The sequence below is a fragment of the Mercenaria mercenaria genome, chromosome 12 (assembly GCF_021730395.1).
Source record: "Mercenaria mercenaria strain notata chromosome 12, MADL_Memer_1, whole genome shotgun sequence".
NCBI classification, from domain to species: domain Eukaryota; kingdom Metazoa; phylum Mollusca; class Bivalvia; order Venerida; family Veneridae; genus Mercenaria; species Mercenaria mercenaria.
The window spans coordinates 24,837,739-24,959,915 of record NC_069372.1 but is presented as its reverse complement, the minus strand read 5'-3'; the positions used below and the strand labels follow the sequence as shown (position 1 = coordinate 24,959,915).

Below are 122,177 nucleotides of genomic sequence, written 5' to 3'. Positions count from 1 at the left end.
AGGATCTTTGACAATTTTGACGCTTAATTAAGCTAATCCATTGCCAATATTGCGTTAAGTTTCGAACGTTTTTTGCTTGTAATAGATAAAATTAGACCCAACCCTGTATTGAATCTCAGTATATCACCGCGGAAAGCACCCCAGCGAATTTGAATGTTCGTTTTGTGTAACATTAATTTTGCTATATTTGGAAACGTCACCACACAGAGATTGATAATTTTAGAAAGTCTGGCCATAGAACTAACAAATAACGTGTTTATCAGTTCTGTGGTCGGAGAGACGACGCCTTTAATTGCGAACCTCCAGGGAAGGTGTGGTAGAGGTGAAAATCCAAGACAAGCACCTTTGAATCGTTGACATAATATCTCACATGGTGATCACGTCTGGCTGTTTCTGTGGAGTTTCTGATATCTAAGAGGTCTTAAGCTTGCAACTTGAAGAGAGCGGATGTGACTGAGTCCTGGCACGAGTTCTTGTTCGCAATCCAGGAACCAGTAATAATGCGCAGTCAATAGAACCTGTATAGACAATGTAAAGGAAATGTGCCGCCGAATAATTCATTTTATCCTGCCAGACTGCACGTAACTTGCATATAATTCGTAAACAAACACTAATAATATATTCATAAATGTGGAAATTCTCGACAGAGGGCAACAGCATTTGCTGTGAAAGTAACACTTTAAGGTATAAAAACTTTAATAAATTTATCCACTTATTTGATAATTCGGGTAAGGTGACTTCAGCCAAGAAAGTCCACTATTACTAGGGGTAACCCGGACCCAACTTTTAACAAGGAATGTTATATACCGTAATGTTCGTAAAAGTTTGTAGATTCTGAAAGTGCCGGCATAAATTGGCATAAATGGTGGCGAGCTGAGAAATCCAAGATGGCGTCCAGCATGGCCGCCAATAAACAGAAAAAGGTGCTGCTTTTTAAAAATAAGTTTTCTTCATTCACTTTTGATGAAAAGAACTGCTGGCATGCATTGTATTGTAGAATTATTGCAACACACCTTTTATGGACTGTAAAACGTTTAAATTGTTACATTTAAAGGTAAAAATATGTCAAAAGGGTCAAATTACTGATAAAAATACAAATGTTATCTATTCATTATCACCTTATTTGTAGTTTTGAAAATCAGAATCCTTTTGAAAGAATTCAAACAATAAAAAGATTATACAAAGAATGACAATTATTGATGTTTTACAGTAAAACTGTTGTAAAAGGTACTCATACTAATGTGACTTTATATGCGCATTACAAGCAGGTAAACGAAGTTGATACATATTGATACATGACTATTGTATCTAATTTTCTTCCTCAAGTTATGCAGGTATGAAAAACAAATTGTGTGGTCAGTTTCTAGTTCTATTTTATGTTTTGTATTCCCCCAAGGATAGGGATTTTTTTTATCCATTATGAGGTCAGAGCATCAGAATAGCTACATATTTGGTTCCTTTACAGTATTTGTTTTAAATTTTGTAAATAAGTACATTAATTTATATTTGTTACCATGGACACGGATAATGTCGTATTATCCATAGCCAGGTTTTCAATGCTATTCAATTATTGTGCGCATATTGCCTCAAGCAAAGATTTGCATACAAAAATAGAGTAGATTTTTGCATAACTTGAAATATATGCACCTTGATAGAACATTATAAAACGCTTTTAAAACGTTTCGACGGTGTCACTGAAATAATTAAAAGTCTAATAAATCTGTTTTACAGAAGCTGAAAAAATAATCATCGTCATATTTTCCAAAAAATTATAGGCCTATAATCATATTTGGTTTTTAAATGTCAAAACTAAAAACAAGTTGACACTGTTACCCTGCTTAAACGTAAGAAAGATGCCATATATAAAATTATTTTTTCAAACCCCTTGTATAATAGTTGATTAATAACCTATCCCGAAAGGGGATATGGTAGGTTGACAGAAATGTCGCCACTTTTTCGTTTGAGAAAGGGGCGTCGATCCTGTGACGCGTGTATGTGGTCGCACGGTCACATTTTTTTTTATACCGGTGTCCCTTTACCAGTGTGGTGAGAAATGTTCAGTGGGAAGGACTCTAAGTGTGCTGGGGTTACAATTTCTCAGTGGTCATTGCTAATGATCACTGTGGAGTGATTACAGCTCTGAGTAATTTTCACAGATCATTGATCATCTAGTAGTGTTCACGGAATTGTGAGTACTACTTACTGAGAAGGGTTCACGGCACCGAGAGTACTGCTTACTTACCGTGAGTACTGATCACTGAGCAGTGTTCACATTACCGTGAGTACTGCTCATTGAGTAGTGTTCACGGTACTATGAGTACTGCTCACAGAGTAGTGTTCACGGCACTGTCAGTACTGCTCACAGAGTAGTGTTCACGGCACTGTGAGTACTGCTCACAGAGTACTGTTCATGGCTTCGTGAGTATTGCTAACTGAGTAGTGTTCACGGTACCATAAGTACTGCTCACTGAGTATTGTTCACGGTACCGTGGGCACTGCTAACTGAATAGTGTTCACATTGCTGTAAGTACTGCTCACTGAGTAGTGTTCACATTGCTGTGAGTGAGCAGTGTTCACATTGCTGTGAGTACTGCTCACTGAGTAGTGTTCACATTGTTGTGAGTACTGCTAACTGAGTAGTGTTCACATTGCTGTAAGTACTGCTCATTGATTAGTGTTCACATTGCTGTGAGTGAGCAGTGTTCACATTGCTGTGAGTACTGCTAACCGAGTAGTGTTCACATTGTTGTGAGTACTGCTAACTGAGTAGTGTTCACATTGCTGTGAGTACTGCTCACTGATTAGTGTTCACATTGCTGTGAGTGAGCAGTGTTCACATTGTTGTGAGTTCTGCTCACTGAGTAGTGTTCACATTGCTGTGAGTACTGATCACTGAGTAGTGTTCACATTGCTGTGAGTACTGCTCACAGAGTACTGTTCATGGCATCGTGAGTACTGCTGACTGAGTAGTATTCACGGTAATATGAGAACTGCTCACCGACAATGAACGTAAGGACATTTATTTGCATAAATGCTTTTGAAATCTGAAAATTGTCCTGAAATCATATGCTTAATACATATTTTTACCTTTCCGATATTTGAGTTTTATGATTATTTGACCTTTTGACCTTAAATTTGCATAATTATTTTAGGCAATTTATGTTAAAAAGATACATACATAATCTGACATATAGTAGTATAATATTAGACAGAAAAATAATTAGAATTTATATGAAAATGTAGACATGATGGTCTGTTTAAAAATGTAGTCATCATTACTTTGGTGGCGGCCATCTTGGATGCCATCTTGGATTTCTCAGATCGCCAACTTATGCCTGCAACCTGATAAACTTCAGACCTTTACGAACGTTTTGGTATGTAACTTCCCTTTTTAAAAATTTGGTCCGGGTTCAACTTTTTGAATGGTCTAATTCTCTCCCTACCATTCTCACGGTGAGGATGCGTACACCGGATATTGCCACCAAGTGATAAGGTATTTTCCGAAAACGTGATTATTTTTCGTCAACAAGGTAAGTAAAATCCCGATTTACTATTGTATTATACTACTACATAAGAAAAGATCATTACTTTTCATAACTAGATACTATAAATATGCTTTCACAAGCGTAAAATGGGTCAATCTTAAGTAGAAATGCTAAACTTTTTGATAAAATGACAAGTTTATCATTTGATAAATGTATGCCGTAAAAACATTTGTCCCGATACCATAACATGTTTGCATTGTGGGGAAAATCTGAATCGTACGATTTATTTAGTCACATATAAAGAAAAAATGTGCAAAATTTCAGCTTTGTAAATGTTCAAATTACGGAGAAATCGATGATAAATGAGCGTCGATGGTGTACTGTGTATTGAGTTTTCAAAGTAATATTTGTACTGTGTATTGCAGTTTGGTGTACTGAGTATTGATATTGAAAAAACGTGCATGTTTTCAGCATTTATGGTCATAAGATAGACGAGGCATGTAATTCTATTGGCCTCAATGATGGAATGTCTTTTTCTGTTTGCAGATGAAATTAGACTTCACAGCGAAAATAACAAGCACCAGTTTGAACACTGTTATTACAACTTACAATTACAGCGATATGCCAATATCACTCCGAGAAACTGTCTAAAGACTAGCCACTGCCGAGTAAAGACCCAGCCACAAGTTCAGCCGTGAATTTAAGTTTTATAGTAATGTAACACAGGATATGATGACAAGTGTGGAAAAGGTCTCACCTTATAAGAAGAGCAAACATGAAAATATGTTATCCTTTCGCTTTCATACTACAAAGAGACATAAACCTTGGTCAATAGACGACCTTTATCGATTATGGTGTCAATAGTTCAAAGGTCAATATGGTAGGGGCTTTGAACTTTTAAAGTTGTTCCTCCTCAATAACCCTAGACACATTTAACGTAAAACCATCGAACTAGTTTCACTTGAAATTTTCTTAAATAATATAGTCAAAGCTATTTATATTGGTTTAAATGCATTGTTCTGAAAGGTAATTAGCTCACCACTTGCTTCATACGAAACAAAATGGGTGTCATATGCACTGAGCAATTTGTGTTAAAAGTAGGAGAAACAGTGCCATGTGTTATTCTTGAAAGTATTTTGCACACTTTATTTGCAAGATATATGTCATTTCTATGCAAACAATTCGTTATCACTTTTATGTGACCAACTTCCCTGTTGACCAAAATTGTATATTTATTGTCAAGGTCAACTTCGAACTATAAAAACGATCGGGAACTCACTTGAAGATGATTTCGATTTTTTTCATGTATTCAAACTGTTGAATGTCAAGTGTTTATGATCTTTGGTTTAAACATATATTTTTATTCCCAACAATATACATAACTATATTTATATACTAACGTTACAAGTACAGTTGGTAGAAAGGATTAGAACGAAAAACAAATCTTATAGAGTTCTTCTACCATCTGATTATTATCTTTGCTATTTTATGAATTTGTGTTTACGTTTCAAGTTTGTTTAATAAATATTTCAATGTACATGACTTTTTTTACTTTATCAAAGTAAAACATTACTTTAACAATATTACTTGGTGTTAAAATAAATCTGTCACAACGGAACCTATTTCAGTATCAATGCCCAATCTTATGTGGAAGTAATGTACACTCACCACATTTATGCAGTAACTAGCTGCTTCTTTTAATGTCAACAAGTATTCGTCTGTCTTGCCTTTCTCTTTCCTCTTATCTTAATTTAGCGTCAGAAATGCGGTCTCTGTTATGCAAGAAGTTGTATAATTGTAAAATCAGTGGAAGAGTTATAAGCCTGCTCTTCAAAACAACTTGTAGTCTTTACTATACCTCGTATTAACCAAGTTGCCGATGAAAACATTTTGCGACGTCAAGAAATATAGGAAACTATAAAATCGAAGAAAACGTTTCTTGGCAACTAAACTGATTAAAGGCTATTTATTCATCCATCTATTTTGTCACATTGTTCATAGACTGTATAACAATACTCCCTGAAAACCCTGTCTATGGAATTGCACTCTGTGCAACATTGAAAGTTCCATGTACACCGCCGTGTATGTGTCTCTAGATTATATTTTTGTACTGGTAGCATGTGTAAATGTTGAGTTCTGCTAGATGGCGTGGTAGGTAGCATACATTTCCACTGCCGTCAATGAACAGGCTACTCACCATTTGTCCAAATCAAAGGTTTTTTTCTGTTGCAAATTGGTCCCTTTTGTAAGCGGGTTCCTTTTTGAAACAAGTATGTTGATATTTTCTGAATCAACAGTTTTTTCTGCTTTTTTTCTCTGCATATTGTCTGGTGCAATCTTGTAATTTACTTTTTTGCTGTTTTGGTCGTTAGCGTACTATAATATTCGTGTCATTTTGGGTGGTGTTCAACAAAATGACATACAATGGCCATAAATTCGTTCGTCGAGCCAGCCATAAACACACATAAACAAGTTGGATCTGCAAGGAAAAAAAATCACAATATAGTATTTATTAGTAGGACCGGACTTTCTGCTAGATATTGAGAGTAGTCTTAGTGGCATCCCAATGCAAAATTATAAAAAAATACCTTTAACTGTTTTTGAGATAATTCGTGTAAAATCAACTTAAAATCAATGCTCAATGGAAGAATAGAAAATATATATACATTTACAATTGCTAAACGTAACAAAACACCCGCTGTTGCACTATGTTGACTGAGAGTTACGTTTAGAGCTTATTACATGAATTACAACAGAGTAAACGCTATAAATATCAATGTAAAACATCACGTATCTTCAGGGCTGAAGAAAATACTGTTTTGTACTTTAGAAAGGAAATGATAATGTACATTTTGTAAGATTAATTCTATAAAACTCAGCGATAATGTAAATAATACACAGTACAGTAAAATTTGATACAAGTCAATACTCAGTACATATATTTGCAATACACAGTACACCATCGACGCTCATTTGTCGTCGATTTCTCCGTCATTTGAACATTTACAAAGCTGAAATTTTGCACATATTTTCTTTGTATGTAACTAAATAAATCATACGATTCAGAATTTTTATCACAAGACAATAAGTGACGATAGCGGATGAAATGTGTCCCCTACCTGCATTTATCAGATGATAAAGATGCCATTTTATAACAAATTTTAGCATTTCCTCATAAGATTGACTAATTTTACGCTTGTGAAAGCATATACACAGTATCTAGTTATTAAAAACAATGATCTTTTCTTCTATAGAAGTATAATACAATAGTAAATAGGTGTTTTACTTACCTTGTTGACGAAAAATAAACACGTTTTCGGAAAATACCTTATCATTAAATGGCAATATCCGGTGTACGCATCCTCACCGTGATTCTATATCTGTACAACGGAGTTCTTAAATGTTATTCGTTCCTTTTTATATACATTCCCTTGATATTCTTATAGACCGATACATCCTTTAAAAGACTATACCTGAAAGCAACACCTGAGTGACGGTTAATCCTGTCTCGCTTGAGAATGGTTTTAGTCCATTCAATCAGTGAAATGTTTTCCCTTTAGTCTGATTATGAAGTAAAATACGATGAATTAGGAAAATGTTCCTTAAATTTTGAAATAAACTTTATTTAATCTAAAAAGGAGGACTATAACTGCAATTAAGTTCCGGGTCCAGTCTATAAATGAGCCGTTCCACGACAAAACCTGTATTAGTGAGGAAAAATTCAAAATTAAGATAAAATAGTTATGTGGAACATTCTTTTACCTTTCAAATGTTAAAATCTAAAACAGTCCAAATTATTTTATTATTATTACTTTTATTAAATGTAATAACCTACTTTTATTCGTACTAACCTAATTTTACCACCTTTGTTATTACAAATGTTTTAGATAGTTTATATTTTTTTATTTTGATCAAATATTGTTAAAACATTTATCATTATTATTACTTTAATAATTATTATTATTTTAATTATTATTATTATTATTATTATTATTATTATTATCGCATCGCATCGCACATCGCACATCGCATTGCATCACATCACTTCGCATTCATTCGTTTTACTTAATATTGTTATTGTCAAACTTAACAAACGTATTATAAGAAACCTTGAAAAAGAACTAATTAAAATTCTTTAAATAATATGTTCTTTCAAAAATTAGCAGATAAAAAGACAACTTGTCACCTTTAACGAAAGATCTTTTGTGAAGCGTTCTTTGACCCCTTTGAGTTTATCTATGTGATTTTAATTAACATTGTGTAAGGCAAATAAGCGTAAATCTGTTTTAGTTTTTAACTGTTTAATGAACGGTGGCGTTATTTTCTCTTTTCTTCTTCCTTTTTTTAAAGCACAAGTCCACTGGATCTGTTGCATTTTAGCAATTTGTTAAGTTCTAAAAAGTAAAAAAAAATCAGTATGTTGTGCCTTTCTAAAAAGACAGATACTTTAACAAGCACTGAACTTTAAAGTGACATATTTTATCTGACTGTTTTAAATATTAGTAAAAGGTTTTACGTTTGGAAGCGTTTATTACATTTTTTTTTCCAGTGCATTATTTAAATATAAGAAATATATAGTGAAGATGAAGGGTCATTACATTTTAAATTAGTAAAATTCGGATAAAACTATTGAAAACGGACATGCACTAAAAACATATGTGTCTGTCTAACATGTAAGACAATCAATCTATATTCCACTCTTACATTCTCATTCGTGTATGTGCCACTTGTGAAAATATTGCATCTGGTGTTCATTTTCAAATCGTACACTGAAACAAACACATTATTCTCTATAAATTATAAACTTATCAAAGAGTAATTATGATAATAATATACACTAATTTTGTACCTGTTTCATATTCATTTTCAGGGTTTTCTGTTATTTAGCACAACTAAATTAAACTTACTGTCTGGCATCACACAAAGACATTGTTGATAACATAAATTGGTTTTCTTATTGAATGCGCTGTATGTTGAGACACGTTCTCCCCTAGAATGATAGAGCAAAAATTTCCTGAAACTAAAAGGAAGTACATGAAGACACTAGTTTATCAATCTAGGCCTACAGTCAACAGCATGTGTATATTGCAAACAATGTAATAAACAGTGCCAAAATAACATTTTTTTTAAGATGAAGTGGTCATTTTGTTTTGATGAAATGCTCAAAATAAATGGTGGTATAGATGAATAAGTCTTCACGACAGAATAGCAAGTGGAACCGTTCATTAGTATGTTTAGTTTTATTAAAAATGACATCAAGTGATAAAATTCCGGAATCTGAAGTTTTGCAGAAGTTTCCAAATCTCAGAACTTGTTAAAATTTCTGCCTGGCGCCACGAAAAACTTGCAAAGCGCCACCGGTCGTCTGCTGTTCTTGCACGCGCCTTATCAAACCTCTTCAAATTGGAGGTAAATTGAGACATTTATTGCCGTCGGACTACTTTTTTGAAGTGTATGATAATTACGGAAATTGATGAGCCTAGATAAGTAGGAAATAAAAAACCTGCATCAAAATTAAGCAGTGCGAAAGATATAACCAGCATGCATCATTAAGGGGAAATAATTACAGTGCAAGAGAATCGACGAAAACAAGCTGTCCAGTTCCAGCCAATGGAAACAGACTTTTGCGTCGAGTAGAATTCTTAAGTGTGTAATTATACATTCTTTTGTTGGATGGTGGTCTCAAGTAGTCAATCCTAAGCACTGTAGTCTGTTATATTGTATGTTTCCAACCACCGAAAGATGGAAGTTTTCAGGTCCTTTTGCCACTTTCTTAAACAAAATAGAGTAATTCTTCACAATGAAAACGAGTTGCATCGAAAACTAGTTTCTTCTTTGAGTCCTGTCGTAATAATATAACAAATAAAAATGATTGTAGAAAGACAGAATGAAATTATTTTTTTTTTCTTATTGCGAACTTTACAGATATCGAAGAAGATACACGCCGCTGTTTAAATCACTGAGCAGTAGTCCAAGGGAAATAACTGCGATAAGCTTTACAAACGCATATTGGGTTTTCAGCGATCCAATAATATTTCCGGAGTGATGCGAGGAAGAATATCCCTAGCTAATTGAACGCCTAACTGAGCCATTGTTGCGGAGAAGATCTGCTTTACAGACTATTAACACAAGTTTTGTGATCATAGACCCAGAAGCTTTAAAGAGTCTAGGCTTTCTAGCGAAAGTAATGAGGTTCTAACAGCGGACGTATGGTATTTCGCGGCGTGGTCTCAAACCAATTATCTAGATATAACATCGCTGTAGACGGGATTAACTTTTTACTGCGAAGGAAGATGGAATTGCAATGCCCTAGACAATATTCGCAAAGCTGCTACAGGATGAGGATTTTATGCGAGAAGTAATTTAAGAAGATTATGTTCAAAGAAGATATATACAGGAGGCCAATGCGCGATGGTAACTGCCAAATGCTAAATGCTAAATGCGTAATTTGCATTAATACCAGATACTTATTGCTATAAATGCTAACTGCTAAATTCCAATTATAGAATGCTAATCGTATCAACTGCTAAATGCGTAATTTGCATTAATACCAGCTACTCAATGCTATAAATGCTAACTGCTAAATTCCAACTGTTTAATGCTAATCGTCTATGATAAATATCAACTTCTCAATGTCATTTTTTTTACATTAATGGGTTATGGATCTATATCATTATTTCTCAATATAGTATCAAACTCTATCAATCATGTATACATGTATATAGAACAGAAACTGTTCCTTGTGATAATATTGAGACAAAGGAACATTTAAAGCATGCATTCATCAATTTCCGTAGTATTATGTAACGTTATGATATGGTTGGGTTCTTGATTTGAATGAGCACTTCAGCAATAATCATATGTAGCATTTGTTTTTTTTCTATGTTCCACATTTCGCATAATTATATCATTTTGCGATTAGTATTAGGCATTCCGTATTAGAAATTTAGCTTTTGGCAATCAGCATTTGGCATTGAGTAATAGTACTAGTAATTGGCACATGCCGTAACGACTTTCCACAAACAATATTACTAGTACATAAGAGAATGATGGATAGAGCAGTTTGATCAGCTCTGATGGCGGGTATAGGATATGCAATACGCATCTCATGTTGAAATTTTAAAACTTCCAACTTGTCTTTCCGATGAACGCCGGACATATTTTTCGCAAGAACATTAGACTTAAAATCACACATATATAAACTTGAGAAAGACCTGCTCGTGTCATCATTTGAGAAAGCCAACAAGCTGGCTTCCGGAGAGTCAGTGCTTCTTCTCACATGCCCGTCAGAGCCTGTGCTATTATTTGGAGGTGAAAATGGGTTCTTCCTCCACCAATTAAGCTGGAAAGTCGCCATCTGACCTAGATTATGTCGGTATGAATTAAACCCCTCCTCCCCTCCAACCCCACAAAAAGAGAAAAAATCATGTAAGTGCATTAGATATAACTTAAATCATAGTCGGTATATTATGGCGTATGTATATATTTTTCTATATTAATATTTTAGCAGGCCGATCACTAACTGACGAAAAAAAAAATGTTTCTCTAGAAATCATTCTACATTTTTGTCCGATATTTTATCTGTATCTCCCGGCATTTGTGTCTCCTGGCACTTGTATCTCCCCATGGTACCAAAAGGTTGAACCCATCGTTTATTGAAATATTATATAAAAAACAGAAATCAAATATGTTTTGGGTGAAAATGGCAAAAGTGATATACTAATATGAAGTTGCGTATTTTATTTTCAAAGGACATTCCATGTAATACCCGCCTAAGTTTGAACTTTCCGTTGATATTTGCCTGTAGTATGTCAGAACTATGGAAACTGTATTTAAAATGGTCGCCATTGTTTTTACGTATCTGGAAACAAAACAATGACAGAAAAAATGGCATATTTTACCATTCTCCTCTGTCTTTGCTTTGGTAAAATAATTCTCTTTTTATTTATTTATTTATTTATTTATTTATTTTATCTTATTATTTTTTTGAGTTAGTTTGACCTCCTTTTACCTACAGGTACCAATATCAAATTCGGCACAGATGGTCAGATATTTTCAAAGTTGCAGAAACATTTTCAAAGTTGCAGAAAAGTGAATCGCAGAACGTTACTATACAATGCCATTTTCCTTGTTTCACATATTCGTTGAATCATAATTGACTTTAAAGGTTTAAAGATTACACACACCTTTAAGATACTGAACTTTTCTTCTGAACTTTTAGATTAAATAAATGCGAAAACTAGGTCCACGTTTAAAGGCCGTCATATTACTGGTATTTTTGGCTCAAGCTTGTAAATGAAGCAACGACAAGGATGCGTTCTGAAGCGGGTTTATAAATACATGTACATTGATATTTGCTATAGAAATGCAAGAGACTAGAGTTTGTTTTACCTGTCTCACACATCACAATGACTACATGTTGTAGCATCACTTGACCCCTACATTTCTTTGACCTTTTCAGACGTACTAAGTCCTTTAAAATGGCGTTGCATGTTTTCAGTAGAAGAAAACGTTTAGAATCGTCCGATCTGAAGCTGGCTCAGCCAAAACCAAAAATTTGACCCACTTACAATTAGAAAAATCTTAAAAATGTGAATGTTAAATAATAATTCTAAACATGTTTTATTCAAAAGTCCAACACCTCCTGCTTGTCTCTGAAAAATTGCTACCACAACATTGTTAAAATATATCGAATGTTGATACATATGTGCATTTACTCATGTTACGGAGGGTAGAATTTAGTGACCTTCTGTATTTTCGGACATTAAGAAATTAAACAATAACGCAGTTACTTTGTCAAAAGAAACCCTTTAATGAAACATAATTGATAAATACATCCGACACACAATCCAATCAATATGACATTTTCTACCGTCAATACCGAGAGCGAATAAAGGTATCTGACTGACAATTTTAAGCTGTATTTTTAAAACAAAAAAAATGAATATTTACACTTGTTATAATTATTAAATTGAGCATCGTATAGAAGAAAACTGGCAACCCTCTGTCAATTCAGAATGTCCTTAACACCACACAATAAGTTACGGATGTGCTACGTATATTACAGTGCTGGAAAGGCGATTCTAAAAACATACAACTCCGTTACGGAAGTGATAAAATTTACAACGAAATGAAAACATAAGCCTAAAGAATATACTGTTGTTGTTTTTTTCTACCATGGGAACATGATTTTGGAACTTTATTAAATGTTTAAAGAATTGATTAAAACACAACACAATAAGTTGACATATTACAGTTCTGGCACTGCTTAAGTATTAGAAACATGTCACCTTACATAAATTCAAAAACAACACATTTCATTAAAGAGACAACCATTGAAACTGTATATTTTCGAACAATTACCTGCATAAGACTAAACAGCAACTAATCTAAACTACTATGTGTGGCATTTATACAAAATCTGTATATACAGCAAATATTGGAGCATCTAGTAACGGAAGTGATAATGCGTTACGGAAATTGTGTTACATGTATAGTTAAGCCTATAATTAAGCTGCTTTGTGTAATAGATTAAGGACCATAATATAAAATGTCAGGGCTCTTTAGAAACAGTTCGAATGATAAACCCCTCTCATGGTGCAGGCTTTCTATCCAATTATGATCTCCGTCAAAGAACATCAAACATTTCTTGACGTTCTTGTCTTTTCTAAATAATCAACTATTTTGTATACGTCTGATTTCTTTTATTCTTTTTAGATCTTGGACGAATGGGACTTTGCATTTGTTACTATATTTCCAAGATTCAGTAAGAAAATTAATCTGAACTTTATCATGAGCCACGTCTTAAATTACAAAGCCATCCAGATGTCTCTCCTCGCACACAATTCCTGTGATTTGTCAGCAACAGTTGAATTTGCATTTTTCGGTTACTTTTCTGATATTAGTGTGTTTGTCAAGCATTTTCTAAACAGTTCCAACTCAACTGATAATGTTAATAAACGTTTCCTTACTAACATTTTCTCTCTTTTATTCTGTCACATCGATGTTCCGGACGTTCAACATACAACAATTTCTATTTGATAATAAAGTCTGTAAAGATTCTTTGAAAGCAAAGAATGCAGTCAACTAAAATAATAGCAGACTCGGTTTGATTAAGTCCGTTCAAATCATTGTAAGTCATATGTGCCATTATATTTTCATTGCACATGGAAGAAAAATAGTCAAATTTGTCAAAAAGGAAATTCAGAAAAACCTAATTACAATAAAAACAAGTCTAAGAATACCTTATTTCTACTACATAAATAATGAAATTTCTATGTAACCTCCGTAACATAATATCTTCTCAGTAACAGAATTAAACATTGGTCGTCAAAGGCACATTTATTTTTTAAAAATGTTAGTAAGATTTTAAATATTACATAATGACGAGAACATTACTGAAACCAGATCTTATTGGTGCAGTGACTAAGCAAGGACAAGTTCACTGCAGTCAGACAAGCTATCTCACCTCCATAACGGTATTGTGGGAAACACAAGCTCTATATCACTTTTCTTCAGATAAAATAGTCAGAAAAAAGTATGTATTTCTTGAATCTGAGTCAGTTTTGACATATCTCTTTGGCCAAACTTTCATGTATGAAATTTGAATGTCGTACTGGAATTTACGAACACGTTATCGCCGCCGTAACGGACATGTTTAAAGAGGCATATTTATTCCAGCGCTATATTTTATGTATAGTTTTACGTTCAAACCAAATTGAAAAAGCAGAGAAAACTCATTCAAACACTTTAAAACATAATCTCATAAACATTATGTAGTAGAATGCTTTTTTGTATATAACTATGAATTTACCTTATTTACTTGAAATACTGTTCCACCAATAATTTAAAATTACACTTAAAAGTCTTTGCAGATCAGCCTCTGCTTCCTTTGAGTGACGTATGAAAGAAACTTTATTGTGCTTTCCGCATTTCAGTAGGCAATTACAACAGCTAAGATGTTATGTTACGGAAGTGATACGTTACGGAAGAGATAAAATTATTTCAGTATCTGATAACTGTTCGATTCTTTGATGGCATATACTAAAAACAAGCCTTCTTACTGATGCATTCAAGGTAAAGATACACACACCGAGGGAAAACACCATTGTTATCACGTACATTTGAAGAAGTCTCCGTTACGGAGGAGAGGTTTTTAAATCGCGACAAAATAAAAATGAACTGGAAACGATAATATCAGAAATATTTACATATCAGATAGTAACAAGGGAGTTATTTTAATAAAGATATATCATTTGACGACAGTTTGTGTCAATTTTGTCACATCTATACCTTTTTCAAAATACTTTGTTAATATATTAGTTATTGTTACGGTAAGTGAGAACTGTTTTAGGCGACAGTAATAGTTATGACCGGGATGAATGCATTTTGTGCTTATGCTATTGAAAATGTCCTTTCGCAATAACAATGAACCCTCTTTCATTATACTGCATGTAGTTTTGGTGCACAGATGTACTCCAGTGCTATCAACAGAGTTATTATTTGGGTCAGTATACTTGGCGACATAGCTGAAATGAGCAGAAAGCTTTTATTTCAGTCCTACTACACATAGAAAGTAGAAAAAAAATCGACTAAAAGTATTAAAAAAAAACAAACAAAGAATATGCCCTTGCTAAAGTAAAAACCTCTTTCCAATGTAATTTATTCATCATGTGTTTGTAATAGATGTACAAGAAAAAAGGCGACAAGGAATTTGCTAAAGTGGGTCAAATTTTTGGTTTTGACTGTGGCTGTAGTGTTTTTTTAATATATTCGAAGTAATTTACAGATTTCACCAAAGAAAAGTTCCTGTTTATTTGAGAATGCTACGTATCATGGTCGAAAAGTGAGTGCGGTGCCGATGGGTCCATTATTTGGCACCAATATGGTATTACAGTTAACATATATTTTATGGAACGTCCAGTCTAGTATCTTTTTTTTTTTTTTTTTTTTTTTTTTTGTTTTAAAACTTTTAATGGTTTTATACTGGGAAACATAATAAGCACTGACTTAATAAAACGTTTACATCTAACCCTAGTATACGTTTACAAATTGGTTCATGGTCGTAGTATACTTCAGTACAAGTTGACAAATGACATTAGGACATCTATAGTTATCGTTGCCACGCATTTACAGCTAACTTCAGCACACATTTACAAACGAAGTTAGTACACGTTTACTGTTAACTTTAGTACATGCTTATAAATGACGTTTGCACACGTTTACAAATGATGTTAGTACACAGATGTTTACAAATTACGCTAGTAAAAGTGAACTGTATTCTTTCGTATATATTTACAAATGTCCTTAGTACATTTTTACAGTAAACTAGTAAACGTAAACAATTTACTTCCGCACACGTCCACAGTTAAATTACAAATTATGTTAATACAAGTTTACAGTTACCTTTAACACGAGTTTACAGTTAACTTCTGGGCACGTTTAAAGTTAACATCAGCACACGTTTACAGTTAACGGTTACAGTTCACTTCAGCGCACTTTTACTGTTAAATTCAGCACACGTTTACAGTTAACTTTAGCATACGTTTACAGTTCACCCAGCACATGTTTACAGTTAACTCAGCACACGTTTACAGTTAACTCAGCACACGTTTAAAGTTAACTTCAGCACACGTTTGCAGTTAACTTTAGCACACGTTTAAAGTTAACTTCAGCACACGTTAACAGTTCACCCAGCACACGTTTACAGCTAACTCTGCACACGTTTAAAGTTAACTTCAGCACACGTTTGCAGTTAATTTTAGCACACATTTACAGTTAACGTCAGCACACGTTTAAAGTAAACTTCAGCACACGTTTACAGTTAACTCAGCACACGTTTACAGTTTTTAGCACACGTTTAAGTTAACTTCAGCACACGTTTAAGTTACTTCACACACGTTTACAGTTACTTCAGCACACGTTTTACAGTTAACTTCAGCACATTTAGCGTTAGACTTTTACATTTCACATTACAGTACTCAACTTTACTTTACACAACGTTTTACAGTTTCAGTACATGTTTACAGTTTCACATGTTTACAGTTCACTTGTACTTAGCATATACATTTTTAGCATTAAGAAACGTTTAAGCTACTTTGACTTTACTGTAATGATTCTTCTCTTGACTGTAATTCATCTAGAAAATAACCATGACAACGCTTCTCATAATTTCCGCCCGGCAGACCAAAAATCGTCTGCTAATTAGAAAATGAAACAATACCCTTAAAGGAAATGCCAGCTTCTCCGAGAGATCTCTAACGAAACTCGCTGATTGATGCTGATGTAGTGTTGCCTTGAAAGCGCTTGTTCTTCCAGATTTATTAATAGCTGTAATTAAAGCGCTCGTGCTTGGCTGATCATATGATCATCTAGATGAAGAAGCGTTTGGTTTCTGTCTGAATTTCGGTTTATGATGTCTTGAAACGAGAGTTATTTCATTTGCCGCATCACTTAAGCAGAAGAAAAACCTTATGTTAACTCATAAATAAAGAAAACTTAATTGATGTTTTCGTTGGCCAATCAGATACTCTGATATACATATTTATCATGAAGCAGACTATTATGCAGTTTCGAACATATATTGACTAGAAGACCATAATACGAGATTTAGAACACACTCTGAATAAGGACCATAATAATTATGCAATATATAGAACATATGAGCCGTGCCATGGGAAAACCAACATAGTGGCTTTGCGACCAGCATGGATCCAGACCAGCCTGCGCATCCGCGCAGTCTGGTCAGGCTCCATGCTGTTCGCTTTTAAAGCCTATTGGAATTGGAGAAACTGTTAGCGAACAGCAATGATCCTGACCAGACTGCGCGGATGCGCAGGCTGGTCTGGATCCATGCTGGTCGCAAGCCACTATGTTGGTTTTCTCATGGCGCGGCTCATATATTGACTAAAAGACCATAATTTGCAATTTAAAACACACAGTGACTAGAAGACCAAGATATGCAATTCAGAACAAGCATTGATGAGAAAACCATATTATGCGAAATATGGAACATATCTTGACTAAAAGACCATAATTTGCAATTTAAAACATACATACATTAGAAGACCATAATTTGCAATTCAGATACATATTGCCTAGATACCATTATTTGCAATTTAAAACATATATTGACTAGAAGACCATAACTTGCAATTCAGAACATTGACTAGAAGTTATAACTTGCAGTTTAAAACAAGCATTGACTTAGAACAACATAAATTGCAATTAAAACATAAAATGACTTGAAAACCTTTATCTGCAATTCAGACAGGCATTGACTAGAATACCATAACATACATTGACTAGGAGACCATAATAGAATCTATGCATTTCAGAACAAGCATTGGATAGAGGACCATAACATGCAATTCAGAACAAGAATTGACTAGAAAACCATAATGTCCAAAACACATTGACTAGAAGACCACAATAAGGAATTTTTGAAAATGCACTGACTAAAGAATCATAATATGCAATTTAGCACATGCATTGACTGTACATATTCTGAAAGTATCATACTGATTAAGCCAGTCTGGAAGTATCATTCTGGTGGCATTTCTTCAAAGTAACGAGAGTGAAGAAACGAAGGAGCTAAATTTTAAATACTGCAAAGAAAACTTAATAAATCAAGTGCCATAAACCTTGTCAAAATATCCCAGCTCGTACATAAATCTCGGAATGTTACAATTGGTTTCCTAACTTCAGCCTACTGTACAAACATTTTGATGTACAGATGTCAACAAACCTGGTACATCCGGACGAGATCATCCGGAAAACGACATGTCTTTAGCAGCATTACTAAATATATTTTACCGTTAATTACGTTACGGATTTTCCTCTAACTCCTCTTTTTACAGCTATCCTACTAAAACAATTATCTGTACATAAAAAGAATATCTCTAAAAGTTAAGACAAAGTATATTATGGTATTTAGCAATTAGCTTTATTCACATTGTCAAATAATCAGAAATGCAGCTCACATAACATAATATACTTTATAACAACGATTCAAATCTTTTATAATAGAATCTTAACAAATTAACAAAGCATTTTCTTTGAATAAAATATATTCCTGATTGCTATGTATGTACATATTTAGCACAATTAACAAACAGCAAAACTAAGACGCGTGTCATGATGTCTCTACATAGCTTACCTGAGTTTCACAGCTCAAACAGAAGAAACATTTCTGCCAAATAATTCTCAAAAATCTCCTGTAGATTCAGGGAAGATAATACCACAGATCCATACAGCGAATACTAGACCCACCCATGACAACCACATTTTTGAAAAATCAAGATGGCTTTAAACCTTTGGAGAAATTACTTCAAAATCGGACAAGAACACTTTTAAAGTTTCAACTATATACATTTAGGGAAATGTGACCACAACCTCTGGCTGCCATCGAACTAATATGAACAATTTCAAGGAACACTGGTATGAAATTACAAAAAAATGTATATCAAAATCGGAGGAGATCTGAATATTTTAATTGTGTTGGACCCTGTGTGCAACCAAACGGATCAGCCTGGAGAATTTGGAAGAGAACAACTCCAGGAACATCCGCTTTAATCAACTTTCACCTACATGCTGTTTGGAGAAAATGGTTAACGGACGGACGAACACCAGACCCGGACGGTGAGTGATCATATAAGTTCATCCCAAACACTTTGTGCTCAGGTCAGCTGAAAATAAAATGCCGCCACGGGTCTAAAATAAGACCGCGATATAGAGGTAAAATGAGCCGCGTCATGAGAAAACCAACATAGTGGCTTTGCGACCAGCATGGATCCTGACCAGACTGCGCGGATGCTTTCAAAGCCTGTTGCAATTAGAGAAACCGTAAGCGAACAGTATGGATCCTGACCAGACTGCGCGGATGCGCAGGCTGGTCTGGCTCCAAGCTGATCGCAAAGTCACTATGTTGGTTTACTCGTGGTTCGGTTCAAATGTGTTTTTTTTATGTAGACCACACAATTTTGAAAATAATATCGAATTGGTAGTACGTATAAGAAATAGCCGATTAACACAAATGTCGACAAATTACATATACATGTATGACTATAAAATTTAATGCAAAGAATGACCAAATGCCCAAATGTACTTGGCAACTTTTAACACTCTGGCAGAATAAAATAGTATACTTTACGGCAAAAGTATATTAGAAAACTCACAGCTTAATCAAATACCTCGTAAACTTTGAACGACTGAAATAAGAAAGTTTTGTTCTGTTAAATCTTCAGGGGTGTAATACAGCGTGTGACATAAAACATGTTTGAATGCCCGAGTCGAAATATTTTTTAACGATATGTATAGATAAACTGTATAATGTTTCCAATGCCGTAATTACGCTGAAGCCACATTACTGTTTTAAGCAATTAGAATACAAACTGCAAAATATACAAATGAAACTCTGAAAGCGACGCATTAAGTAAATGAGCCGCGCCATGAGAAACCAACATATTGCATTTGCGACCAGCATGGATCCAGCTAGTCTACTGCAATTAGAGAAACCGTTAGCGAACAGCATGGATCCGCGCAGGCTTGTCTGGATCCATGCTGGTCGCAAACGCACCATGTTGGTTTTCTTATGGTGCGGCTTAAATATTGTATTAGTTAGCCCTCCATCACCCCGTTGCAGCTTTCGAGTACATACCAAATGCTTTTGATTTATTGAACATAAGCTATGGAAATCAAGAACTTAAACAGGAATTAAAATTAATCACAGTTGGGAAGATACATACAAATGACAACATGTGACATTTACAATAACTGAGATAGAACAAAAGAAGTAAAAATCACCATTTAATATTTATAACTTGTAAGAACCCGTTTAAAATGTTGATTTTGTTCCCATTTTTTCAGAAGAGTTTTTTGAGTCTTAGGTAGTTTTGTTCTTAAAATACCTGTGTATTTTGCAATATCTTAACGTCCAAAATATAATAACAACAAGAGGGTCATTGAGCCTAAAGCGCTCACCTGTGTACAAGGCTTCAAGTGTGTTTGTATAAGTCTGAGTTAGGTTTCTTCTATGTAAGCCTATATTATATACATGTCACACACACTTTTGAACATAGGGCAATGATTTAAACAATTACGGTAGACATTACAAATCTGATAATACGCGCCAAATATCATGGCTCTAGCTATTATTGATTCAGAGAAGAAGATTTTCAGTTTCTAGCCTACAGTAAGTACATGTCAGACACAGGGGCGTGGCAATTTTTTTACCTAAGGACAATAATTTGGACAAGTATGGTATAAATAAAGGGAAAAGTGACCACGCCCCTAGCGGTCATGTTTTTTAACGAATCAAAATAATTTGAACAATCTTGGTAGAGGTTCACACAAGAACCATTTGTGTAAAATTATTTTTAAATCGGGCAAGCAGTTTCACACAAGAATATTTTTAAAGTTTCCACTATATACATATAGGGAAAAATGACCACGCCCTCTGGCGGTCATGTTTTTTGACGAATGAAAATAATTTGAACAATCTTGGTAGAGGGTCACACAAGGACCATTTATCTAAAATTATTCTAAAATCGGGCAAGCAGTTTCACACATACCTATAGGGAAAAAACCACGCCCCTGGTTTCCATGTTTTTTGACGAATCAGTATAATTTGAACAATCTTGGTAAAGGGTGACAGAAGGACCATTTGTGTAAAATTATTTCGAAATCGGACCATTGGTTTAGGAGATGTCGTTTGAAGATTTTTCTATTTTTAGCTCTGGCGGCCCCTATGTGCAACCAAGCGGAACCGTTTGAACAACTTTGGAAGAGGACCACTCAAGGAACATCCAGGCCAAGTTTCATCAAAATCCATTCAGTGGTTGACGACGGACGACTTCACGGACGAACGGACACAGCGTTATCACAATACCCCACAATGAGCACTTTGTGCTCAGGTGATCTAAAAATGCATTGTAATGAACACAAATTTAATGAGATCAAATTAGAGTTTTGTTAAAACGAAGAATTATTCACTAATATCAAGATTGAACGAGGTATAAAAATGCCAATGATACATTATCATAGATTAATGTTAATACTTACAGATTTGTACAGCGAACAAAAACATAACAGCACAAGGTAAAAACATGTACAAAATGTAAATCACATAAATGTAGCACATACTAACAAACATCTAGAGCACACATATGCTAGCACACAGTTTAGTTAAAAAACTCAGTGGGATTCTGTTGTAATGCAATTCTAAGAATAAAAAAAACAAGAGCTGTCTCCATAGGATGACACATGCCCCCGATGGCACTTTAAATGAATAGTTATGGCCGATGTTCGAGTTTAGGACCTTTGACCTACAGAGCTGGGTCTTGCGCGTGACAGGTCGTCTTACTGTGTCACACATTTATGCATAGTTATTTTAAAATGCATGCATGAATGACAAAGATATGGACCGGACACGCCCATCAATGCACTATCATGAAAAAAGACCTTTAACATCTAAGTGTGACCTTGACCTTTGAGCTATGGATCTGGGTCTTGCGCATGACACGTCGTCTTACTGTGGTACACATTCATGCCAAGTTATTTGAAAATCCATCCATCGATGACAAAGATATGGACCGGACACGCCCATCAATGCACTATCCCTTAATGTCTAAGTGTGACCTTGACCTTTGAGATACGGACCTGGGTCTTGCGCACGACACGTCGTCTTACTGTGGTACACATTCATGCCAAGTTATTTGAAAATCCATCCATCGATGACAAAGATATGGACCGGACACGCCCATCAATGCACTATCCCTTAATGTCTAAGTGTGACCTTGACCTTTGAGGTACGGACCTGGGTCTTGCGCGCGACACATCGTCTTACTGTGGTACACATTCATGCCAAGTTATTTGAAAATCCATCCATCGATGACAAAGATATGGACCGGACACGCCCATCAATGCAATAACCTTTAATGTCTAAGTGTGACCTTGACCTTTGAGCTACGGACCTGGGTCTTGCGCGCGACATGTCGTCTTACTGTGGTACACATTCATGCCAAGTTACTTGAAAATCCATCCATCGATGACAAAGATATGGACCGGACACGCCCATCAATGCACTATCCTTTAATGTCTAAGTGTGACCTTGACCTTTGAGCTACGGACCTGGGTCTTGCGCGCGACACGTCGTCTTACTGTGGTACACATTCATGCCAAGTTATTTGAAAATCCATCCATCGATGACAAAGATATGGACCGGACACGAAAAATGCGGACAGACTGACAGACCGACAGACTGACAGACCGACAGACAGACAGACGGTTCAAAAACTATATGCCTCCCTTCGGGGGCATAAAAAAAAAATAAAAACAATGGCGTATAATTTCTTATATGCTGTCCAAAACATTGACTGATTGGACATTATCTCCTAAAATTGTTGTATTGACTTGCTCAAAAACTTTAATGATTTTAACATTTTTTTTCTGAATAATTTCTATGACACCGTCTCTATATTCTGAGACCATCTATAATTAAAGCGCAGTTTAATATTTAAGTACGGTCCTAACAAATATCTCGGAACTTTGATTTTTTTCACTTCAGTAACATCACCGGGCACACAAGACGGGCAAAATGCAACAAGGCAAAAAAGAAATAAAAAAACCTCGACCATCTTTGCTTCTACAGCAACATGTATAAAACGCATAAAGACAGACAATCCAGACTTTTTTGTTATCTTGCTGTTCTGTTCTGTTCTTTCCAGCCAGCTGTTAAGACAACAGAAATCTTAGCATACATCATCTTTGTATCGCACAAAGTACACAAACGTCCCGATACAGTAGCATCCAGAGGCGCGCATGACCACATAATCTGGTTCACATAACAACCGTTACTCAAGATAGGTGCAAACGGTCAAACTCAACTCGAGTCTGCAGATTCGCCGGTCAATGAGAACACGTTATCTGCCAACAACTGTTCAGCATTTTTGTTGAAAATCAATCCTCCACTGGATCCAGAGCTCGTGCTAAGGTTTTCATTACTGCTACCGAATATATCTGAAATACAGAAAGCGTTTCTATGGTTATTTCAAGCTGGGTAACTTCTTTCCTTTATAACAATTCATTTATTTTGTTGGGTTTAACGTCGCACCGACGCCATTATGGGTCATATTGCGACTTTCCCGCTGTGAGGGTGGAGGAAGACCCCAGGTGCCCCTCTGTGCATTATTTCGTCACGAGCGGGCACCTGGGTAGAACCATCGACCTTCCGTAAGCCAGCTGAATGGCTTCCTCACATGAAGAATTAAACACCCCAAGTGAAGCTTGAACCCACATCGATGCGGGGCAAGTGATTTAAGTCGACTTTAACCACTCTGTCACGGAGGCCTCTCTTTAACAACAAGGATCGGTAACTTGTCTCATGATTACAAACAAAAGGGCCAAAATGGGCCTAGGTCGCTCACTTGAGAAACACACCATAACAGTGTAAACATGTTTGACCTAGTGATTTCATGGAAAAAAATATTCTGACCAATTATCATTAAAATTGGAGCAAAAAATCTTGAGAATAAGTAAGTATTTTCTTTGATTTGACCTAGTGACCTAGTTTTTGAACCCAGCTGATCCATATTCAAACTTGATCTAGATTTTATCAAGGCTATCATTCTGACTAAATTTCATGAAGATCAATTGAAAAATACAGCCGCTATCGCATACACAAGGTTTTTCTTTGATTTGACCTAGTGACCTATTTTTTTGACCCCAGACTACCCATATTCAAACTTGACCTATATTTCATCAAGGCAACCATTCTGACTAAATTTTATGAAATTCCAGTGTAAAATGCAGCCCCTATTGAATACACAAGGTTTTTCCTTGATTTGACCTAGTGACCTAGTTTTTAAACCCAGATGATCCATATTCGAACTTGACCCAGATTTCTTCAAGGCTATCATTCTGACAAAATTTCATGAAAATCAGTTGAAAAATACAGCCTCTATCGCATACACAAGGTTTTTCTTTGATTTGACCTAGCGACCTACTTTTTGACCCAGATGACCCATATTCGAACTTGACCTAGATTTCATCAAAGCAATCATCCTGACCAAATTTCATGAAGATTAATTGAAAAATACAGCCTCTATCGCATACAGAAGGGTTTTCTTTGATTTGACCTAGTGACCTACTTTTTGATCCCAGATGACCCATAATCAAATTTAAGCTAGATTTTATCAAGGCAATCATTCTGACCAAATTTCATGAAGATCAACTGAAAAATACAGCCTCTATCGCATACACAAGGGTTTTCTTTGATTTGACCTAGTGACCTACTTTTTGACCCAAGATAAAATATATTTAAACTTGACCTAGATTTCATCAAGGCAATCATTCTGACTTAATTTCAGGAAGATCAATTGAAAAATATAGCCTCTATCGCATACACAAAGTTTTTCTTTGATTTGACCTAGTGACATAATTTTTGACCGCAGATGACCAATATTCGAACTTGACCTAGATTTTATCAATACAGTCATTCTGACTAAATTTCATTAAGATCAATTGAAAAGTACAGCCTCTATCGCATACACAAGGTTTTTCTTTGATTTGACCTAGTGACCTACTTTTTGACCCCAGATGACCCATTTTCAAACCTGGCCTAGATTTTATTAAGGATATCATTTTGACTTAATTTCAGGAAGATCAATTGAAAAATACAGCCTCTATCGCATATACAAGCTTTTCCTTTGATTTGACCTAGTAACCTGCTTTTTGACTCTAGATGACCTATATTCGAACTTGACCTATAATTAATCAAGGAAATCATTCTGACCAAAATTCATGAAGATTAATTGAAAAATACAGCCTCTATCGCATATACAAGGTTTTTCTTTGATTTGACCTAGTGACCTAGTTTTTGACCCTAGATGACCCCTTTTCAAACCCGGCCTAGATTTTATCAAGGTTATCATTCTGACAAAAATTCATGAAGATTAATTGAAAAATACAGTCTCTATCGCATACACAAGGTTTTTCTTTGATTTGACCTAGTGACCTAGTTTTTAAACCCAGATGATCCATTTTCAAACTCGGCCTAGATTTCAAGGTTATCATTCTGACAAAAATTCATGAAGATTAATTGAAAAATACCGCCTCTATCGCAAACACAAGGTTTTTCTTTGATTTGACCTAGTGACCTAGTTTTTGACCCAATATGACTGATTTTCAAATTCGGCCTAGATTTCATCAAGATAATCATTCTGACTGAATTTCATGAAGATATGTTGAAAAATACAGCCTCTATCGCATACACAAGCTAAATGTTGACAGACGACAGACGCCAGACGACGGACGCCGGACATCGAGTGATCAGAAAAACTCACATGAGCATTGCTCAGGTGAGCTAAAAACAAGCTACTGTGAAATCATCTAAAATTCGCTGGCATGCAATTTCGCGCAAATGAAAGTATATAAATCGCTGCCGGCTGCTAATAAACAGTTTAGGCTTGCGGACAGAAAATGTTTTACTTTTTATCTGGAATGTTCAACACTGGTGCAAGATATCTTATATCTTATGCAATATCTTATTAGATTAATTTAATATTTGCAAAACTCTGACGACCTAGATCATATTTAAATATGTCGTTACATGTATATCAACCCTTTCCCTGCTAAATTTCTGTAATGAACTAGTCCATCTTTCAATTTGGACAGTACCATTAACTGTTAAAAGTGCTTACTAAAAACGATACTGATTGAATGGCGAGCAGTTCGGACCGTGATCAGCCTGCATGGATCTTGGTCTGCACTGGTCGTAAAGGCAGAATCACTTGCCGTTAAATACGACATTGCACAACAAATGATTGTAAATATTTGATTTTGGTAACACAATTTCAATTACTGATGCAGGAACAAAGTAGTTTGGCGAAAGCATTGTGAAAATAAGTCCTTTAAAGACAAAAGTCTTCCAGACAGAGGTAAGTTTGAACATTATGTACCGTCTAAATACTACCACTTTAAACACTATCACAGTACATGTACGGCTTTCAACACTGCTAGAATACACGTAACTGACACATTGTTTTATAAAATATAGCCAAGTCTGAAATAAAGTTGTTGGTAAAATCAAAGCTACATCTAAATTGAACGGTAAAAAAGGTTTTTAATGTCCATGCAAACACAGCAGAAAAACAGCAAAAACCTGGAAGAGAATTCTCAGTTTTCTAATGCAATCACGCGAAAAGGCATGCAACAAATAAAAAAGGCAACAAAAATATGATCTTTCTCTGATTTCCATTTGCTCGACTGCAAAATATTTTAGAAATCCGATGAAATTGCTACATGAACATGAGAAATGTGCTATCAAGTGTAATTTTTTCCTTAATGTTTCATTATTTCTCCATATTCCGTGACAGTCAACATCGTCTTTAAAATCAAATTTTATATAAACAGAGAAAGCAAGACGTCTTCTGTCAGAGTTTTCCGCTTAATGTTGGCGATCCTATCGCAGAACCAGCCATAAATCCCCTTAAAATGGTACATCAAGACTAGCTGAACAAATCATAACTGTCGTTTATATCATCTCGCAGACTTATTAAGCATTCATATATCTTAATTAACCAGCCATATTTAAGAGATATGGCCGTCTTCCGTATCTTCAACCGTATTAACTGATTATGTCTCCCTAATGCCCGTAAATATGACTTGTCATAAAACACGATACAGTCCTCCGCATCAACAAATCTTTTGAATTAAGAAGTTTTACTTATAGAACTGCCAGAGATCTTTTGACAGATGAAACAAACAGAAATGCTTTTGCGAGTATTGTATTACATTTTCTTTTATTATCTATCTTATTTCCATTATCTGTTATTATTAATATATAAGATTTATGATACATATATAATAAGTAAATGTAGCCTATCTCTATATGTCCATCCATTTTGAATTGAACAGATATATTATCTCACGTACAAGAACGGAAACAAAAAGGTACTGGTATTCTCAGTACAAATGCTCATATCAGATGAAATGTTTCACATGACTAACAATAGATGCTCCTTTCCCTATCGGGAAAAGGTACATGCCACAAAATATTAATAAATTGTTTACAGAAGGTAAACACATTAATTGGTTATTCCTTCCTGTCTATATAAGGTAACAGAACAATTTATTATTGTCAGTATGAGTGGTACTTCCTTCCGTTTCCCTACATCACAAAAAGGTGTATTCTTTATTAATACGAGCTGTACTTCCTAACGTTTCCCTACATCACAAAAGTGTGTATTTTATATCAGTATAATTGGTACTTCTTTCCGTTTCCCTACATCACAAAAAGGTGTATTCTATATCAGTATAACTGGTACTTCCTTCCGTTTCCCTACATCACAAAAATGTGTATTCTATATCAGTATAATTGGTACTTCCTTTCGTTTCCTTACATCACAAAAATGTGTATTCTATATCGGTATAATTGGTACTTCCTTCCGTTTCCCTACGTCACAAAAATGTGTAGTCTATATCGGTATAATTTGTACTTCCTTTCCTTTCCTAACATCATAAAAAGGTGTATTCTATATCAGTATTATTGGTACTTCCTTCCGTTTCCCTACATTACAAAAATGTTTTGTCTATATCAGTATAATTGGTACTTCCTTCCGTTTCCCTACATCACAAAAATGTGTAGTCTATATCGGTATAATTGGTACTTCCTTTCGTTTCCTTACATCACAAAAAGGTGTATTCTATATCTGTAATATTGGTACTTCCTTCCGTTTCCCTACATCACAAAAATGTGTAGTCTATATCAGTATAATTGGTACTTCCTTCCGTTTCCCAACAACACAAAAATGTGTATTCTGTATCAGTATAATTGGTACTTCCTTCCGTTTCCCTACATCACAAAAATGTGTATTCTATATCAGTATAATTGGTACTTCCTTCCGTTTCCCTACATCACAAAAAGGTGTTTTCTATATCAGTATTATTGGTACTTCCTTCCGTTTCCCTACATCACAAAAATGTGTATTCTATATCAGTATAATTGGTACTTCCTTCCGTTTCCTTACATCACAAAAGTGTGTATTCTGTATCAGTATAACTGGTACTTCCTTCCGTTTCCCTACGTATATTCTGTATCAGTATAATTAGTACTTCTTAAAGTTTCCCTACATCACAAAAAGGTGTATTCTGTATCAATATAATTGGTACTTCCTTTCATTTCCCTACATCACAAAAATGTGTATTCTGTATCAGTATAATTGGTACTTCCTTCCGATTCCCTGCATCACAAAAATGTGTAGTCTATATCTGCATGATTGGTACTTCCTTTCGTTTCCCTACATCACAAAAAGGTGTATTCTATATCAGTATAATTGGTACTTCCTTTCGTTTCCTTACATCACAAAAAGGTGTAGTCTATATCTGTATAATTGGTACTTCCTTTCGTTTCCTTACATCATAAAAAGGTGTATTCTATATCAATATGAGAGATACTTCCTTTCGGTCCCCTACATCACAAAAAGGTGTCTTCTATATCAGTATAATTGGTACTTCCTTCCGTTTCCCTACATCACAAAAAATGTATAGTCTATATCTGTATAATTGGTACTTCCTTCCATTTCCCTACATCATAAAAATGTGTATTCTATATCAGTACGAGATGTACTTCCTTCCGTTTCCCTACATCACAAAAAGGTGTATTCTGTATCAGTATAATTGGTACTTCCTTTCGTTTCCCTACATCACAAAAATGTGTATTCTGTATCAGTATAATTGGTACTTCCTTCCGTTTCCCTACATCACAAAAATGTGTAGTCTATATCTGTATAATTGGTACTTCCTTTCGTTTCCCTACATCACAAAAGGTGTATTCTATATCAGTATAATTTGTACTTCCTTTCGTTTCCTTACATCACAAAAATGTGTAGTCTGTATCTGTATAATTGGTACTTCCTTTCGTTTCCTTACATCATAAAAAGGTGTATTCTATATCAGTATGAGAGATACTTCCTTTCGGTCCCCCACATCACAAAAATGTGTAGTCTATATCTGTATAATTGGTACTTCCTTCCGTTTCCCTACATCACAAAAAGGTGTATTCTAATTTCTACATCATATCAATATGATTGGTACTTCTGTTTCCCTATGTCACACAAGTATGTATTCTTTAACATATCAATAGGAGTGTTTCCCCGTATCACAAAAAAATGTGTATTCTATAACAGATCAAAAGGAATGGCACTTCCTTCTATTTCCTTATATTACACAAAGTATCAATGGTTGTCCCATGACCTGAAATCGGGTCTTGATGTGCCCTACAACATATCAGTGTTTTCTAATTTCAATCTGTTTATTTCGTTTCTTTATACCTAGCAGAGGTGCTTATTTAAACCAAAGATGTTTCTTTCCTCTCGTTTCCTTAAAGGAAATGCATCGTTGTTCTAATGCTCATCGTGTTTACAATGTTTTGTTTAATCATTTAACGTTACCAGTGAATGATTGGATTGAAATTCAGAATGTTTATAACATTTCAATATCTGATCAAAACGGAAGCCATTTTGTTTCCATGTTAACATAAATAAAATGGTGGACTTAATTTACTCTTAAAGATACTCATTTCTCATTTTGAAAAATAATTTCTTTTCTTTCTCCAGAAAATATAAAAATTTGATGTGTATTTGCTAAATAAATAATTCAACAAAATTTAAATGACGTCAAATACACTATAGTGGCTGTTTTCAGGCAGCCATTTTCTTTAAAATTTCAAACTACAACTTTTGAACAGTAGTCCTATTTTAAAGACTCCAACGCCCGAACGGCGGCATTCATATAAATTGATACGCCTTCTCCTTTACACTTGGAAAAAATGCCAGCTAAAACGTTAATGGTTGTTCATTTCCATTTCCTTGAATCGGACAAAGGAGCACATTGCAACAACATACCCATGGTCGTTAACATCAGGTAAAAGAATAACTTACAACAGATCGACTGCCACTCCTCATTTGTCCTTTGCTGTGGTAAAGGTGCACACTTCAACATACCAATAATGCACATCGAGTAAAGGCAGAACAATGACTGTTCCTTTTATTTTTTTGTTCGAATGACATAAAGGTGCATTAACAGTATAACAACAATTGTCCATTGTCCTTCAATCAGGTAAACATACCAACGATTGCTAATAAATAAATAAATAAATAAATATTGCTATTCTCATCGTGTAAAGGTGTATTAGAAAAAGGATTTTAAATCATGCGAAGGCGGATTCTGAATTATACAAATGGCTAAAAACTTCTTACAGTGCTACAGCGTTTTCAGTGTTCTTTAATATTCGGCTTCTTAAAATATGTCAAGTATGTATTCTACAAATATCAATGGCTGTCTTTTACGTTGAAGTTGCACATCACAACATTTCAACTTTCGTTGAAATTAGGTAATGGTTTCGTGTCACAACATACCACTTGTCCATTGAATCAGGTAAAGGTCCATCAGTTTGCGTATTTTAGTTGTGAAATGCGCGAATAAAAATGGAAAAGTTTTTACCCCGTTCATGACCATCACATTATACATAGGAATAAGATAATATCAACACTGGCATTTTATTTCTGGTCTGGTGCCAGTGGAAATTTCAAGCCGATTTTAAGCAGTAAACTATACAAAAAGATTAAGGTAGCTGGTTTAATCCAAGCGGCAAATTACTGCGCTAGACCAAGAAGCGAAAAACATAAAAAATATCTAAAGAAAAGCCTATTCACTTTCACATCTGTCTTGCGGATTATCTGATGCAAGTGTTCCATTCTTCGAAGCGGAAGCTAAATTTTCCAACCCCGCAATCATTCCTTATCATCAATATCGCTAGTTTAGCCATCAAAACCTTTACTGACAAATTAGACATGACAATAACATCATTGAATATTGTCCATCATCAAACAACAGACAGCGGAATAATACTCGGCCTATTTATGCCGATATCGCGTGCGCGTTATCAATATATCACAGACTCTTATCTTACATTGCGGGTAGTTAAGATTACTTGTCGGTCATTTCGGATCATTCCGGTGAATTTTGATGTGATATACGCACTGACGTGATAATCGTCCATTACAAGCCGTGACTGAAACGTTAAATTCCGCACGCAAAAATTTGCATGTTTAAGTAATAGATGAACAGAACATATCCTGAAATATGTGCAGTAGTAAGACAGACTTAAATAAGTATTTACTGGGAAATGCTAATTTTGATCTCTGAAAGCTGTGCACGATTAAGCTCAAGGGAGTGAATTTATATATAATGGAATGGACGTCAAATTATTGTCTCTCCGCTTTTATTTATGTGTATATATACAACAGTTTTACGTGAAACTCTCCATATATTAAACCTGTTTTCCATATCTGACAAAAATTTTCGATTATGAATACATTTGCCATTTTCATAACTAGCAGAGCAGACTAACAACACGACTTAAGATCGTTTCAAGTTGTGCTTTCGTTTTTGAATGAAAATAACTTTTCGTCGTTATTTGAAGAAGATTAGCCTACGCGTTATTTTAAAACCAAGTCAAACATTTTCTAAGCCACAGACTATACCTTTCAGGGTGATACGCCCAAAAGCTGAATTCGCACACAAACAACACAAACGATCTTAGCTTTCACTGTCGTAAAACTTTATATACATGTAAAATTGTTCTGTTTATCATTTTGAAGAGTAAACAATGAAATTCCTAAGCTAGTGAGTTTCTACTGTCACTTGTCCACTTTCTTACCGTTTTGGTAAGGAGCTAGTTTTATGGTCTTACGTAACAATTGACCGAGTATTGCAGTGGCAATACAGAAGTCCCCTACCGGTGATAAAACAATTTTACTTGACCTTCAATAGTGACCTTGACCTTTGACCGGCAACCCATGGGTCATGTGGCGACACATAGTTTAATAATGGGGAACATTTCTGTGTAGTATTAAAAAATTCCTTTAATGCAATTAAAAGTTACGGAGCAGAAAACATTTTACCCGACCTTAAACAGTGACCTTGACCTTTAACCGACAAGCATAGATCATGCGTTGACACATTGTCTCATCATGGGAAACGTTTGTGTGTAGTACTAAGATAATCCATTATTGCATATAAAAGTTACGGAGCAGAAAGACCTTCAATAGTGACCTTGACCTTTGACCTACAAGCATAAGTCATGTACGTGCATAATCTACATATTACCCTCTATTCACATACCATGTTTTATGAACCTAACTTGAATACTTTTTGAGTAATTGCAGGGTTCAGATTTACGGACGGACGGATGGACAGATGGAGGGAAGGCATTCCTATAGTCTCCTCCGGTAGGGGACTAATAAGACAGGACCGGGGTTTACGTTATAGGTTGGAGGCCGCTAAGGAGGTAACTTACCGGGCAGTGCGCGTCAGTCTACTAGGCCTGGTAATTCGGCCTGGATGACCTGCTGCTAACTGTGCAAAATATTTCGGTACTCATTCTGTATCAGTCTCAGTCAGATATTTCCTTTTTTCAGTGGTAAATGTGATATTTACTACGTGTTACTTCAATGATTCATTGTTTTCTTATTCTCAGAAAAGCTATGTCTCACAATACAACTTACCGCGGAGCATGCATGATTTGATATCAATCACGGTCAAAGGGAAATAACGCACACGTACTTGCTACAGAGTGAAAAGCTTCGTTTGACACACAAGACTTTCGGAACCTTTAGACGTATACCCATTTTAGTTCCTTTTATTTATTTAGAGGTATTCGAAGTTTGGTTATCTTAGCGGTTTCTGCTCAATATGTCACCTATAACGTTAGCCCTGATTAAATATAACCAATTTTCATATTCGGGACATTGTTTGTTCGTCTGTAACGATTCTCCAATAATATTTAATGTCAAAACCTTTTGTTTATAGTTCAATAAGAGAACAAAAGTTTAAGAGCAACGCGGTAATTGACAAATATCTGATGTCTGTTATGTTGTATCGTACTGCCATTTTCTTGGCCATTATCGTCTGTTTTCATGAGTTTTGCGCGACCATCAAAGCAAGTCCTGGTAACAGACGGCCTTCTATTTGATTAAGGAACAAGAAACATTTATGTCTTTAGCGAAAAATGACAGCAGAATGACGTAAGGAAAGGATGTTAAAGGGCAATAAAAAGAAAATATCGATGTAGCTGTGCCAAGAAATGTGTGGCATAGGTTTTTAAAAGATACACGTACAAGTATTAATATTGTTTGTACGTAATTTCTCATTTAAAAAAATGTAATTGTTGGATTTTGTGAACAATATCCCAATATACAATCAATTATACACATCATCAAAAGATGTAATTTTGAGGTTTAATATACAATAAGAGCTGCATAAAAATTTTGCGACATATCGACAGCTGGTAGTTGCACTTCGTTCGTTAAGCTGGATGGCTATGCGAAGTGGATCTGACAGACCGCGGAATTGGATCAAAATAATATTCAAATTTTCAAAGTTAACACAGCGACAAGCAACACCAAAGAGCATTACTTTACACAGTATTCATATTTTTTTATTTAATGCTACGCATATATTAATTTCTTTAAAGTGTAATTCTAAACTGCATTATCTAAATCTATGAAACTTTAAAGTTTAGAAATACCACGACAATATTATGCACCTCCTTTAAGTTAAAATTGCTGAAAACAATTGTGTTTTTTTTTCCGATTTTTATTGAAAACTAAAATCGCAAACAACAAATACAAAATAAATACAAAAAGTTATATTGAACTAATTTTTTAAACCAGGTGTATTGGATAGTGTTGCTAGGATATACGTGTATAACCAGGGAACAATTTGTGATATATAAAAGTCTGAAAAAGTACTTTCTACGCTATGTCTTGATACCAAGCCGTTATAAAGGGATATCTTATAATCTGAGTAACCTAGTTTCAACAGGATAGGATTGATTCCTTTAGCCTGCTGGCGGCGAATATTTCTGCCTTTGCGACCAGTGCAGACCAAGATCAGCCTGCACATCCGTGCAGGCTGATCATGGTCTGCACTGTTCGCTATTCAGTCAGTAAATTTTCAACAACCACCCCTTCAAATAATAAATGGTATTTCCCAAATTGAATGATGGACCATTCCATTTTAGAAATTTAGCAGGCTAAGGGTTAAAAGATTAAACAGTATATAAGGATAAAAAGCTATTGTAGTATTTGGCTAAGATCACTTAATAATGAGTGCTACAGAAAACTGTCGTGAGGTAAGACAATGTATATGGCAGTACTGCATAAATTTACTCCTGTCTAACCACCTGTGTATTAATACGCCTAACTGCTTAAGTCTTATCTTTGCAACATCTTTATATAGACTGTTTTGCCGTTTTAGGGGGCAGTAACTTTTAACGTTTCTTCCTTCCACTTGACATATGACATAAACACATCATAATTATGAAAATATATCTATTTTAGGACTTACTTTGTATTTAAGTGATATGGCAGTTCTCATATAGATGGATTTCAAAAATAGAATAAAATAACTACTTTTAAATGCATAATCTGTAAGAATAAGGTTCATGACCGATTAAAAAAACTCAATGTTTATTTGGCAACAGTAAAATGTGACCACTACAGATCAAAAATAAACTGTAGGTGCTATATAATTATCATTTTTAAAATGCCTTCAGTTTGCTCAAAATGCCGCAAAATAAAATAAACATGAATATATATAATATTTTCAAGACAAGTGACAGCATATGTTCTTATCAAAAGCTGTATCTTTCAAAACTTCGGAAATGATTCGAGAATCCAGTTCTTGTTTAGTATATAAGTATGTAGAGGGAGACAACTTCGAAATAAGCTTAGTCCTTCCTCCTCTATCCTTATTATATACTGTTATATGTAATATTATGTTGACAAATGCAAATATTTTAATAACACAGTGTTTGAAGCAAGCATGTATGTATTAATTTTATAATCATTAAATCATACAGCACAATTCTGAAATTTTTTTAAGTCATAAAATTTCAAATATGCCAATCGAGCGACTTATTGTCTTGAACATATGATATATATACTATGTGATAGAACAGTTACATATAAAATAAAATGTTTTATACTAAAATGCATCATCTATGAGTTTACGAAGGCACCAGATTCTGTAAAATAGGGCATAAAGTTACCCCACAGGTTGTGTAAATAAAAAACAAATGAGATCTAAGCTGCACTAAATCTCAGTATGGCAAGCATTCAAATCCCTGTGGGATTTTGAAAACATAAAATTGCATAGAATTCTCGTGCTTACATAAATTTTATATAAATATATTCTGCCTGTAAAATTTAATGAATAGTTTCTCATTCATGACATTGAGTTATTGATCACTGTTATTGTATATTAAGCAAATACATTTTGTACACATCAGGAAAAATACCAAAAAATGCAGTACAGAATATGACAAAAAAATCCTTATGAATGTTTCAGAGATATTTTATATTAAATGCAAGTTTATCAAAATATACTTAGGGTGGAATGCAAATGAAAATGATCAGCTGCATAAAACCCACCTTTGTTAATATTTCATCATCAATGGTTCTATTTCATACTATAGGCAAGTCATATTAATATGAAGCTACCCAAAAACTATTCACTAAATTTCATATCCTTACACAGTCATAATTCTCATACCACTTACACAGTAAATACTTATAACACAATGTCTGCTGAAATTTTTTGCAAACCTTCTGGTCATATGAAAGAACTCTGGGAACATTTCGATAATGTGGACTGGGTAATATCTGAAGGGACTTTCACTTGAGGAGGATAATACTTTTTAAGAGGTGTTCATAATGTAGAAACGTTATCTAGAGGTGTTCATAATGTAAAATAGTTATCTAGAGGTGTTCATAATAAAGAAAAATTATCTTGAGATATTCATTATGTTAAAAAGTTAACTGGATGTGTAATGTACAAAAAGAACTAGAGGTGTTCATTATATAGAATATTTAGGGCGGTTCATAATGTAGAAAAGTTAACTACAGATGTTCACAATATAGTAAAATTAACTCGAGTCTTAGTAAAGTTATCTAGGTGTTCATGATACAGACAAGTTAACTAGCAGTGTTCATAATGTAGAAAAAAGTTAACTACAAGTGTCCATAATTTGGGAAAGTTAAAAGGTGTTCATAATGCAGAAAAGTTATCTAAAGGTGTCCATAATGTAGAAAACTTAACAAGAGGTGTTCATAATGTAGAAAATTAATCAGAGGTTTGTAATAAAGAAAAGTCAACTAGAGATGTTCATAATGAAAAAAAGCTAAAATGTGGTGTTCATAACATAGAAAAGTTAACCAGATGTGTTCAAAATGTAGAAAAAGTTAACTATTATTGATAATTGTGTTTTTCCTGTGAATTTCTGCAGTTGTGTTACACAACTAGTCGGTGTTTTTTTTCAAAGTTATTACCTGTATTAACTTGACAAATGTGTTTTAGACAGTCTCTACATCTCTATATGAAAAAAGTTTATATGACAACAGGTTTGAGTCAACTAATAACAGACAACAAGCAAATTATTTCTAATTCAATCTTCATTAAGCTGAACAGGGAAGTTCATTATATTACTGTAACAGACATTTATAAAACAAGAGGACCATGATGGTCCTGAATCGCTCACCTGACTCCACATGACCCAATTTTCATGAAGATCCATTGAAAAATATGGCTTCTAGAGAGGTCACAAGATTTTTCTATTATTTGACCTAATGACCTAGTTTTTGAAGGCACATGACCCAGTTTTGAACTTGACCTAGATATTATCAAGGTGAACATTCTCACCAATTTTCATGAAGATCTCATGAAGAGTATGGCCTCTAGAGAGGTCACAAGGATTTTCTATTTTTATACCTACTGACCTAGTTTTGACCACACGTGATCCAGTTTCAAACTTTATCTATATATCATCAAGGTGAACTTTCAGACAAATTTTCATGAAGATCCATTGAAAAATATGGCCTCTAGAGTGGTCAAAAGGTTTTCTATTTTTAGACCTACTGACCTAGTTTTTGACTGCAGTTGACCTAATTTTGAACTTGACCTAGATATTATCAAGATAAATATTCAGACCAACTTTCATACAGATCCCATGAAAAATATGGCCTCTAGAGAGGTCACAAGGTTTTTTTATTATTTGACCTACTGACCTAGTTTTTGATAGCACATGCCCCAGTTTCAAACTTGACCTAGATATCATCAAGATGAACATTCTGACCAATTTTCATGAAGATCCATTGAAAAGTATGGCCTCTAGAGAGGTCACAAGGTTTGTCTATTTTTAGACCTACTGACCTAGTTTTTAACCGCAGTTGACCCAGTTTCGATCTTGATCTAGATATCATCAAGATAAACATTCAGACCAACTTTCATACAGATCCCATGAAAAATATGGCCTCTAGAGAGGTCAAAAGGTTTTTCTATTATTTGACCTACTAACCTAGTTTTTGATGGCATGTGACCAAGTTTCAAACTTGACCTAGATATCATCAAGGTAAACATTCTGACCAATTTTGATGAAGATCCTTGAAAAGTATGGCCTCTAGAGAGGTCACAAGGTTTTTCTATTTTTAGACCTACTGACCTAGTTTTTGACCGCAGCTGACCCAGTTTCGAACTTGACCTAGATATCATTAAGATGAACATTCAAACCAACTTTCATACAGATCCCAATAAAAATATGGCCTCTAGAGAGGTCACAAGGTTTTTTCTATTATTTGACCTACTGACCTAGTTTTTGATGGCACGTGACCCAGTTTCGAACTTGACCTAGATATCATCAAGGTAAACATTCTGACCAATTTTCATGAAGATCAATTGAAAAGTATGGCCTCTAGAGAGGTCACAAGGTTTTTCTATTTTTAGACCTACTGACCTAGTTTTTAACCGCAGTTGACTCAGTTTCGAACTTGACCTAGATATCATCAAGATGAATATTCAGACCAACTTTCATACAGATCCCATGAAAAAAATATGGCCTCTAGAGAGATCAAAAGGTTTTTCTATTATTTGACCTACTAACCTAGTTTTTGATGGCATGTGACCCAGTTTCGAACCTGACCTAGATATCATCAAGATGAACATTCTGACCAATTTTGATGAAGATCCTTGAAAAGTATGGCCTCCAGAGAGGTCACAAGGTTTTTCTATTTTAAGACCTACTGACCTAGTTTTTGACCGCAGCTGACCCAGTTTTGAACTTGACCTAGATATCATTAAGATGAACATTCAAACCAACTTTCATACAGATCCCGTGAAAAATATGGCCTCTAGAGAGGTCACAAGGTTTTTCTATTATTTGACCTATTGACCTAGTTTTTGATGGCACGTGACCCAGTTTCGAACTTGACCTAGATATCATCAAGGTAAACATTCTGACCAATTTTCATGAAGATCAATTGAAAAGTATGGCCTCTAGAGAGGTCACAAGGTTTTTCTATTTTAAGACCTACTGACCTAGTTTTGACCACACGTGACCCAGTTTCAAACTTACCAAGATATCATCAAAGTGAACATTCAGACAAATTTTCATGAAGATCCATTGAAAAATATGGCCTCTAGAGTGGTCAAAAGGTTTTTCTATTTTTAGACCTACTGACCTAGTTTTTGACCGCAGTTGACCCAGTTTCGAACTTGACCTAGATATCATCAAGATGAATATTCAGACCAACTTTCATGCAGATCCCATGAAAAATATGGCCTCTAGAGAGGTCACAAGGTTTTTTTATTATTTGACCTACTGACCTAGTTTTTGACAGCATGTGACCCAGTTTCAAACTTGACCTAGATATCATCAAGATGAACATTCTGACCAATTTTGATGAAGATCCTTGAAAAGTATGGCCTCTAGAGAGGTCACAAGGTTTTTCTATTTTTAGACCTACTGACCTAGTTTTTGACCGCAGCTGACCCAGTTTCGAACTTGACCTAGATATCATTAAGATGAACATTCAAACCAACTTTCATACAGATCCCAATAAAAATATGGCCTCTAGAGAGGTCACAAGGTTTTTCTATTATTTGACCTACTGACCTAGTTTTTGATGGCACGTGACCCAGTTTCGAACTTGACCTAGATATCATCAAGGTAAACATTCTGACCAATTTTGATGAAGATCCCTGAAAAGTATGGCCTCTAGAGAGGTCACAAGGTTTTTCTATTTTTAGACCTACTGACCTAGTTTTTGACCGCAGTTGACCCAGTTTCGAACTTGACCTAGATATCATTAAGATGAACATTCAAACCAACTTTCATACAGATCCATTGAAAAATATGGCCTCTAGAGAGGTCACAAGGTTTTTCTATTATTTGACCTACTGACCCAATTTTCATGAAGATCAATTGAAAAGTATGGCCTCTAGAGAAGTCACAAGGTTTTCTATTTTTAGACCTACTGACCTAGTTTTCGAACTTGACCTAGATATCATCAAGATAAACATTCTGACCAACTTTCATAAAGATCCCATGAAAAATGTGACCTCTAGAGTGGTCACAAGCAAAAGTTTACGGACGGACGGGTGACGGACGCCGCGCGATCACAAAAGCTCACCTTGTCACTTTGTGACAGGTGAGCTAAAAAAAGAAACTTCTGAAAGTGTTTGAAAAGAGTTTAAAAGAGGGGTTAAAAATTAAAATACCTTCTAGTTCTACTGTGTTGAAATTCTTACATCAATTAAGATATTAATTTAATATCTAAACATTGTAAGAAACAAAAGGCAGCTTAAACGTTACATCTATCAGATTTTACAGCCACATGCAAGCTTAATATCTATCTTATTAGCACCCTTCACCTACCAATAATAAATAACTACTACAAACATACAGCTAATTTAAAAATAAATATTAATATTTGTATAAATATCACACAGACACATTTACATCAAATACTGCTCTATCACTATACATATATATTATGCTTTAGCATTGGGACATTAATGTTGAATTTGTGTCTTAATTAACATAAATAAGCTTAGCAATAAAATATCTAAAGCATTTTCACAATTTTCTAGCAAAGTCAGATGTTAAATTTATCACTTTTGCTTCTGTGTGTCTTTGATCATTTTAACTAGTAAATTTTCTCTTTAAATTTCATTCAGTATCATTTTACAGTTGAATCTTATCTAGTCTATAAAATTAAAGGTAAAATTCTATTTCTTATTCTTTCTTTTCTTCTTCTTATTTTTTGTTTCCTTCTCAGAAGCCTGTTTCCCTTTTCCAATTCCATCACGCTCTTCTGAACTTCTATTAGAACTACTGGCTGATTCATCATACATTGACATAACCATTACAGATGCACCCATATCAACCTTATTCCCCAACACAAGAGCTTCATCTTCTTCAGGAGAGCTCGAATTCTTACTTGTCTTCTCATTTCTCACAGATTCAGTTAAATCGAGTTTTTCAATTCCTTTGACTGCTTTGTCCATTTGTACCTTACTTACACCACCAAAAGGTTCCACTGATTTATCTTTTCTAGAGGAAGCACTCATATCTTGTTCTACTATAAGTTCATTACTTTTTTCATTTGAAATATTACTATTTGATTCTACAGCAGTATCACGTTCAGATTCATTCTCTTCTGTACACTCTTCAAACCTTTCCCATGCAGAAGGATCATCTTCTGCTGATTCAGCAGTTTCATACTTTGAACCTGACTCAGTAGAATCTTCCATTTTCTTTTCTTCTATTGAAACAATTTCATCCCCATTTTCATCCTCTTTTGATTTTATAACCAAATTATCTTCAGAACTTTCTTTTACTACTGTTTCATTTGATTTCTTTCTCAAACTACTATCATCAAGATTTTCACCAGTTTCATCAGTTTTGTTCTTAACTACCAGTTTCTCTTTCTCTTTTTCTTTGTCATCATCTACCTCTGCTGCACGTTTCTTTTTGCTATCTACTTTCTGAACTGAATTACTTTTCTCAATATTTTCTGACTTACTTTCAATGATTTCAGTCTCAGAAGACGATCTGGAAGACTCATGATTTATTTCTTCGCTTTTCTTCTTTTTTCTGTTTTTTCTTTTTGGGACCACAAACATTTCTTCTTCAGCTAAATCATCATTGAGATTTTCTTTATTTTCTGGATTTGCTACCTTCTCTGTTTCTTTTACATTTTCTATGAGTTCATTATGTACAGGTGTATCTTTTCTAGTTGATTTTTCCATATCTGTTTCAACTTCAGTGGATTTCAGCATTTTTGCTTCAACAATTCCTTTACTAATGGAAGACTTTACAGGTTTTTGATCTTCTGTGGCTATCAATCCATTTTTGGCACTGGTAAGTACAGCACTATCACTTGCGACTTCACTTACAAAATTATAATCTGCAACACTTGTTGTACTAACACTTCCTTTTCCCTCAGCTTGAAATGGATTTTTTTCTTGTACATCTAAAGGAAGCTGCTTTTCAGTATTATTCGGCACATCAACATAAAGTGAATCTTCCATCCCATTTTTCTTCTTTCTTCGCTTTTTCTTATTCTTGACTTCAAAGATTTCTTGATCACAATCTAAGACATCTGACTTCCTCGGTTCTCTGTCAGTGACAGGTGACTTTACTTCTAAAGGCTGCTTTTTGTCTTTATTTTCAGTACTTTGGAATTTAACTTCATCAGTAGATTTTACAATAACTTTGTTTTCTTCCTGTTCCAAATTTTGTTTTTTCTTAACTTCTTTAGGTTCATCAGTTTTTCTTGTTAAGTTGTCATCACTTGCATTAAATTTCTCTTCATACATTTCAACATTTTTTAATTCTGTCTTTTCACGTCTTATCTCCTTTTCTGTGTTACTAATCTCCACTTTCTTTGTTTCAATCAAATCTGTCTCACTACCATTTCCATTTTTCTTCTTTTTCTTACTTTTGCTTTTTGCAGAGGTATCAAAGCTAGACTTTGCGACTGGAGCTTTGCAAGATTCAGAAGTAATCTCCTTCAAATCCTGATCATCTACTTTTATAAGAGTATTTTCAGATTTCATCTGGCCATCCAGAGACATAATTTCATTCTGGCTTATCTTTGTGTTACTTGATTTTTGATCTAATAAACTAGAAGGTGTTTCAACATTCAGTGTGCATTCTTTTATTTCTTCTTGCAGCACTTCTTTTTCTGTTTTACTTTCAGTATCAGAAATATTAACAGGTTCCTGAATATCAGGAGTTTCAGCAACTGAACATACATTTTCTTTTTTAGTAACTGCAGAATCTTGATACAATTCAGTTTCTATTTCTGGAGTAATTCCTATTCCACTAATCTCTGATTTTTCACTTATACTTGCTGAAGAAAATTGCTTACGTATTTCATTTGTTTCGCCATTTGATGACTTTTCATTCAATGATTCACTAGTGACATTTTTATTCTGCTTTTTATTCTTCTTTTTAGACCTTCCTTTTGATGGGCTTTCTGAACCAGACACTTTTACCTCTTCCTCGTCAGCTTCCCTCTCCTTGCCAAGAAGATTCTCCTTGGCAACATCTGTTTCAACTTTCAAGTTTCCTTTTGACAAATTTGTTTTAACTAACTCTAAATCAGACTTGTCAGTTTTCTGTTCATTTTTCACAACAGACCCCAACTTCAAATCTTTTTCCTCCTTAATGTTTTGTTTATCTGAGGTACTTTCAGCAATTTCAACATGTTCTTTACTGGCAGTATTTGCAATAGTTTTGGCAGTGGATTTAAAATTGTTTGTGTTATCTTTGTCACTTTTATCATGAACGTATGTACCAGACTTACTTGATAATTTCACATCTTTCACTTCGGCAGTAGTATCTTTAGCATTTAAGTCATCCGGATTGCTTTGGACTGGCTTCTTATCATGAGCAACCTTATCACCTTGTTTCTCTATTTCTATATCACTTGAACTAGATTTTACCTCCTCTTTTTTGACAGTTGTATTAGAATTTGAGAACTGTGCATCCAATGACTTTCTAGAGTTTCCTTTCTTTCTACCATTTTTACCTGTATTAGGAGCAACTTCAACCCTTTTTGCATCTGCTTTTGCCTCGTCACACTTTGGCACTTCAACAACATTTACTGGTGTTACCTTTACTTCTGTTTTGTTTTGCTTCCCAGCATTTCCTTTACCCTTCTTGTCCTTTGGTGCTGTTGTTTCAGGCTGCTTTCCTTTCTCATCTTCATCATTACTTTTAATCTTCTCAGCTTCTGCTTTTCCAGGAACATCTTTTTTCTTATGATTAACTGCTCCACTTTCAGTTTTTTCTACAGCAATCTTCTTTTCAACCTGACCTCTCACTTTTTCTGCTCTAACACTTGCACTTGCTCTTGGAATGTCTATTGTTAAACAAAGGTTTTGATAGATGACACTGATATATGGGATTTTATAGGTGTAGGTTAACATTTGGATGTGGTACAACAGGCTTGACTGACTTGTTGACACACACGAATGATGAATGGAAATTCACACTAACACATTTTAAAAGACATTTAAAAGGGTAGTTTTTTGAGTAATAAAAAATTTGTAAGCATATAAAAGGTAAGGTTTACAGATTAAATAATGCCGGAAGGGAAGGAATAGGAAGGTACCGAAAGAAGTGAATAAAGCCATAAAAAACCACAATATATAATGAAAAGCTAATATATAAATCTAACACCAAATATCACCAAAATACAATGGACAAGATAAAAAAGCGCAAAAGTACCGACTGAACTACTAAACATTTTAAGCTAAATGTAGATTATAAAATCATGTACAAGTGAATACATGCAAAATTACCTTGGTGTCTCAATGACAGTTTCTCTAGATCTTTGCAGGGTGATTCTACCATAGCATCTGCAAGTGTCTCTTTCAGTCTATCCTCTTCCAGGTCATCAGAGCCTCTTGGTTGCTTAGCAACAGTTGATTCTGTCCAGTTACTATACACATCAAGTAAGTGTGGTGACTGATCAAAACTTCCTGTAACCAAGAATATAACATGTTTCATTAGCTATTGATTACTCACTAGAACCATGCTTAAAGTTAAACAAAAGGGCATGGTACTAGATGGATAACCTTGCCATAGGCATAAAAATAACTAAAATGTCTGCCTGTTTAAAATGAGTATGTGTTTTCCAAATCCTCAGGGCAGGGCAAATAAGAAACTTCACTAAGGCTTGCTTTCTCACTCCATTGCTGTCTCAGGTGATTTGAGAACACTGCCTAACATAGACAGTCACCTAATATCTTTATAACCTGTTTAGCTGTAACAAAACCTTGAAGGGTTACCATAAAATCTGTCCCTTTAAAAAGAGTGATGTATCAACATGAAGCACAGCTATGACACCACTGATTCTTGAACCCCTGACCTCTAAGAACCTAAGCTATTTGAGAAACAGCATTTTCTAGCCAAAACCCAAACATATGGTAGGTAAATTTCGAGCATATCTTAATCTGACTAGTGCTAAATAAGCAACACGAGAATGGTCTCCAAACTTAGTATATGACTGCAGTAAATATAGAGACTATAATAAATAAAGCGATTAAAATACAGTCAAACTTCATTTGCTCAAACCTAATCATTCGAACATCTCCTTTTGCTCTATTTCATCGTCAGGTCCTGGAAAAATTCCTGAATAATGTAAACTGTTCCATGGCTCGACTACTGATAACGCAAACAAGTTTTGCTGGTCCCATCGATTTCAAGCAACAAAGTTTGACTGTATACCTGAACACTAATTTTGTACATACTACAGAAAATGGGGACTGAAAAGCATCTTTAAATATAACTTCTAGCTGAATAAATTGCATTCAGTTCCTAAGAGAACAACAAGAAATATTCAGTTTACCTGCTTCAATCAAGAGTGGCACACTCTGTGCTCCAACTGTTTGCACTGTTGATGGACTGTCACTTCCAGAGAGACGTCTGTAAGCTGGTCGAGCATTCGGCATGCTCACTGGATTGGATCTAGCTGGCTGTAACCTGTTATACAGAATACAAGGATAAGAAGTCTTGGAATCTTGTTCTAAGGATTTAAATCAGGTTTGGAAACCAGTCTCAGAATGCAGTTTTGCCATTGGCTGATTTAACCATTACCCTTCTAAATTTCGAAAATGGACTGGTCCATCATACAATTTTAGCAATACCATTTATTATTTGAAGGGGTGTTCACTGAAAATTTACTAAATGAATAGTGAACAGTGCAGACCATGATCAGCCTGCACTTCTTGGTTTGCACTGGTCGCCAAAGCAGAATCACTTGCACCAGCAGGCTAAAGGTTAATAATTGTACTCAGTAACAGCTATTCAAATGATGGAACTTTTTAGACTGGTCTAAAAACATAACTTTATAACCTGTGCATGGAATTTTTAGACTGGTCCATAACCTGTGCATGAAATTCTTTAGACCGGTCTCTAAACTTAACTTTAAGACCTTGACATGGAATTTTTAAGACTGGTTTAAAAATTCAACTTTATAACATTTGCTTGGAATTTTCAGACTGGTCTATAACCTGTGCATGGAATTCTTTAGACTGGTCTCTAAACTTTAAGACTTGGGCATGAAATTTTTAAGACTGGTTTCAAAACTCAACTTTATAACCTGTGCATGGAACCTTTTAGACTGGTCCATAACCTGTGCATGGAAGTCTTTAGACTGGTTTCAAAACTTAACTTTATAACCGGGGCATGGACTTTTTTAGACTGGTCCATAACCTGTGCATATAATTCTTTAGACTGGTCTCAAAACTTTAACTTTATAACCTGTGCATGGAATTTTTATACTGTTCCATAACCTGTGCATGGAATTCTTTAGACTGGTCTAAAAACTGAACTTAATAACATGGGAATGGATTTTTTTAGACTGTTCAACAACAAGTGTATGGAATTCTTAAGACTAGTCTAAAAACTGAACTTTATAACCTGTGCATGGAATTTTTAGACTGGTCCATAACTTGTGCATAGAAATCTTTAGACTGGTTTCAAAACTTTAACTTTATAACACGTGCATGGAATTTTTACACTGGTCCATAACATGTGCATGGAATTCTTTAGACTGGTCTAAAAACTGAACTTTATAAAATGTGAATGGAATTTTTTAGACAGGTCCATAACATGTGCATGGAATTCTTTAGACTGGTCTCAAAACTTAACTTTAAAACCTGGATATGGAATTTTTTAGACTGGTCCATAACATGTGCATGGAATTCTTAAGACTGGTCTCAAAACTTAACTTTAAAACCTGGGCATGGAATTTTTAAGACTGATCTATAACCTGTGCATAGAATTCTTTAGACTGATCTCAAAACTTAACTTTAAAACCTGGGCATGGAATTTGTAAGACTGGTCTATAACCTGTGCATAGAATTCTTTAGACTGGTCTCAAAACTTAACTTTAAAACCTGGGCGTGGAATTTTTAAGACTGGTCTATAACCGGTGCATGGAATTCTTTAGACTGGTTTCAAAACTTAACTTTAAAACCTGGATATGGAATTATTTAGACTGGTTTCAAAACTTAACTTTATTACCCAGTATTACGAACTTACTGACAGCAATCCACATACATTTAGACAAATTATTTCAGATATTCAGTACCGGTATGTTCAAATGTCATACATACCAACTCAATATCCTCAAAGGGGATACAATTATTCCAATATGCACAGTGGAACTACATAGTTCAGATATGGCAAGCAAACAGTTTGGTTATCATTTAATATTGCTCTACAAATTTCTCCAAATAAGATATGAGCCGTGCCATGAGAAAACCAACATAGTGGGTTGGCGACCAGCATGGATCCAGACCAGCCTGCACATCTGCGCAGTCTGGTCAGGATCCATGCTGTTCGCTAACAGTTTCTCTAATTGCTATAGGCTCTGAAAGTGAACAGCATGGATCCTGACCAGACTGCGCGGAAGCCACTATTTTGGTTTTCTCATGGCACGGCTCATATGTAAATCACATGATGAGAACAACCAAATAAAGGAAAATACATTTGCGCCACTTCTGATGAAATCCCACTATGTAATAACTTTAATCCCATCTGCAAAACACAGTTAACTTACTTGAGACTTTCAAGATCACCTTCATCTCCCATCATATCCATGGCTGCCATATTGGACTCGGGACTCTGGGATAGCAGGGAGGAGGAATTAGATGATAGAACAGTCGTATTTTCCTGGTAAGTTTTGAAAGAAAACTGAGGCCCCATCCACAGTCTTCTGTGAGGCCCTGCATGAGTGATGATCTCAACCTGAATAAAATTCAATAACATTTTACAGATGAGATGGGATATTTATTTCCTTATTAACCCTTACCCTGCTAAATTTCTATAATGAACTTGTCTATCTTTCAATTTGGACACTACCATTAACTGTTAAAAGGGGTGCTTACCAAAAAGATACTGACTGAATGGGGAACAGTGCAGATCATGATCAGACTGCATGGATGTGCAGGCTGATCATGATCTACACTGGTCACAAAGGCAGAATCAATTGTGTCCAGCATGTTAAGGGTTAATCATATAACTGTGAAGAATATATGTTTATTTCTCAATATAAATGTAACAGTCAGAATGTGCTGTACTGTAAACAAGAGGACCATGATGGTCCTGAATCGCTCACCTATCCCCACATGACCCAGTGTTGAACTGAGTATGACGTCGTTATTTCTATTATTTGACAAAGTGACCTAGTTTTTCAGCACATGTGACATAGATATCATCAAGATAAAAAATTCTGACCAATTTTCATGAAGATCCATTGAAAAATATGGCCTCTAGAGAGGTCACAAGGTTTTTCTATTATTTGACCTAATGACCTAGTTTTTGAAGGCACGTGACCCACTTTTAAACTTGACCTAGATATCATCAAGGTGAACATTCTCACCAATTTTCATGAAGATCTCGTGAAAAATATGGCCTCTAGAGAGGTCACAAGGTTTTTCTATTTTTCGACCTACTGACCTAGTTTCTGACGGCACATGACTCAGTTACGAACCTGACCTAGATATCATCAAGCTGAACAGTCTCACCAATTTTCATGAAGATCCATAGAGAAATATGGCCTCTAGAGAGGTCACAAGGTTTTTCTATTTTTACACCTACTGACCTAGTTTTTGACCCCACGTGACCCAGTTTCGAACTTGACCTAGATATTATCAAGGTGAACATTCTGACCAATATTCATGAAGATCTCATGAAAAATATGGCCTCTAGAGAGGTCACAAGGTTTTTCTATTTTTAGACTACTGACCTAGTTTGACCCCACGTGACCCAGTTTCGAACTTGACCTAGATATCATCAAGGTGAACATTCTGACCAATTTTCATGAAGATCTTGTGAATATATGGCCTCTAGAGAGGTCACAAGGTTTTTCTATTTTAATACCTACTGACCTAGTTTTTGATGGCACGTGACCCAGTTTCGAACTTGACCTAGATATCATCAAGGTGAACATTCTGACCAATTTTCATAAAGATCCCATGAAAAATGTGACCTCTAGAGTGGTCACAAGCAAAAGTTTACGGACGCACGCACGGACGCACGGACGGACGACGGACGCCGCGCGATCACAAAAGCTCACCTTGTCACTTTGTGACAGCTAAAAAAAGTATTCAAGTATTTGCGTTTAAACTTTTAACTTAACAATTTTAACCTTATAATATTTACCAATTTATTTAATGTTTATCTTTATCCAAACAAGTGCTTGTTTTATTGTTGTTATGACTTTGTGATGTCAGAAAATAACTCACAGCTGTTGCTTACTGTTTAATCAACTACAAATAAAGTTTCTCATATCTTGCATTGAATTCAAAAAGGGAAATAAGATAAGATTTATTTTGAATCCACAAGACATTATACAACTGACATAAGCAGTGCATGATGTGTGACAGCTAACACAGATTGATATTAAAAGGGACATAATTTCTTATAATTTGTGAATATCACCCATAAAAATAAGTAAAGGGATGTAACTCTTTTACAAATATCAGTACAAACTCCTATGCAGTGATCTCCCTTGCCACTACGCTCTCATTTATCACTGCCAGCACAACATTCGCGTGGCCATTGTTCATCACATGATGATCGGTAAGTTTACATGACAGAAGAAACTCCGAAGAAACAGGTTTCCCTTCATTGTTTTCTTTGTGATAGAAAGAGGTACTATAATTTAAGTGGAAAAAAATTGCCAGGATTAATAATTAAGGTAATCTTTAAAACAGATTTAGATTTTCAAGCTGAAACAATCAGATGAATAAACAAGTAGCTGTGTTCAATAAACGCTTGATGCCCCCGGTGGCATCCTTGTCAATACAAAGCAACCTAAGTCCAAAACGAGGTCAAGTTCAAGGTCAAGGTCAAACTTAGGTCAGGTGATGTCTGAAGATGAGGAATGGTCACAGGTTACATCTGCATTAGTATCAAGTCATTCTAGTTAAGGGTATTGATGCTAGACGAAACGGTCCTATTTGGTTAACCTTGTACGGACGGACGGATGAACGAACGAACGAACGAACCAACGGACAGGACAATCACTATATGCCTTCCGCATCAGTAGATGCCGGGGGCATAAAAAGTCAACTTAGATGACTTTTAGATAAAAAATGTTGTGTTGGCAGTGATCAATGGGAGCGTAGCAGCAAGGGAGATCACTGGGTAGGAGTTTGATATCAGTATTTCCTGTAAGTATTTACCTGCCACTCCATAATCTTCACCAATACCTTTGGGCATATTTCATATTTGAGCCGTGCCATGAGAAAACCAACATAGTGGGTGTGCGACCAGCATGGATCCAGACCAGCCTGCGCATCCGCGCAGTCTGGTCAGGATCCATGCTGTTCGCTTTTAAAGCCTACTGCAATTAGAGAAACCATTAGCGAACAGCATCGATCCTGAGACTGCGCGGATGCGCAGGCTGGTCTGGATCCATGCTGGTCGCAAACCCACTATGTTTGTTTTCTCATGGCACGGCTCATTTTTTATGAAAACTGTACCCAGATATTATCTACACTTACTACAATAACCTATAAAGTCAACAGATGACATGGTGGTGTAGTGGTCAGATCTCTAATTTTACACAGGTAACAACAGCTAAGAACAATCTTAAATGTAATTTTTTAATTTAGCATTTAATTTAACATTATTTTCATGGTTCACCTTTCTGATTTCTTTGCGTAAAGTTTTATTAGTATAAATGGTTTCCTTTTTTTTTGGCCATTTTTATTACAAAATACTAATGCATATAGACAATACAAAATTTGATGACACCGAGTTTCTGACATAAACATACCAGAATGCTGTAACTGTCTAAAAATTAACCACCAAAAATCACAAAGAAAGAGCATGGCAATTTTCTACCTCTTATGTTAAAATATAAAGATAAAAAAGAAAAGTCCATAAAAAACCTAGACCCATAACCCCAAAATGGGTAGCCAAACACTATGTGCAAACGCTTTGTGCATACAGCTATCAGCAAATGTGAGATGATGTCAATTTAGTTATGTATATTACGTATTGAGAATGTAAAGTTTTGGTAAAAAATTCAAGACAAGTCTGAACATGTAATAACGTATATAAAGTCAGCAAGTTTCAGAAGTGTATAGTGCTCAAATTTAGCATTTTTTTCTCAAAAGATACCAGATATTGTACTAACATTTACTTAAGTATAGTCCCTGTAACTATAAAATGCACTTAACGATTTATTCTATTCCAAAACAGGTGCATTACAAACTTCTCAAAAAGTTCAAATATTTGCTATTTATACTAAACATCAAATTTTCATATATATCCCATTCATAACTATTTTTTATATATCTTTATTCTTTTGTTACAATGACACAATAACAAATTATATGGCAATTTTCCAGCTTTTGATGGTGAAGGATGACCCCAGGTATCCCTCAAGGTATTATCATGAATGGGCACTTATTATGTAGAACCAGTAGAACCACCACTCTTCCATAAGTTAATTGAATGACTTCCTCACTAGAAAGAATTGGACTACCCAAATGAGGTTCAGAACCTGCAGTGGTGCAGGTCAAGTCTTTTGAAGTCAGCGACATTAACCTATCAGCCACAGAAGCCCCTAATTCATAAATAAAAGCTCTTACCACAACCAATTAAGCTATATTTTCAGTATATAAAGAAAATTTAGTTTAGGAACTTGCCTGTGAAAGCCACTGCTCATCGCTGTCATCTTTACTACTATGTTCAGAGGAAAGACTGTCCTTGGAGTCCTGCCTCGTTAATCCTGGTAAATCATACAAATCTGAAAATAGCAAAGATAAATCATACAAGTCTAAATTGTACAGAAATAAAGCATACAAGTCTAAAATATACTTTAATGCGTAATTTTAGTCTTAGGCGAAAAAAAAAGTTTGTTTCCGGTAACATGCTAAAACAAGAGGGTCATGATGACCCTGAATTGCTCACCTGAGTAATATGAGCCACATGTTTCAAATGACAAACTGATGCTAAAATATTAGAAAGTAGGTCAGTAGGTCACATTCATGGTCACTGAAAGACAGTTTTAAGATTGGTGTGCAACTGTACATGTCATCCAAATTTCAAGGCTGTATCTTAAAAAACAAGGAAGTAGGTCAGTGGGTCAATGTCACAGTTAAGTGATCTCTATTCACTTGCGTCATCAGGTAATTATAATTAAACAGTCTAGGAAATATGACCTGATAATTTCTGAAGTATTTTTTCTTATATAACTCATAATTATAACAAGTGACCCCCAGGGCGGGGCCTCTTTTCACCCCAGGGGCATAATTTGAAAAAAACTTGTTAGAGATCCACCAGGCAATGTTACACACCAAATATCAAATGCCTAGGCCCTGAACTTTCAGACAAGAAGATCTTTATTTTTTTTGCTATATAAGTCTATGTTAAACTTGGTACCCCCAGGACAGGGCCTCTTTTCACCCTAGGGACATAATTTGAACAATTTTGGTATAGACACACTAGGAAAGGCAACATACTTAATATCAAAAGCCTAGGCCTTGCAGTTTCAGGCAAGAAGATTTTTAAAGTTTTTTTTTTTGCTATATAAGTCTATGTAAAACATGAGACCCCCTGGGGCAGGGCCTCTTTTCACCCCTGGGGCATAATCTGAACAATTTTGGTAGAGGATTACAAGGTAATGCTACATACAAAATATCATAGGCCTAGGTCATGTGGTTTAAGACAAGAATACTTTTAAAGTTTTTTACTATATAAGTCTATGTAAAACTTGTGACCACCAGGGCGGGGCCTCTTTTCACCCCAGGGGCACAATTTGAACAATCTTGAGAGGACCATAAGATAATGTCACATGCTAAATATCAAGGCTCTATGCCTTGCAGTTTTGGACAAGAAGATTTTTAAAGTTTTTCCTTTTGGTTGCAATGGCAACCAGAGTTCTGCATGGAATTAAATTCTTTGAATAAATTTGAAAGGGGACCACCCAAGGATCATTCCTTTGAAGTTTGGTGTAATTCTGCCCAGTGGTTTTCAAGAAGAAGATCTTTTTAGAAAATGTTGAGGGATGCACGACGGATGACAGACATTGAGCGGTCAGAAAACCTCACCATGAGCCATTGGCTCAGGTGAGCTAAAAATTTGGGTAGGTAGGTCTGAAAATTTTTCTTTTTGGAAATTTTGTTTATTAAGGACGTATGCTAGAATTTGGTGCGAAAATTTTCCCAATAACAGAATTTCTTGAAACTTTGGATATTGAAGGACAATCATCTAAGAAACAAAAAAATGCAATAAAAATCACAGGTCACCGGTATCAAAAAAGAGTTATCTGCCCTTGAAAACGGCATTTCCCCCAAAAATGACGTTTTCAAGGGCAGATAACTCTTTTTCGATACCGGTGACCTATGATTTTATTGCATATTTTTGTTTCTTAGATGATTGTCCTTCAATATCCAAAGTTTAAAGAAATTCTGTTATTGGGAAAATTTTCGCCCATCTCATATACAGGGAATTCTAGCGTACGCCTTTAAGTATGACCTTTTGGAAATTATTTTCGTGTCAAAAAATGAATACAAAAGGGGGTATGATGCCTTTAAAGCATCAGAAAGTTGATTTCTAACATCAATGACCATGTTTAAAGCATAAAAAGTGCAAATTTGCAACTTTTTGTTAAAAAGTTGAAAAAATAACAGCTGTCAGTTGACAGCGCGCTCGACTATTCTCAGTGCTTGATAGCATAATATAAGCTATGAGTTAAACTTTAACATTACAATAAGCCTATTCTAAGTCTAAAAGGGGCCATAATTCAGTCAAAATGCTTGACAGAGTTGTCTGCTCCTGTTTACAGACTGGGGTCATGATGGAAAACAAGTATGCAAAATATGAAAGCAATATCTCAATGGACTTTGAAAATATTTGGGGTGGTACGCAAACTTTAACATTACAATAAGCATATTCTAAGTCGAAAAGGGGCCATAATTCAGTCAAAATGCTTGACAGAGTTGTCTGCTCCTGTTTACAGACTGGGGTCATGATGGTAAACAAGTATGCAAAATATGAAAGCAATTATCTCAATGGACTTTGAAAATATTTGGGGTGGTACGCAAACTTTAACATTACAATAAGCATATTCTAAGTCGAAAAGGGGCCATAATTCAGTCAAAATGCTTGATAGAGTTGCCTCCTCCTTTTAACAGACTGGGGTCATGATGGTAAACAAGTATGCAAAATATGAAAGCAATATCTCAATGGACTTTGAAAATATTTGGGGTGGTACGCAAACTTTAACATTTGTGTGACGCTCACGCTAACGCTAACACTCACGCTGACGCCGGGGCAAGTAGGATAGCTCCCCTATTCTTCAAATAGTCAAGCTAAAAACTCTCCAAGGTCTTAAAAACATTTAGGGTTGGGCCAAAATATTGGGTAGGTGGGGATAACGGAAACAATCAATTATTTTTTATGCCTTAATTAAAATATACAGAGGTAAAGCTCAGGAGTCCAAAATATACAGAGGCAAATCACACAAGTCTAAAATATGCAGAAGTAACTCATACAAGACTGATATTTGCCAAGATATAAATCATACATGTTTGAAATCAGCAGATATATACTATACCAGTCTGAAAATTGCAGAGATAATTTATAGAAGTCGAAAATATTGCAATAATATTAATGACAGGCAAGAAACATGATGTAACATGTCCATCTAAGTAAGACAACTTTTTTCCCAATTGTAAAAATACTTCCAAGCACTCAGTTTTCCAGTCCTTGCTGTCCCTCAAGTTTGGGAAAACCTTGTTTTACAAAGGCAGTCATGTAAGATTCTTATTATAATCTGTAAAGTAGTTGGCATCTAGAAAGACTTTGATTCACTGACTGCCATCTAAAAACTGAAATTCTTTCAAGAAAATGAAATCAGAAGCAAAGATTTCATTCAGTAATTTCCATGACAGTCTAAAGAAGACAGTGTTTTCTATGAGATCTTATCTGAACCTCTTGTGTTTACCTGGTGCAGTAGGGATCTGAGATACAACAGCCTCATGTGCCAGAATCAGTGGACTGTTGCTTGGCAACGGTGGTCTCAGTTCTGGTGAATTCTTCAGCCTGAAGGTATAGTATCATATGCTGTCATATTTTCCCATGCAGATCTTATCTTAAAACACTATTTCAAGACATTTTGAATTTTAAAACATTTAAAGGCCAAGTTGGTGTTTCAGGTGACCTGGATAACTACACTGAGAATGCCGAATGGTAGTTACTGAAGAAATCATGATGAAATTTGCATAAGCACCACAGCCCTAAAGTGATCTATATTTGTAATAAGTTTCATGAAGATCCATCGTTAGGTTACAGTCAAATCCATGTAAATACATGTAAAAGAATTTCTAAGCCACATAAAAGAATGGCGTGAATAGAATTACTGTTATCTATTGTTTTCCTAGTCACATAACTGTCCTACTGTATGTGTGGACAAACGAACAGCCTGACAGACAATGCCAAATCTATATCCCTTCGCCTTTGCTGGGGAATAATAATTACGTCATTAAAGGTAGCTAGTCATAACTGATATGGCAAATAGTGAGGCATGACAATTTTTTCTTTGCAAAATGCAAGCTTAATTACACTGCAAATTAAATTGATTATATTTGAAGGTTTTGAAAGGACTGGAAGAACAAACAGAATTTTTTACTTCCAGCCATTATGACAAAGTACACATCTTCTTATGTACCTAATTAACACTGCTAACGATTTGAAAAATTACATGAAAAAAGCAAACCCATCTCAAATATGACTCTAAATCTTAAATGGCATGTGTGATTATAAAAATTTAAATCAATTATGGTAGTTAGAGCATAGCTCAGTATAAAACAGAATGTTCACTTCACTTGGAACATACAGTTCAAACAGAATTTGGCTTACCTCTGGACATTCCACTGCATTCGCCCAACAACATTCAATTCTAGGAGACAGTCATCGGTCACTTTGTCACTGACAGATTTAGCCCTAGGTTCTAACACATATTCCACCAGAACCCCTGACTGAGCCATAACAAACAAGGAATCTACTGGTCTTTTTCCTCCATCTATGAGAAAACAACCAAATCATATCTTTAATATATAAATTACATTCCAGTGATTTTCATGCTAAGAAAATGTGTGATAAACAATTTACATTCTTTTTGTACGTTTACAACCTTCTTTCTAAATAGGAGATAACAGGTTATCATAGCCCAAACATCAGTGTCAATTAACAAAGTAGGTGTGATACTGAGTTTTAGTAGTCATTCACCATTCTATAGACTTTTGGCATCCCACCCAAGGTTGAGAGTTTGTCTAAAAATTTGGTTCCACACAGGTTTTAGACATATCTCAATCTGGGGATAAAATTTTCTAATGTTACAATTTTACTGGTGTGAATTTTGACATGTTTTAGGAAAGAACCTTATTTTAACGTTGCTGAAGGGGGATCAATTGAGTTAAAACCTACAGGATTGGCAGTATTTTTGCTGGATTTGTTATCATCATATTTTACAAAGTTAATCTTTCACAGCTCTTGTTTCACAAAGTTACTTTTGATACTGGTACATAACATTTTACATAATACCTGATGGGTTTACACATCTGTAACTTTTAAATACTAAAATGTTATTTTCATATTCTATTTCATTTTTAGCTTCTATATCCAAACAGAGCTAATACTACTGAGAGAGTTATTATTGTTAACCCTTAGCCTGCTGCAGGCGAATTTAACAGCCTTTGCAAACAGCTTGGAACCAGATCAGACGCCGATTAAATCGGCGTCTGATCAGGTTCCAAGCTGTTTGCTACTCTAACAATATTTCTTCCAATTTTGGAGCAAATTGAATGAACTTTACAATTTTAGCAGACGACATTTCCAGCAGACGACAATTTATCTAGCATGCTAAAGGTTAAGGAGAAACTATGACTACATAAGACAGAAGATGATGCACTTACAAAATATAAATGAAAGGTCTATACTGGTAGAGAGGAAATACCTTTACACTTACCTCTTCTTTCAACATCCAGTTTGGGTGAACCAATCACACATAGCCTTGGGGTACAGAATTTCGCACAAACACAGTAAACATTGTCAAACCCTGTAGGGCTGTGACTGGGGCTCTGATTCTTGTTTCCTGGGTTCAGGGCAACATTTAGCGGCTGTTTTACTTGAAATGCTGGGTAGATGGTGATGGGGTGGGGATACGGGGGTAGACGAGGATTGCCCATGTTGTTGTTTAGTGTATTTTGCTGTATCAGGGTTGGATATCTGTCATATTGACCTATAATAAAGGAATTATTTCATGTCAGATTATATCCCAACAAATTGGCTTATAAAACAAGAGACATGACATTTCATGTCAGATTATATCCAAAATTTCTGGCCTATAAAAATAGAAGATGAGTTATTTTATGTCAGATTATATCGCAACATATTTGAAAGGGATTTCATGTCAAGACTATTCCAACACTGATTCTTTCCTGTAAATCTGTTACTGCAATAATTTATTTTTTAAGTGCAATAGAAAAGAGGGACACTAGGCATATACATTCATATTTATTTCTGAATTCTAAAAAAATACAGGGATATAATGAATTTGAAGAGTGAGTGAGCGAGTTGAGTTTTACAGCGAATCGAACAAATTTGAAGAAGCCTATTGTCTACAAATACAGTAAAATAGTTCAGTTTTTCTCTTTTGTTATAACAGCTTTACTTTACTGATATCTATGTTGCTTTTTGTCCTTCCTACATTACAAAGGTGAAGAGAAACATTATACTGAATGTACCTGATGAACTTGGACTGGTTGACAACACTGGACTTCTTCTACCAACACTGTGGTCAAACTCATCTAGACCTGCACTTCTGTGGAACCTACTGGCTCTGTTCACAACATGAGGTTTACAGTGTGTCCGAATGTTCACTGGTCCTATTTTGAAGTAAAAAAGCATGTTCTTTGTAATGACTTTTAAAACTTTATTTAAAGATCTGCTTGACCTTATGGTCAATGAAAGTAGCATGATACAACATGCAAGCTAAGATGATAAATGGTAGTATTCCAACTGAAGTGCTGGATGAAAACCACATTTGCCTTCCTAAACGTTATTTACTCTGAACAATGAAACACCAACCAGCTTGCTGCAAGCTTCCTCATAAGAAAGCCTTCAACCTACAGGAGCTCATGTCCAGTGATGAGTCAGCTGTCAGCTGAGTAAACGTTGTGTTTTCTTCACTAAAGAACAGATCACTGGTTTAGAATTTTACTTTTTTTCTAAATCTTATAGCCAACAATTGTAGATATTTTGCAATGGAAATAAAAACAATAACCTGGACAAAGCTATCAGCAGAATTACTTTATGCTCTCTCTATCTTTGATGGACAAAGCATGAAAATTTCATAAAAGTTGTTGGATGTAAGATTTGTGTATTTTATTATATACCATTTAAGCTTTATCAGCTAGTAATACCTTTGTTTATAATCTGGCTGTCACATTTTTTTTTTGTTGTGAAAAAAAAAACCCTATTTTAATTTCCTTTAAATCTTATTGTGAATAATAGTTTTCTCTTACATTTGTCAAAGGTTTGAATATTAATTAATATAGATATTTTTTTTATCAAATTCGCTGTTTAGATTACCTCCCTTTATGTCTATGTAAGTCAGGGTTAAACAGTCAGCTTTTTTAATAATTTGCAAACAGTCTATTGACAGCTATCTTTTAATCACATAATTATGCATATAAACAATCTTTTGAACAGCTGTCCTATTCTGTTTTTGAAATATAAATTATAAAGTTTTTGAACTATATCGAGAAGGCAATGACTTTTCGAAAAAGGCTGCACAAAAAAAAATTGTCACATATTTCTCAATACTGTGAAATCATTAATATTCGTGGGGGGGACTAATTTTAGTGGATTTTGTGGTTGAGTCAATCCCTGAAATTTAATCCCAATGAACAAGTGAAATTCCCATTCATTTTATGTTCAAAAGTTGAAATCCACGAATTCATATCCCCATGAAATTGCCGTTTTGACCAAAACCACGAAATTAAATGATTTTACTATATCACAGGTAAATCTAATATATTTTAAAATCCTACTTTCAAGACTAAAGAGTCCTTTAAGAGCATTTTAACTCTTACATTGGAATTCACCTGTGTTAGTTTTAACCATTCTACCATTTTTTGTTTGCAAATAATGGAAAGAAATAGTGAAATAGTGAAGGATATTGCACATCTTGAAACTGCTATTCATATATATTGAATAACTAAGAAGTATCCTCAGTATGGTTACAGGTAAAAATACCCTGCAAATTGAATAAATTATTATATTCTCCTATAAGGAAAAGGGACAGGGGTTCTTTCAAATGTAAAGTTATAGGAAGAAGTAATATTAAAAAAACAAAAACAAACATACTTACCCCCATATGGTGTTATAGGAAAAAGGTGAGTGGTCCCCCTATGAGAGCTCACTGTAATCCATCTACTGTCATGGTTAAAACTTATGTCAATCACCTGTAACAGAAAACACAGCTGTAGTCAGGGCTTGACAAATTATCTGACAGGAAGTTGCCCTACAGATGAAATGCTTAGAACTTTCACTTGTCCTGCTGCAATTTGTACTCGTCCTGCAAATAACTAAGGAAAAATGATTTTTTTTATCTACATTGTCTATTTAAGAATCAGGTAACAGAAGTATGTACCCAAATCTGGACGTGGACTAAAGAGAGTCTTGCTTATGTAATCATAATATAGTACTGCAACAGAATGTGACAGGTTTTATAGTTACATTTTAAACTGTTGAGTTTCACTGAAATTCTTCTCAAATTGTGGAAGTAGCTCACTCCATCAACTTTTTAAAACTGACTGATGGACCGACTGACTACTTTATATCCTCCTAAACTTTATTTTTCAGGGATGTCATAAACATGTCACACATATTTGCACTTTACGGTGATCACATAATTGTGTTAATGTTTATATTAATTTTAAGTTCATTTATAACTGTAAAAGTAGTTTGCTCCACAAATGTAGACATCATATAAAATTATATGAAATTTCATCAGAATTCCTTCAGTAGTTTTTCTTCATATACTTAAGTGCCCAACTTTGTTTATCGAAGAAAAATAACTACACTTTGTGGTCATGTGTATGCAGCTTCAACAGAATCATTTTAGAATCGTGAAGTAGTTTTCTCTGAAATTTGGCACAACCTTTTTGCAACTGACTGACCTACCACACAACTAACCAACCAGCAGTGACTCATATATACATGTATTGCCCCCCCACTCCCTGTAACTCCAAACAATGACTTAAACTTAGCCAGTGTGGGCATTAAGACATGAAACTCTGTACTGCAGAAAATATATTTGACTAGTTGAACAAACACACATTCTCAAAGACAGTCAGAAATTGAAATAAAAAGCAAGAAAAACCGACTCCTTAACCTTAAGCCTGCTTGCAACAAGTGATTCTGCCTTTGCGACCAGTGCAGACCAAGATCATGGTCTGCACTGTTCGCTATTCAGTCAGTAAAATTTTAATGAACACCCCTTCGATTAATAAATGGTATTGCCCAAACTGAATGATGGACCAGTCCATTTTAGAAATTTAGCAGGGCAAAGGTTTAAAAATCCTTTGAACCATACCTTTGCAGTTGTTTCCCCTCTATGTAATGTATAAAGATGATGCACTGCTCCAAGAGAAGAGCTCACTGGATGTGCCATGAGCCGGAACACATGGAAATTGTGTCCCAGCTTACAGGCTGTCACAAGCAGAGTACCAGTGGGATCAAATGCCATATTGGATACCGGCTCATTAGCATGGGCATGAAAATGAGCAATCAAACCATCTCCTTCATTGTCTTCATTCACATTGAACTGAAAGAGCAAAACATGATGCAGATCATAGTTGTTTGAAGTTGAACCATTTTAACAACCATGCTGAGACATATGGCCACTTTCTAGCTTCAATGGTGGAGGTGGACCTACATTACAGAGTCACTTTCAGCTTTAAAGGTGGCGGTAGACCTGCAAGACAGTGTCACTTTCTAGCTCTAATGAAGGATGTAGACCAATGATACATTGTCACATTCTAGCTGTAATGATGGAGGTATACCCATGACATAGGGTAACTTACAAGCTTTGATGGTGGATGTAGACCACTTTTAAGCTTTAGTGGTGGAGGTAAACCCTTAAACAGTGTTACTTTCAACATATAATAGTTGAGGTTGGTAATTCGCAAACTGAAATTGTGGAAGTAGACCCATGATACAGTGTTACTTTCAAGCTTAAGTGGTCAAGGTAGACCAATGACACAGTGTAACTTTCAAGCTGTAATGGTGGGAGGTAGAAGTTTTAATGGTGGAGGTAGACCCATGACACAGTGTATTTGTAAAGTTTTAATGGTGGAGGTAGACCCATGACACTGTGTATTTGTAAAGCTTTGATGGTGGAGGTAGACTCATGACACAGAGTAACTTTCAAGCTTTTATGGTGGAGGCAGACCCACGATGCAGTGCAACTTTCAAGCTATAATGATAGAGGTAGACCCATGACACAGTGTCACTTTCAAGTTCTCATGGTGGAGGTAGACTCCTGAAACTGGAACTTCTCAGTTTTAATGCAGGAGGTAGACCAATGATTAAATAGGCACTTTCTACCTTTAATGGCAGTGGTTAATTTTCCAGCTTTAATGAGAGAGGTTAACCAACAACACAGAGTAACTTTCTGTTCGTAATGTTGGAGGTAGACCAACTTTCCAGTTTTAATGGTGGAGATAGACCCATGACATAGGGTAACTTTCAAGCAGAAATGGTGGAGATAGACCCATGACATAGGGTAACTTTCAAGCTGTAATGGTGGAGATACATCTATGACACAGGGTAACTTTCAAGCAGAAATAGCAGAGATAGACCCATGACACAGGGTAACTTTCAAGCTTTAATGGTGGAGATACATCTATGACACAGGGTAACTTTCAAGCAAAAATAGCAGAGATAGACCCATGACACAGGGTAACTTTCAAGCTGTAATGGTGGAGATACATCTATGACACAGTGTATTTTTAAAGCTTTGATGGTGGAGGTAGATCCATGATGTAGTGTAATTTCAAGCTTTAATGATAGAGGTAGACCCATGACACATTGTCACTTTCAAGGTCTTATGGTGGAGGTAGACCCATTAAACCAACAACAGAGCATAACTTTCCAGCTTAATGCTGGAAGCTGACCTATCACATAGCTTTCCAGTCTAAATGATGGGAGGTAGACCAATAAAAGTGACTGATGAGAGGTAAGTGGCAACTGACTGGAAACCTGCAACCATAACCATATAGCCTGGCCAATAAATACAATTATTTAAGAAATAATTTATAGCAAAAGAGTGTTTTAACACTATTTATGCACGATGGGTGGTTATACGTCAGGTGTAATAATTACACGAGTGCGTAGCCCGAGTGAAATTATTTGTACGACGTATTACCGCCCGAGTGTATCAATAGTGTTAAAACACGGTTTTGGTATAAATTATTTCAATTCTAATATGCCCTTAATCTAAAACAGTCGATAAAATATAGTAGCGCTCTTTCTTGGTCGCAACAAAAACATTGACGTCACCGCATGTTAACGTGATATTATTCTAGCGTAAGAGTGTTTTAACAGAGAAAAGCATATTAGAATAAATATTTTATTATAAGTTGGTATATTGAACATCATAATAAAATACATTTAATATTGAATAAATGTATGAAATTTCATAAATTAATAGGTTTTTCCATTACCTAAAATATCTGGTAAGTCAAAACTACTTTTTACTCACAAATAAACATACTCTAATATCCAATGAAACTTGATCTGAAAATAGTCCCCCTACCCACTTCATTTATCACTGTTGGTAATATACTTACATGGTCATTATGTATATTTTGAATGTCCACCACCGTGACTATACCAGGCCGGTTTCCATTATCGAGCTGCACACAGTCTCGTTTCACCGCTGTCGGTTTACATCCTGTCACAGAGCTCACCATTGCTTCTCCAAACATTGAAAGACCTTTAAATGCTCCCTATAATGCGAAACATTATTGGTGTTACAGGTTATGTAACAAGAGGGCCATGATGGCCTCAAATCGCTCACCTGAACTTGATTATTTGACTCTGAATATATGTATAAAACACCGCACCATGAATGAAAACAATTGTGTTAAGTATGAAAAACATAAGAGATGAAATGACCTTCGTGATTTTGACCTTGATGATATGTCTTGAAATATGAGTCAATAAACACTGTCTCATCACTGGTATCTATTACATGTAGCATATTATACAGAAAAAAAAAAACATTTAAAATCGCATTCTGAATAAACTGGATAAAGTATATACCAGCAAGTCTTAAATCATAGTGTAAAATTAAAAAAATAGATTTTTCACTAATGAAACAACCCATTCTTATTTAGGATCTCACATAACTTTCTCCATAACAACAAATGATACAAGGCTGCTACAGATCTGATAAAGTTACAGCAAGTAGATCCATTTTTAAAATGGAAAAAAGGGAAACAAGTCCATTAAATTCCTCCAATATGGCTAAAAATATTTCAAATCTTTATATTAAAATATTGGACTTTCCTTCCAAAAAACATATATGAGACTTATGAGTGAATGAGATGGAATCATTACCTTAGCAGCACTGATTACTGTGGCAGCATACGACTGTGATCCGTCCCCTGACATACCACCACACGACTGGTGCATAGCAACCAACTGTAAATAATATTTACCGGGGGTAGTTTAACAATAAAGTCAGTGTCCCAAAAATTGAACAAAACAATAACAATCAATAAATTCATACTTGCAAATCTTGAATGAAGATCAATAGGGATGGAGAAAAAGATTGGACTTTTCTGAACTGTGTAAAACTAGCTACTGAGATTCATGAACTTATTGCCTAATGAGCTGCAGTCGTAAACTCTGTGGTCAGAGACTGGCCACAGGAATCCAATCTCAGGAGCCAATCTCACATTAAATCAGTCTAAAAACTAGAGGTGCTTTTGAGAAAGGCGCATGTCTCCCACAACTGCCTAATCATCTGAATGTCTGTCTTTGTATACTGTTGTGGCCTATTGGTATTCACATGTTGGAGTAACCGATTCACCATGCTGTATCGGTAGTGTTGGTAATTATGTTCAAGGGCCATAATTCCGAAGTGTCTGGGCTGATTTAGCTAGTTATCAAACTTGGCCATGGACTTATGATCAAACACATTTTGTTCAAGTTTGGTGAAGATCGGATGAGAAATGTAACTAGCTAAATCGGCCCAGACACTTCGGAATTATGGCCCTTGAACGGTTACCCTAACACTACCAATACAGCATTATAGACAATTATTTCGACAGTACCTCTGACTGTTAAAAGGGGTGCTTACCAAAAAGATACTGACTGAATGGCAAACAGTGTAGATCATGATCAGACTGCATGGACGAATCAGTCATGTCTAGCATAATAAGTTATTAAGTGTTAGTCACCACACAAGTAGCAGAAAACTCCCAGAAATTTTATGACTTTGTTGCCACTTTTGGAGCCTGTCTAATCATTAAGGCTCTAAAACAGGACTGACCCTAGTATGGCCATTGTCATGTTACTTCATTTTTGCAGTACAGTCAAGGTTTATTGTTGCAGGGGACTCCAGCATGTTTTATTTCAGGCACTGGTTGGGAGAGGGGGGGGGGGGGCAGTTCTGCAAAACAGGTAAAAAGGCTTCTGTACATAAAAGCCTTTGTGAGGCTTAAACACGGTACTGAGAGAAAGCGGTTAAATGTAAGCAACCACATCTACTCCACTACAGAGGTCCCTATTATAATTTGACATATCTATTTACCCTTTTATCAGCATATGCCAACCATCGTGCCGACAGTGCTATCGGGTTCGAAGTGGGACCAGGACATGGAAAGCAACCTGAAATATTGATAAAAAATATAAACATTTATCTGCCAGATAAATTTTACATCACAAGAGAAGAATGTTTGTTTGATTACCTGTGGAACAAACTTTGTTTACAGTATTCAAGATACATAAAAACATTTGGCTTACATTCCTAATTTCTGACCAGTGTTAACTTGTTTGTGGCAAGAAAATAAAAATGTTCTCACACGATCAACTGCTGGAGGACAAATGACTTTTAACAGAATGTCTTCTATCAAATGGTAACAGAAAGTCTTCTATCAAATGATAACAGAATGTCTTCTGTCAAATGGTAACAGAAAGTCTTCTGTCAAATGGTAACAGAATGTCTTCTGTCAAATGGTAACAGAATGTCTTCTGTCAAATGGCTACAGAATGTCTTCTGTCAAATGGTAACAGAATGTCTTCTGTCAAATGGTAACAAAATGTCTCCTGTCAAATGGTAACAGAATGTTTGTCATATCAAACTCCACAGTACCAGCAAAATATGTTCGATAAACCTGCAGTATCTTTTAATCTATAGCAAAAAAAAAAAACCCTTTATAAATGGTATTTGTACAACAAATACTTGACATAGATGTATATAACAAATTAATTGACTGTGCCATGAAATATGACTTTGGTTTTTGGGCATGCTATATAAAATGATATTTTTAGTTTATCTTTTGACAATGGTACATAAAAAAAGTGTTCCTTACAGTATACCGTCACAGTGTGAAATCATTAATATTCATGGGGGACTAATTTTCGTGGATTTCATGGTTGAGTAAATCCAGGAAATTTAATCCCAATGAAGAAGAAAAATTCCCATTCATTTTATGTTCAAAAGTTGAAATCCACGAATTCATATCCCCAATGAAGAAGAAAAATTCCAATTCATTTTATGTTCAAAAGTTGAAATCCACGAATTCATATCCCCACGAAATTTTTGACCAAAACCACGAAATTTCATGCCCACGAAATTAAAGGATTTTAAAGTATATCAGATAACTGCTGTACACATTATATTTTAACATATTAAAACATAGAAGTACATAAATTATCACATCTGAAATTATCCCTTATAACTGGAAATGTGTTTGGCATGAGTCAGGTTTACTGTATGTACTGAAGCAAATTATAGGTACATGTTTTCATTCATAAACAAAAGTAATGCACTAAACTTTGATTTTAGTCAACATAACCACATAATTCACAGAATTTATGCAGTTTCCTAATTATGAAACAAGAGGACCATGATGGTCCTGAATCGCTCACCTTTTCCCACATGACCCAGTTTTGAGTATGACGTTGTTTATTTTATTATTTGACATAGTGACCTAGTTTTTGAGCTCATGTGATCCAGTTTTGAACTTGACCTAGATATTATCAAGATAAAAATTCTGACCAATTTTCATGAAGATCCATTGAAAAATATGGCCTCTAGAGAGGTCACAAGGTTTTTCTATTATTTGACCCACTGACCTAGTTTTCGAAGGTACGTGACCCTGTTTTCAACTTTACCTAGATATTATCAAGGTAAACAGTCTCACTAATTTTCATGAAGATCTCATGAAAAATATGGCCTCTAGAGAGGTCACAAGGTTTTTCTATTTTAATACCTACTGGCCTAGTTTTTGACCTCATGTGACCCAGTTTCGAAACTGACCTAGATATCATCAAGGTGAACATTCAGATCAATTTTCATGAAGATCCATTGAAAAATATGGCATCTACAGAGGTCAAAATATTTTAATAATTTTAGACCTACTGACCTAGTTTTTGACCGCAGTTGACCCAGTTTCAAACTCGATCTAGATATCATCAAGATGAACATTCAGACCAACTTTCATACAGATTCCATGAAAAATATGGCCTCTAGGGAGGTCGCAAGGTTTTTTTATTATTTGACCTACTGACCTAGTTTTTTAAGGCACGAGACCCAGTTTCAAACCTGACCTAGATATCATCAAGGTGAACATTCTGACCAATTTTCATGAAGATCCATTCAAGGATATGGCCTCTAGAGAGGTCACAACGTTTTTTCATTATTTGACCTACTGACCTACTTTTTGAAGGCACATGACCCACTTTCGAACTTGACCTAGATATCATCAAGATCAACATTCTGACCAATTTTTATGGAGATCCATTCACAAGTATGGCCTCTAGAGAGGTCACAAGGTTTTTCTATTTTTAGACCTACTGACCTAGTTTTTGACTGCACATGACCCTGTTTCGAACTTAACCTAGATATCATCAAGATGAACATTCACACCAACTTTCATACAGATCCCATGAAAAATATGACCTTTAGAGAGGTCACAAGGTTTTTCTATTATTTGACCTACTGACCTAGTTTTTGACGGCACGTGACCCACTTTCGAACTTGATCTAGACATCATCAAGATGAACATTCAGACCAACTTTCATACAGATCCCATGAAAAATATGGCCTCTAGAGAGGTCACAAGGTTTTTCTATTATTTGACCTACTGACCTAGTTTTTGAAGGCACGTGACCCACTTTCGAACTTGACCTAGATATCATCAAGGTGAACATTCTGACCAACTTTCATGAAGATCTCATGAAATAAATGGCCTCTAGAGAGGTCACAAGGTTTTTCTATTTTTAGACCTACTGACCTAGTTTTTGACCGCACGTGACCCAGTTTCGAACTTGACCTAGATATCATCAAGATGAAAATTCAGACCAACTTTCATACAGATCCCATGAAAAATATGACCTTTAGAGAGGTCACAAGGTTTTTCTATTATTTGACCTACTGACCTAGTTTTTGATGGCACGTGACCCAGTTTCGAACTTGACCTAGATATCATCAATGTGAATATTCTGACCAATTTTCATGAAGAAATTTTGAAATATATGGCCTCTAGAGAGGTCACAAGGTTTTTCTATTTTTAGACCTACTGACCTAGTTTTTGACCGCACGTGACCCAGTTTCGAACTTGACCTAGATATCATCAAGGTGAACATTCTGACCAATTTTCATGAAGATCTTGTGAAATATATGGCCTCTAGAGAGGTCACAAGGTTTTTCTATTTTTAGACCTACTGACCTAGTTTTTGAAGGTACGTGACCCAGTTTCGAACTTGACCTAGATATCATCAAGGTGAACATTCTGACCAATTTTCATAAAGATCCCACAAAAAATGTGATCTCTAGAGTGGTCACAAGCAAAAGTTTACGGACGGACGCACGCACGCACGCACGGACGGACGGACGACGGACGCTGCGTGATCACAAAAGCTCACCTTGTCACTATGTGACAGGTGAGCTAATAAAAACAATTAGAAACTAGTCTTGGATTATTGAATTTATCATAGGGCCAATTACTACAAGTTAGAAAAGTAAAATAACAGGACAACATACTTGTGATCCAGAACAGCTGTTGAAATTGACAGGCTTCATATACGCACACTTTCTCCAGGAATACAATCACCAGGAACCTGTAGGTGAAATTAACATAAAATTATAGTTTCTTCAAGCTACTTACACATGGAGTGAAAATAACTCATACTTTTAACTTATCACTCTAACTTTTACATTAATACAAATCTTTCACAGTGGAACTAAAAAAAAAAATCTGCACGAAATATTTAAGAAATAATATAAATTATTTCTTTAAAATAATTTCATTTATTTCTGGAGAAATAAGTTTGTTAGTTGCTAAGGAATCGGGATTAATCAGCCTTTATCATTCAGTTGAACTGGTTCTCGTTTTATCAATACAGTACTGATGTGCATGTTCAGCGAGCCGAGAACACAGCCAATTGTTCAATATAAAAGCAAAAAGCCTGTGCAGATTTCTCACATTGCATCTGAAAGGGCGAATAGACCATTATTATAAACTGACTGACAGACTTCTCACTGTTCTTCTACACGTCGTTCGGTAAAGATAAACTTACCCTCCCGCCACACGCCTATAGTTGCTAATGTAGTAATTTTTATAGTTAACTTAGTTTTTGGTGAAAGACCTGACATTCTGGAGAAATTTGTATCAGATTTGCTGCTTTTTGTATTATACTTTCAGGGTACAAATTTCTTATATGGCATTTACTGAAGTTGTCAGTGAGCTGGTAGTGCAACACTGTGAAGTCTCCGATATCCCAATTATAATCATACTCAAAGAAGTTACGAATGAATGTTCTGTTATAGAAGCCAAGTCGAAGGAACTTCAAAGTACCGTAGATTTCATGCAAATGAACTTTTGGATCGTTCCCGATTTATGGAATTCAGGTGTATTGTGTTCATAAATAACAGCATTCGTTGGAATGTTTTAACTGGAACTGTGCTTTTTTAGGATATCGGAAATTAAATTAATGTTTAAGACATTCTCTTTAAAAAGAATATCTAGGAAAAGAAATTACATGAACTTGCGTATTACATTAGCTTAGTTATTTTCATTTATATCTTGGCTTCTATACATATGATAAGGCTCACTGACAGTTATTTATGAATCTGTAATTATACCTTAAATGTTAGGATTGTCACTCATATAATGTTGAACAGGGGATCAGGCGAGATATCGAGTTAATTAGACTGCTAAACAATAACCGGTTGGGTGTTTTTTCATTGTTTTGTGGCGATTTATACGGTAGACGCTGAACTAGAGATATATCTGTGCGTTCGGTGTGATGAATTTTATTCGGAACAGTTCAGTGTAATTAGCGTTGTCGTCTTTCAGGTATGGACACTGTCCGCTCAGTTTTGTGAAACTATGTATGCCTTTATCAGGGCCTATCACAAAGACATTGTTGTCTTAAACAGTACACCAAAGGTTGTTCATTGCAAAAGATGCACTTTGCTATTTAAGGTTGCTTGACCTGAAGTTGCTTCGGGTCACTAGGATTTCGTCCTTATAGTACTGGCGAATCCTAGATTGCACTGCGTTGCGTTGCTTGCTTGTGAAGTGGTTGTAGTGTACCACTATAGGCTCTGGTGATGCCTAGGTTGCTTTGCCTTTCGCTAAGTGAAAACACTTCGTCTGTGGTGCATCACTGGCGATGCCTAGATTGTTTTGCGAAAAGAAGTGTCTGTAATGCACCACCAGGGTACTGGTGAGCTCAGGTTGAATTCCGTTGTCCACGGCTTCACTGTAGTGTTGGTGATGCCTATGTTGCGTTGTTTCTTGCGATATGAAGTGTCTGTAATGCATCACAATGGTACTGGTGAGGCCCTGGTTGCATTCCGTTGTCTGTAATGCTTCACTATAAAGTTGGTGATGTTGCATTGCGTTTTGCAAGGTGAAGTGTCTGGAGTGCATCAGTTAGTGTTTTGTGTGGTAGGCCCAGTCAGTCAGTTTTTAGTTTTACTAGCTGAAGCATTGGGCCGTCTCATAAATATTTAACGCATGCCGTTTTTGTCGTTCTTGTTTTTAGCACAGACATATATTAAACAGCTTTCTAGCACTGAGTGTTTGGCGGTAGCCCTTGACTTTCTTCGTGGCATCATTTTGGTGTGGAGCCGTGGTTAGCTGAGGTCTACTGTCATACATTCGGGTGTGGTCCGTGTGCTGGATGCCGTCTGCGGTTTTTAGGGGTCATCGCATTGTGTGTTGTCTCATGCTTGCGCCTGGTCTCCTCTCGCTTGAAGATAGAGCGGCCAAAAACATGCCGACTTAACTTTTCAATGTTTTTCTCAGATCTATTGATGCATTTACCTTAGCAGATGTAGAATATATTAATTTAGAAATCAAGTATTTTAAGTCATTTGTTCGTCATAATGTGTTATATGAATATTTAAATATTTAAAATATTTAACAGTATAACAATGAGATAAATAAAAGACATAGAATGGTACATGTTCTTATTTTATTTCGAGTAAATAATAATAAGTTCCCAAGCGTGGTTAATCGTAGAATAACCCGTCTTTTGAGTTCTTATGTGTAAGAATATATCACGAAGGCCATAGACCTAAGTGATATACTGTTTCGCATAAGAATGAAAACCTCGGGTTATTCTACAATAAATCACACCTGGGAACTTGTTATTTCAATTTTAACTCAACATACTGGTATCATATATATGTTAGAAAAAATGGTAACTACTTTTTATGACATGAAATACACTTCGTGCTACGCACCCGGATCATTCTATACATAGAGGATGACATCACTACTTAACTCGTGCATGGGTTATCGCAGAATAACCGAAATTGATTTTCTCCTATGTGTATATAGGATATTTGCTGGTCGTGTTAGAATATGAAATATCTACACAGTTTCTATCATACTTCGAAAGTTCTGCACTTCTTGTAAGTCTAGGTTATCATTAAATAGGCTTACAGGTCCTCAACCAACCCATTAAAATGGTCTTGATGCAAAACATTTTTCAGTCCATTGTGGGGGCAAAACTTCCTATTTTTATGTTTTGCTCCATTCTTCTATAAAATGCAATTTCCCTAAATTTTCTTCATCTACACTTCTCATTATCTACATGCAGACATTTAGACTTACATTACATGAAACAAACAAAAACAGAATAAGTATACTCCAGTGTAAGTAACTCTTCTCTATAAGTAAATATATACTAACATATATGTTACTGCACTCTCAACATTTCATATTTTGTTCAGGCAATATCTGTACCTTTTATCACACTCTATATTCTGTACAGGCAAATTTTAACAGGCAATATTTCATTATATCTGTAACAGTTTTTACACTCTATTCTGCACAGGCAATATTTTACAGGAAATATCCATACCTTTTATTACAGTGTATACTCTTTATATTTTGTACAGGCAATAGTTTGTAGGCTATATCCATACCTTTTTTTACAATCTTTATTTTGTACAGGCGATAGTTTGCAGGCTATATCCATACCTATTTTAACAATCTTTATTTTGTACAGGCAATAGTTTGCAGGCTATATCCATACCTTTTTTTTTTACAATCTTTATTTTGTACAGGCGATAGTTTGCAGGCTATATCCATACCTATTTTTACAATCTTTATTTTGTACAGGCAATAGTTTGCAGGCTATATCCATACCTGTTTTTACAATCTTTATTTTGTACAGGCAATAGTTTGCAGGCTATATCCATACCTGTTTTTACAATCTTTATTTTGTACAGGCAATAGTTTGCAGGCTATATCCATGTTTTTACAATCTTTATTTTGTACAGGCAATAGTCTGCAGGCTATATCCATACCTGTTTTTACAATCTTTAATTTGTACAGGTAATAGTATGCAGGCTATATCCATACCTGTTTTTACACTCTATATTCTGTACAAGTAATATTTTACAGACAATATCATACTATATTCTGTACAAGTAATATTTTACAGACAATATCATACCTTTTATTACACTCTATATTCTGTACAGGCAATGTTTTATAGCTAATGCTGTGCACTTCATCTCCAGTCTTTAATGATACAAATTTTACACCACAGTATGGCTGTCCAGCACTGTAAACACACACAAAAATACATTAAATATATAAATTAGTATCATAACCATTTTCACAAAGAATTATCTACTTACATGGCTTCTTTTTTGAGGATGACATTCCTAAAATTAACTGTGTTCTATCAAAGAAGAAAATTTAAAGATATAAACCTTTTCTTGTGTATTTGCCACAAGTGAAGTTTTGACAAGGGAGACAACTATTACAACAACTGAGAACTCTTTTTCAATGTAGAAATGAAACAATATACAGATTCTTTTTATCTTAAAAAGGAGTGTTCTTTGATAGAGTTTAAGTCCCCAGCAATTATATGAAATATAGATTTTGTGAAAACATGCTACGGTTTTTTCCATGAAGTCATCAGGTCATGGTAAAAATGACGATCACTGATTTCAAAGAAATCAGGCTGGGAGAAACATTGCAACATGTCTTCAAAATGTATAAGTTTCAACCTTTTTTCTTCAAAATATTCATATTTAAGCAATTGTGAGTAAATATTCATTCAGACAGCCATTAAGATCAACAGAATATAATAGCCGCACCATGAGAAAACTAACATAGTGCATTTGCGACCAGCATGGATCTAGACCAGCCTGCGCATCCACACAGTCTGGTCAGGATCCATGCTGTTCGCTTTCAAAGCCTATTGCAATTAGAGAAACAGTTAGCGAACAGCATGGATCCTGACCAGACTGCATGGATGAATAGGCTGGTCTGGATCAATGCTGGTCACAAATGCACTATGTTGGTTTTCTCATGGTGCAGCTCATTTAAGCTAATATTATCAGATGCCTTCAAGAAACATATTGAGAAAACACCTACTATATAATGTATAACATGAATGACGAAATTACCAGTATGTAAAGTGAACTGTACCAATGTCTGGTCTATCCAGATTAATGAAATATCATGGATATCATAATCAAGAAATCTGAAGGGTGGAAACACCAGTATTTAAAGAAAACAGCACCAGTCCTTACATTGATAACTAAGACACAGATTAGTTTCCAAACCATCTTCTGAAGCTCAAAAAAATAAAAAGCCCCGGTCTGGCAAATGATTTTTCTCATCCTGGGGAAAATACACTATGGGCAAAGTGTGCAACAAGCCTCACATTGCACTTTCTTTGGGCTGCCTACTTCCCCCAAGGGAAAGTTTCTTTATTTTTCTATTTATCAATTTATATATTTTTCTTATGTTTTATTACTTGTATAGTTTCATTATCAAAGCTAGTATTACTTATTTCTTGAAAGTTTACCTGGAGGAGTCACACATAACAATCAGTGGTCTCTTATAACTGTAACTGTCACTGTTTCCCAACACTGAAATATATAGAATATTATTCTAACACTTTTAAGATTTCCTTTTATATAAACAAAGAAGAATTTTACCGTGTAATGTCTTGTTGATTAAAACACATTTTACAAAATGACCTACTTTTGGCTATTTCGATTTACCCCCTATTTACGCCTAAAGAAGGATTCCAGATTAGTATCCCTTCCTGGCGTAATTCGTACGTGGTAGAATGGAAATAGATTTGGCCTTCTATGATTACTATGCATCTGAACTCAAAACCGTGTTTTATTTGCCAACAAAGCACGCAAAACTAAAAGCTATTTCCCAAAAAAGCTTAAAGCTATTTCCCATCATACAGAGATTTTTTTATAGATCTGAGTCTCTAATTTAAATATACATTAATATGTATAAAAAAGACTACAAGCAAGAGAGGAAGTTCTTTTTTACTTATACTTTAAAAAAAAAAAACATCTTCCATTATATCAAGAAAACATTCAATGAAATGAACGGTGGCTTCAGGTTACTCTGGTTAATGAAATAAACCTGCCATCTTCTTCGTGTTAATCTGTTTTGTATCTGAAGACAAACTAAACTTAAATACCGAAGTATGCAGCTCCGATGGAGCTACATGTATCTGAATAAATCTGAGAGATCTATGCAATATTGTAAGACTAAATCTGATGACAATGCAACAAACAGGTCATAATTACAATCATAATTGAGCCGCGCCATGAGAAAACCAACATAGTGCATTTGCGACCAGCATGGATCCAGACCAGTCTGCGCATCCGCACAGTCTGGTCAGGATCCATGCTGTGCGCTTTCAAAGCCTATTGCAATTAGAGAAACTGTTAGTGAACAGCATGGATCCTGACAGATTGCATGGATAGGCAGACTGGTCTGGATCCATGCTGGTCGCAAACGCACTATGTTGGTTTTCTCATGGCGCTGCTCATATAGTACTGTCTTACTTAGGCAGCTCTTGTGAGCAGTGAAGTAGAATTAATGGGCAGGTTAATTGTTGGATCAGATCATACAACCAGTTACTTCATGACTGCCAACCTCTAACTCTGACGTGGGTAATGATTTTACCATGGAAACAGACTCAGCCTTAAAAATTGCTCTGCTTAACTAAAAATGAACAAACGTTTAACTGATTAACATCTCAAATTCCCTACCTGGATCAGGGTTGGGTAAAATCCTACATATTCTAACAGGTCCCTGTCTCATAGATAAAACCTCTTGTGCTTCTCCATTTGGCTGGAAAAAAGGAAAGCATAACAATAACTAATCTACCCTCAAGGTAAAGAAAAAGCATGGCAAAATTACTCAACATTTCAAGGAGCTTTTTTTACACCTTCAGCCTGCTGGTGGCAAGTGATTCTGCCTTGAATTCAGGAGTTTGAACCTCTGTGGGGCATTCCAAAGTGTCCATTTATCAAGTGACCAGTGCAGTCCAAGATCAGCCTGCACAGCTGTGCAGACTGATCTTGGTCTGCACTGTTTGATGCTATTCAGTCAGTAAATTTCCAGTGAACACCCCTTCCAATAATAAATAGTACTGCCCAAATTGAATGATAGACTGGTTCACTAAAAATTTACTAACTGAATAGCAAACAGTGCAGACCATTATCAGCATGCATGGACTTGCAGGTTGACCTTGGTCTACATCGGTTGCAAAGGCTAAATCACTTGCCGCCAGCAGGCCTAAAGGCTTCTGTGACTGTACATATTTAATATTTGAATATGATATTACACTTACTGTTATATGCCATATCTGTACACCGTTACTGTATCCCAGAATAAGAAGTAGAGGCAGACCTTTAGTATCTGACCTAAACATGTCCGGGTTCTTGGCAATATCTGAAGTATAAATCAATAGATGAAAATCTTTTATCTAACTAGAAAATGCTTTTGTAAAAAAGCGCATGTCTCCCCCAATGCAAAGTCCTATAGGCAAGAAGTCAATAGGGGTCAGGAGCGAAAGTCAAAGAGACACTGATGGTTGGCTGCAATAGGGATCATCTACTTGGCATGTCCAGTCATCCCGCTAAATTTCAACACTCGTGGCCTAGTGGTTCTCAAGTCACTGTTCAGGCTCCTGTGACCTTGACCTTTGATCAAGTGACCTCAAAATAAATAGGGGTCATCTACTCTGCATGTCCAATCATCCTATTAAGTTTCAACATTGTAGGTCAAGTGGTTCTCAAGTTATTTCCAAAAAATGATTTTACATGAACAGGCCACTGTGACCTTGACCTTTAATAGACTGACCCCAAAATCAATAGGGGTCATCTACTCTGCACGTTCAATCATCCTATGAAGTTTCAACATTCTTGGTCAAGTGGTTCTCTAGTTATTGATCGGAACTGGTTATCAATGTTCAGGCCCCTGTGACCTTGACCTTTAACGGAGTGACCCCAAAAACAACAAGGGTCATTTACTCTGCATGGACAATCATCCTATGCAGTTTCAACATTCTGGGTCGAAAGGTTCTCAAGTTATTGATTGGAAATGGTTTTCCATGTTCAGGCCCCTGTAGCCTTCACTTTTAATAGAGTGACCCTAAAATCGTTAGGGTTCATCTACTCTGCATGACCAATCATCCTACGAAGTTTCATCATTCTGGGTCAAGTGGTTCTCAAGTTACTGACCGGAAATGGTTTTCAATGTCCGGGCCCCTATGACCTTGACCTTTCACAGAGTGACCCCAAAATCTTTAGGGGTCGTCTACTCTTTATGACCAATCATCCTATTATTTTCAACATTCTGGGTCAAGTGGTTCTCAAGTTACTGACCGGAAATGGTTTTCAATGTTCAGGCTCCTGTGACCTTGACCTTTAATGGTGTGACCCCAAAATCGATAGGGGTCATCTACTTTGCATGTACAATCATCCTATGAAGTTTCAACATTCTGAGTCAAGTGGTTCTCTAGTTATTGATCAGAAATGGTTTTCAATGTTCAGGCCCCTGTGACCTTGACCTTTGATGGAGTGATCCCATAATCAATAAGGGTCATCTACTCTTTATGACCAATCATCATATCAAGTTTCAACATTCTGGGTCAGGTGGTTCTCTAGTTATTGATGGGAAATGGTTTTCAATGTTCAGGCCCCTGTGACCTTGACCTTTGACGGAGTGACCCCAAAATCAATAGGGGACACCTACTCTTCATGACCAATCATCCTATGAAGTTTCAACATTCTGGGTCAAGTGGTTCTCTAGTTATTGATCGGAAATGGTTTTCAATGTTCAGGCCCCTGTAACCTTGACCTTTGACGGAGTGACCCCAAAATCAATAGGGGTCATCTACTCTTCATAACCAATCATCATATCAAGTTTCAACATTCTGGGTCAAGTGGTTCTCTAGTTATTGATCGGAAATGGTTTTCAATGTTCAGACCTCTGTGACCTTGACCTTTGACGGAGTGACCCCAAAATCAATAGAGGTCATCTACTCTTCATGACCAATCATCCTATGAAGTTTCAACATTCTGGGTCAAGTGGTTCTCTAGTTATTGATCGGAAATGGTTTTCAATGTTCAGGCCCCTGTGACCTTGACCTTTGATGGAGTGACCCCAAAAACAATAGGGGTCGTCTACTCCAGTAGCCCTACAACCCTATGAAGTTTAAAGGTTCTACGTCAAATGGTTCTCCAGTCATTGCTCGGAAATGAAGTGTGACGTACGTACGTACGGACGGACAGGGCAAAAACAATATGTCTCCTGGGGGAGACATAATAAGCAACAGAAAGTTCACACATCCTTTGAAGTGGCATTTAGTTCTATGCAGTACCTTACAACCAAAACTGGAGACTAACAATAGTATTTCAATTTGTTATAAAAAGTAACCTATTTCCGGTCTTTATAATATCCACAAAATAACAAAGTCATTTGAATGTAAAGCATACCACATACCATTACAGTCACAGTTTTCAAATCTGACCCACTGTATCTTCTCCCGGTCTTCATTCTTCTGTGTTCCTGTATAAGCCTGTAAGACATTCAATCAAATCATTCATTCAATCATTCCCAATTGAAATATTACAGATGAAATCATTAACACAACAAGATATGCCTAAGCTCAATGCTACAATTAGATGAATAAAATCAGAATATCTACCAGCTTTGCAAATGTAACTTAAAGAAGTGCAACAGAAAGCATCTTCTATTTCACCAAGATAAAATGAAATTTAAATAACATATTATTATTTTCTTTCTCCATACCTTATGCTATAGTTAACCCTCACCCTGCTAAATTTCTGTAATGAACTTGTCAATCTTTCAATTTGGACAGTACCATGCAGTAACTGTTTAAAGGGGTGCTGATCAAATGTGCAGGCTGATCATGATCTACACTTGTTGCAAAGGCACAATCAGTCATGCACTATGTCCAGCATGATAAGGGTTAAAAGTGTCTTTACATTTCACTGAGATATAATTCCTCTACCTAATGGCACAGTGCAACTGCAGATCTTACTGTGATGTTTTTGCCATTCTTTTTTTTCTGACATTTACTTGGTCAGTTTTATTTAAATCACACAATTTGGCATTTCATTGTAAATCTTTATTCATTTTACCAGACATATGTCATGTTACCAGCAGGGTCTACAAGGACCTGTGCCAATGCAAACAGTATCATAAAAAATCCTTGCATTTATAATAAATAAATCTATATACCATAGGTAACTTTCCTCAGTCACAGGCATATAAAATATAATTATGATTCTAAAATAACTTCTAAAAAACTGTTTGATAATCTTATGATCAAAATGTAAAGGTTTACCTGTGGTACAACATCAGAGAAAAAATCCACCACACTTTCCATTAAAGACTTCTCACTGAAAAAAAAAAGATTGGATTTCTGTGAAAGACGTTTCAGTTTTTTAAGTATGTTAATAAACATCTCAGTGTTGTTTTTTTTTTGCTCTTTTTAGGGTTGAAATTCAGTCCCATTCCATTCAATTCAAGCTTGCTTATTATATAGCTGCTTGATACTATGATAGGTTTTAAAAGCGCGCATGTGAGTGCAAAACAGGTGCAGTTATCTGTCCTTGCTATTGAGCTAGCTTTTAAAGCGATGTGGTAGAGTGTCCGCCTTAGGTGCGAGAGGTCTCGGGTTTGATTCCCGGTCAGGTCTGAAATATTTTCAGCCTGTTTCGTTTTTGGCGCCCAATACATTGAAGTCACGAGTAGATACTTTTTAACTTTATATTTTTATACTTGTATATTTTTTGTCTTACTTAACACTTTCATTACTTTTATCTTCCTTCTCACTATATCTTCATTTCTGAAGCCTTCCTTTCACTGCTTTTAAACAAACTTTTATCTGGTTGTGACACGCATCCTGGCTATATTATACCAGTGAGGGGAGATACATAGATAGGTAGATATGAATGGACACTTTGGAATGCCCCACAGAGGTTCAAACTCCTGAATTCAAAGAAGAATTTAGAGGGTACATATAGTAGGGTAATAAGGGTGCACTAATACTTCTTTGCTACAGAGCTAGCTTTTACAGCGACTGGTAGTGTCCACCTTAGCCTAGGCTTAGGTGTGAGAGGTTCCCGGTTTGATTCCCAGTCAGGCCTGTTACATATATTATTAACGATGCCAAGTATGATAACCTGCAAAATGGCACATATAAAGAATGGTCTAATGTCTTTTGTACTAAACGGTAGCCATGCAAAAATGGAGTATCGATGGGGGCACCTGGGGGCGTTCTATTTCAGATAATATTTCTCTAGGATAATAAGGAAGTGTGAATCATTATTAATAATTTTTCAATAAAATTCACTTTCAAAGTAACATTTGCTTCTCATATGGCAAGATTCACTCAATTAATATCAATTTATCAAGGTTAGTATGACAACGCCATTCCCCAAAGGTGCCCCTTTCACTGTCAAAAACAGTAAACAAAGGAAAAAACAGCAGATTTTTTGTAACTTATGCATAGATTACCTGTATATTTGCGGTCGAATCATGCTGCAAGTATATTTATACGCTTTTCTCGGTGGGTCTGCTGACATTTTTATTGCCTATCTTTCCAGGATCACAGAAGAAAAGTTTAAAGGACAATGTTAATTTGTGTAGTCGCAAAACGTGACGTCACTATTTGGATGGTTCTAGGTCTACATAATTATCGCGTATGACCTACGCGAAAATTTGTATAACCAATCAACGGAAAATTGTTAAACGGAAGTTACAAAAATCAAAGTACACGAAGGAACAAATTGTAAACAGCATATTTTTTTTTCAACAAAGAACGTGCTGGCCAAGTACCGATACCTATGGAAAAATAAACATCATTAGTATTTGACAATATCTGGATCAGAAATACTGAAGAGATCTAAGTTACATAAAAAAGCTTATTTTAAACATAACTCATTGCTAATGTAGGTAAATGTAAATTATATATATGTATATTGCTGTACTATGTTGTATTAATATTTTCATATTATGTTAATATTATACCATGTTATTTTCATATTATGTTAATATTATATTATGCTGTACTATGTTAATATGTATTAATATTTTCACATTATCACAGTGTAGAAACGATTGAACAACCAAAGCGGAAATAGCGATGTGATTTCAATCATTTGTTGAAATACGATAAACGTGGTCTACCTTTTTCGATTGATATTTGGATAATTGTCAAATAAAGGTATTTTTATTCCTTGAGACATGTTTCAAGTCTTCCCCAGTCAATATAAGTCCAGAATGACTTACATGAGCGGTAGGTAAGGTGAAATCAATTGATTACACGATGAATGTTTAGATGATGCATACCAAAATTGAATGAGTTTTATCAAAAATAAGGCAAATTTTCTGAATGCATGTCACATTATAAGAATTTAGTATATTTTCTTTTTCATTGATAACGATTTTAACCTTAATTCATCCCTTATTTCGTTTAAAACACAAATTCGCGGTGCTTTGTATTGTATTGTATTGTACGCCCTATTGAAATGATAGTGAACAATTTATTTTGATTTTACACACAAAACGGATTGTACTACTTATTGCAAATATTTTGATATGATTTTGTCCATATTGAACGGCAGATTGTTATTACTAATTACAATTAAATTCTGATTTCTGTCTGTTTTAGGTACAATGAAGTAATATTAGTGTTATTATTGCAAAGAAAGGACACCAGACTTTAAAAACATAATTAAACACAGCTTGATTCAAAACTGACGAAAACATACAAATTAAAATCGAAACACGCGACAACAGTTTTATTCACAAAAGATTTCCAAGTAATCCCAAAAGAAGTTAACAATAGCAATAGAATGATAATACCAATTAAAGGAAAAACAACAATAAAAATAAACAAAAAAAATCCGCTAGTAAATTAGAATCGCCCTTGAAAAAAGTACCAAATAACACTTGTGCTCAGCAAACGAATACAGAGAGGCTTAAGCAAGTTTAGCAATCCAAATTTAAAATAATGACACTAGAAAAAAAAACATTAAGGAGAAGAATTCTATAGCATTGTGTATTTCATTCTTATCCTTTCCTTATAATCTTGTTCAAACTACGATGTATGTATTTAATCTGTACATGTATTACTGGGAATAAAATATGTTTAAAGTGAAAAATAAGGCTTAGGCAAGTTAAGCAGTCCAAATTAACAACACTCGAACAAAAGCTGCTTAGTTATAACATGAGAAAAAGAAAAAGGTGAGAAAGTGTTTTGAAATTACTTAGATTTTTAAAATCATTAATGCTAAGCATGATGTATATGTTGTAATACCACTCATAATGAAGGCTATATTACATGAGAATGAGGTGGTGCCAGTGTTTACATGGCGTGTTTCCGTCATTTGACAAAATATTAACCTAGGAAGAGAAAGACTGCCACTTAGCCCTCAACCCAAAACATCTGTTAAAAAGATTAACCCGGGAAGAAAAAGAAAGCCACTAAGCCCCCATCCAAAAAAAAAGAAAAAAAGATAGATGACAAACACACAAAATACTGTCTCATAACAAAAGTTATGGAAGGCCATGGACTTAAAGCACAGAAATGTATCCGCAGTTTAAACATTTCAAAACTCAGAAGGTAGTCAGTCGCCTGTTGATAGAATTGTTCTTACCGGTAAGATTGTAATGAACAACAACAAAAAGTGAACTAGACGGCCGAAAAATCTAATTGCAATTTTGTTCTTACATATTTAGTAAACTATAACTATATCTAAACTATACCCACCATAATCATGAATAATCACTCCCAGTTAATCGCTATAAATTTTCAATGAAATCGCAACAAATCGTTCACATCATTGTGCGCAGTTTTCAATAAATCGTTCAATATGAAAATGAAACATTGACTACAGAAATCGGTATATTTCTACGCAAATGATAAATACCTTGTAACGCATGAGTAAAAACAATTTATTGAGAATGCAGGACTTCTTTAATTGGAATCTTATACACGTACATTATCAACTAGAAGGGAAAACTCTGTTTATTCGTGTGACACTTTCTGAAGTTTCAACAGAAATCGGTGATTACTTTTGATTACGGTAACAAAACGACGGTACTTGACACTTACTGATGAAATCTAAGACGAATTATCTCTTCAATGTATAAACTATTGAATACTTACAGATAAAGACGCCTAAACTCCATTGAAGTGTAAAAATAAATGAAAATAGCAGCGGCGTGTAAACCCATATACTGCTTATGTCGTATAATCACATCGCTATTTCCGTTTGGGTTGTTCACTGTTTCTACACTGTGATTATGTTAATATTATATCAATGATTAATTTTATGAATGTAAATGTACAGAGATATATTACATAGGCGTAGGAGCAGGGGGGGGGGGGGGGCGGGCAGCGGGGGCCAGGCCCCTCCAAAGCTAGGAGGGGGGGGGGGGGTGCAAACTATAGTTTGCCCCCCCCCCCCCCCCCCCCATATTTTGGAAAAGAGATATAACTTGCAGTCTAATATGACATTTACTTAGCACCATATAATTCTTTTCAACCTGATTTCTGATTTGCATTTGACCTTCCCTTGTATTCTGACTTGTCTCTTTCCGTACTGTGAGTACTGAAATCTGTACGCGCCGCGCCAAGGACTGTTTGATTACATTTTATAAAAATAATATATCATTGAGCGCAATCACCACAGTTCCGGTTTGAGCGTCTGCAAAATCGGTGTAACTGTTAAGCCTGTTTACGCATCTAAATGTTATGTATCTTTTTTTTTGTTTTTCATTGTCCAATCAAGGGAAATGATATTTCCACAACTTTATATCACAATTAGACAAATGAAGCGCTAATTGATTGTATGTCCAGGTCTTCAACAGAAGAATGTAAAAAAAATGGCACACTTAATAAGAACAATACATAATATGACTGATTAAGACCACAGACACTTGGGGTTCGGACCTCCACACCCCCCATTCTCCTCCGCCCCTGGTTAAGTTTAGCCAATATATTTTAGCATTTTACCATGTATTGAGCATAGGTGACGATCATAAAACGCATTTTGTAACATTTCAGCGTGTTTTTAAAACATGTTACAAAATGCGTTTTATGATCGTCACCTATGTTCAATACATGGTAAAATGCTAAAAATACTGGCTAAACTTAACCAGGGGCGTAGGAGAATGGGGTATGTGGGGGTCCGAACCCCAAGTGTCTGTGATTAAGACAGTTCAGTGCCTAGTCGTATGTGTATCATAAGAATAACTCAGTGATTGCTGAAACATAGAGGCTTGAGGGGCCTATGGCCCATTTGGCCCCTGTACAAGGCTTTGAGGCTTTGTCATGAATAATGCACCGGGGATACCTTGCCGCACCCACCCCACCTCCGCCGGTCGAAAAGGTTTGACCCCCTCCCCCCCCAAGTTGAACTCGCTCCTACGCCCATGTATTATACATGTACATTATAAAGAGTTCCATTACACTATTCAAAAGTAGCAAAATGGTTGATCCACGAAGTCAAACACATGTTGGACAGTTGGATGATAACATACGAAAAGCGCAATTACTAAGAAAAACCGGAACTTGTATACTCAAACAGACGTATAAAAATGAATGGTGAGAGGTTTACAGGCCCGTAGCCATACCTTTAAATACAGGGAGGCACATCTAGGTTCACAGATAGGGCATACTCAAATTCAATCAAATCAAATCAATAAATAAATATTTATTTATTTATTTATTTATTTATTTATTTATTTATTTATTTATTAAACATATAACATAAGCAATAATCCTATATAACATTTGTAACTTTATACTCTATAATAATAATAATAATAACTTTATTTTCTGAAGGTGACATACTAAGTGTACAAATACAGATATTTTACAACTTATTTCCAGTATGGCCTTCAACTGATATACATTCACACATACACACAATCATACAGTCAATTTATAATTTAACATTTATACAAAAATACACATATCAGAATTACTTAAATTTTCTCGACAAACACGTCTCAAATTAAAGAAGTCTTAAATAAACGTAATGTAACAATAACTATGTTTTAAAAGAATTACCATGCGTCACAAAGATTATACATGACAATTAAGATACATACAAAAAAGAAAGTCTGTCCCATAAGATAATAAATAGTTCCAGATTTGAATAAAAAGAAGATTTTTTTTACATGTCATTTATAAAGTTCATTATAATTTACAAAATTGGTCTATTTTCCATATCAGAAAGGATGTTAACATTTAAAAATGTCTCGTGTCATATTTTATATACGTACTGTTAAAATAATGACATCCTCTCCCCCAGCCAAAAGGAAGTACAGCAGCTTTCCTTGCTGACATTTGAACAATTGCATTGTCCATTTCTTCACTTAAATCCTGAACAACTGCCTTTTCATACAAGAACAAATGTAAAAACAGGCCGGGACAAATGCCATGTGCAGTGCATTCTATAACTAGATCTGCATATGGCAAAATATGAACCAGAGGTTACAGAGATAGAATGTTGTCTGTCTGGTAAACAAACAGGCCGCACGCTGATGGTGACAAAGCAAACCATTGTTTCGCATCTGTAATTAAAGAAAAACAATGAACTAGAAATATACCACTTGAACCAAATATACTCATTTTAGTATGGAAGCAGATGATATGTGAAGTCAGATTAATTTACTAATATTTTCGATCTAAAACATAAACTTGCGGCACAACCCTCAACCATCTGTCGGTCCTTTAGTAGAAATGTACATCACAATCTGTTCTGCAATAGAAAAAAATCTGAAGATGTTATACCTTTCTAGCTAGTGTTTCAAAAACAACAACAACAACCCCCCCAACAACAACCCGCCCCAAAAAAAACCAACAACAAAAAGCAACAACAACAACAGCAAAAAAAAAAAAAAAAAAAAAAAAAAAAACAACAACAACAACAACATAGTCTTGATCAAGACCATTTTATTAAATAGATGATACTTTCAAACGGGCCAAGGCGTGAAGCAGTTACGTAATATTACGGACGAAACCTGTTTTACTGTAATAATTTCAACGCAATAATATTTGCCTTTTATTTCATGTACGAACTTCTTGAATAGGCAAAACAACTCATCGCGAGTTTAAAGTTAAGGGTTGTTCAGTACATTTACGTGGTTAGATTAAAATTACACCTAATTTATTTTACCGACAATATTTCTGAAATGCTTATAACCAATGCGAAGTATGTCACGAAATTGCGTCAATTTTGTGCTGTATAGGTGTCATTGATAGAGAGGGACAAACACTTAAGTCACAGTAGCCCGATATTACTAAGGCTTGTATCTAATACCGTGTGCGTTTCATACTTGCGTTGAGTCGTATACGGGTGAGTTTTGTGAAACCTGAAAAAAAATTAACTATTGAAATATATCTTTCATATGCAAGTTTAATAATGATAATTATCTACAAAAAACTGGGACAGCTATGGGTAGTCCCATGGCTCCATCTTTTGCTTCCTTATTCATGGGTAAACTTGAACAATCTTTTCTTAATAGTTGTGAGTTGAAACCAGATGTTTGGTTTAGATTCTTGGATGATATTTTCATGCTCTGGAGTCATTCTTTAGATGAGCTTAAGAAATTTATTGAGTTGTTAAATACAGTTCATCCAATGATTAAGTTCACATATAACATGTCTGAATCTGAAGTATCATTTTTAGATGTAGATGTTAGTATAGATGATGAACATAACATCAGCACCAATGTACATGTCAAACCTACCAATATTCACCAGTATGTTGATTATAGTTCGTGCCATCCTAAAGCATGTAAGGATGGTATACCTTACAGTCAAGCTAAACGGTATCGCCGAATATGTTCTGATGAGAATCAATTTTTTTGGTAATATCGAACAGCTTCGGCAACACTTCCTTGTTAGAAACTGCCCAGAGTCTGTTATTAATACAGCATTTGAGAAAGTTATGTGTATGTCACAAGATGATGCACTTAGAGCCTCTGTAAAACAAGATCAAAATATTGTGCCTTTTGTAGTTGAGTACAATACATCTCTTCCTAATATTGGCAACATTATTAACAAATACTGGGATTTACTTCAGCTGTCAGATAATCCTGCTGTTAAAATGTTACATTTGTGTAAACCTACCATGGCTTTTAAACGTCCTAAGAATTTGAAGGACATTCTAGTTAAAACTGACTTTCATATGTTGTCTGATGTTAATTTTACTTTGTCTAAATGTAATCGTTCAAGATGTTCACATTGTTCTTACATTACTGAAAGTGATAGTTTTAATAGCTCTCAGTGTAAGAAAACTTTCAAGCTTAAGAATAATGCAACTTGTAAAAGTTCAGATGTAATATATCTAATCACATGTAAGAAGTGTAAAATGCAATATGTAGGCCAAACTAGCCAGCAAGTTTCAAGACGCATGAATAAACATCGTTTTGATATTACAAGTTTTATCGATCCTGCATTTTCTAGTCATGTAGCAATTCATTTTAATCAAAATGGTCATAGCTTAAATGACTTTAGCTTTATGCCTATTGATGTTATCCATGATGATATGAGGAGGCTTCTAAAGGAAACTTACTGGATTCACAAACTAGATCCTATTTTTCCAAAAGGAATGAATTCAAAAGTAATGTATAATTTTTCATAAATTTCTTCACTTCATAGTGTTTTCTGTTATGTAACACAAACTGTGGTTTTCTTAATGTCAGTTAGTACTGTTTTTGCTGGTATTTTCTTTTTTTGTCTATAACAAAATTTACCCAGTGATTTCGTATCTTTGTGATCCTGTACTTACTGTTATTATGATTATTGGCATTATTATTTTAAATAATGTCTATAATCTTACTATGTATTAAGTATAACCACTTTTAATTTTACTTTTGTCATAATATACTTTAAACAGTACTTTAGATATACATTTGTGTAAACATTATGTAGCCTATTGTACATTGTAATTTTTACGCCAAAACGTTTGTAACGTAACGTCATCTTTTATGACGTCATTTATTCATGACGTTGTTTATTTCATATCATATTTGTTTACTTCCTGAAGAAGACTAATAAAAATAGTCGAAACGTTGAATGAAAATGGAGTTAGCTTTGTAATTCTCCTGTTCTCTGAATATGCAACCTATAGAAACATTTGCTATGTAAATATTAATTTGTAACTCCAAATTGATACCGCCGTCCTTCCCCTAAACACTGAACCGATTCGGCAGTAAAGCCCCTCAAATGGTAGATCAGAAAGGTAATACACAGATATATTTTTAATGCCGGATAAGGACAAAAACCTAGGTCGCAGTAGCCCGAGTAGCTAGGCTTGTAATCTCGTGTGGTGCCCTTCTTTGCGTTTAGTCCTATACGGATATGTTTTGTAAAAGCTGAAAGAAACCACCCAGTACCATATATTTTTTATATGCAACGTATAGTAACATTTGTTTTGTAAATATTAAATTTTACTCCAAATTGATCGATAGTCACCCTGCCGTATCCAGTGAACTGAATCGGCAGTGAGACACCTCAAATTGTAGATCACAATATTAATATCAAAGATATATCTTCATTGATAGAGAGGGACAGACACATAAGTCACAGTAGGCCGATATTACAAAGGCTTGTAATATTGTGTGCCGTTCCTACCTGCGTTGAGTCGTATACGGATGAGTTTTGTGAAAGCTGAAAATAATTAACTAGTGAAATATATCTTTCATATGCAACCTATAGTAACATTTGTCCTGTAAATATCAATTTGTTACTCCAAATTGATAGTCATTCTCCCCTAAACTCTGAACAGATTCGGCAGTTAAGCCCCTCAAATGGTAGATCAAAAGCTTTATACACAATGCCAGATAAGTACAAGAACTTAGGTCATAAATGCGTAAAAAATGAAAATCCCTGGTATAATGACGAGTGTTATGAGAAAAGAAATGTATTTTTTCGATTGTTAAATAGATATTGTATACAATATGGTAAAAGCTAGATCAGAATATAAGAATTTATTGAGAAAGTGTAGATATGAATACGATAAGCAGAAAACTTCCCAACTTGAAAACTGTATAGGTTTAAAAATGCACGTAGCTACTGGAAAATGTTAAAAGAATCTGCTGGCGTTAAACCAACAAGTATTCCTCTATCAACGTTTGAGCAATATTTTAGAGCAGTGAATAACCCAGAAGATAGATTTTTTTTGTACCTGACGAAGATGTATTAGAATTTAACAATAGATATAGGGAAATATTAAAAGTTATGTTTGAAGAGTTGAATACTATTATATCTGAAAATGAAATTAGAATAGCAATAAACCAATTAAAACACAATCGTTCTGCAGGTCCGCTTTTATTACTTAATGACTTTTTCATTGCAGGAAAGGACATTTTTGTACCATTATTGTATATTCTGTTTAACAAAATTTTTTGAAATAGGATACTTCCCTGACAGATGGTCAGAAGGTTACGTCATTCCTTTACATAAGAAAGGAAGTATTAATAATGTTAAAAACTACAGAGGAATTACACTATTGAGTAGTCTAGGTAAATTATTTACAAGTGTCATAAATACTAGATTGAAAAACTGGGCTGAGTCCTATAATGTATATGTTGAGGCTCAAGCTGGCTTTAGATCAAACATAAGTACTATAGATAATGTGTTTGTATTAAATGGTTTAATTTCCAATTTTTTAAATCAAGGGAAGCAACTTTTCTGTCTATTTGTTGATTATAGTAAAGCATTTGATTATGTTGTTAGAGAAAATCTCTGGTACAAACTTATTAGATTAGGATTACGTGGAAACATTTTAAATATATCAATCGATGTATGATTGTGTGAAATCAAAGGTAAAATACTTGAACAACTTGAGCGAAGAGTTTACATGTTCACTCGGTGTCAGACAGGGGGAGTGCTTATCTCCCTTTCTTTTTCCTACGCTGTTGAATGATCTGGAAGAAACATTTATACATAGTGGTATTGAGGGTCTTGATATTCATATGTTTAAACTTTTTCTGCTTTTGTACGCCGATGACATTGTCATTTTCGCCAATTCTGCTGAAGAATTGCAACACTGTATACATTTGTTAAATGATTATTGTAATACTTGGAAAGGACATCGGACATTATGCTAGGGATTTTGCCCTAAGTTCAATGCTAGTTCTTGACTTCAGTAGCTGATAGTTTTATATAACAGCTTCAAATACTGATAAATAAGTTATATTCCTATCAAACTGTCACAAAAAATAGTTTTATTTTATATTCGTTTTCTTGAAATTAGAACAGTTTGTAACTAAGGGTAATATTTTTGAAAAATTTAAAATGTGTATTTTTAGTTAAAATAAGCATTCGTATTTAAGGTATGTCTACTATGAAATATTTTAACACAATAAATAAACTGATACCATGCAGATTATTAGTTTTATTGACATTTTTGAAAATAAACAAAACGGAAAAAAATAAAAGTGGAAAAAAAACATTTGGTCCTTAACTGTACTTCAGTTTTTTCCCACCCGAGTGCCCATGATAACATGATGCATTGATCATATCCTATTGTTTGTTTTCTATACATCTATTGCTATACTGTTTTTATACACACGTACAATACTGACCGGGTATTATGTGGAGGATTATAATTGAAATTGCAGGGTGTATTTGGCCCCATACACTGGCGTGGGTTGGCCTTTTTCAGTTGAAACAGAGGGGTGCAGGAGACTGCTATTCCACTGGGATGCCTGTACTTTGGCATTTTATATCAGTGGAACTTCACTAGCTAGTATCAAATTTATATAGATATTCTTGGGGTGTCTGTGTTAGTTCTTTGAGGTCCTTACTTGTTTTTTCGGTTGGCTTTGAAATAAGTTTCAGACGTGTGAGCGAATTGATGTTAATTCTGGGGGTGTCAGTGTTAGTTATGGGCGAGGTCAGTATTAGTTCTATGGGTGTCAGTGTAAGTTCTGGAAAGCAATTAGGTTAGTTAATGAGATGGTTGTCTGGTGTAGTTCTGTTAGGGTATAGGATGCTGGATCGAATAAAAGCAAATGTTGCTCTTAAAATGCATTCTAGGTTCGCTTCAACTGTGTCCTACAAAAGGTAAAAAACTATTCCCATAGAAGTTTGTCTGTATTTCTTTGTCATGTTTACGTTGAAGACACATATGTAATATGTCGAAGCCACTTGCTTGGTTCTTGACTTATGACAATCGACGGACTTAGACTGTCAAGAGGTAACAGATCTGATTGAAAAATTCATAAGATATACTTATAAGGATCTGTCTGCTTTCTAGCTTCACTCTGTGTCCCCTATTTATTTAGTTTAGTGTTTTCTGTGCTTGAAATATTTACAAAAATGAATAAAGCTGTATATATGTAAGGTTTAAAAACACATGCAATAAGTGTCAAATATTTATGTAAAAATTTATTTGCTGACACCCTGTACATAGTTTTTTTTCAATTTTAAACACTTTCCCACCTGTGACCAAGTGCCATTTTTGCAGCATACGTATATAATAATTATTTACAAAGGCATGTGAATTATTTTGTTGCGTCACTGGTGGGAAAGATGTTTAAAACGTAAAAATGATTTATGTTCATATTTTAATAGATAAAAGAATGAGAAATGTCTACAAAGTCTTCTTTTTTGTTCATAAACTTGTAAAATGAAGTCGCATTTATCAAGAAATGGTCTTCAACTATCATAACTATGCAGTTTCAGAAGTCTATCCCTATGCCACGTTTTCCTTAATCGGATAGGCAATCTGAATAGGAAAATGTCCGAGGTCCTTAAAAGTAAATGTATCCAAAACTAAAGTGATGATATTCAAAAGGGGTGGTAGATTGGCCAGGGATCTGGCGTTTTATTATAACGGAAACAATTGAAATTGTTACAGAATTTACATATCTAGGTATTGTCTTTACATGTGGTGGCCCTTTTAGCACTGCGCAAACAACGTTAGCAGGACAAGCGCAGAAAGCAATGTTTAGTTTAGAGAAATACCAATATAAATTTACGTTTGTTAAACCTAGACATAAGATGGATTTATTTGATACTTTAATGCCCCAATACTGAATTATGGAAGTGAAGTTATGGGTTTTAGTTCTAGTCAATCCATGGAACGTGTACATGTGCAATATTGTAAAAAAGTCTTAGGTGTTAAAAAAAACAACAAAGAATGATTTCATATATGGAGAACTAGGTAGAATATCCTTTCACTGTAGACACTTATTTTATGTTATTAAATACTGGATAAAAATCTTAGGTAGTAAAGAGAACAAGTATATAAGTAGAATTTATCAAGTATTGAAAAATGATTTTGAAACTAACCCAGGAAGACAGAACTGGTGTTCTCATTTAAATGGACTTTATGTTGTCTTGGCTTTTACGAAGTGTGTCTGCAACAAAGCGTAGGTAATGCAGATATGTTTTTAGAAATAGCTAAGCAAAGACTAAAAGATAATTTTGTACAGAATTGGCATGAAAGGTTACAAGAATCGACTCGAGGATTATTTTATAGACTTATTGCAAATTTTAAATTTCAAGATAATTTAGATTATTTCACGGTTAATAAACTTTGTCAGTCTTTTGTAAGATTAAGAGTGTCATCTCATAGGTTACAAATAGAAGCAGGTCGATGGGCAAGATCAGTAAGAATCCCAGTGAATGATAGAAAATGTGTAATATGTAATAAGCTAGAAGATGAATATCATTTCATACTTGAATGTTCAATGTACTCTGATTTAAGAAAAATTTACATACATAAAAGGTATTGAAAACATCCAAATATGTTCAGATTTATTGAGTTGTTAACACTAGAGAATGCCATATATATAAGAAAACTAGGAATTTATGTATTTAAAGCATTTCAAAGAAGAAACGACATGTTATATGGTACACGTGAATAAAATTTCCAGACATGAATAAGATTTTCACTACAATCACGTGTTTGTATAAAAGAAAATAACTATCTTTAAGTCAGTCATTTTGAGGCTATTTCATTATCTTTACTTTATGTGTTTTGAAGAATGTATGTTTATGTAAGATTGATAAATTTGTGGATATAGTATATTGATGTTAAAATAAGTAGCCTTTCTTACGTTTCGTTTCGGTAAGTTCGGTCGCTTAGCCACAGCTAGTGGTTTTTGTGTGTGCATATGTATATTAATGTGTTTATCGTTTGACAATATAAATGTTACGCAACTGCATAACTGTCAATTTTCACTAAGAAATGCAGAATTTATAGATGTATAACTCCTTAAATCTTATCAGAATGAATGTGTCTACTATATCAATATTTTATATACAAGTGTAGTTGATACATTAAAAGAAATATTGTATTAACATAATCTAAATCATTTATGTTAAATGAAAAGGCTGCAAAAAATATTTGTCAGACCTTCTCCACATAGAAGTGTATGTAATTATATATATGAGCCGTGCCATGAGAAAACCAACATAGTGCGTTTGCGACCAGCATGGATCCAGACCATCCGCGCAGTCTGGTCAGGGTCCATGCTGTTCACTAACGGTTTCTCTAATTGCAGTAGGCTATAAAAGCGAACAGTATGGATCCTGACCAGACTGCGTGGATGCGCAGGCTGGTCTGGATCCATGCTTGTCGCAAAGCCGCAATGTTTGTTTTCTCATGGCGCGGCTCATATGTTTTCACTGTTCGTCATATCTGTATGTATGCTTGTTATGCCACGATGGGCTAATAGCCTCATGGAATAAATAAAATAAAACTGAAACTGAAACTTATTTATGTACATCTTTATTCAAGGAAAGGACAACCGTAAGCTAATTAGCTTTCTGTCCAATTCCCTTATCACATTTTCTGTACATTATTCATGTAATGACTTACAAATAAAATATGTTTAAACCAACATAAGTCATAGAGGCCCGAAATACTGAGGCCTGTAAAATCGTGTGAGGTCCTCCTTTTGCGTTGAGCCCTATACGGATGAATTTTGTGAAATCTGAAAGAAATCACACAGTACCATATATTTTTCATATGCATCGTATAGTAACATTTGCTCGGTAAATATTATACAATTATCGACTTTTTCATAGGTTGATATCAAGAGAGCCGAAGGCGAGGTGAATATAACTTATTGAGGGTTGATAAATCCTGATATCAACCTATGAAAAAGTCAATAATTGTTTTATTACATGAATAGATGTATAGTCAAACATGTTATTACAATTGTATTCTCATTTAATTGGACAATTGAAATTGGAAATATTGCCATTTATTTTTAGAACATATCTGGTTGATATTGGTTTTCCAAGCACCTACTTCGATCTATTTTTATTATCATACTATTTATAACCCAAGATAAATTGATATGATATTTACTCATTACTTTTCGAACCATTTTCAGCCAATCAGAGAAACAATAGAATACAGTCATGTAATAATAAATTTTACTCCAAATTGATACCGTCACCTTGCCCTAACCAATGAACCGATTCGGCAGTGAAACCCTTCAAATTATAAATCATAATATTAATATTAAAGATATATCTTCAAAAACAGAGAGGGACAAACGCAGAAATCACAGTAGCCCAATATTACAAAGGCTAGTATTATCGTGTGTCGTTCGTACCTGCGTTGAGTCGTATACGGATGCGTTTAGTGAAAGTTGAAAAGATGAACTAAAGAAATATATCTTTCATATGCAAGCTATAGTAACATTTGCTCTGTAAATATCAATTTGTCACTCCAAATTGATGCCGTCACCCTCCCCTTAACACTGAACCGGTTCGGCAATAAAGCCCCATCAAATAGTAGATCAAAAGATTAATACACAATGCCAAATAAGGACAAAAATTAGGTCATAGTAGCCCGAATTACAAAGGCTTGTAATATCGTGTGAGGTCCTCATTTGCTTTGAGTCCTTATGAGTTTTGTGAAAGTTGAAAGAAATCACCCAGTACCATTTATTTTCATATTCAACGAAAAGTAACTTTTGCCCTGTAAATATTAATATACCCCAAATTGATACAGTCCTCCTGCCCTAACTAATGAACCGAATCGGGATTATAAAGCCACAAATTTTGAACAATTTTCTTCAATGACAAAGAGGGACAAACACACAAGACACAGTAGCCCGATATTACATTGTATGCCGTTCCTACCTGCGTTAAGTCGTATACGGATGCATTTTGTGAAAGCTGAAAATAATTAACCAGTGAAATATATCTTTCATATGCAACCTATAGTAACATTTGCTCTATAAATATATCTATATATATTTTTTTACTCCAAATTGATACCGTCATTCTCCCCTAAACATTGAATCGATTCGTCAGTAAAGCCCCTAAAATGGTATACACAGTGACAAAAACTTAGGTCATAGTAGCCCGAATTAGTAAGGGTTGTAATATAGTGGGAGGTCCTCCTTTTGTGTTTAGTCCAATATGGATGCGTTTTGTGGAAGCTGAAAGAAATCACCCAGTACCATATATTTTTCATAATTATGCATCGTATAGCAACATTTGCTCTGTAAATATCAATTTAAGTTAGATTTTACTCCAAATTGATACCGTCACCCTGCCCTTACCAATGAACTGATTCAGAATCAGCAGCGAAACCACTCAAATTGCAGATAGCAATCTTAATTTCAGTGATACATCTTCAATGATAGAGAGAGACAAATACATAAGTCACAAAGGCTTGTAATATCGTGTGCGGTTCCTACCTGCGTTGAGTCGTATACGGATGCGATTTTTGAAAGCTGACAGAAATTAACTAGTAAAACATATCTTTCTTATGCAACGTATAGTAGCATTTGCTTTGTAAATATTAATTTCTTTCTCCAAATTAATACCGTCGTCCTCCTGTAAACTCTGAATTGATTCAGCAGTAAAGCCTCAAAAGCTTAGCTCTTACCATGCTGGACATGATTGTTTCTGCCTTTGCGACCAGTGTAGATCATGATTAGCCTGCACATCCATGCAGTCTGATCATGACTTGCACTGTTCGCTATTCAGTCAATATCTTTTTGGTATGCACCCCTTTTAACAGTTAATTGGAAGATGGACAAGTTCATTTTAGAAATTTAGCATGGTAAGTGTTAATACACAATGCCAGATAAGGACAAAAACTTATGTCATACAAAATGTAGTAGTGTTATGCTGTGCAGACTTAGCATTTTATTTAATTTTATTATTCAGGTTATTATTTGATTTTTGTTAAGCGTTTAGGCAAGCTATTTAAAAAAGTTTCTGGTGTTTAACATTATTTGCTTCTAAATTCACAGAAATAATCTGTTATAAGTCATTTTCAAAGACTTGTTGTTTAGTAATCTTAACACATGTTACACACAGTTTAACTGGTCACTTAGAATGTCTGAAACCAGTGACAGGAACAGCTTAAGTGCGGATAACTATTATCACTTTTAGCAGCATACCGTATTCTTCAAATAGTAGAAGAAATAAAATCAATCGACAGAGTGAAATACTTTCAGTAATTAAGTGGTCCAAGTTTGATAGATTAGTATATTGGAAATTTCACAGATTTTTCAACCTTAAGCTAGAATTTTTCATCCTTGCCACCCAGTAATGCAGTATATTGATTGGTCAGTTAAAAATAACCAATGGACAGTGAGAGAGTCCCTTAAAACATCCCTTTTGCAGCGGGCAGTATCATCCTGCCTTATAAATCTTTCTTGTTATCTTTCTATAGTAAGTGGTATTTTTCATGTTTGTTTCTGTATATAATAATTTTATTCTAGAATTTTTGTTTTTAAATATTATAGAAATTGACTCTAATTTAATAACTTACAGTTCTAATCATTTTGGTAGTCTTGTTAGAAATTGTTCTTAAAATTTTGGACAGTTTACAGTTGAAAACTATTTGATAATGTCAAAAAGTTAATAACTTACAGTTCTAATCATTTTGGTAGTCTTGTTAGAAATCGTTCTTAAAATTTTGGACAGTTTACAGTTAATATCAAAACGTGTGTCAATAGTAATTGAAAATTTCAGGTTTTGCTGAGGATTCATAGATATCCGAAATTAATTATTCTGTGGAAATTTTACAAATCTTTCATTATCTCAGTTAAACAATTTATAATTTTATTTGATCTATTCACATTTGTTATGAGTAAAACTTTTTGTTGTATTATGTGTGATCATTCTGCCTTATAAATTTATGAATAAGTGAATTAAAAAAGAGGATCTAATCTTTCTTATTATCATTTTATAGAAATTCCCCATTAAAACAAACTGCTCCAAGTCAGGAGCAGAATATATCTTGAAAGAGTAATGCCCAGAGGAAGGGATGACAGTAAATCAGGTTGGTAATATATTTATCTAATTTTGTAACTATCTAATTTTGTAACTTAAAATATTAAAACAAAACATTGATACATGTATTCTAACACATTTACGTGCAAGATTCGTTCGATCTTTTTTAATCATGACATTAAAACACTATACGATATAATGATGGATGACAAATTCTGGCTAAGAATAAAATTATTAAACATGCTGTTGTAAATAACTTTAAATGATTGTTTTCTTCTTTTTTTCTAGTATTTAAGGAAGAAAAGAAAAACAAATATGACTTCTCCTGAAAATTGTACAATGCATGGTACAAAGGGATGCCATTTTTTCCTGTAACAAATATAGGCATTGACCAGAAATGTGTTCAGGGGTAGGTAGGTAGGATATTTTTTTAAAATATTTTTTTACAATGAAGACAGAGAAACTTCCATAGAAACGTATAAAAAATAGCGAAAATATCGATTTTTTTCCAACGCCATAAAACATTTAGTGTCACAGCAAGTTTTAGGGCAGGCCGGGATACCGGAAACAAACACATTTTAGGCCTTAAGGATGACAACAGAACATGTATACTGAAGTAATGGGCTGGAAAAGAAAAATGACCGTAGATAATTATTTCGCCTTTTATAATACGTTTGATTAAAATATGGCTGCCATATTTTTGTTATAAACACAAAATCCTTAAATCCAATGTTTGATAAATGTTTTCTCATGTATTTGTCATAGATTTAACTATATGATTAACATAATATAAAGTACTATAAAATGCACCGTTTGGATAATCTCCCTTTGTGACATTGTCTTCATAATTTCATGTATAATATTGAAAGTAGCATTTTTCTAACTATTCAATTATGTGTAGTCTGTATTTGGACAGCAGCATTATCTGTTTTAACATAAAATTAACAGCCGTATGGAAATTTAAATGATTAAATATTATATCGTATTATGGCAAAGGTTTATCTTAAACCTCTAAGTGTGATCTTAAATGACTATCAAATTGTACATCGTATTATTATGGTAAAATGTAAATGTTTGTGATTTTATTTCTTTCCCGTATGTCTGAATTTAGCCCATCCATCAATTTTGTTCATTTGTTGGCCTAGCATTTGTCACGGTATAGGACTTGAATTTTAAAACAGAGAGAAAGTGTATAGGCGGCCATGTAGCTCAGTCGGTAGAGCATTGGAACGGTATTCCCAGGCCCCGGGTTCATGTCCCGGTCTGGCTGCACATTTTTCTCCCCTTTTTAATATTCAAGTCATATACAGTGACATATTTCCGCACATATTTTTTCACCATGTGACACATTTATCAAAGGACTTGAATTGATCAAAATTAAGTATCTTCTGCTGCATATAAAGATGACATATTCTTATCAGTTTTAGTGTAGATGTTAAACAGGTCTTTGAATATTATCAGTCAATCATGCAAAAACATCATAAAACTTCATAAATTATTGTATCGTGCAGATTAATTAATATCAATTCACACCCAAGGCTCTTTAAGGTAGTAAATCCCCCACCTTTAAACCTAATATCCTTTGAAAAAGTGTAGGTTGGATGCATAAATGTGACATTTATGAATGAACAATACTCAAATTTTTAAAAGTCTCTATCACATTCACTTGTTATATCATATTTGTAACTCTAATTTTCCACATCTACAGATTGATGTAAAAGGAAAATTGTTGCATATGAATAAAGAACCATCATTTGAATTGTAAATTGAACTATTTACTATGCGCACGTATACATGAGTGGTTTGTCGCTAGTCTATCATTAAAAGTATAAATTATTTTCACAAGTATTCTTTACCACTTTACACTGGTGAGGGAGATGGCTATTCATCTTGACTGTCCAGTTTAACAAGAAACAGACTGGAATTCTGTTATAACAAGTGCTAAATAAATGATATTATTTTTATAATTATAAAGATTAAAAACATCCTCTGCAAGCTGAGCCTTTCCGTTTAAACTTATTAGATTAAACAATTTAAAGAATTCAGGAGGGCAACCCGATGTTCAATGGCCGAGTTTACAATTGCATACATCTATCTATGTCATTATTGTTTATACTGTGGCGGTAGCACAACTCTGGCATCGTGAATAATACGTCGGGCTTTCTTTAAGGTCCATCTCTTCGAGTCCCTTCTGTAACATCTCCGTTACGAAATTTCGAAGATCACGTGAAATGATAGGCATGGAACAATATAACAAACACTGACAATGAAATATGTCCCTATCATTATATAGGCCTGTGTCTCGCATATCTTGGAAGAAGTTTATCCTGATAATCAAGCACTGTCGTCGTTGCATCGCCCATAAAAGATAAAACGTAAGGGTAGATTTCCCGGAAGCACAGAGCACCCAAAACACAGCCATAGAGCCATGCACTGTAAAGTAGGCCCACGACAAAAAAAGCTGTAACGGAAAAATATTGTAGACGGGTTACATAATATCTCGATCCTTTGATTAGAAGTACTTTTACCAATTAAAAAATATTCTTTCTGCTGAATGTTCATCGTCATGGTCTTGTCTGAAAAATATTTGTTGCTGACAGACAAGAACATTTTCAGTCACCCGACCGCCCCGAATAAGTGTTGAGACAATCGCCCCTAAATCTGTAACAGTTTGTAAAAAATATCTTGCAATTAATTTCGGATCGTTATTACTTGTTTCAGCTGCGAGCCACATGATGCACCTACTAAACATTTCAATGGCGCCATGGATAGCAAGCCCAAATGGCTTTATCTTATCGTATCCGTCAATTGAAGTGCCATACAAAGTTGGGACCCGGACAAGAATATTGTCGACGGAGTAACCTTCTCTTTTTCCGCTGGGTCAGCAATCCGCATTAATCTAAGCGCTGTCGAACGGTGTACGGTCAACCCATGCTTTATTTTCAGTCTTTTCCACATTGTTTTGTAGCCTATACACTTTTCACTCCCTGAAAGTACGTCATCTATCGTAGATTCGGGGATTTTTCAGTACAAATTTAGTGTCCTCAGTAATCGTTTTAAATGTCCTAAACTTAATTTGATTCTATGTACTACTAAAAGAGCAACACGTATCTCCTTGTATAATGCCTTATCAATGGCATAGTTCTTTCATGTCGCACTTCTGGTGTTCTGAACGTAAGCGCACCATAAATTCCATCACAGTCTGATAAAAAAAGGCCTGTACAATAACAGAATGTCGTATGTAAAATCTATACGTCAGTTATGACCCGTTTACAATTGCAGATATTTCATTCAAACGCTTTGATTCAAATCATTTGACCATAAAATGGATTTTTTATCAAATAATTCGAAATCAAAAATCCATACTTGGACACATTAACATTTTGCTGCTTAATAATGTTAAGAGGTCTACTTTTACATCAAAAAGGACAGAATTACAACTACCTCGAAGCCCTGTTTGAAATTTAGGAAATATCTCAGGGCCAATCGTAAGGGACATTGCTTCGAGAACTCTGGATTTTAGCAGAAGAGTGGCGTCAACAAGGTGTTGGTCGGTAAAATGAACACGTCTTTTGGACTGGCAAGTGATTCTGTTTTTGCCTTGTACAAGAAAATGCAGTCGTTACGGTACTAAATCAAAAAGACATGCAAGCACCAGTACGTTGCGGTACCAAATTGTTTCAGTTGATTAAGCACCTAATCGGTTCAGTTGTTTCGGTATGATCTCTGTAGTTACTGAATGGAATAGACACAAACCTAAAATGGTTGTTCCACATCATCAACCACACCATATCACACAAGAGAATGCTAGCACAAATATATTATGAGTTATGCCCGTTTTTTACTTAGAATTTCAGGTTCAAGTAGTGATGCATTTTTGTTCTGTCTCAGTTATTACTAAATAAATTTGATTCAAACTTAACGTAGTTATTAGTGACATGATATGACACATAGTGCATTACTGTTGCTGAAAGTTTTGCATGAATTATATCACTTTTATACTCATGAAATATTTTGATATCTCTGTTATTACTTATTTGACACAGACTTAAGCAGTTTCCCTATCCAGCATCGAAATAGTCGAGCGCACTGTCTCCGGCCTTTTGTACAATTGTATAGACTTTGTTTTACATGTTACAGGATCCCCTCTGCAGGACAATGGTTTAACCCTTAACCTGCTATATTTCTATAATGGACTGGTCCATCTTTCAATTTGGACAGTACCACTTATTACTCAAAGGGGTTTTCACTGAAAATTTACTGACTGAATAGCGAACAGTGCAGACCATGATCAGACTGCACGGATGTGCAGGCTGATCTTGGTCTGCACTGGTCGCAAAGGCAGAATCATCTGCCGCCAGCAGGCTAAGGGTTAAACTTGTGTTAATTAGGGGTAGAAAATTCCCTCTGCAGAAAAACTGTTGAGACTCCGCAGGAAAATTGTTTTGACGTGTGTTGCTGGTAGAAGATTCACTCAGAAGGACAATTTTGTTTAGAGGTGTGTTGATAGTAGAAGTTTTCCATCTGCAGGGCGATTTTGACTTACGTTACTGGTAGAACATTTTCATTGCAAGGTAATTGTTTGGACCTGTGTTACTGGTCATCTGCAGAGCAATTGCTTAGACTTTTGATTCTCATAGAACGTTTCTCTCATTGGCACAATTGTCGACAGTCCGTCTTGCCTTTTCTTTAACCCTTAGCCTGCTGGCGGCAAGTGATTCTGCCTTTGGGACTAGTGCAGACCAAGATCAGCCTGCACATCCATGCAGGCTGATCATGGCCTGCACTGGTCGCTATTCAGTAAATTTTCAGTGAACTCCCCTTCGAATAATAAATGGTATTGCCCAAATTGAATGATGGACCAGTCCATTTTAGAAAGGCAGGGTAAAGGTTAATACATTTGAAATCAAGAATGACATGAATTGTTACGAAAACAGAGTTTTATTCTTTCATGCTTGATTTCTACTAGTATAGCAAAGCAACCTACTTTAGCTTTTAATCGTTTGTGAATTTAAAACAAAAGTTCGTGGGAACCTATCATTGTTTTCGTATGGCCTTGCTTTTGCATTTGTAGTGGTATATTACGCTTTATGCACAAATACCGCAGCGTCAGCAGCGACTCGACCGAGAAAGAGCGAAGATGCCACTTAGAGCCGCGAAAGGGAAATTGTCTAAAACAAAACCTCAAAGAAGTAATGACTGTGGTATGTAATAATCACTTTCAAATTCATATATGTCAAATGTTGATTTTAGGTTAATGTTTAAGCAAAGAAACATGATATTATAAGATAATATAGGATACTTCAGAAATTGACGTATAGCGAGGTCGGAAATATCTTGAGAGAGTAATGCCCAGAGGAAGGGATGATAGTAAATCAGGTTGGTAATATATTTATCTAATTTTGTAACTATCTAATTTTGTAACTTAAAATATTAAAACAAAACATTGATACATGTATTCTAACACATTCGTGTGCAAGATTCGTTCGATCTTTTCAATCACGACATCTAAAAAAGTATACGATATAATGATGGATGACAAATTCTGGCTAAGAATAAAAATATTAAACCTTCTATTATAAGTAACTTTAATTGATTCTTTTCTCTGTATTTAAGAAAGAAAAAAAGAACAAATATGATTTATCCTGAAAATTGTACAATGCATGGTACGAAGGGATGCCATTTTTTACTGTAACAAATATAGACATTGATCAGAAATGTGTTCATACTACATGGACGCCCCATTTGTCACTTAAGAATTCAGAAGTGCGTGCGCGGTGCTCTAATGGCATTTTGACAACAGAACATGTATACTGAAGTAATGGGCTGGAAAAGAAAAATGACCGTAGATACTTATTTCGCCTTTTAAAGGATCATAATACCTTTGGTTAAAATGTGGCTGCCACATTTTTGTTATAAACATAAAATCCATAAATCCAATGTTTGATAAATGTTTTCTCATGTATTTGTCATGGGTTTAACTATATGATTAACATAATAGAAAGTACTATAAAATGCACTGTTTTGATTATCTCCCTTTGTGACATTGACTTCATAATTTCATGTGTAATATTGAAAGTAGCATTTTTCTAACTATTCAATTATGTGTAGTCTCTATTTGGACAGCAGCATTATCTGTTTTAACATAAAATTAAGAGCCGTATAGAACTTTAAATGATTAAATATTATATCGTATTACTGTAAACGTAGCTTTAAGATCTTAAACCTCTGTGATCTTGACTATTATATTGCACATCATATTATTATGGTAAAATTTAAATGTTTGTGCAAACTTATGTGAAATTTCATCTATTCAGACAAAAAATATAGATGTAAAAACATTGACTTCTAAGGGTGACTTAGTGAGTGAGTTGGATTTTCACCGTGTCCAACGTATACGTTGCATTTACGGCGAGTACGCTACATACATGGTATATTGTACGTTCCATTACCGTCATTTCCAGTTGATTTTGTCAACGTCCTATGTGGTGCGATAAGAAAAACTACTCATTTTCATCGAAGTTCAACGTATTCAAAGAAGCGATATATTCAGTACGAGCTGCAGATCATTCAAGCTCCCCATGGTAATGCGATTTTGGTCAGTAATTCTCTAGTTTCTTCAAACATTCGAGTAAACTGACGTGTGAAGTCGGTTTCGAACTCGGACGTTCACTTTCAGGTTCATTTTCTGTCTCTTAAAACATTCTGTTGATTTTTCATCGGTTTAACGCGAGAATAGTATAACAAGTTACAAATAGAAATATATATCATGGCGTAAATTCATGTTTTATGGGAGCTTTATGCCAAAATTAGCGATGTACGCCCCATAAAACGGCGCGTCTACAGAAGTACGCCACATAAAAAGGCCGTTATATTTATAGCAACTGATTACGTATGTCTTCACTCGCATCAATTCTTTCATTTTATTTACACTTTTTAACAATTATAAACGGTTTTGGAATTACATAATGTAATAACAGTAATATTAATTATTCGGAAGATAAAATAAACATGCTTGTTTTGTATAAACAGTCCGGTATAAAATTGCCCTTTAAAGTTTTTACTTGGGAATCATGAACATTCCATATATTTTCGTAAAGTAATCTTCGGTGTCGGAACCTAAAACGAATTAAAAACTGAAAATGTATTTCACAAGTAACTTATTGTCGTATTATCAGGTAGAGTGCGGACAAAACGAATACTGCTAATGTGAACATGGCCTGTAACTTCACAACCTGCCCCGCGTCTGGGGTAGGTTGTGACAGTATGCGGGGTACACTGTGCGGGGTACACCCTTACCTTTCAGTATGGTATAGCAGTATGAAAGTACATGGTATTTAACCTTAGGGAAATGCTGAATTTCATTATATATCTTATGTCGATATATCTACATGATAACGAACTGTCAGAACACAAATGTGTAATACCTCAAAAATTACTTATAGCGGTCAAAATCGGTATTTCAAACACAGTTTCGTTGTCCTTTTGTTTACAATGCTTGTGCTTTCCAAGAAGAGTATTTGAAAAAATGGCGTTTTTTAGAAAAAATGCAAATGACGTCTAAGCTCTTCAATAAATATTATAAGGCACGTGTGGCATATTCAACAGCGTTCTCCCCTACTTATCTGATCAAACTAATAATCATCATTTCTTGTTCATTTCCTGAATGAAAAGCACTTGTTTCCAAGATAACCGTGGAAGAAATTGTCAATTTTTCTTTTAAAGTATCTAAGAAGAAAGAAAGACATATTTCCTGTTGTAAATGATTCCTGAAAGTAAAAATGAGCCACGCTATGAGAAAACCAACATATTGGCTTTCAGCATGGATCCAGACCAGCTTGCATATCCGCGCAGTCTGGTCAGGATCCATGCTGTTCGCTTTCAAAGCCTATTGGCCTAAGACCACAGTTATTTTTACTATATGTTCTATATAGGCACTGGACACTATAGCAATTTTGCATGCATTCCAACCCCTATAAAAATACCTGAGCTCAACAGCACTATCCAAGAGAAAAAATTCCAGCCACAGTAAACATTGGGTTGACCGGCTCTTTTTTCCACCATTTTGAACCAAATCACATGCGTATGAAGAATACTCTCTAGATGGCCGCAAACAGGCAAAACAGGCCCTATCAAAAAGTCATGTTATGCATATTCTGACATTTTCATTCTGTCAAATTGTACATGTACCTACTATTTCATATCTCCTCTATTAAATCATGCCATTTATTGCAGGTCTTTCACTCAAAAATTCACCAATATTCACCATCAAACAGAGGAACTATTTTCCGCATAACCACTTCCGTATTGTGGTCAACCAAGGGGAAATAACTGTGGTCTTGTGCCATTGCAATTAGAGAAACCATAAGCGAATAACATGGATTCTGACCAGAATGCGCGCATGCGCAGGCTGTCTGTATCCATGCTTGTCGCAAAGCCACTGCATGTTTGTTTTCTGATGTTGCGGCTCAAATCTACAAATGAAAACAATTAAAATTCGTAAAATATGTTACATACACGTGAAATGATATAAGAATAAAATCAATGCCAATAACATTGCGTAATACTGAAACACCACGCCATCGTGTAATGTGTTTTCTACATATATGTAATTATTTTCAGGATACGATTCTTTCGTAAGCTAACGTAAACGCCCGAAAATATTGGCGAAGATTAATGAGTGCCAGGTAAATGCTTATGGACAACTGACTGAAAATTATTATACATGATATCTAATTGTGAATGTAACTCTACAAACACAGTTATTTCGTATATTTAGTAAAGTTTATTTGATAACATTCGACATTAAAATTAATATTTTAAAGAGACTTTTTGCTAGGAATTTATCATAGTACGCAGTGTTGGGGTTTAGGTATCCTTCTCGGAAATTCCTTACAATAATGACAGTAACTGTTGCATTTTTAGATAAAGATAACGGCCTTTTTATGTAGCGTACTTCTGTAGACGCCCCGTTTTATAGGGCGTACATCGCTAATTTTGGCATAAAGCTCCCTTTAAACATGAATTTACGCCATGATATATATTTCAAATTGTAGCTTGTGATACTATTCTCGCGTTAAACCGATGAAAAGTCAACAGAATGATTTTAAGAGACAGAAAATGAACCTGAAAGTGAACATCCGAGTTCAAAACCGACTTCACACGCCGGTTTACTCGAATGTTTGAAGAAACTAGAAAATTACTGACCAAAAACACATTCCCATTGGGAGCTTGAATGATCTGCAGCTCGTACTGAATATATCGTTTCTTTGAACACGTTGAACTTTAATGAAAATAAGTAGTTTTTTCTTACCTCACTATAAGGGATGTTGACAAAATCAACAGGAAATGCCGGTAATGGAGCGTACAATATACAATGTATGCAGCGTACCCACCGTAAATGCGACGTATACGTTGGACACGGTGATTTTACTGCAAATCGACACAAAAAGGTCATATATCGCCGAGAAAAAAATTATATTGTAAACGTTTTAAGGGTGACCTAGACCTTTTAGCTAAGGGTCTAGGTCTTGCAAAGGTTGCTAGTTATGTTTTGTGCCTAGTTACTTTAATATCCATCCATTAATTTCAAACTGTATAGACCCGACACGAAATATGATTTAAAAGTTGTTTGTTTTTTAAGTGTGACCGTTACTTTTAATGTAGCGGAACGGGTCTTGAACTTTACACTTCATTTTGACATGGTGAATGCTTGAACACACACACAAGCACGCACGCACGCACGCGCGCGCATATAAACATTAGATAGACGACAAAAAAAAAATAAATCATTAAATCTTTAATGAGCTTTAATTTTAATGTAGGTGACGTGACACTTCGTCATGTTGTTCTACGTTAACTGGGACACGGTCTTTGAACTCTCAGACGTCAAACATAAACTACAATTGTACCTTTTGTATCCTTTTTTTTCATTTAATATGCATGACATGACACAGTCTGATAAATAGCGCACACAAAAATTAAACTCAGTACAAAAAGGTGGCGATATATAATAAAAGTGTTATGATAACAGTAGCTAGATCTGGAATTTTTATTTGGCTCTCGCGGAATTAGCCTCTTGAGCCGAATACACGGCATCCCAGATCGAACTGCTGTTAAAATAAACGCTATTATATACGACTGATACAAAAATTTGTAAAAAAGCTTGTGCAGAACATCAGCATAGAAATTTCTGTATAAATGTATAAAATACGTGGCAAAATGATGCCGATCAAAACCCGTTTTTAAAAACTTGTTTCAGTATTGACTACGTGTGTAAAAATGGTTTAATGCTGGTAGAGATCATTAAAGAAAATCTTCATACGAAGAAGGTGTATGTTCGTTCGTTTTAATGTAACATAGGCGTAGGGGCAGGGGACGGGGAGCGGGCTTGGGGCAGGGGCTAGAAATAACAGTGAATAAATGAAAAATAAACGCAATTTTGAGAGAGTGCATTTAGATGTACTGATACGGATTTGATGAAATGTCTGTTATCTATAGGGACAGAAGATCTGGGAAGGTCTAGCATGCACCCCCCCCCCCCCCCCCCCCCCCCCCCCACACACATTCTTCCCCCGCCCTACCACCCTACATACACTTCGAGATCGCTCCTACGCCAGTGTGAAAGGTGTTGAAATATCTTTCACCCATTATATTTTCAAGGGTGACTTTGTCGTAAAAATGTGAATCATGATGTTTACGAGTGAAAGAGAGATATCCATCTGCTGCATAGACACTCGTAAAAAGAAGCAAATGACCGAATACATTTACTAATTGTATTGTCCCTTAAAGGTAAAGCTGCATTACGACATTAACCTGGTTTAAACCAACATTTGATCTATAGTGACCAGGAAATCTTGATAGGTGCCTTGTTTAACGTGAACATCAGCATTTGTTCATGAATATCTGGCCTCCAGCATTGTCGAGTTTCTATTATACATTCTTTGAGAATGAAACGCATGAAATGCATGTCAAACCCCCTCCGCATCTGCAGATGGTATATTTACATGCAGAGTCGAGTGATCTTAATTCCGGACAATTACTAAATATGATCTACAGTTGGTACAAATACAAGACCATTATTTTCCTCCAATTCTTCATTATACCATAGAAGGCGAGTTGTAGTCTAGGGTTAGTGTATCGATAACTCAACCCAGAAGTCGTGGGATCGAATCCCACTAGGGTGACGACCACACATTTTCATATTACAGTACTTTTTTTTTCTTTTTCTTCTTCAAAGGAAGCGGACTAGAGGGTGATTCAAATAAGCTTCAAGCTTTGGCGCTGCAGCTGAGTTGAAATAAATTAGTATGCATTAATTATGATATATTTCTTGGGCACAGTCAACCTTAATTGATGAAACTTATGAACGACCTTGTCTCACTTATTTTTTACCTTTGCATGTTAAACGACTTTTTTACGGAAATTTAAAGCAATAAAGTTTGCAGGATATATATGACATATGCAAAGTATGTAACCTAAAAGAAAGCAAGACAAATGTATTGCTATTTTTATTTCAAGACGGAAATATGAATGACATAAAATGATACGTAAGTGAAGGGTGAAGGTAAAATTGTACGTGATGTTTAGAGTTAGAATGCAATTTAATAAAGGCAAGGTCTGTTCTTTTGAAATTACCACCCTAAAGAGTACAAATAATCTATTCAATAAATAAAAGACAGAAAATGGGTTTGTGTGGGAGGTAGCCCCCATAAGAATATAGAATTAGTATTGATTGCAAGTGCGCACCGGTAACATGCAAGTGTCCATGTGAATTGTATGTTATTAGCTTGCAAAGATTTTTGAAATTGCTTATAAATCATTTGAATAACCGGAACCAGCAATATACGTTTTTTTTTCGTCCGCATTTTGGTAGGAAGTTTCTCTGTTGTTTTTTTTGTACGAGAATTCTCTAAAATGAATATAGGCGCATCTAAGGATTCGGTCCGCGATCAGATCAACTGGTGGCATCGTTTTCCAACGTCATTTTTATTTGAAAAGCACAAAATAATTAAAACAAAAACATCTTGTAAAAGAAAATTGAAGGAATTTGAAGCATGTAAAGATGGGGGCAATCTGAACATCACTGTTCGGCCTCCATAGAACCTCTATCCATTTCTTGTACTTCCATCGTTTGTGGTGTAAAGCGGTAGCTGGAGGCTTATTTCACTCTGTCCCTCTGGTCAGATCGCTCTGTGTACTAGTAGAGGATGAATTTCGGTTCCTGTGTGGCTGCGTTGTATGTAAAGCGTCTTTGAACGTGTTTATCATGAAAAGGGCAATTTATAAATATGTTATAATAATAATAATAATAATAATAATAATAATGATAATAATAATAATATCAATTTAAGCAATATGCAATACGTAAAACTGTGAAAGATGAAACATTTAATGACAAAAAAGAACAGAAAAGTAGTATGAACAAAGTTTTTATACATTTGCCATCCGTAACATACTTAATAAATATTTACACATTGCGCTATTTGTACTTATATATTGCACGCATATGAAAAATATTCACACTCTATTAATAAAGAGATTGTTCTGAAGATAAACTACTTAATTCAATGGCTGTTGCACTTAATATGTTAAAGTAATTGAGTTTTCTACTGTTTTGCACAGTTATAGATTGATGTACCACAAGTTACGATAGAAAAGAAAAACAAAATTTACCCGTGCTTTATTTCAATAATCAAAGTTTTAGGAGCACCAAAATAGGTATTTTTGTCTGTAGAAACAATACATGTAATAATAAAGCAAGTGCAAACAGCTATTTACTACAAATTCATTCTCAAGTTCTGACATCACAATTAGTGAAACAGCTATAACTATGCATAAAAAGTCCTCATATATAATAAGTCAAGTATTTCCTAAAGATATGAAAAGTCTAGCGGACAGAATTTTTCCAAATTTTGGATTATGTAAGTTAGAACAAGGACACAAAATACTTAACCAAAAATAATATCAACCAATACTTGTTTTCAAGAACAATTAAAAAATGTTCACCCCTATCACAAAAGTATTTTTTTCATTATCCCACCCACTTAAAAATATGTACATTTTTTTCTTTCTTACAGAACAAATTTCACAATGTTATAAAGGTATCATATTTTCTTACAATTCAATGATTTCACATGCTGAATCATGTCTCTAGGTCAAATACGTTTTGAGATACATGCGACACACAAATTATAAGGCCCTTTACGCATATTTTGACCAAGTCAAGGGCCATAACTCTGATCTAGCTGAGTAAATTCCAAAACAAAACCCAACGCATATAAATTTACATGCTGAATAACATACCTAAAATGTTTACACATGACACAAACTTTTAGGCACTATACGCATATTTTTGACTAAGGAAAGGGCCATAAATCTGGTTTTGCTGAGTGAAATCTCAAATAAAACCATTGGTGCACAACTTCACATGTTGAATTATATTCCTGTAAGGTTTCATGGCTCTAGGTCATATACTTTTTGAGATACCTGCGGCACAAACTTATAGGCCCTTTATGTACATTTGTACTGCTAGGGGCCACAACTCTGGTCTCACCATGTGAAATCTCAATTAAAACACCAGGTGCAGAACTTCACATGCTGAATAACAATCCTATGATGTTTAATGACTCTAGGTGGAATACTTTTTGAGATATGACCAACACAAATTCGTACGGACAAGGGCAACTCTAAGTGCCCACCCCATCTTATATAAAAAAAATAAATAAATAAAAAAATAAACCCCAAAAAACAAACAATAATAATTATAAAATAAACAGAAAAAAACTTATTAAGCGTGGGGGCACATTTGAACTTGAAGGCAATACATTACAACTTACCGAAATTTTATGTGACTGTGAGTCGGCTGAATCATTACTCGACGAAATAGTTGCACTTGGCTGTCTAAAATGTTTTCGATTCGTGCAAGATGATTTCTTGGACATGAACCTCCCACGATTACTCCTCCCCTAAAACACTATCACACCAATAACTTCAAAAGGCAAAATTTGCATGACTCAAATTGTCAATAATTTTTATGCACAAGGACGTTGCATATCCGAGAACTATGCACTTCCGGCGGCGAATCGTGAAAATTGCTTACTATGGTTATCGCTTGCTGCACAATTTAGTTGCGCACAAGATATTTTGATGAACTCCTTTAAAGATGTGTTTCACAATTATTTCTAGCGGACAGATATTTCTTTATTTCTTTACTTTTGCATGTTTATAGATTGATGTACCACAAATTAAGATAGAAAAGAAAAATAATATGTACTTATGGTGGCTGATTTCTGCCATTTCGCGTTTCCGCCTCGCGACCACGCCGAGCGAAAACACGAGAATTAACAAGTTAAAATGGCCGGGGCGCGGGGAAAAACTCGCTATTTAGCGGGGGCGCGGAGCAAAAACACGATAATTAGCGGGGTCGCGGAGCGAAATGTCGACATTTAGTAACTCTAATGGCGGGAACGCGGTGCGAAAACTCGACGTTTGAAGAGCGCTTATTATCGTGTTTTCGTCCCGCGCCCCCGACATTGTAATGCCTAAATTTCGCCTTTTCGTCCCGCGACCTCGCTGAGCGAAAACACGATTATTAAGTTGGTTAAAATGGCGGGGGCAAAATCTCGCTATTTAGCGGGGGCGCGGAGCGAAAACACGATATTTAGCGGGCAATTTTAACCATTTTAATCCTCGTGTTTTCGCCCGGCGAGGTCGCGGGGCGGAAAGTCGAAATGGCACAAATTAACCTATAGGTAATTGCAACATGTAACACTTAAAAAAAGAAAATGCAAAAAGTCGCACTGCGAAAAGTCGAAATTAGAGAAATAAAACGACGGGGTCGCGGGGCTACAATGGCGGGGGCGTGGGTAAAAACTCGCTAATTGTCGGGGTCGCGGGGCGAAAAGTCGAGATTTAGTACGTCCCGCCATTAGAGTTACTAAATGTCGACTTTTCGCTCCACGATCTCACTAATTATCGGGTGTTTTTTGCTCCGCGCTCCCGCTAAATAGCGAGTTTTCACCCCGCATCTCCGCCATTTTAACTTGTTAATTCTCGTGTTTTCGCTGGGCGAGGTCGCTGGGCGAAAATGCGAAATAGCAGAAATCAGCCACCATGGGTACACATGCTTTTCTTTCAATAATCAACGTTTGTTAGGAGCACCAAAATAGGTGTTTTTGTCTGTAGAAACAATGCATACATGTCATAATAAACAATTGCAAACAGCTGTTCACTTAAAAAATCATTCTGATGTTATTGTTTTTGCATCACAATTATCAAAACAACTATAACTATGCATAAATAGTCAACATATAGATATATCAAAATAGAAAAAGTGCTCTTGGGAAATGTCGAAAATATCTGAAACTGAAAAAGAAACAAAGTATTTCCTAAAGATATTAAAAATCTAGCGGATAGAATTTTTCCTAATCTTGGATAATGTAAGCTAGAACTAGGACAAAAAACCCCCCAAAATAATATTAACCCATGCTTGTTTTCAATAAAAATAAGAACTGTTCACCCCACCCACAAAAGGTGTTTGTTTTCATTACCCTATCACCTAAAAATTATGAACATGTTTTTCTTTCTTTCACAACAAACTGCACAATGATATAAACAATATCATAATTAATTTTCTTACAATTCAATGATTATCATATGCTGTATAATACTCCTATAAGATTTTATGCCTCTAGGTCAAATACTTCTTGAGATATGTGCGACACACAAACTTTAAGGCCCTTTACGTATATTTTGACTAAGTCAAGGGCCGTAACTCTGATCCAGCTGAGTGAATTCCAAAAGAAAATCCTGTAGATATGTACAACTTTACATGCTGAATAACATATCTAATATGTTTCATGACCATAGGTCAAATAATTTTTTGAGATACGTGCGACACAAACTTTCAGGCCCTTTACGCATATTTTTGACTTAGTCAAGGGTCATAAATCTGTTTTAATAAAATCCTTGGTGCACAACTTCACTTGCTGATGATCCTATGATGTATAATGACTCTAAGAAAAATACTTTTTGAGTTATGCACAACAAAATTTCGCACGGACAAGGGCAAATAAGTGCCTGTCCCCACTAAAAAATATACAAAAAACAACAGCAACAACAACAACAACACCCCCCCCCCCCAAACTTTTGGGGCAGGGAAGGGGCACAAAAAATATATCGACATTTTGAGCCGGTCACATTTTAACTTGACGGCGACAAATTGCTATGTTCTGAAATTGTATGTGACTTTGAATCGGCTGAATCATTACTCGACGAAATAGTTGCACTTGGCTGTCAAAAATGTGTTAGATTTGTGCAATATGATTACTTGGACACGAACATCCTACGACTACTCCTCCCATAAATCACTATCACACCAATAACTTCCAAAGGCAACATTTGTACGACCCAAATTGTCAATTTATAGTTTATGCGCGCGGATTTGCATATTCGTAAACTATGCACTTTCGGCAGCGAATCGTGAAAATTGCTTCTTGCTGCGCGATTTAGTTGCACACAAAATAGTGTGACGAACTCTTTTAAATATCCATAACCGGGTCCCACAAAACAACAACACTACCAAAGGTATGTAGTGAAAGTTTCTCGTTATTACAAACATGATATTACCCATATTTTTGCATATTACTTAAAGAATTGTTTAACAGGAACACAGTTTCAAGAATGATAACCTTACAATCGAGTTATTTTGAGTACGAACACATTTCGACAACGGATGAGTACGAACGTAGTGAATAGTTTTCAAGATTTATATGAATTCTGCGAAAACTTTGATAAAAACATACTGACTGTTACTTCACAAAAACATTATGATTCCTAAAAGCAAACAATCGCACAAGTTACACGCAATAATTATATATTATGTTTAATTATCGGACACATATGCGTAGGCCTGAGTGATATATTGTTTCGCATAAGAACGAAAAGCTCGGGTTATTCTACGATAAATTACACTTGGGAACTTGTTATTTCGATTCTAACACGACATACTAGTATCAACAGTGTTAGAAAACAATGGTAACTAGATCTACTTTTTACGACATGAACTACACTTCGTGTTACGCACCTGGATCATTCTATACATAGAGGATGGCGTCACTACTTTGCACGCGCATGGGTTATCGCAAAATAACCGTCGAGTTGCTTTTCTCCTATGTGTATATAGGTTATTTGTTGTTCGTGTTAGAATTTCTGTTCAATTATCGCATACAAATAATTATTTTCAAGTTACGTTTGTTCGATGATGAAAACAATTGATTATCGCTCATACTTTGTCCAATAATTGAAGACATATTTGATACAATGCTATATATATGCGTTCAATAATCGAAGACATATTTGGTACAAACTTCTAAGTGTGACTTATTTAATGCAATGAAAATTTTGAATTTTGTGGTCAAAATAACGCAATTCTGAATGTGCGTGAAATTAGCCAGAGCAGCCAGAGTAGCCAGAGTTTAGCCAGAGTTCGGCCAGAGTTCGGCCAGAGTTCGGCCAGAGTTCAGCCAGAGTAGCCAGAGTTTAGCCAGAGTTCGGCCAGAGTTCAGCCAGAGTAGCCAGAGTTCAGCCAGAGTTTTCAGCCAGAGTAGCCAGAGTTCAGCCAGAGTTTAGCCAGAGTAGCCAGAGAGTCAAAACTATGGTTACTCTGGCTAGCCAGAGTAGCCAGAGTTCAGCCAGAGAAGTCATAACTGTGGTTACTCTGGCTGGCCAGAGTAGCCAGAGTTCAGCCAGAGTAGCCAGAACTCTAGTTACTCTGTCTGGCAAGAGTAGCCAGAGTTCAGCCAGAGTAGCCAGAACTCTAGTTACCCTGGCTGGCCAGAGTAGCCAGAGTTCAGCCAGAGTAGCCAGAACTCTAGTTACCCTGGCTGGCCAGAGAAGCCAGAGTTCAGCAAGAAAAGCCAGAGTTTGTAGGATGTTAAAATGTTCTGGCTACTCTGGTCAGCCATAATATCCAGAATAGCCCGAGTCACCTGGATTTTATTTGCTTTGGTTAGTCTGGCCAGAGTAGCCAGAGTTTCTAGGATTTAAAGAGCAGGCAGAGTAACCTGGTTCACAAAACATTTTCCGTCTTAGCTGAATTTGATTATGAAGCTTAATATGTAATTTCTATCTAAATAGCATGTTTAAACTGAATTTCAAGTTAATTACTATTTTAAAGTGGCTATTTAGAGTAGCCAGAGTAGCTAGAACTCTGGTCAATCTAGAGTAGCCAGAGTAGCCAGAACCCTTGTTACTCAGGCTGGCCAGAGTAGCCAGAGTTCAGCCAGAGTAGCCAGAGTTCAGCCAAAGTTCAGCCATAGTAGGAAGAGTTTCTAGGATTTTAACATGTTCTGACTACTCTGGTCAGCCCGAGTCACCAGGATTCCTTTTGCTCTGGTTACTTTGGCTGGCCAGAGAAGCCAGAGTCTGTAACATTTTAACATGTTTTTTGCAAATCTGGTCAGCCAGAGTACCCAGAGTAACCAGGTCCCATGTTCACAAAAGTTTTTCAGTCTTAGCTGGATTTGATTATGAAATTTAATAATTGAGCCGTGCCATAAGAAAACAAACATAGTGGCTTTGGGACCAGCATGGATCCAGACCAGGCTGCGCATACGTGCAGTTTTGTCAGCTTCCATGTTGTTCGCTTTTAAAGCGTATTGGACTTTGAGAAACTGTTAGCGAACAGTATGGATCCTGACGCACAGGCTGGTCTGGATCCATTATGGTCTCAAACCCACTATGTTGGTTTTCTCATGGCACGACTCATATGTCATTTTAATCTAAATAGCATGTTCAGAACTGAATTTTAAGTTAATAACTATCTTCAAGTGGCTATTTAGAGTAGCCAGAGTAGCCAGGACTCTGGTCACTATGGCTGGCCAGAGTTCAGCCAGAGTTTAGCCAGAGTAGCCAGAGTTCAGCCAGAGTAGCCAGTCCTGGTTACTCTGGCTGGCCAGAATATCCAGAGTTCAGCCAGAGTAGCCAGAAACCTGGTTGCTCTGGCTGGCCAGAGTAGCCGAGTAACCAGGATGTCAATTGCTCTGGCTACTTTGGTTAGGCAGAACAGCCAGAATTTCCGAAATGTCCATTGGTTTTAGCTACCTAGGCTAGCCCGAATAGCCAGAGAAAATACTGTAATACCTATTGCGAAATGACCCTTTTGGTTCTCTCAGGTTTGATTTTTGAGTGTTTTATATATATCAAGTGATTCATAAAACGGACTTCAAAGAATTGTCTTATCTTTTAGACTGCAGCCAGAGTAGCCAGACGTTCTAGGATTTTAATATGTTCTAGCTAGTCTGTCAGCCAGGGTAATCAGAGTGACCATGATTTCATTTGGTCTGGCTACTCTGGCTAACCAGAACAGCCAGAATTTTCGAGATGGCCGTTGGTACAAGCTACCCTGCTAATCAGAAATAGCCAAAGAAAATACAGTAAAACCTGTTGCCAGAGTAGCCAGATTAATCAGAACTCTGGTTACTGTTGCTGTCCAGGACAGTCTGTTTAATAATTTTCACATAGTCTGGCTACTCTGGCTGGCCAGAGTAACCAGGAATAACTGAAATGCGCACGGGTTCTGGTTACTCTGGCTGGCCAGAAAAGCCAGAGAAAATACAGACACACATGTAAACTAGAGCCATTTTTAAAATGTATGACCCTTTTTCATAAAAATCATATTATACATGATTAGGTTGCACTAACTGTTGTATATAATTATAATGTAAATAAAAAGTTAGACCTGTTGCGTTTTGTGTGTGTGATATATGAAGGCTGAAATTCACAAAGATTAAAGCGGACAGGTCTATATATTTATGGTAGATTGAAAGTCTTTAAAACACGCCTTGCAAAGTCTTTCAGGAAAATCTTTTTAAATCTTCTCATAAGAATTGCAATGACAAGAGTAAAGATATTTTACATGTTCAAACCAATACCCCAGAGTCAAAATGGATCCTACATAAGTTTTACATAGAAAAAAACATGATATACTTACATAGCAAACATCTTTCAGAGACACAAGGGTAAGAGCTGAAATAGTTTGCATGTAAATTAGCAAAATTTATAATGGAGTTCTTTCAAACTTGATTGAATCACCACCCCCGGGCAATATAAGTCTCTCTCTGTGGATTATCAAGTATACTTTAATCTTATACAATATAAGTGTAAAATTTCCAGAATACCCAGAATTTAGAGTTGACAATTACAAATTGTGAATTTTTACTATGACTGTCATATCCCACAAAGTCCAGGTAAGCGATTCAGGACCACAAATGTCCTGTAGTTTATACTGATATCATAAACAATTTCAGTGAATTCCATATAACTTTGAGTGTAAAAATAAAGAATATTTATTTGAAGGCTTCTTGTTTTGTATTTATTTAACTTCAGTGTTTGCCTTGAATTTGTACCAAATAAATTAACTTGAAGACATAACGATAATATAAAGAAATTGGAGAATAAATTTTTCATACATGTTGACAACAACCAATTCCTGAAAATTGCATATTAAAGTTGTGGAAGTTGACGAAATGTTGACATGTGAACACATACACTTAAAGCGGCTTAATAATGGTATTTCATCTAAACCCTTGGAAAAAGGTAGGTACCTGTGGCATGAAATCAAAACGCAAAATGCCATTCAAAAATTGATTGTGGTCACCTTATGCCATCAGACAATCAACATTCCATGTTGTATTAACTCGGTATCACTTGTGTATGTGTATGAAACGATACTCACTGTGTTCGGATTAAACAGTTATAGGACTGCTAAATGATAAGACTACTCTTTGAAGTCCGTTTGATGAAACACTTTGATACATGAAACACTAAAAAACCCTGAGGGTACAAAAAAGGGTCATTTCGCAACATGTTAAAGCCCTAGAAACTCTGGCTACTCTGGCAGAAGTCCGTTTTATGAATCACTTGATACATAAAACACAAAAAAACAACCCTGAGAGAACCCAAATAGTCAACAATCTTCTCACATCTTTCCAGTATAGCTTCCGTTCCAAACATAGCTGTGAGGCTCACCTATTATCCTTTAAACAAGAAACTTTTGACAATTTCCAATCTGGAAACAAACAGGTCTCATTGTAATGGATTTCTAGAAGACTTTCGACAAGATTCTCTATAAAATCGTGAAACTTTGTGTCGATAGAATCTCTCTATCCTGGATTCAATTTCCTTAGTAACCGTTCTCAATCTGTAGTAATTGAAGGCTCACACACTTTACCAGTTCTTTCAGGGGATTCCTCAAGGTTCAGTGTTGGGTCCTTGTCTCTTTCTTGATTTTATCAATGGCCTTCCTGACTCTGTTAAAGGCAGAATACGCTTATTTTCTGATGACACTATCATATACCTCAACATAGACTCGTTAATAGACTCTTACAAAGTTCAAGATGATTTGACAAAATTAGAATAATGGGAACGTAACTGGTCTATGGAATTCAATCCTGATAAATGCGAAGTAATAGGAATCTCAAAAAAAAATATCATCTAACCATATATATTACTTAATCAAGACCTAAAAACTACAGAAAATGCTTAATATCTTAGTGATGTCTTAACTTTGAAACACTTACTGAAATATTACATCTTCAAAAGCTAGTAACACTCTCAGATTTATACAAAAATATGTACAATTTTATAACAATAATATTAAAGAAACTGCCTAAAAACATACGTTCGCCCACAATTAGAATACTGTAACACCATATTGCATCCATTGCAGAAAAAACTTAGTATATGAGATTATTATCATTATTATTATTATTATTATTATTATTACTAATCCAAATTTGTTGAGCGCCCATTTAATATAAAATATACGTTCAAGGGCGCTTAACAATTAAACAAGTGACATATTGCAGATATGTAGGTAAATCATAAAAAGATGGCATATGCAATATTAAAACTGAAAGTGAATGATTTGATTAATGGTTATTTGTATAACATTAATCGGGATGCATGTATTCTTCTATGTTCTAGTGTCTGCCATTAAGTTTCAAACATTGATGTTACGCTGCTTTGGTATGAGTAGCCAGAACATGTTAAAATCCTAATAAAGTCGTGTTACTCTGGCTGAACTCTGGTTACTCTGGCCAGCCAGAGTAATCAGACTTCTGGCTACTCTGGCTGAACTCTGCCTACTCTTGCCAGCCAGAGTTACCAGAGTTCTGGCATCTCTGGCTACTATAAATAGCCAACTGAAAATAGTTATTAACTTGAAATTCAGGTTTAAACATGCTGTTTAGAAAGAAATAACATACTAAGTTTCAAGATCGAATTCAGCTAAGACTGGAAATGTTTTGCGAACACGGGACCTGATTACTCTGACTACTCTTGCTGACCAGAGTAGCCAGATCATGTTAAAACCCTAGAAACTCTGGCTACTCTGGCCAGCCAGAGTAACCAGAGCTACTTTAATTAACCACTTGAAAATAGTTAATAACTTGAAATTTAGTTTTTAAATATGCTATTTAGATAGAAATGACATATTAAGTTTCATAATTAAACTTAGCTAAGATTGAAAATACATGGTACCTGGTTACTCTGGCTACACTGGCTAGTCTGGCTGATCAGAGTAGCCAGAACATGTTAAAATCCTAGAAACTCTAGCTTCTCTGGCTGAACTCTGGCTACTCTGTTAGAAACAGCCAGAGTGACCAGAGCAAATGATATCCTGGTGACTCGGGCTACTGTTGCTACTTTGGCTGAACAGAGTAGCCAGAACATGTTAAAAATCTAGAAACTCTGCCTACTCTGGTTGAATTATGGCTACTCTGGCCAGCCAGAGTAACCAGAGTTCTGGATACTGGATGAACTCTTGCTTAACTCTGGCTACTCTGGCCAGCCAGAGTAACTAAACAGAGTTCTGGCTACTCCTGCTGAACGCTGGCTACTCTCGCTAGCCAGAGTAACCAGAATTATGGCTACCCTGACTGAACTCTGACTACTCTGGCCAGCCAGAGTAACCTGAGTTATGACTTCTCTGGCTGAACTCTGGCTACTCTGGCCAGCCAGAGTAACCAGAGTTTTGACTTCTCTGGCTGAACTCTGGCTACTCTGGCCAGCCAGAGTAACCAGAGTTTTGACTTCTCTGGTTACTCTGGCTGAACTCTGGCTGAACTCTGGCTACTCTGGCTGAACTCTGGCCGAACTCTGGCTGAACTCTGGCCACTCTGGCTACTCTGGCTGCTCTGGCTAATTTCACGCACATCAATTCTGAACCATTTTGTATAAATGAACAACACAATTTTGACTTCTTTCAACAGTACATTTTTCGTAAAAAAAATCTCAAAATTTCGAAGAAAATTTTAAAAGTTTGTTTGGAGACACCCATAAGTCTCACAAGGCCTCCTCCAAAACAAAATGAATTTCGTGATCAAATTAAGGCGATTTTGTGCCATTTTGTGTAAATAAAGGATAAGATTTCGACCCTTTTCAACTGTACATTTTTTAAATCTGTCAAAATTTCAAAGGAAATCTTTAAAATCTGTTTCGACCCCATATAAGTCTTATCAGGCGGTGATGAATGTAAAACTTCATTCATACTTTTCCCCGCGACATTTTTTAATCACATTTTTTATTTCTTTTTTTTTTTACATTTTTTTTTTTACTTTTTTCTTATCATTTTTTTTTATTTTGGCGAAAAAAGATGTATGTATCGTAATCACTTCTTTACTTAACATATCAATTCATGTGTATGGTTTGTCTTAATTACTTGTATTTAAAACGAATTCTAAGTTCAATTTGTATCATTGCCAGCCATGGCTTGCTGAAATACAAGGGCCATGCGCCTATGACCTATTGCATCGAAATCACTGAGAACACGGTCGATATAATTATTGATGTTTTGATTTCGATGGATATGAAACAAAGCCAGGCCTGTAAAGCGTTGCTCCGTCATTGTGCTGCGCAGGCAGATTTTAAGCCGACTAAAGCTGCTAAATGATCTCTCTGTCGAGGCTGTCGGTACCGGCATTGTCAGCAGGATTTTCAAACTTAGTACCAGCTGCTGGCATCGACAGCCTCAATGAGCTTTTCAAGTACAGAACCCTGTCCAGTTTTGAATTTTCAGAGATCCAGTTCAGTATCTATGGCCTGTCTGTCAATAAAAGGACCATACTCGTCCTTGATTTCTGCCCATACCGCAGAAATTGTGCGATACTGAGCCTTCATCCTTGTACTGGCGTGACACAGTCTGTCTTTAAACTGGGTAAGTAAATGATCCATAAAAGGAAGAAATAAATTCAAACGCCAGTACTCCTTGACAGTGCCAGCCGATATATTGTTTTGCTGAGTTTGACGGGAAACTGACTAGGTCGGCTGACTTGCATGTTCAGCCGAGTGGCCAGATCGACTGCCTTTCCCCGCAACTCGTCATAACAATTGATCATCAGTGTATTTTAATCCGTTTCATACAGTGAAATAGACCCGGCGTGGAACAATTTGATAATAATCCAGAAACTGTGAGCCCCCCCCCCCCCAGCACAAACACACAAACTAGATCTATAAACTGTTAGAATCCACTATGCATTGGTCGACTGCATTTTAATCTTTACTTTGTCAGTTTTGTTTTATTAGGTTTTACTTTTATAGCTTAAACCTTGATTTATTTTATTAGGCACGTGCGTAATGGGCGTAATGGGCGCTACGCCCTTGATTCCGATAAAGTTGTTTTAAACATCTGAATGGTGCTTTAGTTTTGTGAATATGTGACCTGAGACCTGTGACCGAGTGGTTAAAGTTGATTACGTTCGACTTTGAAATCTCATTTGGCGTGTAAATTTGTTTCGTTTTAGGACGCCGTCCAGCTGGCTTATAGAAGGTTATTAGTTCTACGCACGTGACTGACAGTCGCTATACTGTGTTGATGTGACGTTAAACACAACAAAAATAGAAACAAAACAAAACTCATCTCCTTGTTTTCTTATTTCAAAGACTTTTGTTGAAACTAACAATTGATAATGAATTGCAATGTAACATATGGAATATATTTTCAGTTATGATTTATTTAACATTTCAGTAATTCACTATGTGTTATATAATATAACTTAGGTTGTAATTGTTCTCCATTTATGTTTTTTAAAAAAATACTAAGAATTATGAGATCGTGTCAGGCCACAAATAAATGTATTCGTTTGTTTTTCTTTTTTGTTAACGGAGCTTGGTATGAACTAAGTGACAGATTCTTTGGGTTTGGACCAGCTACAACCCTATCCTGATCCACAATTTGGCTAAATACAACAAAGACCGTCGACTTACGTAACAGCCTCCAGAATAACATTAGTGAAACTCAATTCACTGTTTTAAAATCACGGAAATACTTATCGATGTCTTATGCCTATAAAGATAAGAGATCGATGGGCATTTCTATGAAAAGGAAATGGAGAATATTTTGACTATTTAAGAAATTCAACAAAATAGTCAACCTGTTGTAATTTTTATAGCCTAAGCACGACATAAATAAATGAGATAATGGCGTACTAGTTAAATCATCTGAAATGCGTGGATCTAATTAGTAGCTGTATTGTAGCTGTCATGTAATGACATATTGACAAACGTTAGTAGGCAGTTGTAGTAGAAAAAATATATTCTAACATAGTCTAACTCGTGACATAATTATCACTTTTATTTCATTTCATTTCAGTCTGAAATTACGTCCAACCCGGTCACGTCTGAAAACTGGCACAATCGTTAGTGATTCAGATTCTAACAAAAATTTATCTTTTAGAGTAAAGTTGCTGTAGGTAATATATTTATTTCGTGAACAAAATCGTTACTTAGCATCTTCTGCGTAGAACATATACAACTATTAAGTTAATATACAGATCAGCTCACGCGGAAAACCCATTCTACTCGATCCTCGAAGGATGGCCAAAACGAGTAATAAGGCTCCGACTCGAAGTTTCTTCGAGTCAGCCATTTTCCGTCAAGGAATTCCGCTATCT

The 122,177-nt window shown here is 35.3% G+C and overlaps 1 protein-coding gene across 1 annotated transcript; it reads right to left on the bottom strand.

Annotated features, from left to right (window-relative positions):
* Positions 1 to 39,877: 39,877 nt before the first annotated feature.
* Positions 39,878 to 79,650, bottom strand: LOC123533555 (uncharacterized). The gene is made up of 22 exons (XM_045315221.2): positions 79,500 to 79,650; positions 78,325 to 78,379; positions 77,457 to 77,532; positions 75,301 to 75,401; positions 74,717 to 74,798; positions 73,501 to 73,564; positions 72,133 to 72,243; positions 68,201 to 68,277; positions 64,745 to 64,821; positions 63,547 to 63,630; positions 62,775 to 62,933; positions 60,518 to 60,748; positions 59,291 to 59,384; positions 57,663 to 57,803; positions 56,885 to 57,157; positions 55,777 to 55,939; positions 54,863 to 54,960; positions 51,561 to 51,661; positions 47,459 to 47,646; positions 45,242 to 45,375; positions 44,193 to 44,372; positions 39,878 to 43,750 (listed from the first exon to the last, which is right to left on the bottom strand). The coding sequence occupies exons 1-22, from the start codon at positions 79,565 to 79,567 to the stop codon at positions 40,608 to 40,610; spliced, it is 5,700 nt and encodes a 1,899-aa protein (XP_045171156.2). The 5' UTR covers positions 79,568 to 79,650; the 3' UTR covers positions 39,878 to 40,607.
* Positions 79,651 to 122,177: the final 42,527 nt, after the last annotated feature.

What these genes read in the sequence shown, in the direction of transcription:
- LOC123533555 (XM_045315221.2), bottom strand. Translation starts at nt 79,567, where the DNA reads ATGTCAGCAGACCCACCGAGAAAAGCGTATAAATATACTTGCAGCATG. An exon ending in TCCTATAACACCATATGGGG is followed by an intron (nt 57,804 to 59,290) that starts GTAAGTATGTTT and finishes ACTTCAAAATAG; the next exon opens with GACCAGTGAACATTCGGACA. An exon ending in AACCAGTCCAAGTTCATCAG is followed by an intron (nt 57,158 to 57,662) that starts GTACATTCAGTA and finishes CCTTTATTATAG; the next exon opens with GTCAATATGACAGATATCCA.